This window comes from Carica papaya, chromosome 2 (assembly GCF_054855325.1).
Source record: "Carica papaya isolate Zhongbai chromosome 2, ASM5485532v1, whole genome shotgun sequence".
NCBI lineage: Eukaryota > Viridiplantae > Streptophyta > Magnoliopsida > Brassicales > Caricaceae > Carica > Carica papaya.
The window spans coordinates 34,572,815-34,711,685 of NC_142310.1; the positions used below are offsets into that span (position 1 = coordinate 34,572,815).

Genomic DNA, 138,871 nt, shown 5'->3' on the forward strand with positions numbered 1-138,871 from the left:
GGGACCTCAGATTCACTTCTCGATTTTGGTCTAGTTTACAGCAAGTCATGGAAACGAAATTGTCCCTTAGTACCATATTGCACCCTCAAACTGATGGACAATTAGAGAGGACGATTCGCATACTGGAGGATATGCTCCGAGCTTGTGTTATAAACTTTGGAAGCCATTGGGATGATAACCTACCTTTGATAGAGTTTGCCTACAATAACAAATACTAAGCAAGCATCAGCATGGCCCCGTATGAGGTATTGTATGGTCACTCATGCAGATCACCGATCTATTCAGAAGAGGATGGTGATAGAAAATTATCCAACCTAGATCTTGTGAAGGAGACTACAGCTAAGATAGTTAAGATCAAAAAGAATATTCAGACAGCTCATAGCAGACAGAAAAGTTACGCAGACACTCGGATGAGGGATTTGGAATTTGAGAAAGGTGACCTAATGTTTCTTAAGGTCACTCCTTTCAAAGGGATCAGTAGGTTTAGCAAAAGAGAAAAATTAAATCCCTAGTTCATCAGGCCATTTGAGATCTTAGACCAGATTGGTACGATCGTCTATAAACTGACATTACTTCCAAAGTTATCCATAGTTCATAATGTGTTCCATATCTATGCTACGCAAGTATAACCCGAACCCCTCATACATCTTGTCCCACGAGCTTTTTTTACTCTAAGAGAATCTATCTTATGAGGAAGTACCATTAAACATTATAGACTGGAAGAGTAGAGTACTCTGCAACCAAGATATTTCATTCGTCAAAGTCCTATGGCAGAACCATACGTAGGAAAAGACCACTTGGGAACTAGAATCAAACTTCAGGGCCTACTACCCCCAGCTATTAGACTGAGTGACAGAGTGACCAATTTGAGAGATCAAATTTTCTTAAGAGGGGAGAGTTGTAATGCCCAAGCCTAAAAAATGACCCGAGATAATTTTTTATTATTATATTATTAATTTAAAATAATTAATTATTTTATTTTATTTTTATTTAAGAAAAATTTTGAGAAAAAATAAATTAGGGACGAGATTGAAAATAATTTTGGAAAAAATGAGTAAAAATTTGGTTCAGGAGGTGTTTTGAAAGAAAAATTAAAAATAGAGGGTTAAGGTGCAAAAAGAGAAAGTTCAGCCACGTAGGATCACCCAGTTAGCAACCTTGACGAACTGGAGCACGCCGCGTGGCAAGGCACGTTGACGTCGGTGCCATACGGGAGGCCACACAGATGATCTGTGTGCCTCACGATTGGACGACCTTGGATCAATCCCACATGCATGGACGGTCCGGATTCGTTTTTTTCTTAAGCGCGATCGGACGATCGAGATCAACGTGATGAACGGTTTATATTCATTTTCTCCTTATGCGCGATCGAACGAACAAGATCGATTGCGATGGATGGTCCAGATCAACGCGGGATGGGTATAAATATTTCGCATCATAAAAAAACTCAAACCCTAACCGCCAGCCTCCGCTAGAGAAGAAGAACCAGACGGTGGATAAGGAGGCCGACTGCCGATCACCATCACACCGTAGCCACTATCGGCTGCAAAAAAAAGTAAAAATTTTCCATACCCTCTTGAAATTCGATTCTGAGCACCTTTGTGGCCAAATCAGAGCAAGAGGGATGGCGGGTGAGCTGAAAATCGTGGGCAAAGCTCGGCCAAGCCGCCGTGGCCAAAATCCCAAAATACCTCTGATGAGCCTCTTTTCGCTTCCCGTTTCACACGATTTTTCGATCATTGCATTTATCATCCTTTTCTATGCAGGTTAGCTGAAGAAAGAATCTTCGGGTAAAGATCCCTCACCCTATACAAGTCACTAGTGAAGCCGGAACCGGTTAATTCACAATTATCTTGATTTTCTGTTTATTTTTTTGTACTGTCCTACTTTCTTTATTTTTTTATAGTACATGTTCTTAATTTATAGTTTCAATAGTCTTATCGACTTATCTGATTATTTTGATTATATATTGTCAGCATTAATGTAGTTTAATTGATCTGTAAATATGATATGAGATATTGGTATGCGTTGTTGGTTGATGAAAATTTGTATGTGAAAGACTTGTTGGTTACTAAGGAAAAGTGCGAACGAGTCCGGTACATAGGGGACCCTACCATGAACGTTACCTCAGTCGGACGGGGTTGGAAAGTCTCTTACCAGAAAGGTTTGGGAGATATGATTCACCTTTATACTAAACGAGGTATTAAGGCGACGAAATGTTTGGCTTCTATTACCGGACGGGATATGGAGACGGCCGGTTAATTGTAAAATTGAATATTATATTCACGAGTATGGAGGAGATCCTTATGGACCCATAAAGGTACTAATAAGCAAGTAAGAACTGAAAGTTATTATCTTTTGTTTTTTTATGCGTGAAAGTGAAAAATGGTATAGCTATACGTTTTCATAGGTTATTTTTTAAAAATTCATTACGGTAAGTATCAAACAAACATTTTTAAATTTAAATATATTTAAATAAAGCAAATGCTCTATTAGTTGTTTTTTTATTTTTACTAATTTTTAGTTTTCCGTATCAGTGATTAGTGTGATATTCTTAATGGACTAATATAGTTCACTACTTTATTAACCATTTCATATCAAAATTATCAGAATCCAGATCCCAATTAGCAAGTGAGTTGTTAGTAGTTCAACATCGAACTCCTTTCAAGTACCAGTAAATATTGTCTTATGGTACTTTTGTATTCGTTTTTTCATTTCATTTCTTTAACTACCGTTTATCTTTCAAAATGAATATTCTCGTAACCTTATTACACATTTTAAATTATTGTATAAAAAATGAAAATTTTAACTCTATTAATCGTTTTTGCATTTATTTTATAAATTCATTTTCATTTAAGGTTTCGGAGCTTTTCATATTTCATCAAACATTAGTATATATGTATATATTTATATATGTGGGCAATATTTATTTCATCAAAATGGATTAAAAATATAGTAAGTGAAACAAGCGGGTAACTTATGTCAGTTAAGTTTTGTGTATATAATTAATCAGATGGGGACTACTTAAATTTATCATATAATCATATTACCATATAATTAAACGTACCATATTAGCTAGCATGATCATGAGAAAAAAGCATTAAAAAGATGGATCGGAACAATATTAAATCCACACGTTACAGAAGTACCAATTTTTGGATCCATCTCAGCCAAATATGTGTATATACAAGAAGTGAACATGCTTCTAATGCTATATCATAGTCATATTGAATATAGTGCAACTGTCAATCCCAAGACACTATCAATACAAACAATATAATTATGTAACAAATATCACATGTTTCATCATTAAACCATCTTTAAGAGTAAAGAAACTAAAATCATCAACATCCATTAACTATGGCAATAAGGAATCCCCCAGGTAATTATTCATAGGCTGAGGCACACAGGAATCATCATAACTAGCCCATGAATTCATGAAGTACAAGCACTAAAGTTATATCAAGGGCACCAATTATATAACTTCGGCTCATTTTTTGCAGAATGATCAACAGATAAAAGAACTGGCAAATGTAACTAAGATGCTGCATGACATTATTATTCATATAGTCCAAGTTTATGTGACCTAAAATTTTTGTCAAATGAAATAACTTCCACCTCGATTGTTCCCACGAATCCAAAAATAAAAATAAACGAAAAAGTTTGTCCCCTAATTAGATGTGTATTGATCATTATAAAATGCTGAGATACAATGGCATTGCTCAAACAAAACATCCAAAATTTTTCCATCAGTAAAATTGGCATATCCAACAGGATAATGACAAATAATCGTTCTCTCATTTAATATGCATACCACTTCTATCCCCTACTAAACCTGCAAAGTGATGAAGTAGAAGAGTGACTATGTAACATACATCCTTCTTGTGAAATCCGAACTACTTCCTTGTTTTGTTAAGCCTCTGCAAGTGGTAATTTATGCTGCCCCATGCTTTTCGGTTTTTGTTATTCTGCAAAAAATATTCAGCATTAATACTCACGTCACATTGCAAGAGATGCTGGCTCGATGAGTAGAATATCTGTTAAACTACATCATGCGGGGGGAACATAGAAGGGGAAAAAAGAACCGGAAATCAAAATTACCTGGGCATCCATACAGGCACCCAAAAGCTCCTTTTGCCTGGCACATTTGTCATCATTTATCTGGTTTAAGGACAAGCAGTTGAGAAATGACATCATTTCTTTCATGCAAGGTTTTGCAAATGCGCCAAATTTCTTCGGGTTTATGTATAGGCTACCAGATTTTTTCCCCATTATTCTGCAATTCAAACCACACATTGAAAACTTCAACCAGACTAAAGTAAGCATATAAAGATTATCAACTAGTATATAAACACATCTGCTTAGGAACTGAGGAAAGCACCACAATTTTGTTCGTGATCAACTACCAACCAAAGAATAAAATGACAATGTATCATGTGAACAACCTGATAAGCATTCAAGATGAGCAGGATATTAACATGGTTGCTGCACTTAACTGGAAATGTTTGACGGACTCAAATTCCACATTGATAAGATTTTGCTTACAATTTGGGAAATGTATTTCAAACTTAAAAACAAAATCTTAGTTTTTATTATCTATGCAATACCAAATAATAAATATTTTATTGTTCCTTCAAGAAAAAAACTTTCCTTTCCATATCTTAAAGAAAGACTTAAGTTTGAACACCAACTTAGAAAAATAAATTTTCCAGTTTTTATATTGCCACATTAACAGTTCTTTGGTAACCTAACCTAGTGTGTTCATATTTCAATTAGAAGTTCTAAGGTGACTCTTTTTCTAATTGTCTTATTCATATATATATAATTACTCTATTCAAAATTCCTTGAACTATTAGTAAAAGACATTCTAGTATCAATAGTAAATAATTCGAAGTCTCTTTCCTATAAGCTTTACTTTAAAAAAACAAGAAAATAAATATAATGCATATATAGCAGAAAATAAGGATTAATAGATTTATATTCTAATCACACTATTATTTGTTATACAATAAAATATTAAAATAAAGAAAAATATTATGATTTAAGCCCTTTTGCCGAGCCATATCTATCAAAATTCCTCCAAAAAAAGAAAAAAAACCTTGTTATTTAGTTACTGAAATAAATAACCTCGATATTTTTAACATCATAACTTTGAGAACATAAGAGATGAAAGGAATACATAACATATCAACAATTACCCATAAACCCGCTTAATATAACCCCTTTATAAGAACATTAGTTATGTTGTGCATTCCAGATGGGGTAAAATGGAACCACTGGAACTAGAAAGACAAAGAAAGGCTTCTTTCTTAGAAGATGAACTATTTATTGCCTATCATATGCCGAGTTCATTAATACAAGTTTCGTCACTGTACTGGATTAAAGTTAAGATCTATTGAATTCCCTTAATAAGACAATCTTAAACAGATATCTTTGAAAGAAAAAATAAAAATAAAACAAATCAAAAGAAGAGGTCTGATGGTAACAAAGAAGAAACATGTTATTTAAACACAAAGCATTCACCCATTTTACTACAGCAAAACCCAGATATAATGTACTCAAAGTTACTCATCCGGTAAAGCCGTCAGTAGCAGATTAGGAGCAATGAAGAGAAAATCTTGAATATTCATTAACGAGAAATAGAAGATCAACAAAATTATTCAATGACCAAAAGGGATAATACCCATCAAGGCAAATACAAACACCCAACTGAGACTTATCCAAACTTAATCTTCAAGTAAATTATATAAATGCACGTATATCTGTAGTTTGTGGGCGCGCAAATGTACAGGAAAACAATTAAGCAATGAGCATTGGCGGCTAAGGGAGATACCGAGAGAGGGAGTGAGTTAGTGAGTGAGGGCATAAAGCAATGGAGAGGGATATATACGCGTGAGTATGTGAATCAAAATTTACATCAAATTCTGAAGTTCCCGTTCGCTATTTCGATTCACCTTATCAAAATTTAATCGACAAGTGAACTTTAATTTGAAATTGAAATTAAAATATCAAAAAGAAAATGTTTCAACAGCTCCAGTTGAACAATAAGAAATCAACGATTCTAAGTAGAAGCGAGGGACCTTACCGGAGAACCGACCTCGAGAATTGAAGAAGGGAACTCCCGCAAGCTCTAGGGCTTTGAGGCTTTCAGCTTTGCAAGTCACTGTATTAACAAGTTTCTGGTATTTTTCTCATATGGAGTCGGGTCGGATCTTGTTCCTTTCCTGAGATTTCGGTGTAAGGCCCGAGACTGATTGGGCTAAACTGAGCCCATCTAATAAACAAATAGTCTAAGAAAAATGTGGGCCCGAAAAGCCCTGAATCCCACCAACCCACTGCCGTGCCAATCAATATAATATCGAGAATTGACACTTTATTTTTAAAATAATTTTATATTTAATATAATAATATATAAAAATATTATTTCTTTTTAAAATAAAAAATAATTTTAAATATATTAAAATAAAATTAATGTGATAATATAAATATGAATAATATTATAATAATTTAATGCAATAATATATAATATTTAATTACAGTTAATTAAAAATATAATTTTAAAATACAATATGTAATCAAAATTTATTTACAAAAGATTGCTTCTCACTTAGCACTAGAATTATAGTATACATATATTAATTAACACTGAAATAAGATAAACCCATTACTTCGATTTCCTACCTTTCCATACAAAGAATGGAAGATCTGTAAGTAATTTTTTTGGTCCTACACTGATTAAATTTCACAGCAATAAATTGTTACACAAGTGGAACCCTGCAAATTACTTCAGATTGTGTAAATTTATGCATAATATTTCAATATTTTTCCTTTTTAAGCGTACGAAAGCAGAAAGAAAGAATCCAATGCAGATATTCAACTCTCGCAATAAATACGTAATAAATAAAATATTATTAAAAAAAACAAAAAAACAAGGAGACAAAAATAAAATTGTACATAGACAGGAAAAATAAACTCATGCACGCACTTGGGTTTAAAACCCCATGACATCATCATACTTGTGTTCCCTTCGTAATCATTGGCAGCCAACCCAAGCGGTCCTCCTCCTATTTTTACTATTTACATTTTATTAACTATGTATATATATTAAGTAAATTTAGTATTTATTTTTTATTAATTTAAATCGTATATTATTTAACAAGTTAAACCTCATATATATATATATATAGAGAGAGAGAGAGAGAGATTATTATTATTTTTTTTTTTTATTCTTAAAATCCAAATTTTTGTTATAATGATATAATATATATATTTTGAGTTAATAATTTAAATTTGAGTTTTATATATTTAATAATTTAAAAATTAAATATTTTAAAATTTTTACTTTCTTGCTTCGTTTGAAAACTGATGGATATTTTTATATTATTTCATTCACTAAATATGTGGGTAAATTAATTTACATGATTTTTTTCGAACCAAAATTATTTATTTAAAAAAAAAAAAAGAAGATGATTTTAAGCACTAAAAAATAAAATAAAAACAAAACAAAACTACTTTGTCTTTGTAGTAGTTCGAGATTTGTGTATCGAAATGTTTGGATGTGTATATATAAACAAAAGACATGATATAGAACAAGTGGTATTAATATTCCGTCCTCCAAACGTCAATCAAATATCAAATTATATTTTATTTTATTTTATTTCACGTGAATATATATATATATATGTTTAATTTACGCCATAAATAGATAATTATTTTAATTAATTATTGATTAAATTGTTGAATGATAACATTTTCAAACAAAATTTATGATTATGCTTTCAACAAATCCAGCTCCAGCTATATCCAACTTAATTCAGAGTAATTAGTTTGGTTAATTGACCTTCAAATTCCTACCCAATTCCAAATAAAATATAGAATTTCAAACTCAAATATTAATTTTATAATTAAAAAAAAAATTACTTATTTCTTATGATTAATCCCCCCCCCCCCCCCCCCCCAAAAAAAAAAAAAAAAAAAAAAAAGCACTAAGTAAATTAGGTTCAGTGGATTTATAGCGATAACAATCAAATTTTAGCCAACCAAACGCTGTCTATTTTCCACAAAATGGTGGGCCCCAAATTTCGTGTATTTGAAATTGCAACGGTAATAGATAGTTAAAAAAATAAAAAATAAAATAAATAAATAAATAAAATATGAAAACAAACAAGGAAATATTAAACCACGTTTGGCACCAACCAAACTAACCTCGATTGTGGGCCACGGGCCTCACATGGAGCCATGTTCGCCATCAAATGCTAAATTATATTTTTGTTCGCTAAATTTATTATATTATTTTATTAAAAAAAAATCACTTAATTTATGGATTAATAAAATTATGTTATTATTTTGTGGAAATTGTCATTTTCAAAATATTGTCGCAAGTTAAAATTGATTTTATGTCGTTTTCCAATTTTGAATTTGGGTATACGTTACAAGCCCATTACTACTAACTTTCTATTTTTACATAATTCGAACTTTTTTTTCTCTGAGAATTCAAAATTTGAAATTAATTGGAGATTGAAAGTTGAAACTTGAAGGTAAGGGCAAACTTTCGGTCGAGTTCGCGTGATAACAGCAACATTTTTTTTAATTAAAATCACAATTATTTATTAATTTTAAAACTCTACGTCTCATAAAAAAAAAATACGAACTATATTGTAATAATTATAGACCATCTTATATAAAATTTCATACGGGTTAATTTCTTCTTTTAAGAATAAAAAATTTGTACTATTTTACGAACTAAACATCTACAATCTTATAATTGAATTAAATATGATCCAATAATTTATAAAATTCGACTACAATCTCAAAAAATTAAAAAAAAAAATCCAAATTCGTTCCGATTCGTGTTCAAATTTAATAAAACTAGTCTCCTAACTCACTCTTTTGCCATTCCTACAATTTTCGTCTAGTGACAAACAATAAGCCAAAATATTATTGCAATTTGGACCTAATTTGAAAACAAGAAAGTTCCCCACTGCCAGCATAAAGTTTCATATTTTAATTTAAAGAAATAAAAAATAATAATAATACTAGACTTATTTACACACAATTAGCTGTATACCATTGTCTCTGTGTATGGCTTATAACCCGGCGCACGTTATGTGTCTATTCTATGTTTCGTTCATTAAGAAAAGTATTAGAGACTTAATTCTATACGCATACATTTCTGATTTTGACACTGAAAACTTGCCTCTAAAATTTGGCAACAATTTTAGCTCTATGTTTAATTTTAGTCAGCCCAAAAAAAAAAATAAAATTGGCTGTGAACTAATTTAGTTTATTAATTATTAGGGGAAAAATAGTATTTCTTTTGTAATATTAAAGTGATGAAATCATTTTTAAGTAATAATTATAATTAGTATCAAATATTATTACTTTTAGTACTTTCCCATCAATTTTTTATATACGGAAATTAAATTTTTTTTCTTTAAAAAATCTTTAAAATGGATTTACCGATATTAATTTAAAAAGATTGATAATTTTTAGCTCAGAAGTTAGTATCAAAAATTATTACAGAAAAAGAAAATGACAAAATTGAAGAGGCGGTAAGGATGAACCAAATGGGTAAAACTGTAAATTACTTTTTTTTTTTTTTTTGGGGGTGGAGGAATCCTGAAATGGCATAGACCGAAAAGAGATCAACCCACCTTGAATTCAACAACATTTTATCTACTGTTTACAGATTCTATCACTTTCCCAGGAAAATTTCCAGAGAACTCATTTCCACAGTGTAGCACACATGTTAAGAGGATTAGAATTAAACCATGAAATTTACAGACGACCCAAACAAAATCAACAGAGAAGAAGAAGAAGAATTCAAAGGCTTTGAATTTCATACACAAGTAAATCGACCTGAAAATTTGACAGATTAAAAAGAATAAAAGAAAAAACAGTTCAGTTTTAAGCCTACAGACACAAAAAAAAAAAAAAAAAAAAAAAAAAAAAAAACTAATGCACAGAGGGTTTCTGGTTTAATGGTCTGAAAGTTGTAGGTGAAGAAGCCAATGGCAGTACCTGTGAAGAACATGAAGGAAACTGTGGTAAGTTTTGATGACGATTGTGATCTTTTTCTCTGTTATTTTTCACAATGAATTTCAGAAAAGAACCATCCATTTCTTCCACCGCCATTGTTGAATCATTCGAAGCTTTATTACCAGAGTCTTGAACTAACCTACCTCCATTACTAGACCTCTTCTTCTCCGCTTCCTCCGCTAATCTTCTCAGCAGCTTCTCCTCTGCATCTCTCAAGAACTTAAACTTTGGAGGAGGTGATGATCTAAACCTACTGAAACTATCTCCATCTCCAGACGATTCAAAGAGCGGATTGAACAATCCATGGAGATGAAAAGTATCTAAACTGTTCAAAGGTGGAGACTTTAAGTGAGGAGAAGCTAGAGGGGTAAGGAAAGGAGAATCAACCGCCATCACTAGGTCACTCAAGCTTCTGGTGGTTGACCTTTCACCTCTGGATTTCCCATCATCAGATTCTAAATCCTCATTCGTCTCCTCCTTGATTGTGAACAGGAACCTTGGCGGGCCAGCGAGGTTATGAAGTCTCATGAGCTCTGCCTCCACACCTTCTTCCCCAAATGCTTTTAGCAAAAAGTCTTTGCTTGAACCCAACTCAAGGTCTCGTTCATGGCAGTTCCCATCTGGGTTCATCAAAAGTTCCTGATTACTGTTGTTATTTCCGCCATTGATGTTGTTGTTGGTTGTGCTCGTTTGCCAAGAAGATGATTTTTTCCAGCAGAGAAGATGAACTAGTTCTTTTGTATAGCTGTTGTATTCATCTTCAATCTCTGTGTTTATCATTCTTCTTTTCTTCTTCCACCACAGGAGATAATATAGCTCTGCAACAAAAGCTAGGAGGAGACAACCAAAAACCATACTCAAACCAAACCCTAATCCATTAAAAGATCTCATTTTTAATTTCTCTTAACCCTGAAAAATCTCACTACATGCCCTGAAGAAAACTTGCCTAGAAAAGCTCAACAAAGAAAAGAGAGAAATTTTTTCCTCAAGATTCTCCCAGTTTTCTTAACCATGAAAATTAGAGAAACTAAGAGAGAAAGAAAAACCCAGAGAAGATTTCACGTTCCAGAGGAGACCCATTTTCTGATTTGCTTCAAAAACTCATCTTTCTCTGCAATTGAGATTCACAGTGACAGAGGCTAAAGATTCCTTAAACCAGCATATACGAGCAATTTATATATAAAATTTTTGCCTAAGACACACGCTATGAGGAATATTGGTATTTTATTTTGTTGGGAAATTTTATACAAACAAAAAAAATACAAAACTTAACATTGAAGTACCTTTTTTTAAATTACAATTGCCGAAATTTAAAATCTGAGTTGCTTAATTTTTTTAAAAAAAATAGAATTGAAAAAAGAAACTAAATATAAAGCGAAAAAATTAGTTCAAATTTAAATATTGAAGGAAAAATTAGTTTTTTTAATAATTTATTTTTTTAAAAAAAAAAACAGACTCGAGATATCAGAGTTCAGAGCACTTATAATGTTTAAAGAATTAAAAATGAAAAAACAGAACTAATACGGGGTGTGGACAAATCTTGGCTTCAAAAGGTGACGTCTGCGTGTTGTAGCTGGAGGGCAACTCGCATGGGTTTGCAATTTGTAAAAGTATGTTTGATTTAATTAATAATATTTATTGTATTATTCTTCACATTGAAATTAAAATTTTTTAAACAATTTATATTTCGTGAATTAAAATTTACTATATGCCTAAAAAATCACTCAACTTTTTAAAAATAAAAATTTTGAAATATATGAAATAAATTTATATATTTGAGATAAAAGATGGAGATAAGAACAAAATCGATAACAAGTTCAAAATGTAAAGTCTCAAAAACTTAGGTAAAATAAATTTGAATTGAATATATGAAAGCATATAATAACGTTAAGATTTACATTACTTACACGTAAATTAAAATATTCAATAGGGCTGCAAAAATGCCCCTTTCATAGTAGTTCATAACAAAAAACGAAATAAACATATAAAAATAGTAAATGAATGTTGTAGGAATGTTAACCTCCACTAGTTCTTCATAGGATTTGGGGAAATACTTACTCATAGCCCTCCTACTTGTTATAATCTGAATTTTGATTTTCTTAATCTGAAATGGTTAATAGGGATGAGGTACACTAACCCAATAAAAATATCACACTATTCACCATACGGAAACTGAATGTTAGTGAAAAAAATGACGAATGGAGCTTTTAATATAAGTAAGTTCATTTATCATAAAAAAATTATTTATTGCATACTTACAGGTACGAGATTTTCAAAATCGATCTATAAAGACAATAACTCAAATAACATTATGATTTCTTATATAAGTGAGCGAGAACAACAATTTTCTTTTTTATCTGTTTACTGGTGTTCGCATAAACCCAATAGCTAAACTTGTCAATTAACCGGCCGTACCCATATCCCGTTTGGTATGAGCGCCAAAAATGTCATCCCTCGATATTCCGTCCAGTATGAGGGTGAATCGGTCCGTCTTCATACACTATCCGATATGAGTGCTAAAAATATAATATCTCGATACTCCATCCGGTATGAGGTAACATTTATGGTAGGGTTCTTTGTGTACCCAGTCCATCCAAAATCTCCTAAGATATCTAATAAGACAACAATTTATTAATTCACATAATCAAATAATTTTTCATTTGTATATTAATTTCACATTTCACAAATCAACTGTAAATAATGCAAAACAAGCCATGTATGCATCAAGAAAACATGAATGAATCATTTAACTATTTTAATATATTATCATGTATTTAATATTGTACAAGTAAATAGTTAATTAAACATAATAAATAAATAACTAACCGATTCCAACTCTATTAGTAGCCTATAATTATTTTTAAAAAATTTTAAATTTTACGAAATATCATATTATTGATTATTAAGTTTCATAACAGGGAATAGGGTGAGAGATTTTTACCCAAATCGATGTCCGAAACACCGTACTTTCTACCGTGTCTCTTGATGGTCTCCAGATTTTCTGAATTTTCATGCAGAGATTAAATACGCTCAACGCACCAAAAAAATACCTAAAAAATTTAAAATCGGTGTTAAAATTCTATTCCGACCAATTTTGATATTCTGGCACGGCGGCACCGCTGTGCTCCAGCGACGCCACTGCTGCCTGCTGCAGCGGTTTGCCTCGGCCAACTTTACACATATCCCTACAAAAAAACACGTTATGGAGCCTTAGTTGGCAAAAAAAAAATCAAAAAATTGAAACCTAATGGCGATGGGGTTTCCGGGTGTGGCGGCTCCGCCGGTTCTCCTTCGCGAATAGGACTACTCCTTCGGTCATGTAACGGCTTGCGAACTTAAAAAGAAATAAAATCGTAAATTGAATGTGGAAGCGAAATAATAGAATTAGGGTTTACATTCTTTACACAATAGTTTAAAATACCCAATAGGGCTACGAGAATGTTCTTTCTAAAAGAACAAACGAAAATCAAAGAAATAAACGAAAACTAAATAACTGAGCATCCTATGACGACCTTCACTAGCTTTTCAAGGAGTTCAGGTAGTGAACTATTCACAACTCCTTTGTTGATCGGGATCTGGATCTTGATCTTGATCCTCTTGATCTGAAATAGTTAATGAATGGGTGAGCTACAATAGCTCAGTAAGAATATCACATTACGCACCGATATAGAAACTAAAAGTTGGTAAAAATTATAAAAATAATCAATTGAGCTCTTAATTTAAGTAAATTCATTTACCATAAGTAAAACCATTTATTGTATGTTTACCGTTGCAAGATTTTTAAAACTGATCTATAGAAACAATAGTTCAACAACATCATAATTTCATATTTACGTAAGTAAGAATAACAACTTTCTTTTTTTATTTGCTTACTGGTATCCATAGGGATCTATAGAGATGTTCCACTAGCATGAACCAACATCCAACCTTATTATCTAACCAGCTGTCCCCAAGACTTATCCGGTATGAGCCTTAAAAATACTATCCCTCAATACTTCGTCCGGTATAAGGGCGAAACAGGTGGTGCATATACCTCGTCCGATATGAGCGCCAAAAATACCAATCCTCGATACTTCATCCGGTATGAGGCGACATTCACAGTAGGGTTCCCTATGTACCCGATCCGTTTATCATCTATCAGAATATCCAATAAGGCTACCACTTATTCATTCACTTAACTAATTAATTTTTTGTTTACATTTAATTTTCAATTTCACAATTCAATCATAAATTATACAAGATAAAAAATACATGCATCAAAAAAATACAACTGAATTATCTTACCAATTCTAATATATTATCATGCATTTAAAGCTGTAAAATAAAAAAATCGGTTAAACATGACAAATAATAATAAATATCCATTTCTAGTTCCCTTAGCAACTTGTAATTAATTATCAAAATTTTATAAATCACGCAAAGTACCATATTAGTGATAATTAAACTTGAATTATATAACAGGAAATAAGGTGGGGGACTCTTATCCGAATCGGTGTCCGAAATATCGAACTTTCAGTTGCACCTAATGGCGGTCTCCGAATTTTTTGAATTTTTATGCGGAGATTAAAACACACTTCACATACCTAAAAATATCTCAAAAAATCCAAAATCAGTGTTAAAAAGTTTTTTTGCCATTTTTGGAATTCCATCATGGCAGCACCGCCATGTTCCGGCGACGGCACTGCCGCCCGCAGCGGTGGTTTGCCTCAGCTTGACCATTTTCGGTCGATTTCGGTCAGTTTTACACTCATTTCTACGAGAAAACACATTAACGGGTCTCAGTTGGCCGAAAAAGTCAAAAAATAAAAACTTACCAGTGGCAGGATTTTTCGGTGCAGTGGCTCCGCTGACTCACATTCACGGCTGAACATTTTTATTCAGTTAACCTGTAGAAAACAGAATGGTGAACACAATAGTGGAAAAATCGCAGGAAAGAAAAACGAGAATGGGCTCATCGGAGGCGAATTTGAGTTTTGCCTGCAGCGGCAGCGCCGGGCTTTACTAGCAGTTTCTTGCTCATTTGCTGTTTCTTTTACTCTAATTTGGTCATCCGGGTGTTTGGAATCAAATTTCGAGTAGACAGGAGAATTTTTACCATTTATGGCAGTCAGAGGTGGCTCCAGTATGGCGGTGGGCGGCGGTCAGCTCCCTTCTTCGAAAACTGGTTCTTCTTCTCCGGTGGGAGGCTGGCGACTAGGATTTAGGTTCGATATGATGCGAGATATTTATACCCATTTTTCTTAAATATTGGCCATTCATTGCATTTGATATCAACAGTCCGATCGCGTTTAAAAAAAATAAATCTGAATCGTTCATCACGATTTGATCTCGACGGTACGATCGCGTTTAAAGAGAAAATAAATCTAAACAGTTCATCACGTTTAATCATGACCATCTAATTGTGCTTGAGGAGGGAACAGATTCGGATCGTCCATGCGCGCAGGAACGCATCCGAGTTGTCTGATCGCGGGCATACGGATTGCCAGAGTGGCCTCCTGCATGACACCGAGCCAGTTTGCCTTGCCACGCGACAGTCTTCGGTTTGTCGGGGCTACTGAGTAGGTGGTTCTACGTGGTGCAATTTTCTTTAATTGTGTTTTAACTCCGAGTTTCCGATTTTTCTTTCAAATATATCATCCGAGCCCAAATTTTCTCCAATTTTTTACAAAATTATTTTCAATTTCATCATCAACTTATTTTTTTTTTTCTAATTTTACATTAAACAAAATTTAAAATTTTAAAAATTATATTTTTATGCATTTTTTAAACTTTTAAAATTAATCCCGGGTCAAATTTCGGATCCGAGTATTACAGGTCAACCTGTAGAAAACAGAATGGTGAAAAACAACGGTTGAAAAATCGCACGAAACGGGGACCAGAAAGTGGTTCATCAGAGGAGGTTGTGGGTTTTGGGCCGCGGCAACCCCGCCGGGCTTTATCTTCGATTTTTGGCTCATCTGCCATTCGTTTTGCTCCGATATGGCTACAGGAGTGCTCGAAATCGAATTCCGAGCGATTAGGAATTTTTTTTACCTTTTTTAGCGGTCGAAGATGGCTCTGGTGCAGCGGCGGTAGACGGTTGGCTTTTTTCTCCAGCGTCTGGTCATTCTTCTCCGGTGAGGGGGCTGGCGGCTAGGGTTCAGGTTCGGTGTGATGTAAAATATTTATACTCATCCCGCGTAAATCTAGACCATCCATTGTGATCGATCTCATTCGTTCGATTACACCTAATAAGAAAATGGATCTGAATCGTTGATCGCGATTAATCTCGACCGACCGATCGCACCGAAAGTGGAAACGGATCCACATCATCCACACGTGTGGGATCGATCCTGAACCGTCTGATCGCGGGGCACACGGATTGGAAACGTGGCCTCGCCGCGTGACACCGACATCAGCTCACCTGGCCACGGAGCATGCTCCGGTTCGTCGAGACTGCTGATTGGGCAGTACTTTGTGGCCAAACTGTCTTTATTTATACTTTGACCCTTATTTTTAATTTTTCTTTCAAAAACACATCTGTATTCAAATTTTCACACATTTTTTTTCAAAATTGTTTTCAATTTTATTCTTTATTTATTTTCTCTCAAAAAATCAATCAAATTAAAATAAAATAATTTTTTTAATTATTATATATATTCCATAAGTCATAAAATTATCTCATACTAATTTTTGGGTCCGACTGTTACACAAAGTATGTTTCATTATATTTGAACCTGATATGTAACGGCCCCGGAAATTTAAATGAAATATATGTATTAAAAATGTTAAATGCGGAAGCGTAATAAAAATTTTGATTAACATCTCTTACACAATAATCTAAACGTACTCAAAACATGAAAGAACAAACTAACTAAAAGAGATACTCGAAATAAGAACTATAAATATAGCTATGGAGTCTTTAAGCGTCCCCTTCACCGTCTTCTTGCGGAACGGACTCGGAAACAATGTCTTCATGATCTGAAATTGTTAAATAAGGAATGAGCTACACCAGCCCAGTAAAGACATCACACTATCTCACCGCCACGGAAGTAAAAGTGGATAGAAAACAAAAATGACCAATGGAGCATAATTTATAACAAACTCGTTTATTAACATAAAAACCTTTACTGTCCACTTATCTCGGTAAAATTCATGAAAACAACATATGAAAGCAATAACATTATCATAATCATGAAATCATATAAACTTTATAACATAACACTTACCATGCCTTTGCATTTCAATCATTAAACAACATATTTTTCTCTTTTACCAGCCTACTAGTATCCATGGGGATCCATAGGGGGTCCCCGCTACCCGTGAACCATTAACATTACAACCTGATTCCAGGACCGTCCCCATACCCCGTCCGGTATGGACGCCAAAATCATGAACCTCAATATCCCGTCTGGTATGAGGGTGAAACGGGCCATCCCCATACCCCGTCCGGTATGGGTACCAAAATACATAAGGTCTCCATACCCCGTCCAGTATGAGAGACCACGTTCCCGTTAAGGTTCCCTACGGATCCGGTCCGTCCACCATCTCCCAGGATATCTAGTCAGGCTGTCCACATTTTCCACTTATCAATTCACATAACCTTTTTGCCTTTTTCCTTAATCTCAATAATCCAATCATACACAACATATAAACCAATAATTGACACCAAACAAGACAACACAGTATCGGGTTCACCATAATACAAACCATAATAAAAGAAACCATGATTCATGCATACGAGACCATAACATAATTACATCAAACATCATACTACATTTAATACTGAAAATTAGATCAAACAACAACAGACCAACACTGTATCAGACTCGGGCTCCATTGGCAACCTCAATCAATTATACATCTATAAAGTCTCAAAATACAGTTTAATTACTTATTAAGCTTTAATACCGTGATAGAAAATAGGGTGAGGGATCCTTACCTGTTTCGGGGTCTGAATTCGACTCTACAGTGCACCTATGAGCTGTCCCTAATTTCCCTGAATTTTTTTTTTCGGGAAACTGAAACGCATTACCGGTACCTGCACATGTCCCAAAAAATTCCAAATCAGACCTAGGGCCCCTTTCGCCCAATATCGCAATTCCGGCACGGCGGCTCCGCCGTGCTCTGGCGACGGCGCCGCCGCTTGCGGCGGTGATTTGCCTCGGGTTGGCCGTTTTCGGCTGAATTCGGCCACACTTGCATCGGTCCCTGCGATAAAATAACCCTAGGGCCCTCGGTGGGCCAAAAAATTACGAAAAATTGAAACTTACCGGCGGCGGTGCTCTCGGGTGCGGCGGCTCCTCCGGCGTGAGTCGTGTTTTGATGTTTGGTTCCGATCAACCTGTAGAGAAAAGAACGGTGATCACAGTGGTATAAAATTTGCATCGAACGGAGGCCGGGAAGGGCCTCATCGGAGGCAAAAATCGAGGAGGGGCGCGACCCCGCCGCTGGGGTTCGGCTGGATTTTTCGGCCGTTTGGTCGGTGGTTTGGTTCTGGTTTGGCCATAGGCGGACTCAGCATCGAAAAACGAGCAAGGAGGAGAAAATTTACCTCGATCGGCGGTCGGAAACTTCTCCGGTGCGGCGGCGGGTGGCGGCGGCCAGCTCCTCCAGCGTCTGGTTCTTCTTCTCCGGCGAGGCACTGGCGGCTAGGGTTTTTGTGGTTAGGTGTGGGTGAGATTATTTATACCCTTTGCCTTTTAATCTCAACCGTCCATCAAGATTAAATCTGAACCGTTCGATCGCGATTTAATTGGGATTAAATTTGGGCCGTCCATCGCGATGCAATCTGGGACGTCCGTGCCTGATTGAATCTGAGCCGTCCGTGCGCGTGAATCTGGGCCGTCCGTGCGCGCGGGAACGGATATGGGTCGTCCGATCGCGCGCACGCGGATCGCCCACGTGGCTCGTCCCCTGGTCAGCGTTTTCTTGCCACGCGGCGCGTCCTGGTTGGCCGGGGTTGCTGACCGGGCCGCTGACGTGGCTGCTGACATGGCACAACTTTTTTAAATTGCGTTTTGACCCCGGTTTCTGATTTTTTTTTTCAAAAACACCCCCAGAATCCAAATTTTCACCCATTTTTCCCAAAATCAATTTCAATTAAATTCAAATAATATTTTTACCCAATTTTATCATTATTTTTATTTTTATTTTCATAAAATTATATTAAATAAAATCAAATTCAAATAATTACAAAAAAAAAATCGGATCGATCGCACCGAATGTGGAAACGGATCCAGATCATCCATACGCGCGGGATCGATCCTGAACCATTCGATCGCGGGGCACACGGATTGCCAACGTGGCCTCCCCGCGTGACACCGACATCAGCTCGCCTGGCCACACGGCACGCTTTGGTTCGTTAAGACTGCTGATTGGGCAGTATTACGTGACCAAATTTTTTTTATTTATACTTTGATCCCTATTTTTAATTTTTCTTTCAAAAACACATCCGTACTCAAATTTTCACACATTCTTTCTAAAATTGTTTTCAATTTTATTCTTAATTTATTTTTTTTCAAAAATTCAATCAAATTAAAATAAATTTTTTTTAAAAAATTATTATATATATTCTATAAGTCATAAAATTATCTCAGACTAATTTTCGGGTCCGACTATTACACAAAGTATATTTCATTATATTCGAACCTGATATGTCTTTATAAAAATGTAAACTCACACATAGTTTTCATAGCCATGAAAATTTGTTATTTTATAAATTATATTAAATTTGTAGATTATTAAAAATCATAAAATTATGTTTATATAAATTTGTCTATATATTTTCACCTTAACCTAATCTTCATTCACCCAAATCCATGATTTGGCAAAAAAAAAAATATATATATATATATATATATATATGTGAATCGAGTTTATTTTAGATAAAAAAATGATATCCATAGTTATTAATAAAATGTGATTTTATATTATCTTATTTAAATATTTTTAATATATTTAAAAATATAAGTGTAAAATTTTTATTTTTTATTTTTTAAAAAAGGAATAAAATAAAATGCGGTGATTCCATCAGCCACGCGGTTCATCCTTGTAATGTGATTGGAATAGAGGAAAGAGCCAAAGAGTACACCTGACTCCCACGCAAATCTAGCTTGCTGGCCTTCTTTTCCCTTTTTAATATTCTCTTTTTTAATTTATATTTTTATATAAATATATGATTATTTTATGGAATTTAATTATTTTAAAATAATTATGGAATATTTTTTGATAAATTTTTAATAGTAATTTTTTATCAATTTATAATTATTAATCCACTACCGTGTTAACTATTAATTGTTAATAATAAATTACGATTTGATATATATAGTAAGGTGAGTAAATTATATTATATTTATATTTAAGACATGATTGGTGGCATATTTTTGCTGAATTCAACAAGTAAATATTTTCAGTGAGGATAACATGATTTACAATTAAGATGTGAATTTAAATTATTTGAGAACATATATCTATTTATTTCGTTAAAATTAAATTTAAATGTAAAATTTAAAAAAAAAAACTATCAAAATTAAATTTTAAATTAAGATATTTTTTAGTTACTTTTTTTTAATTATAAATTTATATTATTATTTCGATTATCGAAACTAATTAATCTAATATTTAGAAGAGCAGAAAGTGATATTAGAAATAAATTGCGCTCCAAAAAATTCATATTTTTCTTTGGTAGTTGGAAGAAGCCCAAAATTTTGAATTCAGGAAACCCTTTTTGGCTAACGTTTACTTTCTTCATCTTTCTCTCCTAAATAGACCTTTCTCTAGTTTCCTTTTCTTTTAGTTAAGTAGTTGAATTTTTTCTTCCTCTGTTACCAGTTTTACTAACTTTTTTCTTTCCTCGGTTAGCCACCTTTCCCACTTACAATTTATATATATACATATTTTTTTTACATATACATATTGTTCTTAGGTTTGTTGAGAACTCTACCCAAGTTTGATGTTATAGATATTATTTACGGAATTTTTTATGGCACTTTAGTTAAAATTAAGCATCAAAGGTCTTAGTTGAAGTTTTGATTAATTGTTAGTGGGAATGAAAATGAGAATGTGGGTAATTTATTTAATCGTGTTATTTTATTTTAAATAAAATGGGTTAATTAAATAAAAATATATACAAATTTTTATATAACTATGTCGTATTATGATGAGTATAGAAAATATTATTAGTTCGAGATATAACTATATAGTCCATTTTATTAAATGATTTTAACTTTTTTTATTAATGTATGTATTACTTTTTTATAATTTTTTAAATTTTAATAATATATTCAAACAATTAATACATTTAAATCTTCTTCATTATGTATAATGAAAACGCGTTAAATAAAAAAATAAAAAAACATTAATTCATTAAACTAATAATTTAAGGATAGTAGGTTCATTTTATGTTTCCCTTCATAAATATCTCTCTAATATCTAATGATTTGAATTATTATCTTAAATATACAAAAAGTTGTAATATACTTCATCTAAACAAAGTTACAATATATTTTATGCCTAATTACTTTGTTATGCCTTTTTCTAAATTTTAAGATTTTTTTATTCTAATTATTTCAAGTTACTTTATAGATAATTTATATAATTAAAGTGTATAATAAATAGTGATAATTATATAAGATATAGTGAAGAGATGGATAATTGAATAACAATTTTTCTTGCATGATATAAATAAATAAATAAATAAATTATAGGCATAAAGTTCAAATAGAAAGAAGTAATGGAGAGATAAAAATAAGTTAGGAAAACATGTATTCTCTCGTAATTATTAATATATTATATTTTATTGAATAAAAAATACATATTTCATAATTAATTAATACATATCCACCAATTATAATCACACGAATACTTAAATTAATAATTTCTCTCGTAATTTTGTTAGTAATTTACTGAATTATTTTAAACCATCTGTATTTTAATTGAAAATTTTAACTGTAAAATTTATTTTTTATTTTATTTTTTAACGGAGAGAGTGAGGGAGAGGCATCATGGTTTAATTCCATAGTAATAAGTAAAGAATTTTTGTTATGGATTTACAAGTAAAGAATTTTCACCACGATGCCCCGCACTTACTTTGTTATTTATATATACCATTATTATTTATTATATTATATAAAAAGAATTGTAAATAAATACGCGTATAATAATCATAATTGAATACTTCTACACAGAACCCAAAAGAGAAAAAAGTTAAAAAAAAGTGATATTGGTTATTATTATCATTCATTATTTTTACCATTTATTGACTTTATAACTACACCCAAATGTAATTAAAAAAGAATTTTTTTTAAAAATAATGATTATTATGTTTCTAATAAAATATTTTTATTAGTAATTAAAGAAATTTGTGTGGGCTAAAATTAATAAGAAAGTTGGTACCGATTAGGGATGAATTTGAAATGATTTTTTTTTTTTTTTTGGGGGGGGGGGGGGGGGGGGGGGGGGGTGGGGGAGTTAAAAGAAAATGTGGAATTTTCCTTATTACTGTTGAGCTGATGATTGGAGGCCCACAATGTAAGATTTTAATCAGCGGCCCACAAATTTTGGATTAAATCATAAATATGGGCCCACGTGGCTTCAAAGCAGTGGGCTCATTTATTCGTGATCCATCAAATTATCAAGTCTGATTTGAGTAGTCAAATCATCGCCACCTTTTTCATGATTCCGATAAATCCCTTCGCACAGTTTCATCCTTTTTAATTAATGAAAATAAAAAATATATACAGTTAAAAAGAATTTGTGTGTGAAAAATATATACGTGTAGAATCTAAAATTAAATAAATTAACATTTTAGAAAATAAAAAAATATATATATATATTTCTAAAATAGGAAAGCAAGAGTGAAAAAGTGCAAAGAAATGAAGTGTTTGTTTGTTTCTCTTTTAAAAAGAGGGAAAGCAAGTGTTAAGAGAATGGGGACTTGAAAGCAGCTTCCTTTTCTTGTTTGGGAAATACCCAAATGGGTCCTAACTTGAGAACGTGCAATTTTTTATGGTTTTACTTGTGGTCTTTTAGACCCACCTCAAAACGGTACCGTTTTGCATTCAACTACTATTTTTACACACACATATATATATATATATATATATATATATTCCAAAAACAAAAAAATTGAAAGAAAGCCTTGGCTAGGGTCTATTATGAGCAGCAGTAGTCCCATAGGTCCCAGTCCCAGCGACCCCCTGGCTTCCTTCCTCCCAAAAAGGCTAAACCAGAGAGAGCAAATGGGTTTAATAGGCTTATCATGTTCTACCTTGGTTAGTGTCCGATTCTGAAATTTAGATCCTCCTTTTTCTTTTCCCATATCAGATTAGAGATTGGGTTGAAATTAAACATGCAGAAAGGGGCTGCAACAAGTTAATTGTCTTTTCTATATATCTGCAAGTCTCTCCTACATCTCCTTGGGGTTTGATAAGCCATAAGGCAAAAGCCTGAAAAATATTCTCTCTCTCTCTCTCTCTCTCTATATATATATATATTATATTATATGTATACTATGTATCGTCTTCAAGGACTGGCCACCCTAGTTTTTTGCAAAACAAATTAGCTTTATTCAGGTGTCTATCAGAATTACTTGCATAAAATCCATGCCTGTTTGTCTTTTCATTATTTTCAAATTAAATTAACTAGTATTTATATAGTTATATATATTATGAATGAATTGTATATGTTAGAACAAAAAGTAAAATAAAAATTGAACCAAATGCAACTTCAACATACGTAATTAATTAATTATGACTATAATTAGAACATAGAATTCAACCTAATTTTTCTGTAATGATTTCAAATCTTTTAGGTGTGATCTCTTACAATCCATCTTAACTTGGATTTAGAAGCAAATTAAACTTCAGAATTTAAATTGTTTGTGTTCGTTATATATAACTGAGTATTAAAAAAAAAATCCCTTGTACCCAATTTATTTTTTATAATAAAATTAATTTAATTTTTATGCAGAATTTTGACTTCATAATGTTCTAAGGTTTATACTTTAATTGTATAATAACAAATCCAAAATCACGGCAAAGTTCCTCTAGAAAAAAACAGAAGAAGCTATCAAATAAAGATGATGAAGCCAACTTAAATGCTGCCAAATAGATGGAGTATTGGAGTGTGAGTTTTATTAAGGAACATTGTCGTATTGCAAGCAAGCGTAGAGAAAAAGCAGAGGCCTACAAACACCTATATATATATGTGTGTGTGTGTGTATATACATATATATTATTTACCCCTTCAGAACCATATATATAAGTATGAGTCTGCATCGTATTCAATGCCACGAAGCTGCCGAGAACAGGCCGAGCCTGAGGGTAATATTGCATGCTGCGCTTTCACGAGGTGGCGCTTAAAGGTTGCGGGCCGGCACTACCTGTAACTCATAATTATTATGATAATTTATTATTTATAAAATATAAAATGTCTATAATATTCTTTGCCCTTTATATATAAGCTTTATAATAATAGTATAATCCTCCAGAAATATAATTTCTGTACGTATTTTGGGTTTTAATGGCTTCGAAAACCTATATAGAATACACACACACTTGTATAATTTATTAAAAGACTATGCATGACAGATATATATTATATGTATATATAAACATGCATATTCATTTCTCTATTATTAATTATATTTGTATTTCTTTCATCAAAGATATTATACTCGTATTTTTTACTGACATTTAACAAAATTAAATTACAGAGAATTTTAGAAAACGTAAATATTGTGTGTACGTTATTTTAGTCAATTACTTTTAACAAATCAATAAGTAAGGTGTGTGTGTATATGTATATTATTACATGCGCTTCCAGTATAATATATTATATATAAACGCTTATATTGTATATATCTATATAATGATTAATAGCTAGAGAACGTGCGCTTTATTATCCAATATAATTAAATATATATAGAGACCTTTTTCTCGCAAGAAGATATATATATATGTGTATCTATAGACTAACATTTAAGATATGAGAGTCAGCAGTTTGCTTTAAGCATCAACAGCAGCCTATCATCGGCTCATTTGTTCCCTATTTGATTGACCGTGCGGCTGCGGGGCTTTAATGGATCGTTGACATGCATGCATGAATACCGTTTAATTAGCTACATATATATATACATAACTTAATTGCATATCATCTTCTTCTTTTTCTTTGTTTAAGCACCAAGTTACTAACTACCCTCTTAATTTTTAATTAAATTACTCAATCCATCACTTCTTTGTTTTTGTTTTTGTTTTTTTAAATTAAAATAATTTTTCTAGTTCAAAATTTTAGATATTGAAATATTTGCTCAAATTAGAAGCTAACTATATCAAATCATTAGATAATTATGAAATTTAAAAGTGATGTATTCGTTTAAGATAAATCGCTACATGCAATTATCAAGAAGACATCTGACGAATCATGAGGGGTGAATTAGATATTTGCTCTCAAAAATCATAGGAATTAAAGATTCTAACATTGTAGAATTATTGGCCATAAGTAAAACATATGTGGTAATAGTCCTAAATCCATGTGTAAACTTAATGGAACTACGATCATTGAAAGTGATTATAAGACAAGGGTTCCATAGATAATGAATCATAGTGTTCCTTAAGGACTAAACAAAATAATAAATTAAAGGATAAAAATGGACAAATTGAGATTAATAATCATCACTAACACGAATAAGGAGAGAAATTTTGTGGTGGATTCCTTTGACAAGGAATGGTATCATGAGAGAATGAAACTATATAGCATGGTCTAGTTTCATCAAATTTTTATATACATTTTTTTTTAGTAAATAAAGTAAATAATAAATTTATATATTACATTACTGTTAATGAACAACTAAAAATATAAATATTTTATTTTTTATAATTTTATTGATAAATCAAGACCCAGTATAACATAATAGTGGAATACAAAGTAACAAGTATGCGATAATTAATAAGTTTTAAAAGTAGATGCGACTATAAGTTATTGGCAAGTTAATGAGCTTATTTTGGTGTCACGATGTAAAGAAATCATAAAAACTCTAAAAATAATAAGAAATCAAGCGGTAATAAGGTATCTTAGTGATAAAATTAGTTGAATTAATAATGTAATTTTATATTTTTTATACACATAAGAAGATGATAGACTAATTTATGACATTTGAATATGTAAAAAAAATACTCATGACTATTTTTAAGCACAAAAAGAAAAATAAAAATTGTACATTGCTAAGGTGATTGGCACACGCAATGATGTGTTTGGTCGAGTACTGATGTTATACATCAAAGTTAGTGCGAGAGGCAAGTAATGTACGTGACTAGCAATGGAAAGCATGTTGGGCGTGTATATATCTTTACGAGTTCAAATATCCTGTTGATTCGTTTGATGAATAAAGAGAGGACGGTGTTGTGGGTTTTTCGTATAAATAATTATTGATCATGTTGCATGGGCTCATACTTGAATTGTCTCAATGCATTATTTCAATAGTTTATGTTTGCATAAAAGCTCAAAATATTGTGCTAGCCATATTTACCGTAATGATTTTCCTTTGTTTTCTTCACAATGTAATGTTTCAATTGAGATGGACTTGGTTGGATTGTCCTGATATTATGCAGCCATGATATATTAGATTGTTCTGTTCAATAAAACTTAATTTACTTTTAAAAAAAATATATATATATATATATAAAGAAGTAAAGTAAATTTAGATTTAAAAGTATACATGCATATCTATGTTACATCAGTCAATTTGATAGAAAGTGGACAAAAGACAAAAGATTGGACATAATATTAACTTGGGAATTAGAAGTTGGCAGGCACATCCCCCAATTAATCCGTGGCGCATCCCTATTTTCATTTTTTGCGATAAAAATGATTATTGAGATAATTAATATAACCCAGTGAGCTTCAAGAATTTCAAAATATTAATTATGGTTTAATTTGGGATTCGTGATTAATTAATGATCCTCTAATTATTATTATTATTTTTTTAAATAGAGCCATGCATATCGTTCGATATACATGTATATGCTTTTGCACCGCGTCATTGCCGTCTTGAGTATGATTTGTGAATTGTGATGCTTGTCGCACACATTCACACACACACACACATATATATATATATGTATATGTTCAAATATTATTAAAACTGCAGAAGAGAAAAATAAGAATGAGAATAAATTTAGAAGAAAATAATAGAGAAAACCAATATTTTAAAAAGTTTTTAATATAAATTATATAAAAAATAGGCATAAATTTCTATTTATATACTATAATTATAATTTTTATGAATAAAATTTATTATTTACGAGATAAATAAAATTTTTATAAAAGAATTTCATTATTTATTAATTTTTTAAATAACATATAATTTAAATTTTAATAAAAAATAAATTTTAAAATTATTTAACAAATATATATCACATCAAATTTTCATAATCCATCCTCAAAATCAATCAACACAACATATCAATAACCCATCAAAAATTTTTATTTTAATTTTTTTTAAAAAAAAATCCAGACGATTGAACTTCATATTTCTCTTTCTCTAAATCTGGTCTTCAGTACTTCAATTCCCAAAGCCTAAGGCCTTACCTACAACCTTACAACCCAACCGGCTGTCTTTTTTTTTTATTTTATACCGCTTTGACATTTATACCCTCCCCTTCCCTTCTTCTCTCTTCTCTCTGTCATTCCCGAGATGCATGTGGTTCTTAAACCATTACCCACCAAATGTCTATTTCAACTCACCGTCAAAAACACTAACCACACTCTTTCATTTTATCCCGAAATTACATTTTTACCGCTCTCGTAATTTACCAATATTTGTTATTTTTTTTAATAATTTATTACTCAAAATTATAAAAATTTAACTATTCGTAGTGTGCTAAAATTATATATAATAATAGAAAATAAGAATAATTTACGGAACTCTTCAAAAAATTGTGAAAATTAAAGTATGATCAAGGTAAGTTTTTTGTAATTTACTTTAAATTTAGTAAGTTAATAATTTTAAAAGAGGAGGAAAGATGAAGGGTATTTTCGTCATTTCATTTGCTCAGCTCTCTCAAGGAAGACGACGAAAACCAAGAACCCAATCAGCCGCTACCCGCCATGTTTTCAGAGATGTTAATCACCAAAAACAATACGCATGTCAATCCATTCTCCCTCTCCCTTCATCTCTTCTCCTTTGACTCTCTCCTTCTCTCTCTCTCTGATTCTCTATAAATGAAAGCAAAAACCATGCAGAAGATAAAGTAAACAGCACGCATTTTTTTCCCTCTTCTTATTTTTCTCTTTTTCTCAGTTATTAATTTTCTCCCTAAACCCTAGATTTGTTACACTAAGGAATTCTTAACGTTTGCGGTCAAAACCCTTCACACCCATTTTCGAAGACGAGAAATTGAGTATAACCCATTTGAGGTTTTACCCCGTTTGCTTCGAAGAAGTTCAAGAGAAAATGGAGGGTGACAACATGGAAGTTTGTGGTACTGGCGGAGGTGGAGGAGGAACTGGATCGACTTCAAGATGGAACCCTACGAAGGAGCAGATAAACATGCTGGAAAGTCTTTATACGCAGGGGATAAGAACACCCAGTGCGGAGCAAATACAGCAGATTACTGGAAGACTTAGAGCTTTTGGTCACATTGAAGGCAAAAATGTGTTTTACTGGTTTCAAAACCATAAGGCAAGGCAAAGGCAGAAGCAAAAACAGGAAAGTGTTGCTTATTTCAGTAGGTTTCTTCAAAAGACCGCTCACTCTCTCTATCCCACTTCCTCTCCCAATGGTTAGTCTTCACTGTTCATTATATATATACATACATGTATGTGTACATAGAGTTGTGTATTGTATTATTTTATTTCGTAGTTGTGTTTTCATTCCAAGCTGTCTCGACATGCAAATGGACTCGGTTTTTGTGTATGTGCTAAAGTGTCTCTTTCTCTATTGGTGTTTGTTATATTCTAGAGTTCATAAACTCATAATTTTCTGTAAAAATTCTTCTCCTCAGTACTCTTTATTTTCTTGAATTTTAAATTTATTCCTCTTTTAAGAACTATTAAACAATTCTTACTAATAGGCTAGCTACTTCTTTTTTATTATTAGCACTGGATAAATTTTCTGCTAATAAATCTATAGATGACTTTTTACACATTGTCCAAAGTTTCCGCCCAAGTTAATATACATGTATATGCGCTTGCATTTGTGTATATTATATCAATTTCTGCCTTTTATGGTCTCTTACTAAGCTTCTAATTTGCTCTTTTTTTTTTTTTTGTAAGGCCTGTTATTTTGCTTAATTCTATACTGGTTTTGCTTTATTTTTATGAACGGTACACATATATAGAGCGACAAAGAGAGATAGAATACACATGTTATATATGTGTATATATACGTCTTAGGCCTTAAACTATAATACCGTAGATGGCATCGATCATGCAATATAAAATATACATATACATATATATATTGTTATCTCTTGCATGTTTATTTTACGTTGGTTTATTAATATTACTTACGATAATCAGAAATCACTATAGTTGGGTTCTGTATTTGCAGTTATTTGCCGTCCGTACTGTCTTCCACACTCACATGATTTAGGGTTATGCCCTAATCAGTGTCCTAAACTTCTTCCAGGTGGATTTTCCATGAGATCATCTTCAATCTCCGATCACCAGAAACCAGAGACTCCACCAACTTCCGAACTTAGAGGACATGATTTCCCCCACCAAGACTTAAATCTACTGCTGCCGACCAACGAAAGTTACAACGGATTACCAGATGCGATATTCAACTCTAATGAGCATCAGATTAATGACAAAGAAACCCTGGCTCTGTTTCCATTGCAGCCGAGTGGGATTTTGCAAGCAAAGTCAACAAGTGGTTTGACTTGGTTGGCTTCCGCAGAAACTTCCAATTGTACTCCTTCGAGCTCTTCATCAGAGACTGGTAATGGCGGCGGCGTCGTCGTTGATGATCCTGATCATCATGGGGGTGGTGGTGAGAGACCGTTCTTTGATTTTTTCTCTGCGGGTTCTACTGATCAAGTGTGCTGGGAGAGTAGGAGTAGTATGTTAGACTGAAACAATTGAGCTTTTAAATTTTCTCCTTCTCTTTTTTCCATAAAGAAAACATTTATTAGGAGTTCTTCAAAATGCTACTTTTTCTTTTTTGGTAAATTTATCAGAATTCTGACTTTCCTTAATTTGTGATGCTAATTAAAATAGTCTTATCAATGTGGCGTTGAATTGGGCTGTCTATGGGGCGGGCCCCACAAGAATATATTGTCAAGATGAATTTTGTCCCCAAGTTTAATTATATTTTTGCCTAAAATAATCATTGATTTATGTATTATTTATTTTTATTTAAATTTTTTAATTATCAAATTTATCAACACAATACTTTTTGGTTTATTTGAATATTAGTTCAATTTTCAGATACCGTATGGTGTTTAATGTGATATAAAAAAATAAATAGTATAAATAACAGACCATTATTTTACCAATTTAGTTTTTGACTATTCTATTTTACTTTTAACACATTATATATGGACATCAATACTCTTAATAGTCTCTCCAAAAGTAAATTTTAATGTGCAGAAATTGGTGATAAAATATTTCAATTGCTAAAAAAGTCTTAGTAATATTATTTTTCTCCTTTTTTCTTTTTATGAGCATTTAGTTCTTTTTCAAAATATTGTTATCTATTAAAATTTTAAGTTGTATAAAGATAGAGAAGTGAAACAAATTTTAAAAATATATATAAAAACTAAATTATAAGGAGAGGGTTTTTTTTTTTTTTTTCTGAGATGTAATATAACAAGTTATTTAAGAATTAAAATAATAATTTGGTTAAATTTAGAACCAAAATTCTTCTTCAGAAAAAGCAGAAGCAACGCTCCAAAAAGTAAATCATCAAATGGCATATTAAAAAAGATTAATTTTTGGCCCAAAGGGATACCGGGTGTTGCTGTGAAGAGGCCCATCATAAGAAATGCAAAATCAAACAACTCGGGAAAATCTTATCCCAAAGAGCTGACTAGTCTAGGGCCTTTTTGCTGTCACCGTTTCGTCACTTTAGTCTCTCCTTCCTACTAATAATCGCCCAACAAAAAGACCAAAAGCCGTCACCGTCACCGTCTCCTTCCTTTCTTCATCGAATTCCACGGCGTCGTTTCTTCATCGTCGAGCCTGTCCGTCATATCGAAACGGTCCGGTTAGCCAAGGCTGTTATTACCACCTGCACACTTTCCTCTCCAATCCCTTTCTCTTCTTCTTCTTATCTCTCTCTCTCTCTCTCTGTGTTCTACTGCTCGTTTGAATTGAAATGAGGATTGATTGAAGAGATCTCTTTTCTTCTTTCTCTTGGCTCGATTTCTAATTTTTAGACCGTACTCGGAAAGGTAATGCCTACAAACTTTCTCCTTGTTGTATATCTAGTATAGATTGTAGATTTATCCTCCTGAACCATTTTAGGTTCTTGGTTTCTTGAATTAGCCTGGTTTATGGGATTTCCCTCATCGTTTTCTCTCGATTTCTCCTGGTTTTTGGATTTGGAATTGGATGGTAATCTCTGTTTATCAACAAGGTCTACGATTTTATTGATCAGAACTTAATTCATCTAGATGGTCTGATGGGGTTAGGGTCGGGAAACGAACTTACATTTCGATGTGATTTGGTTTGACTCTGGTGAGAGTATAGAAGTTTGTATTTGCAAAGGCAGATAAAATTCCCATTTAGCTAATAAGGTCTGTAAATGGGAGAAGATTTGCTTACGAGCTTGTCAATGGAGAATCACCATCCATCAACACTATTATCCATGGATTCAATTGCAGTTTCTCACGAGGAATGGGATAGAGAGATGACACGGTCAGTCGTTCTTTCTCGGCCACCTGATATTAATCTCCCTTTATCTGCGGAGCCTAGTCCCCCACCTCAATCATGGAATTCTGATTCGTTTGATATGCTTGATGTCTGTTTGGGAACTCAAATCAACGAATCAGATGCACTGATTAATGTGTCGAAAACAGGAAGAAAATGCGCCAAGAGATTAGATAGTGTATGGGGTGCTTGGTTCTTCTTTAGTTATTACTTTAAGCCTGTGTTAAATGATAAATCAAAGTGCATGGTGATGAAGGATAGCAATGGATTTTCTGGGTTTGATAGGACTGATTTGGAGCTGGAAGTTTTCATGGTTCAACATGATATGGAGAACATGTATATGTGGGTTTTCAAGGAAAGGCCGGAGAATGCTTTGGGTAAGATGCAATTGAGGAGTTACATGAATGGACACTCGCGCCACGGTGAGCGTCCTTTCCCATTTAGTGCTGATCGAGGTTTTGTTCGATCTCATCGGATGCAGAGGAAGCATTACCGAGGACTCTCAAATCCTCAGTGTGTTCATGGGATTGAGATTGTGTCATCACCCAATCTCAAGAATCTTGATAAGGAAGAGCAAAAGAGATGGGTGGAACTTACTGGTAGGGATCTGAATTTTACAGTACCGCCTGAAGCAAGTGAATTTTGTTCATGGAGAAATCTTCCCAGCACAGTATTTGAGCTTGAGAGACCCCTTCCTCCATTAAAGACACAGCCAAACCCTCCTCCAAAAAAACTCCTAAATGGTTCCAGCTTGCATCTGTCAACTCGGCCATCAAACCTTGTAAATGGTAATGGAATCGATCTCTCACCTGTGTGCAACAAGAGGAAGAAGGAGTTTTTCCTGAATGGGAATGATGAAGATTGCTATTTGCTTATCAATCAACACAATGACAGAGTTCAGGAGACAGAAATCCACCCAATTGAACCGCCATGGATACATGAATTCAGCGGGGTAATGAAGGATGTATATGGTCCTGTTACGGCTGCAAAAACTATTTATGAAGACGAACAGGGTTACCTAATAATCATTAGCTTGCCTTTTGCAGATCTAGAAAAGGTCAAGGTTACATGGTGGAATACTCTCACACATGGAGTTGTAAAGATATCTTCTGCAAGTACTGCTTGTATGCCTTTTATAAAGAGAAATGATAGGACATTTAAGCTTACAGATCCATTGCCTGAACACTGTCCTCCCGGAGAGTTCATAAGGGAAATTCCACTACCAACCCGGATTCCTGACGATGCCAAGTTAGAGGCATATGGTGATGCAACCGGAACAGGTCTAGAGATATTGGTACCGAAACACCAGGTGGGGAGAGAAGAACATGAGGTTCGTGTTTGCCTCCGGCCACTCCTTGGTGGCAATGAGCTCTTGTTATCTTGAGTTAGGACACATCCAAGAAAATGTTAAGGAGTTTTTAGCATTTTTTTTTTAAAATTTATAACAAGATTTATATTTTACTGATTTTTTTATCTTTTTTTTTTTTGTTTTTTTTTTATATTTGCTCAATCTGGATTTTGGTGACTTGTACATTGTCAAATAGCACTAGTATACTTGCTTCGAGATAGCTACCAAGCATCCGGGTACTTTTTGGGTTAGTATGAAGAATAACCTCTTCATAGCACGTTCTGATTATATCTGTTTAGAGGACTTAACATAGATTTGATGATAATTGGTTTTTTGGCATCAGTGGTACAATCTGTTCAATTCAGGTCCTAGTCTTTTACCATTCAATAAGAAAAGCTTATGGAAAAAAATTCACATAACTTCTATACTTGGCTTGTAAAGAAATAAGAACTGCATTTTTGAACCCAGCCAATTGGGTTGAATGGTATTTTTTAGTTACCTTATTGATTGGGGAAGATCATTTGATTTTTTCTGATGGTAATTTTGGAGAATGTTTGACAGATATATGTAGATTCTTCATAGAGGAAAATGGAACCTGTTTGCTCCAATGAAAGGATAGGTTTTTACAGAAGAGTTGGTAAATGTTATAAGCCCTGTACTCTGGATCAAGAAAATTAGTTCAACGTGTACCATTTCTTTAGCCCCAATAAAAGTGCCTTTTGCACCATTAATTTTATTTGTTTTAACATGTCGAATTTTTTATTTATTGTAATTAATTTAATTAAAATATTATGAGACAATAATCTTAATCACTTAGCAGAGTCTCCGTGATTTTCATATTATCCATCTTCTAATTATTCTAAAAATTTATTGTTTATTTATTTTTCAAATTTACACGAAAATATCTTACAAAGAAGGAATGCCAAATCAGTTTAGATTTGACACCAGTGTCTTATAACGCAACACGGTGGCGCGGCCCACGCAAGAAACTCCACCGAAATGGCAAAATTACCGGAAAGCCCTATTCTGCCACGTGGCCTCCATTTATTGGCTCAAATCACAAACGGCGCGCTTAGATGTCCGCTGATTCGTCTTTGCCTTCGCTTCGCTGTACCATAAAAATACGGATAATTCTAAAAAAGAAAAAAAAAAAGACTTCATCTCTACTCTCTTCCTCTCGACTTCCAAATCCTCCTCGTCTCCATATCTTGCTTTCTCTCATGAGAAATTGAATCTCACTGTCTGATTTTAATCTCGCTGGAAACCACGAATTCATGGCGAGAACTCTGATTTCATCACCGTCGTTCATCGGCTCGCCTCTCCCGTCTTCTATCTCTCGCCACGGAATTTTCACGCTCCCTCACCGGAGACTTTCCAGCACCAGAGTGAGGTTCAGTTTCCATGATATACCTCCAGTCCACTCCCTTGACTCTTCTGTTGACTTCAACGCCATCGTTAGCAGAGCCGAAAGTCTCCTCTATACTCTAGCAGATGCCACGGTTGCAGTGGATTCTGCTACCAGCACCTCAAGCGCCACCGTGCAGAAGAGTGGCGGCTGGTTCGGGTTTATATCGGAGGCTATGGAATTTGTTCTGAAGGTAACTTGCGCTGCATATGCTATATTTTGTCATAAATGTAAATCTATGGCTATGACTTGCGTGTATAGGCATCTTATTTATTCTGGTAGATCAAATGGTTGTATAATTATGCTGTAACATATAATTAACAGTGGATATTAGTATTCTTCGCGAGATTATTTGTTAGATAACATGTTACTATTATTTGTATTAGGTGTTGAAGGATGGACTCTCCGCCCTACATGTGCCATACGCCTATGGATTTGCTATTATATTGCTCACTGTCATTGTAAAGATCGCTACATTACCTCTGACAAAGAAACAGGTGCGAATATCTGCGGCAACCTAGATTAAGAAAGAAAAGTGTTTCAGTATTTAGTTTTGGATTCCTACTTGAACACAACAAAAATTTTCAATGTGGTTATTGAAAGAACCGATGCAAGAAAATAATTGCATATATATTTTGTGGAAATGATGGAATCATTTTGTCTATTATAATTGCCCCACTGTTATCGTAAAGGTCGCTACATTATCTCTGACTGAGAAACAGGTGCTAGTATACGTGGCAACCTAGATTAAGAGTAAAGGAATTTCACAATTTCATTTTTGAATTCCTACTTAGAATCCCTACTTACAGACACATAAAACGTTTCACTCTATATATATATATATATTTTATCATTGAAAGAATCTATGCAAGAAAATATCGCTTTTGTGATTGGCTATTATGATAGATAGAATTGCTATTATCGATTATAATTGGTTCACATTGGCCGGCCTTTAAGGTGACAAAGTTTGTAATTTGCAGGTTGAATCGACTCTAGCTATGCAGAATCTTCAACCAAAGATTAAAGCCATTCAGCAAAGATATGCAGGAAATCAAGTGAGGCTTATTTTTTATTATATCAAATTCGTCGTACTTATGTTGTTGACTGGAATTGTGATTTGCAACTCTTCAATTTTATTTCTAAAATTCCATTTAGGAAAGAATACAACTCGAGACATCACGTCTCTACAGGCAGGCTGGGGTTAATCCATTGGCAGGTACCTTAATGTTCAATTTTTTGCATGCGTTGAGATGCACTTCATGCAGAGATTTAGTTTCCTTTAATTGGAAGGTTTTGGCTCTTGACAATCATAATATTCACTGAATAAAAATTAGAAAAAAAAAATAATCAACGTTAGAGATATATTCCTCAGTGTCATTTGGCTCTTTTATTATTTATTCTCTTAATTTCCTTAGATTTATGCTGTCATCATTGTTAATATGTCATACTATTATGCAGCATATTGTGGAATCATTTGGGGTTTTAGTTTCTATTTGTTTAATATATCTAGTTTTAGTTTCTTCTCCATCCATTTGAGGATGTGAGTGAGGATGAGGAAGGAGATTAAAGCTTTAAGGCATAGTGCTCTCCATGCTGGGTGTTGGATCTTATGGTTTGACGAGAATACTAGAATTTCTAATGACTGCTAAAAGTATTTCGTGCTTGTTTCGGATATGGTGGTGTCATTGAGTTCTTTGTGGGCTAAGGCACGGATTTTTCAGGAATATGTCTTTGTCTACGTTGAGAAGAAATTAGCTACTATATAATGAAGTCTTTCCAATTTTTTTTTCTTGTTTCCTGACTTTCTTTTTTGTTCTTGTTCAATGATTCCTTGTCTTTAATTTTTTTTATATGATTCCTCCGCTGCTCTAAGTATATTTGTTTGAGTTGCAATAGCCTTATGTACCAGAATAGTCTTGTAAACTGAACATTTGCACAATAAATGCTGATTGAGCCTAACGCCTTATGAGGACATCTTATTATATTGTTCTACAGGTTGTTTCCCTACTTTAGCTACAATACCAGTCTGGATAGGTCTATATCAAGCTCTTTCCAATGTTGCAAATGAGGTAACAAAAATCACTGCTATTTCATTGTCTTTTGAAAGCATTGATGGGTAGACTTCAATATAGAGCACTTTCTTGGCTGATAATCCAATACTTTTATCTAAGGGACTGTTGACAGAAGGTTTCTTTTGGATCCCTTCTCTGGGTGGGCCAACTACAATTGCTGCTCGGCAAAGTGGATCTGGCATTTCTTGGCTTATTCCATTTGTGGTAATGAAAACTGCCAAAGATCCATTTCTTCATGTTTCAGCATTTTATTGTTTTATAACCAGGAAAGCAGTATCTGGTAGATGTGTTGAATTTCTTATAATAGAGTTTGACTCATAACAAATTAGGTCCAGCTTCGGCTTTTTTCTATATTTCATTATTAGAGTAGTGATCACTTATCTACTCTTAGTACATTGTGCTTTTGATTGGTGAACTAACACAGGAGCTGCTATGCAGGATGGCCATCCACCACTAGGTTGGCCTGATACCGCTGCATACCTTGTTTTACCTGTACTCCTAGTCATTTCTCAATATGTCTCAATGGAGATAATGAAACCTCCCCAGGTGAGAAACATTCTTTGTCTTTAGACTGCCATTTTATTCCTCTTTTTATTTGTTGGGATTAAAGCGAAGCCTTGAGCTGTTTCATTTGCTTACCCTTTTTTTTCATGTTTTATTCATAAGAGCTATTTGAAGCCCTGATTTTCTTTCTACAGACTGATGATCCAGCTCAGAAGAACACATTGCTTGTTTTCAAGTTTCTCCCGCTTATGATTGGATACTTTTCTTTGTCTGTCCCCTCTGGCTTATCCATTTACTGGTTTGTTTCTCCATGCCAATTTTACTTACCAGTGAGTTATGCGCATGTTCGTGCTTGCAGCTCAATCTTTTGTTGTACGTATGTTTCTTTTAATTGAAGCAGATAATTTTGTGTTTAAGAGCATTATAGCTCATTCTAAATAATGTAGGGGAGGATTTTTGTCTTTGGACACAGTTGTACAGTGTCACAAATTCTGTGATGTCGCTCTGCTTTGTTATCACATATCAACAACCCATGCTGATATGTATTTTGCTGCCCTCAGAAAAAAAGAAGCAAAAAATGTCTTCATGAAACATTGGTCTCTGATTGCAAGTCGACATAAAATATTATATAGAGTGGATGTTGGTCATTTGGTTGGTACCAAACAAATGTGGTTTGAGGCGTGCAACTTTTACTAGTCAAGCAATTTTTTAGATCTAAATCTCTTAATACAGAGATAAAAAAGATTTAGGTCAAGCATAATACTTAACTGAATAATGTGGGTCCAAATGTATAAATTGTCAAGCATAATATTTAAGTGTATTATGTGATTTTTAGGCTTACAAGTGCTCTCACTGAAGTGTATTGTGTGGTCACTAGGTTTACAAACAATGTTCTCAGCACAGCACAACAAGTGTGGTTACGCAAATTAGGTGGTGCAAAGCCTGTTGTTAGTGAAGATGCAAGTGGAATAATCACTGCAGGACGTGCAAAGCGATCAGCTTCTCAGCCTGCACGGGCTGGTGAAAGGTAAATGATCTGTCTCTCAAAATTCGTATTCTTTTACATAGTCCGGGGGCCGGCCGCAGCAGAGCAGCGGGCAGTTCTTTCAGCTGCTTTTGGTCATCTTACTGAAATACTAATCAGCAGGTTCAGGAAATTAAAAGAGGAAGAGAAGAGAGAGAAGTTGGCCAAGGCTGTACCAGAAGATGGGGTTCAGAGTCCAGATTCTGGATCTGATTTAGATGAGGACTCTGATGAAGAAGAGACTACGAACAAGGTAAATTTTTAACTCTGTTTTTTGTCTGCTAGGAAGGTAGATGTTATGATTTTTGAACTCTCAAGGTATATAAGAGTCTTGTGGCCATTATGCATAGTTAATGGGGTTTTAAAGAAAAACCAACTGCTTCATTTCCAGGATTATAAAACTCGAGCCTAATATTGGAATGCAGTGCAGTATTCAATTGCTGTTCTAATTATCCTCTCAAATTGGTGTGCATTGACACGCATACAAAGCATACGCACTTTGTCTTGAGCTTTCACAAGCCGGTTCACGTTGGTGAACAAGAGCTTATTGCGAGTTCATGTGGTAGAGGGTTTGAATGTCCTCGCATGTCACCCTTTTACTATGCCAGGAAGGACCATACTACTCTTTTTCTCTTTAAGATGTTGTCAGGAACCTGTCCTGATTTATGAAGAAATAAAGGACGAAGAAGAAGAATTGTTACAGAAGCAGAAAAGAATTTAGAAAAAGATGAGAACCTAATTAGAATTTAGGAGGAAGAAAGAGTAAGGAAGATGAAAAGAAAAGAAGAATTGCTCTAGTGAGAAGTTTTAAGTTTCATTTACATTTTCTGTATAAAAATCAATTCGCAACTCTACCCTTTATAACTGAAAAGTAATTAACTGAATCTAATTTCTAACTAATCAAAAGAACTTAACTAATTTTATCTAACAAATCTAACCACTATTAGTTGGGCCCTAATGGATGTGTATGTATTTTGTGATAAAATTATAATCACTAAGAAAATAATGAAACATAAGAGCTAGTCATCCCTGTCAGAATTGAGTTAGCTGTTGTGTGTTGATTTCAGCACAATTGTAATCTTCCTGTCCTGGCTTTGTTGTGGCAGAAGCTGTGATGGATTCCACTGCCACAAAGTCTGGCATTGGTGGAACTCTCGAAGTAAAATGAAGTTGATTTTGTCACTGGCATTCATAGCACATGCATGCTAGTAGGATTGGATTGGTTGAACTTTGAAGTGCATTAGTTTTGTGTGACAATGCATGCATATGCACGGCTTTTGGGAGTAGCACGTGCTATTAAATAAAGGGAATTTACTTATAATGTGAAAGATGTGAGTGCTACAACTGAGTGGCTTCTTTCATAATGTTAAGGTTATAAGCTTGTGGTTTTTACAGTAATATTCAATCAAAGATTGAAGTCAAGACATATCTAAACATATTAGTTTCTCTAAGCCCTAGTTAAGATATATCCAGATGATGACATATTGTACGCCTGTTATGATGTTTGTAAACCCTACAAATAAAAATATAATAGAAACATTTGAAACAGGGTGGTGGGGTTCTTGAAGAGGTATATGCTTCCAGCACAAGTAAACAGGTTCCAGACATTTCTCGGCCAAGGAGAAGCAAACGATCAAAGAGAAAACGTGCTGTATAAAGGACTATATACTGAAATAATTTGTAGTTCAAGGTGAGTCTTGTATATCTCAACAAAATGTATTTTAGATAATTTTTATAGTGGCCATTTTTATGTTGGGCACATTCATTTTTAATTTTCGAGAGTCATTACAAATAATGAAAAAATGTTGATTAGAAACTACTTATTCCACGTGGTTCATGTAGCATAGCCATAAATTAGTTTCAGTTACAAATGTGTCAATTCCGTTCAATAGTGGGATAACAAGGAAGATGTCCACATGATTTTACTAGATTGTTTTGAAGCAGGATTATTGGAACTTGCTGGAGTTTTTTTCTTGGTGGTGGGGGTTATAAATTGGTTGAATAGGTTAAAGTCTGCATTTTCTTACTTTTAAGAAAGAGCAAGATTGTATGAGATTGCAATTTAATATTTAGTATTTTATTTTTAAGACAGAATTGTAGATGTTTACCTGTAGGTCCCTTTTAAAGTTCAATTGGCCACTTTAGTGTGCATGTTTTCCTTTTGATTTTTTTCTTCCAGTGCATATTCATCAATGCTCCCCTTTGTTACTAAAGAATACAAGAAAATGGGAAGGAAGATCATGCTTAGTTTAAATTGCTCTTGGTGGAGCTATCTTATTCTTTGTGGAACAAATGGACCAATTACAACAAGCAGGGTTGAGAAGGTGAAAGTATGATTTCCATTGGACCTTGTATATCATCTTGCGGAAAACTTGATTGCTTTAGGTACCTGGTACTATAGCTCTTCTCTCCATATGCTCTGTCATCCCCTACAGTCTAATGTATTTTGTAGGAGCTAACATGCATGCTTCATCTTTGAAATTTTGTCTAGACTTAGAAATTCAACTTCTATGATGATAATTGCTTCAGACATGAGTCTTGGTCTTGAAATAAGTACCAAATACAGGCTGGATTTGTTATATTTTAACATGAATACATCTGAATTTTCAGCCAAAAAAATAAATATAAGTGACCCTCACCCACCTGTTATGCTGAAGGGATTCCGTCCATCCTTTTATTGCTTAGATGGTGGTTGGTGATTCCCTACTGGGTTGGGCCCAGATGGGCTCTTGCGAAGCCTCTTCCCCTCAGCCTATTGTCATTTGATAGATGCAGGTGGTTTAGGTATTAACATATAAATTACCTACGTGAAATGGAAGTTTAATTTGAATCTAAAACAATGGCATTATTGATTACGAAAGTGAAATGGAAGTTTAATTGAATCTAAAACAATGTCAAGTCAGCTTTGCTTACCCAAGCAGGTAACACATTTCTTGTGCGGTAGCTAGGCTGTCTTGGCTGAAGATTGAAGTGAACTGTTAATAGTAAATAGCAAATATTAGATATTACTAAACAAGCTTAGATAGAGTAAACCTCATGTTTCTGCTTTTTATTTTTGCTATGGTATCTTAGGGGGAAAACAAAAACAAAAGAGAATTTTTGCTGTGATATTATTCTTTATAAAAAGAAGTTATAGATGCAAGGAGAGAGGAACCCTCATGTTTACTGCCACCTACCTTTCCCTCATTTATGGCAAACAAGTTAGGAAAAACTGTTTTGTATTATGCTTAATGAAATGCTGACGTTCATTGTTACTAAAAAAACTGGAGTGACTATTAGAATTTAATCCTTATGAGTCTAACAATAACACCAAAATGAGATAGTATATCAACATATATTGTTGTAGAAAATAATTTTTCTATAATTAATAGCACTAATCCTTTCTGTGAGAAAGAGAAGAAAGCGACTTGCCTGATTCATTAGCTTGAACCTTGATTTTTCTAAGAGTGTATTTTGGAGCTGTGAGCAGGAGCCATACGAGGAGAAGGTTGAGTAGACCCTGCTTTTTCATCTTGTGCTTGAGCTGATGCATTCTGCGAATGGGTGTCTTTGTGTCTGAAAGAGCCTTTATATATATTCCCCATCTGTAAATAATCATAACTTTAACTTGAAAACAATATAGGAATGCTGGCATATAAGTGCTTGGGAATCCAATGCCATCACAGAATCTCAGTGCCACAGATTGATACGAGTGGAAATCTGGGGTTTTTCCTCATTGTGAGTTGACTTCTTCTCTATTAATCATACTCAGTTATCATTGCATCCATAATAAATCTCCAAAATATCTGTAAGTAATTTCCTTTTTGAGTGCTTGTGTGTGTCAACAAGCTGTCAGGCACGGGTTTTGGGACCCAGCCAAATGCCATGTTTAACATCTGCTTAGTTGCTTATACCGCAAAGTTTTGTCTTTTGTGCTTCTGGTTAAAGTTCAAATTTCAATCCACTCATTGTGCACCGAAATCCTTGAATCAAGTCTTTAACTGGTGCCAAGTATTTATGTGCAAGGCAAATGGGGTTACCTCCTAATTTGTCCTTATCTGCTCCATTTAGAACAGGTATCAGATAAATTGAAAGGATTCTGGAACAATATAGGTTGGAAAGATTATACCCATAACAGTTATGGGAAGGATATAAATAAAGAAAAACGTCGATTTGGGTGTTTTTATTTGGTTTATATTTGAATTTTGAATATTGATTTGAAGGTTTTTAGATGTGGAGAGATGTTTTTGTTTGTAATATTTGTTTGTAGGTTTATTAAACATCAAATTGTTATTTTATAAATATTTATCTAGGCTAAAATATGTAGTAAAAGAACAGTTCAACGAAGTGAGGTAGCACGCCGGGTAAATAGGACAAGCAATGAATATGAAAAGTTAATCAGTAAACTGAAAACATGACCAAGTGTAAGGTAGAGTCCAAAAATTTTATCTATCGTGCTCGCTAGGGTATTATTCCAATTTAATATCATTACAGATGTGGTGAGTTGGTTAGTGTCCCCCCTCATACTTGTGAGCGTGGGGGGGGGGTTTAAATCCTTACAATCTCTATGCGGATCACCAAAATGACAAAATTGCACTAACATTATTTATTATTCGAGGAATTTTAAATGACAAGCACATTCTTTATTAAGTTATAAAGTCAAACTGTGATTTTTTCATTATATTTCAACTTTCCACTTTTTTATAATATATGTATCATTTAAAGTTTGATTTTATTCTTTGCTTTATGTTTTACTTTTACTGGTTATGGTAACTGGACGATGGACTTGTGCATACGAGTTTTTTAATTTATTAACCAGTCCTCATTATTATTGTTATTTCCAACCCACACAAAGCCGGACCCATGAATCTTATATCAGGCCTGTTAGGCCATTGGGCTATAAACTAAAAAATCATTTATTAATAATTTAGGGCTGGACTTGGCACGCAAGCTGGCCGCTATCCATCAAAATTGTTTAAACTTGAAAAATGATTATGGTAAAAGTTAAATTATGAAGCAAAAGAAGTTTCACACGCTACGTTTGTTTAATTTGATCGTTATTTATATATTCTAATTGTATCTTCAGGTATTTAAATATATTTTTTTTATTATATATTACCAAAACAACAGTAAAAATAATAATAGCATAATAAATGACTAAATTTAATTAATTTTATAGTTATTTTTTAAAATATTTAAATATAATTTAATTATTTTATTTTATTTTTTAACATTTTAAAATAAATAAAAAATTTGAGAAGCTCACAAAGAGAGTCGCCGCGTAGGAAAAGTTGAGAAGCATTAGAGTTGAAAAACGGACAACTCGTGATAAGAACAGACATAATTATCTGACATGCTTAGGACATGTCATATCCTTGGCATGCCACGTCACCAGTATGAAAACCTGCTACTTTATGCGAATATTCCTTTTCTCTTACTTTTTTTTTTTTTTTAATAACAAAATAATTTTTTTTTTTTTTTAGTTAAATAAATATAAAAACTGAAACTTTCTTTACTTTTTGCCTATAATATAATTACTTTTAAAAATATTTAAAATTTAATTATTGTTTTCATGACACTTTTAAAAACAAATTATTTATCAATTATAATATAATTAATTCTTAAATTCTTTTATGATGAATACTTTTAATTTTATATTATAGGATTTTTATAGAGATTAAAAATTAGAATTAACTTTATCAAAATATTTTTTATTTGACCTAAGTAGATTAAAAAACATATAAGATTTATTTATTTTATTATGTTTAAATATATGTTAAATAAAAATATCGTGTTTTCAAGTTTTTGGTGCACTACTTACATTTTTTCCTTTTGGAGGTGGATACGTAATTTTTTGGAAATTTTGAGGAACCCGCTCTGCATGCTTCTAATATTCATCTCGCACATTTTAGCTCCCAATAATCAATATATATATATATATTATATATACACTGTAAAAATGAATATTAAAAATGCCAGGTGGAATTTTCTAATGAAAATAAAAATATTATATTAAATATATATTATATAAAGATAAAATGTAAATGATTTAAAATGATTAAATTAGGAAATCGTAGAATTTTATTACATCTTCAGTGCCAATGATTCTTTAGAGTAGTATTCTTTTTATTTTTTTTAATCTACTTTTGAAAAAGCAGCTTAAAGAAAATGTAATCCACAAATAATTCTGGGTCTTGCTTTTGACCGCTCCGTCTGTACAACACAGAAATGAGTAATAGATGGACGATTAATCTCCGTGTCTATGAAAAGACGTAAAAGCCCCTCATCTCTTATCTCACATTGACACAAAACAATTTAATCCGTACAAGGTTATTTTTGTATTTTTAAGCTGCTAAATCGGGTTTACTGTCACGCCTATAAGTACGATCGCCTCCACCACTTCACTCTCACACAGAAAGAAAAATGGCATCCTCTGCTTCTTCGTCTTCGTCTTCCTCTCTCCTTCTCGCTTCTACCTTTCTTATCCTCTTCACCCTAGTTAAATCTACTTACCCCGGCCTCAACATAACTCTCGTCAACAACTGCCCTTACACCGTCTGGCCCGCCATCCAACCCAACGCCGGTGACCCAGTTCTCGAGAAAGGCGGGTTCGCACTCCACAGCCTCACCCACCACTCCTTCGCCGCACCAAGCCAGCATTGGTCCGGCCGGTTCTGGGGTCGAACCGGCTGTAGATACGCCAACGGGCTGTTCTCTTGCGTCACCGGAGACTGCGGCCACCGCCTCGAGTGCAACGGGTTGGGTGGTGCAACTCCGGCAACACTGGTCGAGTTCAGCCTCCACCACGGCCACAACGACTTTTCCTCCTACCGGGTCTCCGTCGTCGACGGGTTCAATCTTCCGTTGACGGTGACGCCGCACGAGGGGAAAGGACTGTGCCCGGTGGTGGGTTGCCGAGCTAACTTGCTGGAAACCTGCCCGGAAAAGCTACAGTTACGGTATGGTCACGGACCGGTGGTGGCGTGCAAGAGCGGGTGCGAGGCGTTTAAGACTGACGAGCTCTGTTGCCGGAATCACTATAACAGTCCGCAGACTTGCCGGGCTTCAAGCTTCTCGGAGTTTTTCAAGCACGCTTGCCCGTCGGCTTTCACGTACGCGCATGACAGCTCGTCACTCTTGCACGAGTGCTCGTCGCCACGTGAGCTCAAGATTATATTCTGTCACTAGTAGAATAATAAAAAAAAAAAAAAAAGAATCTTTTGGGTTTTAAATGAATGTCTGTTTGGTTTTCCTGCCTGCCCCTTCTGTTACGAATTAATTAGAACGTTGGAAATGGAGGAAGGTGACAAAACGGTGTAGTTTTTGGAATTTCTAGTGCTTTATTAAGTGGTTTGCGTTGTGATTACTAGTGATGTGTTCTTGTCGAGTCCCAATGCATCTCTTGTCCTTGCTTTTTATTTTAATTAATGCAATTAAAATTTTGATAAAATTTATTATTTCTGATACAAAACGACAGCGTGACAGGTTGCAGAGGTCTCCAGAAATGGCTCTTCACTGTGTTTAACTTTTTGGACAAAAAGGTTGAAAAGGGTCAAAAAGGAAATCATCATGTTGGGCTCTCTGCTCGAACCCTAGCCCTTTATTTACTGTTCTTCCCACATGGTATTTTTTTACTTTATGTACCAAAAAGCATTCAAATTTCAAAAAAACACATGAAGGTCAAAATTGGAGTAATTGATTCAAAAATTTACTATAAATTTCGAAGTAATGTTGAAATAATTATTAATATAAAAAAATATATTTAATTAAAAATTATGAAGTAATTGATTTAAAAGTAAGTTGAGTTGGGTTAAATTTTTATTTCTTTTGACTTAGGATTTGGTCTCTTTTAGTGCTATGCCATGAACATGCCCGAACTATTATTAAACAAAAAATCAAGTCTAATAATTATTAGTTTTAGTTACTATTAACGTTAAAATTTGAATCAAACTAATTCCATCTACCAAAAATACATATTTAATATAATGAAATTCACTTTTTGTAATTAATTTTTGTTAATATTGAATTTTAAAAAGTAGTTACACAAGTATATAGTGTATAGTATGTAGTAAATAGTTTATTTAGTTGCATGTTCTTTTTCTTTAATTTTAAATTGCCTACTTAAACTTGTTTCCTCATTTTTTTATAAAACACAATTTATTTATTTGACTATCTAATTTAAATTATAATTATTTGTTAGCACTATAATTAAGTTATTTTATATTTTGATAAAAAATAAATGTTTATGTTAAAATTATAATAGAAATAAAAATTTTACCAGCTATAGATTTGTAATTAGATACTTTTGCCTACAATCTAACCCTTTTTTTTTTTTAATTGAAATTCTCATTTGGTTTGACCGGTCAAAATTTAGGATATTCAGTTTGATTTATCTGAGAATGATTTGTAATATTTTTAGGAATTTTACTTTTTTTATTATTCAGTCAGAAAGTGAAAAATTACTTATTTGGTGTGCTTCTTATTTTGGGTGGCATGGGCTCGACCAAAATTTTCAGCCCAATCGTGGGCCCATAGCTTATGCTGAATCTAATTTGTCACCCATATATATACATATATATATATACAGGGTTATGCATATACGTCTATAATATTTAATTAAAGAAGGAAAATATATATTTTTTATTAATTAGTGGTAGAAATATGACTCAAGAATTTTAAATTTTTTAAGAAAAAAATTTGTATTTATATAATTTTTTTTAATTAAAATATCTGCCTATTGATTTATAGTCATCATTAAATATAGATATTTAATAATAAAAGTGAGATGTTTAAGTCATTATTGGCATAACGTTTGTGTGGAAGTCTGTTTGGCGCACAATTATATAGAAATATATTTATACAATTTTTTTTTTTTTATAAAAGGTAAATATATTATCTAATAAATTAGTACTGAAAATGATAATAACGTCAGAAAAAAGTTTTGAAAATGTAATTTTATTAATTTATCAGTTATTTTAGGGTGCATAAACTCATATTCTTATGAATAACAATATACAAATAGAAAAATAATAATTATAAAATATTTTTATATACTGGAAGGAGATACATTTATGCATATGTTTATTCATAAACAATATAAAAAATGTGAATTGGGGAATAATCAAACTCAAGAAAAATATTTTTAAAAAATTAAATAATAAAATAATGCTATCGTTATTATAAAATAATTTTTATTGTTTATTTCTTTAAAGATTATACAGTAAATACTATAAATAATTCGATTCACAGTAAATTAACGTTGTACATTTCATTAAATATTTTTATCGTTTTTTTATTTGATCTTTAAATATGTATTATTATATTTTAAAAATTTAAAAAATGCAATTGTTTTAAGGAATTAATAAACAAAATAAAATTTGTCCACTTTTAACTTACTGTGATCTTAATGCCTGATTACGTTTACGCGGACGAAGTCCCACGGCCTTTTCCGGTGGCGTGGTCCCCACAAGCGACGGTGATATCACACCCGTAAGACCCACGATATTAGATCAAAAAAGATACTTTCACTCACACCGGATGATCTCTCTCGGCTTCGATTTAGTACGTGTCGTTAGATGATTGGAGTATCTAAAATACGATACTAATTACCCTTACAAGATCGAAGCTCCCATGTGCTCCCGTGCAGCCAAGAGTGGGCGAGTGGGTCTCCGTTCAGAACCTTCTCTGTATCTATAAAACGCAATAGTGTCTGCTTTCTATCTCTCTCTCCGTTTCCTCAGATTTCGCAGAACTCTCTCTGCAACCTCTCTATCTCTAAGAATCTTCCTGTCATGGCGTCGTCTCAAGCTAGCCTCCTCCTCCAAAAGCAGCTAAAAGGTAATCGGCAATCGTTTAAATTTCCCGTTATTTCTTGGGGTTTTTGTTTTGATTTCTTCTGTAGAAGATATGGTAAGGAGTTTTTTCTGGTTCGATTTCGAAGTGCGTTTTTATTGATCGGTTTCTGTGCGTTGCAGATCTTTGTAAGAATCCGGTTGATGGTTTCTCGGCCGGGTTGGTCGATGAGAACAACATATTCGAATGGAGTGTTACAATTATCGGACCACCAGATACTCTTTAGTGCGTTTACTTTTCTTAATTTTCTGAAATTCAATTAGCTTAAAGTTTGTGCTTTCGTCTTCGTCGATCGAGTTATTTTGGAAATTTTGGTGATTCTTTGTGTCCTTGCGGTAATTATGGAGATTCTTTGTTTTGCTGTTGGATTGAGGGGTTAGAGGTTGGGGTTTTGTGCCAAACAGTTTTGTGGGTTTTGTAATTTAATTGATTTGGCTAATATGTTTGGTAATTTCAGATGTTTTCTTTTCTTGGTTTTTGAGGTTATTTGCTGGGTTTTTCTTTTAACATTAGGGATTATAGTTCTGGGTTTAAATATTATAATCAATGGGCTTTGGGGTTGTCAACTAGATGTTTTGTTGATTACTTTAAACATTGGTTATAGTAGAAGATAGTGTGCTTGTAATAGGATGTAATCTTTCCTCATTTTAGAGCTGTGCGTAAATATGTTCTTCTAATTGTTGTTTTATTTATTTTCTTAGAATCAAATAGCGTAGTTATGGCTTTACGAATGATATGAACTTCAACAGAGATAGTTAATTTTTTTTTCCTAAAGTCTATTTGATATTCAAATAATTTATCCATGCTTCACTTGAAAAGTTTCCTGATGATTTTATTGGAGGTCTGCATCCTTTGTGAATGCTAGGATTGTTAGCTCCTGACTTGTCTTCAGCTGGCAGTCATGTAATCTGAGTCATGATCTTGCTACTTAGTTATTGTTTCTTTGCGTTCCATCTTTGCATTAAAATTTGAAGTTCCCTGATCATCTGTTGAATTTAATTGATTTTTTCTTTTGCTTTAGTTGTTCATGGGCTTGCTCGCTGTTGGACAATTTATCTAAGCCAGTCCTCTTTAAATTCGATATGATTAAGAACTGCAATCAACAAGCTAAAAGAAGTTATTGTTCTTTGTTGCAACTGTTTGATTTACAGTGAAGGGGGGTTTTTCAATGCCATCATGAGCTTTCCTCCCAACTATCCGAACAGTCCTCCAACAGTGCAGTTTACTTCAGAGATTTGGCATCCTAATGGTAGGTTGGTCTGCCCCTCCCCGCCCCCCCCAATGCACCAAAGATATATGTTTGGCTTTCATCTTTGCTTCATGGCATGGTAATTATTGAGCTTTGGCATGAATTGCAGTTTATCCTGATGGGCGTGTTTGTATATCAATTCTTCATCCTCCTGGTGATGATCCAAATGGCTACGAGCTTGCAAGTGAACGCTGGATGCCTGTCCATACAGTATGTCCACCTATTTCTATCATTTGAGTTTTGGGAATTGTTCTTATTTCCATTGCATATTTTTAATTCGTTTGTGCTTAAATATGGTATTTTGACTTTAGGATTGAAGTTTATAAAAGTGGGAATATTGCTCTGGAGATATGTCAAAAAGGTTTATCCCATTAGACCTGGATAATGAGAAACATAGTGTCTATTTAGTTTTGAGGATACAGACTAAAATCTGATTTGCTTGAAATTTAAAGCAGAAGACCAAGAAAAGTATATAAATGTTGAAGGTGTGGTCTCTAGTAAGAAAATCAAATTCCGTTCTGCTTAAGTCGTTAATTATTTTAGCATGTTGTTCTAGTTACTGGCATCTTGTAGATAACAAATCTAAATTTTTGTGAACTGTAAGTGATGGGAGTGGTGTGAGGACTAGTTACTTGATATGATTCTACCTTTGCTAAATTTTTGATTTGATGTTGTACACAATGCCTTCCTAACTTGAAAGTATATCGTATGGATATGACATTACACTTATTTGATGTGATATTTCCAGTCTAGACTGTATTATTGTACAAAAATAAACCTGATGCAAATGGATATGGTGCCATTTTTCTCCAGTTGCAACTGCATTGATACTTTTTTCTGAAACAGAATCAATATATTTTACCTCCTATAAATTTTTAGTAGTGGGGAAATTATTTTTAACAGGTTGAAAGTATTGTATTGAGTATCATATCCATGCTTTCCAGCCCCAATGACGAATCTCCAGCAAATGTTGAAGCCGCGGTGAGTGATCTTCTGATAACCTTTTATGTACTGCTTAAACAGTATCATCTTTTTCATATGGACTCATTGTTATCTAAATGTTCTCGGAATTCGCTAGATCAAACTTAATGTCTCCATAACAGTGAAGTAGTGGTGAAATTATTGGAATGGGTGACAATTTGATTTAGTTGTTTATTATGGTTCACTGTTATAGCTTCAGTTTTTAGTGAGAACTAATCATGAGGGATAAGCCTGATATTGGCTCTGACCGGCTTGCATTGTATGGTATCTGTGGTGTGGCAAAGGTTCATGCCAAATAGGCTAACCTCAAGCTAGTAAAAAGCCAAAACAATAAGTTGAGAATGGGTAAAAGTGCGACTTTTCTTTCTAAAAAATAAATCTTTGAGGAACGTCTCAAAATCTTTTCACGGCCTTGTCTTTCCCTTTCCACCCTCTGTTCATGTTATTGATTTGGAATCTTATTGTATTCATTATCTTTTTGGTAAGAAAATTCTCTGTAAATTCGATAATAAAAAACAAAAGTACATCTAAAATCACTCACTGGTCTGCAAGTTTCTGTAACTCTAGAGTTACATCTATGATCATGCAGTAGTTGTCATGTTAGTATCAGTGCAGTGCAAGTAATAGAAATTCATTGGTGCGTTGGGTTGAAAGAGAAATTTTTTTGTGCAAAGGGTTTATTCTGACATGGTATCAATTTTTGTTGATAATAAACTTGACAGAAATATTAGTTGATTAATAAATTTATAGAGATATTTTTTATTTTCTCAAATTATTAATAAAAATGTGAAATGAATATTGCATCCATTACTACCCTTTTTACGCTGAATTAGCCAATTGGTCATATAACAAAACAGAGTGTCTCTATATTGCAGAAAGAATGGAGAGACAGGAGAGACGAATTCAAGAAGAAAGTAAGCCGCTGCGTGAGACGGTCACAAGAAATGCTATAAATCTTTTTTCGCCAACTCCTCTCTCTCCTCTCCCTTGTGTGCACTAGAGAACGATATCTTCATTTATTATGTTTGAGGGGAACTGGTTTTTCACTAAAAAAAAAAAGGTTGGTGATGTGCTGGGTCCTTGTAGAATGCCATTTGAAGTTCTTCACACTGGAAAAAAATGTCTTCTGTTATTTCGGTCTGCTTCTGATGGTGGAGTAATTGTAATAACTGAAGAAACAAGGTGCTGTATTAAAACCCAAAAAAAAGAAAAAGAAAAAAAAAAGAGTTTTGGTTAGTTGTTTTGTGGCAAAAAGTGCTCTTGTTGCGGAAATAGTCGTGCCATATATGGTCAAGAGCATAGTTGTCATTTTTAATTAGATTTTGCTTTGGGGTTACGTTATGTTTTTACTACTTGTGGATGCCTCTTGAAAATTTGTTTACTGTATTTTTTGGTCCCTCCCTGTCTTTTACATGTGTGTTTAGATATAGGTTTAATTTGTTAAAGCCAGTCACTTATTTAATTTTGTTGTTACAATAAAAATTAATCGAAATTGTAAGTAATATTTAAATAATTTAATGATTTGATTGCAACCCAAAAAAGAATATCAAGGTTATTTTTTGACAGAAATATAAAATTAAGGTTCTTTTGAACAAGAACTCTAAGTCAGTGCAATTTTAGTTGGTAAATCAAATTAATTACTTTTGAACAAGCACAAGTTGTTTCCCATCCTGACATAATATAACATTTTTATTCACAAATCGACGGTAGTACAGTTCTCTTCTTTACTTCCAAAGTTTTATTTTCACGTACTATGTATCTATATATGTAATAGCAATACATATCATGACTCGGCCCAAGCTGACTCACTCATGTTTAGGTGGGTGGGCATGGCTTCCCATCCGCACAACGATGCCATCAATATCACGCACGTATCCCACTTTCTGTCCCCATTCCTTGTTCTCTGGCTCGCTCACCGGCACTGCTCCCTTCTCCACCGCTCTCTGTTTTCCAATTATAACAATAATTAACTAACTAAAAATTAGTATAATACCCGAAAGAACGACGTCGTATAAACATTAATAAACAGAAACATGTATGAACGACGTCGTATGAAGTGTTCGAAAATTTTAATTACTGATTACCTTGTAGGCGGCATCGACGTCCGTGTAACAAAAGCATACCTCCATTTGTGGCCGCTCGCGACTTGACCGAGGACCTTGAACGACACCGGTTAGGTCATCGGTCTCATGTTGGTGCAACGGCGTGAAAGCTATGGTGGTCTGCCCACTCTCCAGCTCTCCCCACCTACAAATTAACTCCGTTAATCTACAGAATTACACAACAAATAAAAAGAGATGATCTGGTATTTTTGAACGGTTTAGATTTCATGTGTACCTGTGGGACTCGTCTAAGCGACGAACATTGTATCCGAATGCTTTTGCGTAGAAATCAACAGATTTGGCCACGTCTTTCACGTACACCACCGTGTAGGCAAATGCTGGTTTCTGATCAGACGCCATCGTCGTTAATTTTACTCTCTTCTTCGTCTTCTCCTACTGCGTTTTGCTTTGTTTTTAACTTGCTTTGGATATGCCACGTGTACAACCGGTACTTGGGCGGATGACGTTTTAATTTTACACGTGGACGCTAAAAATTACACGTGTTTATTGCATAGCAGGAAGAGCTTAACTTCCGTCACCTTGCAGTAATATTAGTGTTGCACTTGGCCCTAATAAAAAGTTCACCTAATTTTTTAATCATTAAGAAAATATTTTTAAAAAAAAATATAAGAAGAATCGATTCCGACTATTTAAAGAATAAATTTAAGATTAAAATCCATTTATTTAAAGAATATTTAGATTAATATGCACTAATTAACCAATAATTTTCGATCGTGCAGCTTTTTCATTCTTAATTTAATATTGAGATATAAGTTTGAGTTTTATTTACAATAATACCATTATATATTATGATATATTTAAAAAAAATTATTTCATATTACTTTTAGCTAATAATAAATTTAGACTATTCTTAATTTTTAAATTACATTTCTAAATTCGCCCGGAACTTGAAAATCTGTCAGCAATATCTTAATTATTCTTCCTTTACATGTACACTGAGTCGCTGGTCAAACACCATAATTTTGTTCGTGGCGCTGCCACTCAGGAGAACCGTTCGTTTACCGTTGAATCGCTCGGTGCTTTCTAGCTGTCACGTGTCAATCACGAGAACCGTCTCTGCCCAAACTTTCGCACGTGTTGGGTCCCGCTTTGGCCCTTACCATGCCTCCGAGTTCTATGGTCTCTTGTTTTCTCTGGTTTGATGATGGCGATGGCGGGACTGATCTAGAGAAGGCAACATCACCGAGCTCAAAAGCTTCCTTCCAATTTCCCTGTAATGGACACAACAATTAATTCGTCCAGACGATCAAACCAAATTGGCGTTCTCTTTAAGTTTCAAATCTGCTCAATTCAGTAGGACTTAATCTTCATTTCCTCGAAGTAGGGATCCGAATTCCAAATATGAAGAGTTTATGAAGATATTAGGTCAATTTTATCTTTCTTTGTTTATGAACTCTTCGAGTTTCTTTGTTTACTTATTGCTCGATTTCGAAATTTTCTGTTGAACTCTTCGAGTTCAGTTGAAACTCCTATTCATGAATTTATGAACGATCCTTTTATTAGAGGAGTGTAGATTTAGGCGTTCACAAATCGATCCGGCTTATTTTATACGTAATATATTGAATTATTTGATTTGATATCTTTTAATAACGTTTTGATATTTGGTTTTGAAGGTTACCTTAGGCTTGAACTGTAACGCAGAATCACATTTCCGGTTATAGAAAGCCAAAAGCGTGTTATAGTTTCTAAAGTGTTCTGGTGAAAATTAATGCGAATACGTTTCGAATTGCTGAGTTCTGGTGAAAATTAGAGCTTTGATAGAGAACAGCAGTAACTTTTGTGCTAAATGGAAACTTAATCTAGATTTTCAACTTCATTCTCATATTGAATGTTGATTAGAATTTCATATCTCATGTACACCCAAGACGTGTTTATGCATGTATCTACTTATTGAGCAGAAGCTCTCATACATTTCTATCATACATGTCGGTTTCCATCTATACTGGCATTGCGTGCGTGATCAATTTGAGAACTAGCAAAATAATAAAGTAAAAAAACAGCTCATACAAACACACACACACACAACTTATATATATATAGTAGTTGTATCTTTTCTGAATGATTTCAGTACAAATTGGCCTGTTCCTATGTTTTATGGGCGATGGATGTCAATATTTTTTTAATGCATCTTTAATGTACGGATGTTGGTAATAGTTCATGTAATAGTTCAAATGCTGTAAACTACTGCCCACCGACTTTCTAATTTGGGGCTTTTTCACTTTCAGATCTCTTCATGAATTCTTACATTTGTGCATCTGGTTTTACAGATTGGTGTCTATTCAATATTTATCCAGTTTGGCTGGAACAGTGTCGGAATTACAATTGCATTCTCTGGTTCTTATAGATCTTGTCTGATCATGTTTTTGTCCTCCCTTCATGATGGTTCTAGCCATAGTAGTGGTTTATACGAACAAATCTGTATTGCCGTTTCAAATGTAATGGAGTACTAATTAACAAAGAGTCCACTTCCGGCATCAAGTATTCAATTTCACTTCAATGGGAGACTCACTTCAGGGTTCTGTTATTAGTAGAAATTCTAAAGCAATTGGCTTAGTTGCTGGGAAAACAGTTTCTAAAAAAGATCCAGTTGCATCTGGCCCTAAAGCTCTTCCACGGAGTACTTATAAGAACATAGCTTCATTAAGCAGTAGAAATGGTGGCGGTGCAGCTGGTCATATAGCAATTTTCTTAATTAAACTTGCAGCCTTAGAGGCAGTACGAAGAGTTTCAAGGGCCAAGTGTCCATATATTTGGCGCGGACTTCAAGCTTTGCAAGTTCTATGCTATCCACCTCTTAAGTGGATTCAGAGATGGGCTCCCTTAAGAGGACTAGTTACAGGGATGCAGGTTTGTTCATACTTGCACTCAGGGGAGCTGCATTTTTATTCGTTAGCTTTGTTTTCTATCTAATGCAAGACACAGCATAAAAAACACTTTCCATGAAGATTTCTTTAGTAGACATCTCAACTTTTATATATAATTTAACCTTTTCGAAGTTGTGAGAGTATGCTAAAAGCTCATGGACCTTAAAATTCAACTCTTCAATACTCAAGTCTTTCGTTGTTTCTCAACCTTATGAGCTTATGGCTTTAATAGGAGCCATGCAAACAACACATTTGCCTTTGTGTCCACATATGGTGCATGTATCTAATTACCATCATGAATTTCATCCCATTCTGAGATCAAAATTTTTTCCTGTTTCATTCTTACAACTTGTAGCAGATCATAAAAAGTCTCAGATGCTTTTTCTTTCAAATCTGTTATTGTGGCTAAACAGGGCAAGGGCATATGGTCTGCACAGTTCTGTTCTTTTGGTTATCTAATCAGAAAATGCATAATATGCTTGTTGTGGATATATTTAGATTCTTCCTGTTATAATTATTAATCGTTTGTCATTCTAAACAACTTATAACAGTTAATTTTACACTTCCAGATGCTGTCAAGGCCATTATTAGTGCTTTCAGTTACAACTGCTGTTACCGAACATTCAGACAGCAGGAGTGAAAACTCGGATAGTGTCAGTGTTTCCCATGAATATTCAGAATTACATTCTGAGATATCATCGTTGCAGTATCCCTTGGATGGAAGGTAGATGACTTTATGAAATTTATGGTTCCAGTTAGGCAGGTGACATGATAACTAAATAACTAAGCTGTAAGGTTTTGACTGTTTTCTTGATTAAGTGGTGTTACAGGGATTATGATTCACTATGAGAGTAACTAAGCTGCAAGGGACTAGGTCTATTTATCCAGTTGTTATTATTTGAAACCAATTTCTGCTGTAAGGTTTTGACTGGTTATTGCAATTCAGGCGTCACATATAAGCTATGCACTTCTAGTTAATAGGTTCATCTGATTATTAGTTTTTGCAGAAGTCTCAGCTTTCTCTTTGATTGGACTAGCATCTTTGCTGTACTCACTTTGCTGTATGTTTTAATTTAAAGCGCTGGTGCATTTTGATAATAAGGAACTGTTCAGCTAAGAAATGAGAATTCACTGGACTCTTAACAAGTCTAACTTTTTTTTTTTCCTTATGTGCTAACCATAAGAATATTGATTAGTAAGTATTTAGCTGTGTTTGTGTTTACTTTCTGGGACTTCAAGGTGGATATGACTCTATCCGATTCAAGTTGCCACAGTTTAAGCTACAGGCTAGTTAATCTATTGATTCCTTATTCATGTTGTGTTAAAATTATTTGAATAATGCACCTTGTTAGCTTGCAGCTTTTTCTCTCCAATAATTTTTTGTTAGCACATATCAAGCAATTAAATGAATTACTTATCAAGTCATTTCCTGTATTGCCAATGACATCGTAGGGAAAATTTTGTTTTTAGCAACCTTATACTTACTGTCATAATGATAACCAATTAAAATAAAATGAATGCTTTTAATAATATGAAATATTATTTGAGATCCACTCTAGGGTGTTCTTGTGTTTGTCTCCTTATTTTTCCTTCCTTTTGTTTGTCACAGTGGTTTTATGTTCAGTAGTTTCTCTAATGGTCTCATCTAAGATGCAGGGTTGATGATGAAACTCCTGGAAGTCTAGCATCTGAAGATTGGTTAATACGAGTCCACAGAGAGCTCGAAAATCAGGGGATTAGCTTACCAGAAAGGTTTTTTTATGGTTTTTATGGATAAAAATACTGCAGTACCTTCTTTCCTTTGATGATGATATTGTTAATGAATAAGCTAATGACTGTTGGCCACGTAAATCCTTACTGCATGTTTATGGGTTCTATTCAGTTGAGAATTTAGCAGTCCAGAGTGAACAACAATTCCATTAATTTTTTGAAATAGGCTGTTTTCCTTGAAATTTTTCAAATGCATTACTTTGTACATGTTGATTTTATCATCTTTAGTGGAACTGGTTGTATAAGAGTTTTCTATTCCAATTTAATGTCCTATGTTGACATATTTCTTTTCAGTTTATTGGCTTCTCTTTCTGACAGCTGGCTATAGCATATAGTTCTTTTTTTGCAGAATCAATGAGGATGAGCTTCGTAGATTTTATGCTGCTGCAAATGGTGACTTTTCATGTTTGTTATCGTCTATTAAAAAGACCATCCGTTGGAGGGACACTTACAGAATTCTTTCTGAAGTGGAACTTGAGCAATGGTCAAGTATGGTTTTCTGGCATGGATTTGATGTGAAGAACCGGCCTTGTCTTGTCGTACGACTTGGGCAGGCTTGCTTAAACTTGCCTTCTCATGAGAGACCTCGCTTTGCTCAAGCAGTTGGTATATTTTCTTTCTCTACAGTGGCATTTTAAATTTCTTGCCACATAGCTGCAGTCATTTAAACAGTTAATATTTTCTAGTTACTTGGACCAGTATGTTGCATTTATATGGATATAGCATGATAGGGTCCTATTTTCTATAAGTTTCCTGTTGCATTGAGGATCCAAGAGCAATTGCTGCAATGCCAAAATTTCAGGTTTCTGGCAAAGATATTGCAATTAAAATGAAGATGAAGCATGGTTGTCCGAAACACATTTTTAAGCAACAAATTTTTTTAGTTTTAAATTGCATCTCCTTTCTGATTCAGAAACTGGAACCAAGTTAATATGTGTTATTTATGATGGTAAGAATCCCACCAGCAGTTTATCTAACTAAGAAATGAACATGTAAAAGCTTTCAATGTTGATGTGCTGTTTTTCTTGCTGTTCTTAACTGTGTTAACAATATAATAGCATGTATCTAGTGGAAGTTTCCCTTTTAACAATCAATATATATGTTGTCATATCATCTTTCGCCACAGTGCCAATTCAGTTTGCTATTTAAAAAAAGTCGGAAGCTGCATGAAAGTATGCATCGTTTGGTAGTTCTTGATTTAATGAGATATACATTCTTGATTTCATATTTTTCTTTTATCTCTCCTTTTCTCTCTCTTAAGTATATGCTCAATGTCTCCAAAATGCTCTCTGCTTATAACGTGTCTTATGTCTGATCTGTCTTTGCTACCAGTTCGATTGCAATAAAAAAATGATCTAACCATTCTAAACATATAACAGCATCTTCATTAGAAAAAAAATTATGTTTTTTCATCAGTGTTGTTGGGTTCTTCTTATGGTGAACTTAAGAATAAAATTAGTTGTTACCTTGTATAGTGCTTGGATGACTATATTTACTTTTATTGAGTGCATGTTAACTGTTTTATATTCAATACTCTGTTGTTGCTGGAATCAAATGAAAATTTCTTCATTTCCAATATGTGTTTAGTTCAGTTAATATTAACAGGGTTGTGACTTCAGTATCTCAGGTGGAACACGGAGTCCTACATTTAGTTGATCCAGAAAATCGTGAAATTACAGTTTTGGTAGATTGTGAAGGACTATCTCCATTAAGAATTCCCATGCATATGATGAGGTCTTGTTCTTCCCTTCTCCAAGATCACTTTCCTAACCATCTTGGCTGTTTATTTGTGATACGCCTTCCTGCTGTTGTTCGAGTCATTGCTCAGACTTTTATTCAAGTAAGATAGTGATTCGGTTACCATTTAAAACCTTGGTTTCTAAAATGTTTGTCATAGTCATTCTTACATGAAATTGCATGGATTGTCTTTTCTCAGGTTCTGAAGCCTGTCACTCGGAGGAAGTTAAAAATTGAAGGTGAAATGTTCCGCAAGGTTCTCTTTGAGCATCTTCAAACCCTTCCATCATATCTAGGTGGTCATTGTACATGTACAATATGTTCAAATATGAGCAACCGAAACATTCAGTCGCTTGCAAACGGTGCCAATTGGATAGGACGGTCACATGCAAATAACTACATAGCAAACATAGCAGTGAATGATAGTGAGGATATTTCAACTCCTCATCTTGTTTTTCAAGATGATGTTGACGTGAATGGTAACTGTGACCAGATTTTAAGGACGGCTGTAATAAGTTTGCTTATGTTGTGGGTTTTGATAGCTTTAATAGCCGGAATCTATGATCCTGAAAGCCGTCCCTCTTACCTTGCATGAGGTAAGAGTGCACTGTACGTCTGATCATTTTGTCTTTGTTATACTGCCTCTTATAGTGGTTTCCATATTTACATGGATATAATCTTCTATCAAGTAATAAAGTCATTACTTCGTCTCATGATAATTCCATCCACAATAACATGGTTACTGGGGTTTTATGCTCAGTTAGTTAACATCTGTGCAATAGTGCAAGAATGGCTGATTCTATGTGGAAACACAGTGCTAAATGCACAAAATTAAAGAAAAGTTCCTAACATGTAATAGTTACTGATGCCTTTGGAATCAATGCAGTTGTAAGTCGGATATTGGTCCTTTGAATGGCTTCCTCAATGCCAGGTGCCAATTATTGAGATTGTGGCTCATATTTGAGAGAACACCATGCTCACAGCAAGCTTCAGGGAAGGGGTCATACAGAATATATTCGCTTTAGATTACATAAATAGATTATAAATTTTAATTCTAGGTACCTATAAATTATTATACTATTTGGGAATCCATTGTTTAAGTTTTAGTAACTTCAGTATTTTATTATTAGTAGTATTTAATTTTTCTATTTGTATTAGTAGTATTACTTCTAATCTTGTTAGTATTAATATTTTCTATCTTATTTGTAGTATTTTTAATCTTATTAATTTTAGTATTTTTTTAGTCTAATTCTACTTGGGTAAAGACCGACTTAGCATTTTGTAAATACTTTTATATTCTCTTTGAGATCATCATTCAATTAATAACATATTTTGAGAATATTGTATGATTCAATCAAACCTTAAGCACAGTACTTAAGAACTCTATGTGAGATATCTAGGTTTTCTCTAAATTTTGTAGTAGTCAAACCGTCATTTGTCCTACACCAAGGAGAAGGATAATCCTTTCACAATCATTTTTGCAGTTGGGCATTTTTGTTATGGAGTATTCTTGTGATTCTGGATTTTCCTTAATTCACAATGTAAAGTTAAAATCCAAGTTGTGAGATGAGTTCTTCTTTAGTGAAAAAATCACAGGTTTATGGAGATCGGCACGTTGCTGAACTATGTAAAAATTTTCAAACCCTCTCTCTTTCTTGCTTTTACTTAAAAGATTGTGTTTTATGAGTGTATTCTCTACACTCCATGCTAGTGTTACAAACAAGAGAAGGTGGGAAAATGTTTTCACCATTACAGAGTTGTGATTAATATGGGAAATACTACAAATAGTGATTGTCCTTTCGAGGATAGCTTTTTTGAGGAAATTTCCTTGTGCTTGACCTGAACATTTCTAGTGGAGCATTTCAAATCAAGGTGGTTAAAAGTCAAAGAGGCAGAGGATAGTATATATTTGTTGGGTAGAGTAGTTGGACTGTGATTTTAGTTGATTATTAATCTGGAGATTAGATAAATTTAGATTTGTAAATCAGAGTGATGCTAATTGTGTAAGAATAATGCATAGGAGGATTATATTTGATTGGTGAAACAGAAAAACAGGTCATAGAACTATATTTGTTTGGTCATTTCAAGCTGTACTCACTTCATAACCTAAGGTTAGCTCAGGTTTTCTAATTAGCTGTGTTCTCATTATTTGGAGGAAAATGCTAAGGTGACTTGGTGAAAAATTTAATTACTGTTATTTACACTCAGATTACTTGAAACGAAATGGGACGAGTTGAGTATTCAAGTAATTATTACTTGGTTTAAGACAGTTGCTTTCTGTCCCTACTCTGTGTCAATCTACTTTCTATCCCTAGATACCAAATTTTGCTACAGTTTAAGATATTAGGCATCACTTAGAGTGAGGCAATAACCTTTATTAGAATTTAGGATTGAGGGAAAATAAGGTTCCCGAATTGTACTCTCTCCTGCACTTCGGCATTTGTCCCAAAGTAATGATTCTGCTGACTGCTAAACAGAGCTAGTCTTGGATGTATTTCTTTTGTCTACTGTTGCTGGATTAATATAGTGGGAGCTTGCACTCAGATGGGTCCTTAGGCACATTATATAGCACCTTTTTCAAAGGCCAATTTTATATGCATGCGGCTACTTGGTTGCATATTGGCACCGACAAAGAAAGAAAGAAACATCTTTGATCTTGACATCTGTTAAGAGTTTGGGTATTTCTTGTGATTATTCGTTCTAAGACCATGAGTTTTTATCTGGTTGTTTGTTGGCATATTGGTAATGATACAGGGGATATGATAATCGATCCATTTACTTATGGATACATTTGACGTAGTTAGATTCTGAGACTGACAAATTCTTCTTTTGCAGTAAATATGACTCAAATCGAACTTATCCCAACAGGTGAGAATTTCTATAGTCAAGTATGAAGAGTGTCAACCTGCAGGCTGTCTCTCTCATTTTTATTGAAGAAAAAAGTATGAGGTAGACACCATTAACAGTCCTGAAATGTATTTCAAAGAAGCAAAGCAGCAGGAAGTTTGTTTTTTCTTAATTTTTTGAGATAAGCTGCAGTAACTTTGTTGCTCTCGTTCAGGAATGAATAAGATTGGAGTAGTAAGTAAAACTCGTTTTTAAGATTAAATCGATATTCATTAGTTAGGACAAAACAAAGGAGCGGATTGGTAAGTTGCTACTCGGGCTAACTGGCATGGAAGCTGGGATAGTGGGATCTTGTTTGCTTATTTACTTTTTGGAGTCTGCTGAATAATATTGACTTGTTTTCCACTCATGGATTTGCTTTTTTATTTCCTTTGTCACAGTTTTCTAATTTTTCTGCCAAGAAAAGTAGAGTTTTAGGTTTTTTCTCTATTAGATCACATTTCCATTATTTCTTTATATCAATTGGAGACTCTCTTTGTCATGTGTGATCCACTATTTTAAAAGTCTCCTAAGGAATGTTTCTCCAGCTTAAAAATAAGGTACGTACTGGTTGTATGGAATTATAAGTACGTCATATTGTCATCTTTTCCTTTTTCTTTTTTATCTGCTTAAACAATTCTAAATGCCCCACCACAATACTTGAATTTTCATGGCCACTTTTTTCTTGCTCACACTAACCATCTTTTTTCTATTGCGCTCTTCATGTTTTATATGCGATGATACGTAGTGGTGACCCTTGGGATTCCGAACAGATAGGACAGAAATGATGTGTACACCAAAAAGGGGTTTGATAGGTTATCAGTCTCGCAATTGTCACATTTGATTGCAGGTAATGTTTTATTCCCTTTGTCAATTAACGAAAACTTCCTGCATTTTCTAGAATTATCAGTCTTTCTTTTTCACTTATTCTTGAAATCGTTCATAACATGTTGATAATAATGATATTATTGGCACTTCCACTGCCACTTATAAGATGAGTTGTGAAAAAAGATTAAAGGAATGCAAATATTGATGGAGCGTGAGTAACGCCTCTCTATCGGTAAATTGTACGGATTCTGAAGCTCCATCCCAAGTCCAAAACTAATTGATACTGCCATTGGGTTTGCTGTTTATTTCTTGAGATGTGCATTGTTTGGTGCTTGTTGTGTGAGGCCATAACCAACTGGGAATCACCCCACCACTTGATGTGTTATTATTCTATATGTCCCAGAGACATTATGTCTCCAATTAATTGTCTCACATTTCACAGTAGCAGTAACTTTATCTAGTGATTATTTACTTGATATCTGATGAAAACTACTGAATTACTACCACGAACGATTAGAAAGTGACAGCAAAAACAGTAGATTTCTCGGAGGTATTGTAGATTCTCCACACTTGACAAAGTAAGTTGCTTGTTTAGTAAATACTAAATAGTGATGAAAACCTTTATGTAGGTCCACCATTTTTATTAGCAATTTGTCTTTGTATCGGAACCTTCCTTTGTCTCATCTGTTTCTTTCCAAGTTGTTTCACAGCACGGCCGGAAAAAGACATGCATTATATAAATCTAGTTAAAAAATGACATCGTAGTTTATGCTTGATCCAAAATTTTTAACTGAAATCTACTTAAAAGGGTAAAATGGGTGATTGGCTAGGATATAGGAAGCAGAAACAGGTAAAAAGTTCTTGGTGGGTAGGTGGTCAAAAAAATTAATTTAAAAATGATAAATTAATATTTTATTTTAGAAAAAAAGGTTATTAATCATAGGAGATATCGTCCATTTGTTACAGGCTTCCAGCTTGTGATTACCCATAACAAATGGTAGACAACTATTTTTACATTATCGTATCGTTGTTAAAGGTATGTATGGCTATTGATAAATGCCAAAGGACTTTGTGTTTTTTATTTTTGATTTTTGATATGTTGTAGTAATATGGTAAGTAGTTTTAAGAAAATATTAAGTTCAAAGTAATTTTTATTAATAAAACAAATAATTTTATTGTTGAATAAGAAATATTATTGTAGTTTTTTTTTTTTTTCCTTACTTTTAAATTTAATATCAAAATTAAATGACGGAGTGTAGAATATGTAATAATTTGTAAAAGTAAAAAAAAATTGTCTTGTGTTTTATTGTATTTAATACTTGTAATTTATTCGAAATTAATTATATGGGTAACAACCATTACAAATGTTCTTGACATCAGCCCCATTTTGTAAATATAAAATTACAAGTACCATTAAAAATAAATTATGTAAAAGATGAGAATAGTTAAGGAAGGAGAGGGGGGGCAGCAGATTTGCTTTAACGAACTTGTTGCACTACACAAAAGAATTGACGACGAGTTGAACCACCATCATCTTCCATGCATGTTTCCCCCACTTGACCTTTCCTCCACCTCAAAGATCACATGAGTGCAATTAGGACCTGAAATTAGGTGAGTGGAAATCTAGAGAAAACCCACTTTCACTTTATTTCTTCATCACCATTTAATTAATTTAATTACTGCCTTTAAAATTATTTTAATTTCGTTAATTATTTACGATATATTAGATTAATTACGTCTTCGTTCTTTAATTACTTTATTCATTTATTTATTTGTTCTCTGTCTCTGTCTTAAAAGTAATATGTTAGCCACAATTGGGCAATCTCTGGATTATCTAGCTTTCTATAATGAAATACATTAAGGAATTTACGTGTGTATATATATATATATATATTCTCTCTCAACTCCGAGAAAAACAAACTTAATTAATTAAAATAGATAATTTAATTTAGTGGGTGCAGAAGTTTTTGCTGCATTTACAGGGAATCCCAGCAAGTTCCAGTGCTGTAACACCATGAATTGCCTTTTTGTCCTCAACCCATCTTTATTAATCAAGATAACTCTTCATTAATATTTAAACCCAAAAATGACGACCCAAATTGGAAATTCAGATTTTGTCTGAATTAATTAGTTTATCATGATATAAACTTAACTCTATAGTTGGATTAATTCATATATATATATATATATAATACTATTTAAATTAATTAATTTTCAATATGATCCTCATTTTCTGCATGTTAATTTCTTTTTAAATTTTTAATCTTAATCTATTGTGTTGAAAAATGGTTTTAACTCCTCTTTTTTTTTTTTAAAGCACAAAGGGGTCAATAAAGAATTTGCATAAAATAAGATTTCTTAAAAAATAATAATGAATTTTATGCCGTGCATTATATTAATTAATACCTTTCTTTTTAATTATTCTCTGAATAAAAAAAGAATTTTAAATTAATAATTAAATGAGCAAGTCTATGACTGCATTAACACAATAACTACATTGTGAATATATTTTTTTTTAGAAAATTAAATCCTTTGAATTATATTTGGTACCGTATGGATGAAGTTTTATTTTCTGTTAATGTACATGAAAAAATTATAACCAATAAAAATTATGATTACTTTTAAGAAAACACATGAAGTGCACCTCGTTATAAAAATATGAAATTATAATGTAAGATATCTTATTAAACTATACAAAACATACATTCATTTGACTATAGCGAATTTAATTATTTCAATTCATGAGTCAATATATACACAAATAAATAGTATGTACAAAATGAATAATAACACGTTTTTTTCCTCATATCATGCTCTTCCTTACATATATATATTTATATGTATATAATATAGGTTGTATTTTCGTTGGATTTCACTCATATTTAATAAAAAAAAAAGTAATATGTTTTTCGAATTTTATTTCATTTATTAAATTTTACTCAAACATATTATTGTATCTTAAACCTAAAATTATTGTAATATCTATTTTGAAATTAAAAAGAATACTATGATAAAGTTTTCTTAACCTCTATTAATTCCTTCAATTTTGCAGTGAAATTCTTAATGGAGTTCTTTGAATCATTTATTTTCCACTATACATTCTTCACTGTGACTATATTAAAGCACATATGCCTAACAAGTACATATTAATTATGTAAAACTATACATTCTAAAACATTATTATAACAATTAAAATAAGGTCAATAGTTTCCCGGCACACAAGAAACTCATTTTAATTTTGCCAAAGAAGATATCTTCTCATTCAAATTCTGTAAAGGTCCGGAACTTAAAAGAAAAGAAAATTATAAATTAAGTGCGGAAGCGAAATAATAGAGTTTAGGGTTTACATTCTTTACACAATAATTTAGAATGTCTAATAGGGTTGTGGGAATGATCATTCTAAAAGAACAAACAAAAATTAAAGAAATAAATAAAATGCAATATGCTGAGCATTCTATGATAACTTTCACTAGCTTTTGAAGAGATTTCGGGTAGTGAACTATTCACAAACCTCTTGTTGATCGGGATCTGGGTTTTGATTCTCTTTATCTGAAATAATTAATGAAAGGGTGAGCTACACTAACCCAATAAGAATATTATACTACTCACTGATATAAAAACTGAAGGTTGGTAAAAATTATAAAAACAACCAATTGAGCTCTTGATTTAAGTAAATTCATTTATCATAAGGAAAAACCATTTATTGCATATATTTACTGTTGCGAGATTTCCAAAATCAACCTATACAAATAAAATAATTCAAATAACATTCCAATATCATTTTTTAAGTGAGCAATAGCAACCATTTTTCCTTTTTATTTGTCTACTGGTATTCCTGAGGGCTCACCATAAGAATGTCCTACTACACGTGAACTAATATTTAACATTGTCAACTAACCGGCCGTCCCCATACCCCGTCCGGTATGAGCGCCAAAAATATCATCCTTCAATACCTCGTCTGGTATGAGGGTGAATTAAGTTGTCTCCATACCCCGTCCGATATGAGCGCCAAAAATATCATTCCTCGATACCCTGTCCGGTATGAGTGCAAAAAATATCATTCCTCGATATCCCGTCCGATATGAGGCAACGTTCATGGTATGATTTCCTATGTACCCAATTCGTCTACTATCTCCCAGAATATCCAGTAAGGCTATCATTCATTAATTCATGTGACCAATCAATTTTCTGTTTGCATATTAATTTTTAATTTCACAAATCAAACGTAAATTACGCAAGACAAGCAATATATATATTAAGCAAGCACAACTGAATCATTCAACCATTCCAGTATATCATCATATATTTATAACTATAAATTCAACAATCAGTTACACAGGACAATAAATAAATTACTAGTCAGTTCCGGCTCTATTGGTAACCTGTAATTATTCTCAAAGTTTTTTAAATTACACAAAATACTATATTACCGATTATTAAGCTTTAATTCCATAACAGAGAATAAGGTGATGGATTCTTACTCAAATTGGTGTCCAAAATATCGAACTTTTTACTGTGTTTACTAGTGGTCCCCAGGTTTTCTGAATTTTTCTGCGAAGATTAAAAGAAGTTTCACGTACCTAAAAATACTCCAAAAAATCCAAAATTGGTGTTAAAAACCTTCTACGACCAATTTCAGAATTCCGGCACGGTGGTGGTTTCCCTTAACCTGACTATTTTTGACCTGTTTTGGCTCATTTCAGCTAGTTTTATACTCATCCCTGCGAGAAAATACGGTGGGGCCTCGGTTAGCCCAAAAAAGTAAAAATAAATAAACCTACCTGCGGCTAAATTCTTCGATGCGGCGGCTCTGCCGGCTCACCTTCGCGGCTGGACATTTTTTTTGTCAACCTATAGAAAATAAAATAGTGAACACAACGGTGAAAAAATCTTACAAAACGAGAAACGGGAAGGGGCTCATTGGAGATGATTTTAGATTTTGCCTGTGGCGGCGCTACCGGACTTTGCCCGCAGTTTTCGGCTCATCTGTCGTTCTTTTTGCTCCGATTTGACTATGAAAATGCTCTAAATCAAATTCTGAGCAGATAGGAGAATTTTTACATTTTTTGATGGTCGGAGGTGGATTCGTTGCGGCAGCGGGTGATAGTTGGCTCCCTTATCCGGCGATTGGTTATTCTTATCCGGTGGGAGGCTGCCGGTTAGGGTTTGGGTTCGGTGTGATGCGAAATATTTATACCTGTCTTGCATAAATTTGGACCATTCTTCATGTTTGATCTCAATCGTCCGATCGCGTTTAAAGAGGGAATGAATCTGGACCGTTTATCATGTTTAATCATGACCGTCCGATGGCACCTAGGGAGGGAACGAATCTGGACCGTCCACGCGCGCAGGAACGCTTCCAGGCCGTCCGATTGCAGGGCACGCAGATCGCCAGCGTGGCCTCCCGCGTGGCACTGAGTTAGCGTGCCTTACCACGCAGTGCGCTCCGGTTCGTCGAGGCTGCTGATTGGATGGTCATACGTGGTGCGATTTTTCTTAATTGTGTTCTGACCCCTAGTTTCTGATTTTTCTTTCAAAAACATCATTCGAACCCAAATTTTCACCTTTTTTTCCAAAATTATTTTCATTTTCGTCTTCAACCTATTTTTTTATAATTTTACATTAAATTAAATTATATTAATTTTAAAATTAAATTTTTATACATAATTTTAATTTTAAAATTAATCCCGAGCTAAATTTTGGGCCCCAGTATTATAACTCTATCTCGTTAGAAAATTTTGGTCCCTCAAATTTTTTTCCCTCTCACTCAATCAAACAGTTGGGGATATTGGGTTATAAAGTCTGATTCTAACTCCTATGTGGCCTCTCTGTGTGTGTAATTTTGCCATAAGATCTTAACAAAAGAAATTTTTTTGTTGCGGAGTACTCTGTTCTTTCGGTTCACAATGTCCACCGAGCTAAATTTTAGGCCCGGGTATTACAACTCTCCCCCGTTAGAAAAATTTGGTCCATCAAATTTGTTTTCCTCTCACTCAATCAAACAGTTGGGGATATTGGGCTATAAAGTCTGATTCTAACTCCTACGTGGCCTCTCTGTATGTGTAATTTTGTCATAAGATCTTAACAAATGAAATTTTTTTATTGCGGAGTACTTTGTTCTTTCGGTTCATAATGTCCATCGGTACTTCTTCATAGAACAGATCCTCCTGAAGTAAAAGAAGCTCGTGGGCTAAGATGTGAGATGGGTCCGAGTTATATTTGCGTAACATAGACACATGAAATGCATTATGCACTCTAAATAGTTCTGGAGGTAGTGTCAGTCTGTAGGCGATGATACCAATTATGTTTAAGATTTCAAATGACCCAATAAACTGAAAATTTAGTTTCACATTAAACTAAATTTTATTAATTTCAAAATTAAATTTTTATACATAATTTTAATTTTAGAATTAATCCCGGGCCAAATTCCGAGCTCGAGTATTACAACTCTTCCCCTTAGATAAATTTGGTCCCTCAAATTTGTCTCCCTCTCACTCAATCAAACAGTTTGGGATACTGAACTCTAAAGTCTAATTCTAGTTCCTATGTGACATCTCTCTGTGTGTGATTTTGCCATAAGACCTTAACAAAGGAAATTTTTTTGTTGCGGAGTACTCTGCTCTTTCAGTCCACAATGCCCATCAGTACCTCCTCATAGGACAGATCCTCCTGGAGTGAAAGAGGCTCATGGGCCAAGATGTGAGAGGGGTCCGACTTATACTTGCGTAACATGGACACATAAAATACATTATGCACTTTGAATAGTTCTGGAGGTAGTGTCAGTTTGTAGGCGGCGGTACCAATTCTGTTTAAGATTTCAAATGACCCAATAAACTGGAACTTTAGTTTCACATTAAATTAAATTTTATTAATTTCAAAATGAAATTTTTATACATAATTTTAGTTTTAAAATTAATCCCAAGCTAAATTCCGGACCCGGGTATTATAACTCTCCCCCCTTAGAAAAATTTGGTCCCTCAAATTTGTCTCCCTCTCATTCAATCAAACAGTTGGAGATACTGAGCTTTAAAGTCTGATTCTAACTCTCATGTGACATCTCTATGTGTATGATTTTGCCATAGGACTTTAACAAAGAAAATTTTTTGGTTGCGGAGTACTCTACTCTTTCGGTCCACAATGTCTACTGGTACCTCCTCATATGACAGATCCTCTTGGAGTGAAAGAGCTTCGTAGGCCAAGATGTGAGAGGGGGCCGACTTGCACTTGCGTAGTATAGACACATGAAATACATTATGCACTCTGAATAGTTCTAGAGGTAGTGTCAGTCTGTAGGCAGCAGTACCAATTCTGTTTAAGATTTTAAATAACCCAATAAACTGAGAATTTAGTTTCTCTCTCTTGCCAAAGCTACTAATTTCCTTGAAATGAGTGGTCTTAAGGAGCACTCGATCACCTTTCTCAAATTCCAAATCCTTCATCCTAGTGTCTGCATAACTCTTCTGCTTGCTTTGAGCCATCTGGATGTTCTTCATGATCTTAACTATTTTGGCTGTAGTCTCCTTTACAAGATCTGAGCCGAATAATTTTCTATCACCCATGGCAATATAACGTCTAGTACGAAACCATGTCGATACTTACTTGGTAATTGTTATTATAGGTGAACTCTATCAAGAGTAAATGATCATCCCAATGGCCTCCGAAGTCAAGAACACATGCTCGAAGGATATCCTCCAGTGTGCGGATCGTCTTTTCTTATTATCCAGCGGTCTGAGGGTGGAATGTGATATTAAGAGATAGTTTCGTTCTCATATCTTGCTGAAAACTAGACCAGAATCGAGAAGTGAAACTGAGGGTCCCTGTCGGATACTACTGTCACTAGTACTCCATGTAACATGACTATCTCCCGGATATACATTTTTGCTACCTTGTTCAAGGGGTTGGTCACCTTGATGGCCAATAAGTGTGAGGACTTAGTGAGCTGGTCAACAATTACTCGGATGACATCACATTCCCAGCGTAATCTAGACAATCTTATCACGAAATTCATTGTAATGTGTTCTCACTTCCACTCCGAAATTGGTAATGACTAAAGTAGCCCGTCTAGGCATTGATGCTCTGTTTTGATCTGATGACACACTAGACACTTGGAAATAAAGTCGGACACCTCTCTTTTCATCCCAGTCCACTAAAACTAGGGTTACATACTTTGATACATCTTGGTGCTTCCAAGATGCATAATAAAGTTTGAGATATGAGCCTCTGTCATGATGTCTCTTTTCAGTTCACTGTCACATGGAACACACACCCTGTCCTTAAATCTAAGCAACTCATCAACAGATACTCGAAATTCTAAATTTACTTCCTGTTCTACATCTTTTCTGAGGGTTGCTGGGGTGGAATCGACGAATTAGGCTTCCTTTATTCTCTATATCAACTTAGGTTAAATAGTCAAGTGGGCTAAACATGTAACTCTCTTCATGTTTTGAAGTTGTATATGTTGTGTGGCCTTTATTATCCTGCATTTTAAAACCATTAGATGAGCTAATATACTTGCATTTTTTTCTGCTGAGTGCATCAGCTACCACGTTGTCCTTACCCAGGTGATACAAGATGTTGCAATCGTAGTCCTTAAGGAGTTCTATCCATCGTCTCTAATGCATGTTGAGATCCTTTTGAGTGAATATGTGTTTTAAGCTCTTATGATCGGTATAGATCGAAAAAGTCTCCCCGTACAAGTACTGGCGCTAAGTCTTCAAGGCGTGGATAATCGCGGTAAGTTCTAAGTCGTGGGTGGGGTAGTTTTTCTCGTGACTTTTCAACTATCTGGACCCATAGCTTATGACATTTCCATCCTGCATCAGAACATAACTCAATCCCAGGTAAGAGTCATCATTATAAACTGTGTATCAACCTGTCCCACTCGGCAAAGCCAACACAAGTGCAGTAGTCAATCACATCTTTAGTTCTGAAAAGCTCATTTCACAATTCTCGTTCTACTTAAACTTAACGTTCTTCTTTATGAGCCGGGTCAAATGAGCAGCTAGGATAGAAAATCCTTCTACAAACTGCAGTAATAACTTATCATTCCTAGAAAGTTATGAATCTCTTTGACCGATGTCAATTTCTCCCAACTAAGCACTGCCTCAATTTTTTTAGGATTCAGTGATACGTCATCCATTGATATGATGTGTCCAAAAAAAGTAGTCTGCTCAAGCTGGAACTCACACTTACTCAACTTTGCATGCAACTTTTTTTTCTCTGAGGATATTCAAAATCTGAGTCAGATGATAACGTGTTCCTCTCTTCTTTTGAATAGACCAGGATATCATCGATAAATATAATGACAAATTGGTCCATAAATTATCTGAAAATCCTGTTCATTAAATTCATAAAGATAGCTGGTGCATTGGTTAGTCCAAATGGCATGACTATGAACTCATAGTGTCCGTACCTGGTTCGAAAAGCTGTTTTGGGAATGTATTCTGCCTTGATCTTTACCTGATGGTAACCTGAACGCAGGTCTATTTTGGAGGAGATTTGAGCACCCTGTAACTGATCAAAAATATCATCGATCCTAGAGATGGGGTACTTGTTCTTGATCTTGACCTTGTTAAGTCCCCTATAGTTAATACATAACTTTAACATCTCATCCTATTTCTTTGCAAATATGACTCCAACACCCTAAGGAGAAACACTATGTCGGATGAACTCACTGTCTTGCAATTTCTTGATCTATTTCTTCAACTCTTCCATCTCAACATGACTCATGCAGTAAGGGAAAACTAAGATAGGTTGCGTGCCAGTATGAAAGTTTATGGTGAACTCAACTTTTTTGTCCACTAGTAATCTAAAAAGTTCATCAAGAAACACATTCGGGAAGTCTCGAATTAGCAGGATCTCTTGAATGCAAATTCCTTTATTAGATTTATCTAGTTAGAGAAAATAACCGAGTTAAAGCGTTATATAATAAAAAAATTGCTATGAGAGAATAATATTCAAAACTTTCATTAACTTGTAAATGACTCTTTATTAAGAGGCTTAAATACAATTTTTTTCGTGGAAACAATCCACAGTAGCGTGATACTTCGCTAACTAGTTCAACCTTGGAAATACATCAGGATCTCCCGTGTCAATCTCTATCAGATCCATCATGGGGTGAAACTGAGTCTTGTTGAAGAAGGGCCAGATGTTGTTAGGGAGGGATCGGGTGGCTTTGTAATGGTGTTGGATGATACGGCGGGGGCTCCGAATTGTATTGTGACAGTGTTGGATGATACAATGGAGGAGCAGGGTTGCATCGAGGTGGTATTAGATTCTCTCGTTGTAGGGGTGGCTCATAGTGTGGAAGTGGTGGTGGGTCAAACAGTTCCCTCTTCTCTTCCCTAGCCTACTGGGCAGAGATGAGTCCCTCTAAAATCTTGAAGAGCCGTTCGACATCATCTCGAAGTGATCCGTCTCGGGTTGCCTATTTGGTAAGGGACTTCATCTTCTCATGTCTTTGTACATATTTTTCACAAGGAAGGATTAGATGATAGTTCGTATTTGGTGTTTTTAAGTATGTGTGTAAGGAATGGTTCCGAATAACGCGACTCTGATACTAACTATAAATGCTCATAACTTAAAAGAAAATAATATCATAAATTAAGTGCAGAAGTGAAATTATAAAATTTAGGGTTTACATTCCTTACACAATAATTTAGAATGCCCAATAGAACTACAGAAATGATCCTTTTAAAAAAATAAACAAAAATCAAAAAATAAATAAAAGGCAATATGTTGAGTATTCTAGGACGATCTTGGTCATTTTGATATAAAATATTTAATAAAATGGTGAGCTACACTAGCCTAGTAAGAATATCACATTACTCGCCGATATAGAAACTGAAGGTTGGTAAAAATCATAAAAATAACCAATGGACCTCTTGATTTAAGTAAATTTATTTATCATAAGGAAAAAACCATTTATTGCATATATTTACTATTGCGAGATTTTCAAAATCGACCTATAGAGATACAATAATTGAAATAACATTGTAATCTCCTTTTTCAAGTGAATAATAGCAACTACTTTCCCTTTTTATTTGGCTACTAATATCCCTAGGGGCCCATAAGGATATCCTACTACACGTGAACCAATATTCAATATTATCAACTAACCGGCCGTCTCCATACCCTGTTCGGTATGAGCGCCAAAAATACAATCCTTCAATACCCCATCCAGTATGAGAGTAAATCAAGTTGTCCCTATACATTGTTTGGTATGAGCATCAAAAATACCATTCCTCAATACTCTGTCCGATATGAGGCAACGGTGGTAGAGTTTCCTATATACCGATCCGTCCACCATCTCATAGAATATCTAGTAAGGCTACTATTCATTAATTCATGTGACAAATCAATTTTCTATTTGCATATTAATTTATAATTTCACAAATCAACCATGAATCACACAATAGAAACAATATATATATATATATAAAGGAAGCACAACTGAATCATTCAACAATTTCAGTATATCATCATGTATTTAAAACTATAAATTCAACAAACAGTTATACAGGACAACAAATAAATGACTAATCGATTCTAATTCCATTGGTAACCTGTAATTATTTTTAAAGTGTTCTAAATTATACAAAATACTATATTACCGATTATTAAGCTTCAATTCTACAACATAGAATAAGGTGAGAGATTCTTACCTGAATCGGTGTTTGAAACACCAAACTTTCTACTGCGCCTACTAGCGGTCCCTGGATTTTCTGAATTTTCCTACGGAGATTAAAATACGCTTCATGTACCTAAAAATACTCAAAAAAAAAATCCAAAATCAATGTTAAAAATCTTTTCTGGCCAATTTCAGAATTTCGGCACGGTGGCACCGCAATGCTCCGGCAACAGCACCACCGCCTGTAGGTGTGGTTTGCCTTAGCCTGGTCATTTTTAGCATGTTTTAGCTAGTTTCGGTCAGTTTTATACACATTCCTATGAGAAAACACGTTAGGGGCCTTAGTTGATCGAAAAAAGCCAAAAAACGAAAATCTACTAGCGGCATAATTTTTTGGTGCGGCGGCTCTACCGGCTCACATTCGTAGCTGGACATTTTTCTTCTGTCAACCTGTAGAAAATATAATGGTGAATACAAAGGTGAAAAAATCGCACGAAACGAGAAACAAAAAGGGGCTCATCAGAAGCGGTTTCGAGTTTTGCTCGCGGCGGTGCTGTCAAGCTTTACCCATGATTTTTTGCTCATCCGCTATTTTTTTTGCTCTGATTAGGCCATGGGGGTGCTCGAAATTAAATTTCGAGTGGATATGAGAATTTTTATCTTTTTTGGCGGTCAAGGGTGGCTACTGCGCGACAGCGGGTAGCAGTCGGCTCCCTTCTCTGGTGACTAGTTTTTCTTCTCCGATGGAAGGCTGGCTGCTAGGATTTGGGTTTGGTGTGATGCGAAATATTTATACACGTCTCGCATGAATCTGGATCGTTCATCGGGTTTGATATCGACCGTCCGATCGCGTTTAAAGAGAAAATAAATATGGATCGTTCATTGCGATTTGATCTCGACTATCTGATTGCGTTTAAAAAATAAAGAATCTAGACCACTCATTGTGTTTAATCGCGATCATCCGATCGTGCCTGAATAGGGAACGGATCCGGACCATTCACGCGCACTGGAACGTTTCCGGGCCGTCCGATCACAGTGCACGCAAATCATCAGTTTGGCCTCCCCGTGGCACCAAGTCAGTGTTTCTTATCACGTAGCACGCTCTGATTCGTCGAGACTGCTGATTGAGCGGTCATACGTGAAGTAATTTTTTTTAATTACGTTTTGACCTTCAGTTTTTAATTTTTCTTTCTAAAATATCATCCGAACATAAATTTTTATTTATTTTTTTAAAATTATTTTTAATTTAATCCTAAACTTAGTTTTTTTATATAATTTTATATTAAATTAAATTTTATTAATTTCAAAATTAAATTTTTATATATAATTTTAATTTTAAAATTAATTTCAGAACAAATCACGGAATCCAATATTACAAATTCAATATCATTTTTATGCAGAAATTGACGGAAAGACTAGCAGACGCCCTTATTTTCACGGTCACGTTTCTTACTTTTACAAGGAGCTCCGCCTACTCGACGTATATATATGAGACTAGCCAAGAATCTTATTGACCAGGTTTTTATTGGCTTAATTATTTGATTAATTAAAAGTTTAAAAAGACAGCTAAAGCTTCCTTCTATAGATATACGATAAATATAATATTTATCGACCTGGACGCCTACGTGTGTGTGAATATATATATATATTTATACAGTTTACCTTTGTATATTATAATTGGCAAAACATAAAGTTACCCTTTATCCTGTAATTCTATAATCAAATCCTCCCCAAAAAAATCCCCTTAGAAATTGAATCAAGCTCATTGCAATTGAAATATATATGTATATGTATATGTATATGTATATGTATATGTATATGTATATGTATATGTATATGTATATGTGTGTGTGTGTGTATAATTAAATAATACCATTTCACTAGTACTATTTTGTGGGTTGCTGTCCCTCTCTCTCTCTCTCTCTCTCTCTCTCTCTCTCCTGCCACCTTTTTTCATAGAGATTAGAGAGGTTTAGTGCATGAATTTTTTAAGTAAATAATTAATGAGACAGATTAATCAATTCAGCTCTAACCATTATATATTAAAAATAAATTCAAAAATATTAATATCTCCCTTATATATAAAGAAATTCAAATAATAATTAACATTACAACATAACATATATTTTATAATTGATGGTTATCATATATAATTTTTATATATATATATGTATAGTAAGCATCATAAATTTAATTACACGTTCTTTTTATATAAATAAGAATTACATAATTAAAAATTATTAATTACAATGATTATTTTAATTATTATTAAATATTTTAATAATTGAAACTTTTTATATATTATATGTTGTCATATATGATGTATATTAATAATTACAAATTTAAATATATTTCTTTAACACAAATGTATGGAAATACATAAAAATATAATTGAATAAATTTCAAACAATAAAGTTAAATATAAAGTGTTCTCTTACAAATAAGTGAAAATTAAATATAATAAATGCTTTTAAGATTTAGATTTAGAGCACACTGGTTTCTGGCTTCCGGCTTCATGTTGGTGTTGACATCCTTTGGTGTCGTTTTATATGTTGTTTGGCGCCGTTTTCATGTTTGTCGCAACCATTTTATCTTGTCTGCCCCCGTTTGTGCTCACCGGACTGTATATTATATGCCTTTTTGTTTACACTCTTATCTTTGCTGCATATTTTGACTTAATTAATCTTTTTAAAAAATTAAGTAAATTAAAGCATTATTAATTGCAAGATTATATATTAATTATGTTAAATATTTTATTACGTAAATTTAAACATATAATTTCGTAAATAAAATAGAATAAAAATATTAAAATACTATATACACAATAAAATAATTAACTACCTTTCCCCAATCCGCCATTAACTTTTGCTTAATTCATATGGTACCCCACAAGATTTCTGCAATGTGGCCCTAATCCTCCACTCCATCTCTCTCTCTCTCTCTCTCTCTATCATAATTTTCTCTTATTATCGTTATCATATACTTACAAATAATATATATTATACATGTATATGTATATATGTACGTACGTGTCTATATATATATATATATATATATATATATAACCCAACTCTCACGTCTCACGACCCAATATCAACTCACCCGTCTCACACATTTTGCCTTACGTTAAAACGCAAAGAGCACTATTTCTCTCTACTTGTCTCGTAAATGGCAACAGCATCTGCGACCCGAGCCCGAGCCATTTGGCGCAAGTGTTTAGCCTCGGCCTTCCGCACCGCCCTGGCCTGCACCATCGTCGGCGTCACCACCTTATACGGACCCTCCAGCCTGACACGTTACGCCACCTTCCCGGCCTTCTCCTACGTCAGCACCATCCTCCTTGTCCCCGACGGCGCCACCCTTGGCGACACGATGCATGGCTTCTGGCTGGCGCTATACGCGACGTGTCAGAGCGTGGGGCCGGCACTACTGAGCCTGTGGCTGATCGGGCCGACCCACCTGACCAATGGCACCACCGCGCTGGCTGTGGCAGCCGCAGGGTTCGTGGTGACGGTGCCTGAGTCGACTCACTTGAAAGCAAAGCGTATTGCGCTGGGTCAGATTGTGTTGATATACGTGGTGGCTTTTATCAAAGGGGAGAAGGCTGAGGCTGTTTTGAATCCTGTGCATGTGGCGGCGAGTACGGCGATTGGTGTAGCGGCTTCTCTTTTGGCTTTGCTTCTGCCATTTCCAAGGCTCGCTTGTTCAGAGGTAATTAATTATTTAATATCATTAAGGTTAGAGGTAAATTTGTTGGGTAAAAAGTAAATAAGAGATAATTAATCATTATACATAAAGATATTCATATACATATAAATTGACTCGGACTCATGACATAATATCCGTACACTCCAAATAGATATATATGTATATATATATATATATGAGAACATTTTTTCAAAAGAAACATTATTATCTATCATTAACACGTTTAATCTGAATAAATGTTTTGTGTTTTGTAACTAAGATTGATTTGGCAAAAGATTTTGCCATATAAAATAAAATTATTTATTTTCAATTACAATTATATCTATTGTGGACAAGAAAATATATATATATATATATATGTACCAGGGGTTTTTTTTCTAAAAAACATAATTATTACATGAAATCGGAAGCTCCAAAATTCTATGAATTGGTGTGTATAATTGGGAAGCCTGCAACAAAATTATATATAATGCATATGTATTGCCTAATCACCAGCTATAACATAGTTAATTAAAATATTTACGCAATAAATATTTAATTAGCCACAAAATTTGTTTAAAATATTATTACTGTGTAAATTAAATAATCTGCGGTTAATTAATTAATTAATCTCTTATTATTTTCTTGTTGCAGGTGAAGGAGAGCTGTAAGCTGCTTGCCGAAAACACGTCAGCTAGGTTAAAGCTCTATATCAGAGCGTTCTGTGCAGAAGACAACGCATCAGCTGTTTCATCAATCTCTCAAGCTACGTTATTAGCTTCTTCCGCAACCAAACTCCATCAAACCATAAAACGTTACCAAGTAAGATTACATACACACGTACGTACGTACATATATAATATATATATATATATGCGTATCTATGTTTTCCATTTGCTGATTGTGATTAAATTGCAGGAAAGCATTAAATGGGAGAGGCCTCCATTTAAATTTCTGAGACCGTATTACTCGAACTTATCTGGGGAGAAGCTGCAAGACGTGGAGAGAAGCTTAAGAGCAATGGAAATGGCTTTAACCAGTACTAATTCTTCACTTCCTGTAAGAACCCTAGTCAACGGAGATATCAAAGAAGGTCTAAAGAAATTGGAAGAACACTTTGACTCCACCATGAAAATAGCTAAGGGCTATCTGTCTTCCGATTCATCAACCGTTCCCGAAGCATACGTTGCAGAAAACTCTTCCTTGGGGTCCTTCCAAACACTTCAGACCATCCCATCAACTCATCAAGACTTATCATCTTTCTTCTTCGTTTTCTCCATTAAACTCCTGCAATCCAAACTGTTTCCGAAACCCAGTTCGTGTTCTTCTCCAGACTGGCAAGATGATTTGGCAAAGAATAAAACAGATGGTCAGGGATTGAAATTACAAGAAGGGTTTTCGTTGAAAAAGGAAATGAGTGATTGGATCGTAAAAGCAAGAACTAAAATGTTTATGCCAGCTTTTAAATTATCTTTGTCCTTGGGTCTGGCAACTCTTTTTGGCTTGATCTACAGTAAAGAAAATGGCTATTGGTCAGGTTTGCCGGTGGCTATCAGCCTCGCTGCCGGACGAGAAGCCACCTTTAAAATAGCAAATGTGAAAGCTCAAGGGACGGTGCTTGGATCAGTTTATGGCGTATTGGGTTGCTTTGTGTTCGAAAGGTATTTGCCTGTAAGGTTCCTTTCTCTTCTTCCCTGGTTTATTTTCACCAGCTTCTTAAGCCGGAGCGTGATGTACGGCCAAGCTGGAGGCATCTCCTCCGCGATTGGCGCACTTTTGATACTGGGAAGGAAGAATTTCGGTCCTCCAAGTGAATTCGCCATTGCAAGAATCACTGAAACTTTCATTGGATTATCTTGTTCAATCTTCGTCGACCTTCTTTTTCAACCCACCAGAGCTTCTACGTTGGCAAAAGCTCAGCTCCCGAAAATTTTTGGAGTCTTGCACCGGTGTATCAATTCAGTGAACCTTGATACTAAAGTTGGTAAAAAAATCAGCTTAACTTCTTGCCAAAATAAGCTGAAAGCCCGAGTTGGTGAGCTGGAGAAGTTCGTAGCCGAAGCTGAGGTGGAGCCCAACTTCTGGTTTTTGCCTTTTCATAGTGCTTGCTATCGTAAGCTTCTGCTATCTCTGTCAGCAATGGCAGATCTTTTGCTTTTTGGGAATCTTGCCATTGGATTCCTCAAACAAGAATCAGAAAAATACAGTTCTGAATTGAAAGAGACTCTACAAAATAAGCTTGATGGCGACCTTAGGCTTTTCAAGGACCTAGTCGTCTCCCTGTTAAAGGACTTCGAACATATCACTTCGATAAAATCGCTCGCAGCTCTTGAAAAATCACTTGAGAAGAACAACGTGTCTTGGGATCTTGAGATGGGATCTTCGAAATCGGGTTTTTTTAAAGCTTCTGGTTCAGATCATAACGAAGAAGAAGATGAAGTTGACAAGATTTTGAGTCCCTTTTTGAGGGACGCCGCTGAAGTTGTGGAGAAAATCCATGGAGTGAAAGGTGACGAGGAAGATGACGACGAAGAAGAAGAAGAAGAAAGAGAAGTGATAAGCCAAATGGTTGTGGGGTTGACTGCATTAGGGTTTTGCATGAAGGGGATTGTGAGAGAAGCGAGAGAGATTGAAGAAGGAATAAAAGAACTAGTGCAGTGGGAGAATCCTACGTATCATGTTAATTTGCATGAGGTTTCATGCAAAATACAAGCCTTATACAAATAAATAAAATAAATGTAATTTGTACTTTTAAACAAGAAAATTAAACAGAAAATTTAAGTTAATGTTTGAAGAAGATGGTGTTTGATATACACGTATATACATACATATACATATGTATTTGTATTTACAAGTTTAAAAAATAGTTGTTTTGCTAACCATTTAGTATAGTGTGCGGTTTATCAAAAGAGAAATATATATAATGTTTGTAAGTACATGTGCACGCTATATCTTATGCTGGAAGAAATTAGAATGTGCGATTCAAATTTCATCTCAATTGATTAGGAATATTATTTTAATTTTATAATTAATAGTTTATATCTACTTTTTTTTTTTTAGTTTTATAGGGAATTTTTATCATTTTTTAATTCGACTTAGTGCGTAAATTTTCAGAAAATTAATCATTACAATTTTAATTTTATTATTATTTTAAGTGATTTTTTAAAAAACTTAAATGAATAAAAAATAATTCAATATATTACTTATGTTTATTTAAGCCAAAATCAATCTTATTTAAGCCATTGCAAATTTAATTGAAAAGTTTAGAAGCAATAAGATTGGGACTTTTTAACTCTTGTCGTGCAGATTATATGATATAATTTAATTATTTTTTCTAAAAATGTAAATTAATAAAAAAATATATATATTTCATTATTATTTATAGCTTCTTCCTGACTCGATGACCTCTATCCCACTCACTGGGTTTTATGTTTTAGTAGATTATTTAGGACTGAGTCAACTTTGGGCCTCAATATCATTGGGCCAAGGCCCAAGTTCATAAAATGAAGAATTCAGAAGAAAAAGTGTGGCTGCTGGGATTCGAGCCCAGGTCTCCACGGCCACAACGTGGAATTCTAACCACTAAACTACAGCCACTTTGTGCTAGAACAGTTCTAATTTTAATCATATTTTGTTTTGGTGGGTCGAGAGAATGTCCATGAACATTGTTCGAGAAGATAACTCTTTGTACCAGGAGAGGTACAATGCAACCAGTAATTCATGGAAAATATGTGATAAATTAGTCCATTATTAATTTCAGTAATCTAATTACGATAAATATATTAAAATAAAAATGTCATTTATAAGTAAATCAACTTTACATTATAAAAAATAAAATAGTAGTTTTTTGACAACCATCTACCGTAGTCACTTATTGTACAACATGTATTATTTATATTTTACATACCAAATAATGAGATGTCAAGCCCCCCTCTCCAATTTCAAAAGACATTATATTTGGTATATGATTCATTGACCCAAATAGTATTATTATTTATCATTAATTCCTATACGACTCATAATTCTGTTTATTCATTAATTATTTTCGACAAGTCTCACGAGATGAATGATCATATTCTGACTTGTGTAAATGACTACTTAATTTTATGGGACAAAACTGAAGAGTCGAGTTTTGAAATTTAATTGATTCACAAAATTCTCCGTAAAATAAGCACAGACTATTTTCCCCACTCCCAACGTTAACGTTAAGTGGACTGACTCTCTCCTTCTTGATTAAGCTTACGTCCCTTAATTAATCACTTTAAATCCTTAATTACGGCCTCTCTTAATCTAATCACATTTATTTTTTTATTTGTTTTTTATTTTATTCCTCCATACCCGCCGGGCAGATCCTTTAAATCTACTCAAGTAACTATGTATTTTTTTAAAAAAAAAAGTCAAACATTATATTTTATTTTCTTATTTTTTATTATTGTTTTCAAATTAAATTAATAGTTTGGTATGATCTGCAGCTTAAGTTACTATTTGTTATCGAGGAGCTATCAATTCGAAGTTGCTTGCTTTACGTAATTCTGAAGGTTCTAGTTTTCCTTTTTTTTTTTTTGCTTTTTCCGATTTTAACAATTTATTATTTTTCCAAAATTCAGTATTTGGTGGAAGAAGCTTCGATTTTTCTGTACGACTGGTTTTCTGGGACTATAAATACACGTCTCTGATCTTTGAGTCTTCGTGAGGTCGGAAGTTGGGATTAGGGTTGACGAGCGATTATCCTCGGGAAAATTACTTTCAGGTTTTTTTGTCTTCGTCCTCGCATTCATTTTCCGTCTCTGATCCGGAAGTTCTGAGTCGTCTTCTTTCAGTGAATCTGCAAATGTTTATCTGATCTATGATTCAAAATTCGTTGTTTTTTGTTTTTTTCTTGCTGTGTGTGGAATACATTTTAGGTGTGTGTTGACTGTTTGGTCGATTGCTGCAGGCGTTGAATTCAGGATATCTAAGTAATGGCGAATAATTCGGCAAACGGAGAAAAACAAACCACAAAGCCTCCACCAACGCCGTCTCCACTGCGTAATTCCAAGTTTTTTCAGGTGAGTCATCTGAGTAAAATTTCATAATACTTTGCAATCGGGCCGTTTACGCCTGTAGAATTTACCATTTGTTAATTAGAATCTGAGTAGGAGGTTTCTCGTAGACTGATTTATTTAATTGGGTGCAATTTACCATTTGGACACTATCTAGGAGTTCAAAGTCTGAGGCGATCTGCACTTGGCTTGATTTTATTTTTTAGCTTGATATTTCTGATATACCTGAATATTTCTGTTGTCATTTTCACTCAAGTGGGGCAGAGGTGACACGGTTGTATGGCCCTGCTGTGCACACTATCTCAAAAAGTTGAGAAATTTGAATGTGGGTGTATGTAGGGGTTAAATTTCAGCAGTATCTATTGTGCAATTGGATCACATGGTAAACCCAAGAGCTAGTGTTGGAAATCAGATCAATCTCATTAGTCTAATTATATGTGTTATATCCCGGGTGATTGAAAATGTGAATCAGGTTGCTGAAATGTCGGTTGGCTGACAATGTTCTTTTTTTTACTTTTTTTCACAAACAATTAGCAAAACTGACCCCTCTCATCAATTTGTTGACGGCCCCTTTCTGTATTTTTCAAATTAAATGCGAATAATATGAATGAAAATACACAAAAACCTAGATCTAGCAATTAAAAGCCCACAACATCACAAATAGGTCTTTAGTCGACAGCAATCACTAATGTTGTGCAGAGGGATTGAGGGATTTGATTTCATCTGTTCTGGCTGAGTTTGTAGCCACATATCTGTTACTCTGTAAGGGATCTTGTCTGTTCTCTACTAGCTTCTCCTTGAAGTCTTAGGTGTGTGTAAATTCTTCTGTGGGCAAACCTATGGCAGTTTGTATCTTGTATTTATGTTCGATTGCATATTGTAGTAATTTGCATGATAGAAGAAAGTTTCTTCCACCTGAAAATATCTGTCAGACTTCCATCTAGGTGTTTTATTATTACTTCTATTATTTACTTGATTGATGTTCACTAAATGAATATCCTTTCATAATGATGCAGTCCAATATGAGAATCCTGGTTACTGGAGGAGCTGGATTCATTGGTTCTCACCTAGTTGACAGATTGATGGAAAATGAAAAGAATGAGGTTTGTTTGCCTTGCATACCTTATTCAGTATCATGATTCAAACAATAGTGTCTAAATTTTCTGCATTCAGGTGATTGTTGTTGATAATTACTTCACTGGATCAAAGGACAACCTTAAGAAGTGGATTGATCATCCAAGATTTGAGCTTATTCGTCATGGTATGCCCTTGAAGTTTGATTTTGTGATTCTTTTATACAGTCTAAGGCTTTTGCCAATGCAATGTGGGTTTTAAAATGCTACTTTTTCTTGTTTATAAGAACCTACACGGGCATCCATATTGGATTTAGTTTTGTTGCATTTACTTAGAGTAATTTAAATTTCAGTTTCACTATTTTTTATTAATTATTATGTTCCTCAGGTTATGTGGTCTTTAAGTTTTTCAACATGACTTGGTCTATTAGCTGCTGTATGACATAACCATGTAACGTATTAAGCCTCTTTTTTCCTTGTTAAAATTTTTAAAAATTAATCCTATGATCATTTGGCATTAAGTTAAAAATTATTGAGATTAAATCGATATTATTTATATTTGAGTTGAAGTGAAAAGTAAGTACCAAGTCATGCATGAATTATATTGAATATTTTCCATCATGGTAAGTCATCAAATTCTGCATTTTTGTGGCAATCTGGCAACAGTCACCCATCAGCATATTTCCTGCTTTCAGTATTTAAATGGACCATGCTACATAGCATATATAATCTCTATAGGATTTCATAGTGTTGATTGAGTTGTACTATATTCACCCATTTTCTCCTTCTTGTTACAGATGTTACAGAAACATTGCTGGTTGAGGTTGATCAGATTTACCATCTTGCATGCCCTGCTTCTCCTATTTTCTACAAGTACAATCCTGTGAAGGTGTGTCTACATATGTTTAATATTGATTTAATAATATATTCTAGTGCTTTCATTTCCTTGTCAAGCGTGAGCAGAAGAGATCATGTTTCGTCCGGACTGACATTTCCGTTGTGCCATCTTAGTTAAATAGTTATACTTGGCTGCAGGATAGAAATTCCTGTCATCTGTAAACCATATTAGTTCGGCATTTTGATCATTTAGTTTAGTACATCTATCTTGTCGAGATGTGTCTGCTTTGGGGTTTTATTGCCTATTAATAGAACATGTATAGTGAGCTTTCATTGCCTTAGAAAGTGATATGACAGAAAGTTGAACTCTAAGTCTTAATCTTCTAAATATAAAAATTGGATTGATATGATCTATCTTTTGCGCACGGGATGGTGATTGTTCAACAGACAATAAAGACAAATGTCATTGGCACGCTGAACATGCTAGGACTTGCAAAACGAGTTGGAGCAAGGTTAGGGGATCTGCTTTTTAATATAGCTGTGCTGTTTCAATTTATTCCTTCAATTTATTGTAAAATTGCTCAACAGGATTCTACTTACATCAACTTCAGAGGTATATGGAGATCCTCTCATTCACCCCCAGCCTGAGACCTACTGGGGAAATGTTAATCCAATTGGTATGTTTTACCTGTGCTTATTTAAGTGATAATTCCATATGGTGCTGTATTTATGGTAGTCAAGATTTTAATGGTCTGGGTACAAGAGAGAACTTTTAGTTGTTTTTGTTACGGACATTTATGTTTCCCTTGTTGCTGAGAAGAGTCCTAGTTGTCTTTCTGAGCAAGCCAAAAAGTGGTTATACCCTTCCATGAAGCTTTAAATCTCTAATCTTTTCAAGTGACTTCAGTAATTATCATAAAGCATTCTCCTTAATTTCTATATTAAGCATTCTCAATGTACCATCATTGCACTGCCTTCAAACTTGTGACAGTGGTGTCTGCTATAGATAGTAAAATTCATGGCTTGTAGCTTGTAACATTATCAACAATTATGGCTCTCCTTTTCTTGGGCTCAATATTGTCTTTTCTTTTAATGTAGGAGTTCGTAGCTGCTATGATGAGGGGAAGCGTGTAGCTGAGACTTTGATGTTCGATTATCACAGGCAGCATGGGATAGGTTTAATATGCTGTCCTTTTCGGCCTTCTAGTTTGCCTTGTTATCTCTGTGTTTTTTATTTGCATGGTTCCTTCTATTTTGTCTACAGAGATTCGCATTGCCAGAATCTTCAACACATATGGACCTCGTATGAATATTGATGATGGACGTGTGGTTAGCAATTTCATAGCTCAAGCACTTCGGTATGTCTATATGCTGCTGCTTTATTCTAACTATCTAACTGTACTATTTTAAATAATGGAGAAAAATTATTGTAATAAATTTTTGTTGCATATAGTTAAACCCTTTGCTTTTCTTTTCTCTTTACTTACCTTTTCCATTTTAAAGGGGCGAACCATTGACAGTCCAGAAACCTGGGACACAAACTCGTAGCTTCTGTTATGTTTCTGACATGGTTAGTTGTAATTACATTTTACTTTAAAGGGTCATTTCCAATTGTAGGAAACACTATAAGTTGTTTGAATGTTTTAGGTTGATGGTCTCATCCGTCTGATGGAAGGAGACAATACAGGCCCCATTAACATTGGAAACCCAGGTATAAAAAACTGCAATTTTATGGTGCTTTGTTCCATAAGTTTTCAGTATAAATTCCAATAAATTACTAAGATAATTTCTTGGTGGACTTACTAGGCGAATTCACCATGCTTGAACTGGCTGAGACTGTTAAGGATGTAAGTTTTTAACTTTTTTGCTGTTTTTCCTTGTTCCCTTTAGCTGCCAGTATACTAGTTAATAAATCACATTAAAATGGGTAACTTGAATGTTACTGTTAAGTTTGAAGTGTCAAGTCTAGTTGATTTTTTAAAAAAGGTTTTCTGGTTGAGACCAGAGATGTCAAAAGGGCCAGGCTGCCCAGAGAATGGCTGGGGCCAGCACGTCCCTGCGAAATTGGAAAAAGGGCTGGAAGAATGGGATCAAAACACTATGATATTCATTTCTCTGCGGGCAAGAACATCTCTGTTCATGCATGCCCTTGGACCAGTTATGCATATAAAATTTGGACCTAATAGCACTGTAAACATCCTGTAACAATAGTAGTTCAGTGGGATCATTGATATGAAATATTTGCTGGTGTTATTCTGCAGCTTATCAATCCCAACGTGGAGATAAAGACGGTGGAGAACACTCCAGATGATCCTCGACAAAGGAAACCAGACATCACCAAGGCAAAAGAAGTCTTGGGGTGGGAGCCAAAGGTCAAGCTGCGAGAAGGCCTTCCCCTTATGGAGGAAGATTTCCGATTGAGACTTGGTGTCCCGAAGAAGTGAAAATAAACAAATGGGAATCATTGGCATTATAGAGTAGTAGGAAGGCAAGATTTCAGCGAGAGATTTTCGAGACACTGTTGTTCTTGTTCCCAGTTTGTGCTTTTGGGTATTCTCTATTTCATTTTCCATACAATAGAAAATAAGTCCTATTAATGTGGATTCTGAGATGATATGGATCTTTTTCAAAATTTTATCATTCACCAAATTTATGAAAATAGCCGTGAGCATAGATGACTGTTACAATTGGCTCAAATTTTGTTGAGACAGTGATCAATAAAAGTTTTGAACAGGGTTGGTCCTCTATATCCACCGGGGCTTGCATACTCTTCAGTTTTGAAGTCCTCGTCTTTTCCTTTTGTGCTACTATTTTACCTGTCTCATAATGATAAATTACTCATCTGCATAATAGAAAGTTGTCTTTGATAAATGCTCCAAATACCTGGAAAAAATCATGGATTTGTGAAAATATTTTTTTTTAAAACATATTTTGGGGAATATATGGAAGAAACTGTGGATTAAGGTTAAATGTCTTAAAAGGTGAGCCCAAAACCAAACCAAACAAGACAACTGAAGACAGCAAAGATACCATTAGAAAGGCTCATATAAGGCTCAATTTAAGGCCCATTTCAAGGCCCCATCACAGGGCCATTTTAATGCTCATATAAGGCCCATTTTAAGGCCATCTCAGACCCATGTGAGACCCATTTTAAGGCCCTCTCAGGCCCATATGATGCCCATCTCAGACACGAGGCCCTTCACAGGCCCATTTTAAGGCCATATTGGCCCATTTTAAGGCCCTTTCATGTGCATTGTGAGATCCATGTGAGGCCCGTCTAGGCCCATTTTCCTGCCCATGTGAGGCCCATTAAGGCAATCCCATACCCATCTAAGGCCCATGCAAGGCCCATTTAAGGCAATCTCATACCCATTTTAAGGTCCATGTGATGCCCATTTTAAGACAATCTCAGACCCCATATAGGCCCATGTGATGCCCATTTTAAGGCTATCTCATACGACATAGCTCATGTGAGGCCCATATTAAGGCCATCTCAGACCCATAAAGGCCCATGTGAGGCCCGTTTTAAGGCCCTTCTCAGGCCCTTTTGAGGCCCATATGAGGCCCTCTCACGCCCCTTTTAAGGCCCACTTAAGGTAATATGATACCCATTTTAAGGCCCATGCGAGGCCCATTTTGTACTGAATTTTTTGTTGTGTTATGTCAAATTTGTTTTAGATTTTAATTATATAGACTGACTATAAATATAATACTGTAGAAAGAATTTGAATAAAATTATTTTAATTTTAAGTCATATTTATGTTTGATCTAAATTAAATATTTAATTAATATCATTACAAATGAACAGAAATATAAAGAACAAAAAAAAAAACTAGTATCAAACTATGGTATTCTATTCTGTATGACATTTTAAATTATTTTTGTCAACTTTTTATTTTACAATAGTTAATTTTATTAACTTTTTATTTCATAATAATTATTTTAATTAAACATGCATCATATGTCTACATGGACATATGAATTGTTGTATAAGAAAAAACTAATGGATCTCACTGTGTCAATTATAATGATGAAAAATTGTACAATTCTGAAAATATATATTTTTTAAACATAGTTTGGGGAATAAATCGAAGAAAGTGTGGGTTACGGTGAAGTGTCTCAAAAGGTAAGCCCAAAACCAATCAAGACAACTGAAGACAGCAAAAGGTACCCTTAAGAAAGGCCCACATAAGCCCATTAGAGGCCCATTTTAAGCCTCCATATGAGGCTCATTTAAGGCCCATTTTAAGGCAAATCAGTCATTTTAAGGCCCATTTTAAGGCTCATATAGAGCCATAGCAGGCCCATTTTAAGACAGCCCCTTTTGAGGCCCACTTAAGGCCCATTTTAAGGCTATCTGACCCATTTAAGGCCTATGGTAAGGCTCTATCAGGCCCATTTGAAGGCCCGTCTCAAGTCCATTTTGAGGCCCATGTGAGGACCACCTCTGGCCCATTTTAAGGTCATATCAGGCCCTATACAGCGCACCTCATGACATTTGAAGGGCCATGTGAAGACCAATTTAAGGGCTATCTTAGGCCCATTTAATGCACCCTCAGGGCCACTTTAAGGCCACCTCAGGCACATATAAAGCCCATTTTAGCGCCCAGCAGGGCTAATTTTAAGGCCCATATGAGGCCCATTTTTGTTTGGTTATGCTGTGTCAAATTTGGTTAAGAATTTAATTATATAGACTGACTATAAATATAATACTGAAGAAAGAATTTGACTAAAACTAATTGAAAGTAATTTCTATGTTTAATTTAAATTAACTATAGAATTAGTATACTTGCTAATCAACAGAAATATAAATTTATCAACTAAAATTAAAAATAAGAGTAATAGTGATATATGACAAATCAGATGTATAAACTATAATTACTTTCTCCATCAGAAATGTTACAAATAAAAAGTTGAACTAAAATATTACACATTGAACCCATACTGTTGTTTCTTAACAGTAAACACACACTATGATAATCTCCTAGAAATGATACCCCATCTATTACATAAAATAATATTTTCAAAAAGTAAATTTAAATACGTTTCATTCGAATTCAGATTTTAATCCTGTAACATGAAAATAAAATTAAGATATAAATATTATAGAAGTTTTAAAAAAGAGTTCCCAGTCATTTGTATAATTTTTTCAATTATTTACTCAATCCCTAGTTGTGAGATTGAAAATGAGAAAATCTTATTCAATAACACACCAAATATGTAAACTAACTTTTACTTGTCTAGTGAACATTGTCAAATTAAGGTGAACAATAGCTTCGCATGCTTACAGACTCTCTGTGGCAAGAAAACTAAAGCCCATGTGTGCATAAACACCCTAGTGTTGCTCTCCTAGAATCAATAAGCCCATGCCCTGATGGAGATGGTTGAACCATGATAATAGGCTATAACCTTCCCAAAGGCATAGCTATTGAAAATTTAATATCCACGATAATAAATTCAAAAGCACAAAGAAGAAAATCGTCAGATGAGCAAAGGTTGTTTAACATTATTCAAGTCAAAACATAAAGATAGGAATTGGAGTATCTGACAATTTCTCTTCTATTATTAAAGATCATAGAAACAAAAGCAAGCAAGCAAGAAAGCCTCACTCCCTTTAGGTGCACCGTTGATGACATCGCCCTCCAGAAAATCACCTGCAAGACATATGAAGCACCCATTATTGTTATTCTTCAATATCTTATTGACAGTTATCACATATGTGTAAACATAATCACGTAATCATTTGAAAATGCTCATTGATAGATTGTCTGGTTCATTCAAAACTCAGTCAATTCCTAGTTCTAGGTTCCATATTAATTTTATTATGCACAATTAGAACTTAACTTGTTGACCTCAGCTTTCAATTCTTTGTTAGTGGAAAACTCAGCTTCTTACCTTTCATTGTGAAAATTGAATTTCTACCTTCAAGAAATTTAGGCTGAGTGGTGATAACTCAACTACAGTATCACTTTTAATTCTTTGGTAGTGGAAAAATCAGCTCTTATCTTTCAATGTGGGGATTGAATTTCTACCTTCAAGAAATATGGGCTGTGCAGTAGTAACTCAGCTACAGTAGATTGTAGTTAAATTATGCATATTAACACTAATATGAGAATCAAATCTAGAAATTGACTCGGGAATTGAATAAATGAGACGCTATTTACAAACTTATCAGCTAGTCAGATTGCTAGTAAAAATTAAACCTCCTTGATTGAGGCAACAAGACAGAAAATCAATGACATTAAAAGATAAAAGAGGTACAAGCAAAAAGAAAAACCTAAAAAATGACTTCATTTGCCATAAGGTTACAGCACAACATCTCATATAAAGCTCCATGAGACACATACAAAAGCAAAATCCTCCGAAATTCTTGTTTCAGATAATGATCGCATAACAATGACTTGCTACAAGGTTCCAGGACTATCAATGGCACAAGCACATATCAATAAGGAAACCTCAGTTTTAAGAAATAATGGAAAATGGGAAGGTCCATGGGTCACATCAAGAATCTTAGCATTCAGATTACAATAAACTAGTTGAACTCATTGCAATTGAAATAATTCATATCAACAGGAGAAACCATATTATTTACACAAAATTCCCTTCCATATCATAGACCCTACAGTGTTTTATTTCAGTTTAAGATCCCATAAATCACCATCTCAAGAATCCCACATTCATCCAGGAAACTGAGAAGGCCAGTGTGATTGTAAGCTTGAGCTTAAAGCCTTAACTATAAGTACTAGTGTTTTAATCGTCAACTTATACTTTTTGAAACCTGTTCTTTAAGTGTTAAATTTTAATGGCTAAAAGACTAGCATTCACACCGAATGTTGTTAGCTCAAACTCAACATAACATTCTAGGACCAGGACAAAAAATAATAACACCAAGCCAACATGAGATAGAAACACAAAGAAGATGACTGAATGACACGGAGGAATGCATCATAAAAACACATTCATCCCCGATAACACACTAATCAACACAAACAACAAAAACCTGAGTATTTTGCCATTGTATCTTTGATACTTGAATAGAAATATACATTTTGCATGCGCCAAAATCAATACCATATTTTTGGTAAAGAACGATATCATAATCTTTTTTAAAAAAAAAATCAAGATACAGAGAAAAACATGCTTACATTTTCAAATCTAATGTGCTTTTAGGCCTATTTGATGGTCAATTATAAATGAAGATTCCCGTTTCCCATTTTCAATCAGGAAATGAAGGAAAAAAACGCAAAACTACAATAAATTATGGAGAAACAAAGGCGCCTAGCAATTATTTGTTGACACCATGTCATCAAGTATGGTTCATGGAAATTGTGAAAAACAAAAGACATTCGAAATATATAAATCATGGAACCAAGAGGTACCTCTTGTGCCTCTGCACGAACGGTGAGTTCTTGGCATCTTCCTCTGCATAACATTAACATCGATGAATGTTAACACAGTGCGATTAGGGTTTCTAAATCACCATCACAGTAAACACAAAATATCGCGTACCAAAGGGGAAAATATGCAGATATGAAGATGCACATATATAAATGAGAAGAAATTGAAAGACAAGCATAGATCCAGAAATCATCGCATACCCGTGAGACTAGCGGTAAACTTCGTGATTAGGGTTCCGGTGATGGCGAACCCGACCAGGAACGGCCAGTTGCGATTAAATTCTCTTCTGAAGAAAATCGGCCATGGATCGAATTTCCTCATCTTTCCTCTTTCTCTTGTCCAAATCCTCTAGGCTGCTTCTTCTCCCGTTAGTGTTCTGCTCTTTCGTTGTGGACTTGTGGGGGCTCAAGTTATAAGCAGCTCACCTAGATAGAGACGGTTATCGGGGCGGGTTCGTAACCCGCTCCAATAAGCTCCAGATAAGTAAAAATTTGTAATTAATGGGATATGAATAATGCGGTTCTAAAGTTACCAATGAAAAAGGAATATAGCGTGCCATAGATTAATGAATACCTAATGTTCTATATTTATAATATTATTTTATATTTATTATTGAATATATTATATATTTTAATTATTTATTTAAATATTTTATAATTTTTTTAGCTTAAAAAATAAATAAATAATGTGCCTAGAAAGTAAACATTTAACTCGTACAAATATAATATAAAAATAATTTTCTATCCGCTTCAAATACAGTATAAGTATACCATTCAAAAAACAAAATATAATATTAGTATGTATCAAATCATAAATATGAGGGTTGAGATAATATGGTTACTAAAATCTAAAATGATTATTGTGTAATATTATGCATGACATAATTATTGGGTCATGACTATTAAATCCTAAATATCATTTACATAATGGTATCAATTGTCCTATTTTAATAATTAAATTTAATATTAATCAATTAGACATAATTACTACTATTTATTGTCTTTGTATATTACCATTTTCTAATGGATAATATGGAGTTTTTTCTTCTTTTTTTTTTCAAAATATAAACTATATTTTTTTAAGTACGATAAATTATTTTATATTTGAATTTGAATCATATTTGAATTGGATTGTTATTTCATGTGAATATGATAGGTGATTGTTAAATTTAACCATACATTAATATAAAGTAGCAAAATAATATTAAATACATTACGTTTCTATTTTAACTATAATTTTTTTTAACTTTTATACCATCTTATTTAAAATAAAATATATGCATTAGATTATTCTATAGAACAAGCTGAGAGTGAATAATTGTACCTATTACTATATGATCGTGCATGAAACTACATTTTGGCTAATGCCTTAATGATTATAATAAAAAATATAGCTCAAATTCTGCTAACCATTTTAAATGTGGTTCAATCTCAATTGACTACTCATAAGTGATGTTATCTTATCGATCTTGTTGTTTTTGCATTTTCATCGAACGGAGTTATCATTTACTCAGACAATATTAATTTAGTCCCTAAACATATGAATGTCTTAATTCGATACCAAAACATAAACTTTTTATGTATTATCACAAGATTCAATAGATCATGACATATGTATATCATATCAGATATTCCAAATGAGATAAAATAAATCCCCTGAAAGCTTGTTAAATTTTGAAGTGATTTATGGAAAGGTTATTTATAACTACTACAAGATATTAGCTTCGTCAAGATTAGTCTCAACAACATTTATAGTAACTTAATTTCCAACTACCATCGTTCACATGTGTTGTTTTATTTATACTAATACTTAGCTCATGTAATAATGGTAATTCTTAAGTCAAATTATAGTAAACACATTATTTTAGGGACTATAGTAAATAATTTGTTGTGAGCCCCACGCAAACTTCTTAACATGAAGAGTTTGTGTAATATAAAATAAATGTGTGAACAATCTAAATGGAGGAAATAGTTAACTACTGAAATTTTAAATGTTTTATTAACTTTGATAATGAAAGTAAGAAAAATGTGGAGATTATAGATGCAAATGGTGATAATGTCGAGGGTGATCAGGGCATAGAAAGTGTTAACAGAGGCAGTTATAAAGCAAGGGGTACGATTGGGAAGGTTTATAGTGATTTAAGATTGTAGAAGTTGTTGAGTGTTCTTTTAGGGCACTTCCACATGCATCTTCTTATTAAATTACTTTTCTAATTTATCTTGGAGTTATTTCTTCAATAGTCGTACTCTATAAACTTCTCATACTTTATTTCAATATTATATCTCACAAAGTATTTGAAATTGACTTATATAGATACTTGAGATCCTCAACAAAATATAATTGTTGTAATAAGAGTGTTAAGCATAACTCTATATTTTAACGAAGAATCAATCTTTGTGACCTTATAACACATTTGTTATAATTTATAAGATAGTCTTGCCTTTTTATGCCAACTCCTTGCCTGTTCATCTATTTAGTATGTCGTTTTATTTTCACTTATGGACTTAGTCCATATAGTTATGCTAAAATTAGATATATTAGATTTTCATGAGTTCTTCATCTTTCATTTTCACAGCAAGCTATAGTATGTTAATGTTGAAGACTTTTAATTAAATTCTCTAAGATAGTAATGTGAAGACTTTTGATAATATGTACCTTTACATGATGCTTGAAAGTTTACATATGTTGTTTGAAAAGTTCTACATCCCTATCAAAGGCATTATAAAAACAACAAAAAAAAAAGAGTTAAACAAAGGGGTTTTGCTTAAGCAAAAAAAAAAAAATCATGATCAAGTACATTGATTCAGGGAAATGGAACATATCTACAGTAAACTTTATAAATAAATGCACATAAATAAAACACTATATGCTTTGATAGAATAAAAAGCTTTTAGATAAATAATTTATAAAGTTTTTACGCTCAAATGTGTAAATTAGTGATTTTCAGAAAGCTATATTACTGTAATATTGTCCCTTATAAGTGGCGGCTTTCTTGATATCCATCGCTTGATGGTCCCACTCATCATAAGGGTACTTTAACTTGACATATATGCTTTTATTAATAATGATGGTGGGGCAGGATATTATTATTGTGCAAATATAAAATATGAATAATAATCTTAACTAAGATGAGACAACTCTCGTATTCCCATATCTCAAAAGTAATAAGAACTTCAGTTTTGAGATATAATCTCGAAATAACAAGAGATAATGACATCTAAAAATTTATTGTCGAATGAGATGTCAAATATGTTATTTCAAAGGGGAACATCAAAAGACTTACTATTGAATGAGATGTTCAAAAATTATTTCATGATCTCTCATATAGACAAAAATATTATGGGAATTTAAGTTATTAGTTAATGATGTAATTGATTTTTTTTTTCTACACATTATATTCATATAGTATGTAGTCAGGTGATTAATGTATTAACTAATAAGACATTTATAGTTCCTAATAGGTTGTGCCCCTTACAAGAACATCCTTTTTATCATTATCCTGTACAATAGAATGATCATTTTTAATTCAACATAGGATATTCAAAAATGGTGTAGATCAATATACAATGATGTCTTAATAACTATAAGCAATTACTAAGTCACTTAAAAGTATATGATAATTGATAAAAAAAACTAAAAAGATATTATCGATAAGGTGATTCTTGTTTGTTTATAGATTATAAATGAAGTAATTTGTCATCACTTATATATTTATCGAGTCTCATATAACACATTTTTGAAGTATAAATTACATGATTACCGAATGATGAAATTATTTATACATTATATTGATTAATTGTGTGCAATAAAAAAATAAATAATTAATTAACATTAGGTTACTTCTTATAATTTCAATTTGTTATTACAACTAACAGCACAATACTAACTTCACAATAATGACACTTTCTTGGTTAATTCACTTTACAAATACCTAGCAGACTTTACAAATAGAATAAAGTATGTTTTTCCCAATAAAATCATATGAAAGTCGCAAGCTCCACCTAAAATCTCTTTATTCATTTGGGAGACTGCAAAAGAATGTATATTGACCATTGACAATCTCATTAAGAAAGGTTTCCAACTAGTTAACAGATGCCATTATGCATATCTAAATTGGAAAGCTGCAGACACCTTTTGTTACGGTGTCCAACTATTTACAGTATGTGAACTGATCTCTACAGTCTAATGGCTATTCACTGGGTTATAGCAGGCTCCATGAGTGCTGAACTTCTCACATGGGAGGGTCTCACTTTCAATAACAAGTGCTTCTAATTAATTCAACTCAGTATATTATGATTGTTTTGAAAAAAAAAAACAATAGAATTTTCGAGAGCATTGAGAGGGATTTTGTTAATACGTACTTATTTAGTTATATTTTGTTACGACATAATCTTGATAGTTTAGATGATTTTGGGATTATTATAGATACCATTAACGAGCTGTAAATTCCTTGTACTTTGGTGGCGCCTAATTAATATATATTTTACACTTTATTCTTTAAAAAAAAAAATCCTACCTTCACAATATAAATGCGGGGATATATTATATTATGATTTATAAATTTTAGTTTTATTTTTTGTTAAATTTAAATGGACAATAATTCTTTGATCCTATTTCTCATTTATAGTAAAAATATATTTATTAAGTTTATATCGAAGAAAATCTACAAATAAATACTTGAGATTCAACTTATACAAACCATATCCTAACTGAATAAATTATGCACTACATTTTAATTGGAATTTATTAAATCATGTATCTGATTTAATTCGTTATATATTTAACTATATGTGAAAAGAATGATATCAAAATAATATTTATACACATAAAAATTAATGACACAACTCTATTAGTTTGATTTGAAAAATAAAGCATAAATACAAACCTGATAAAACGTTACTCATTCAATTATACACTCAAAACTTTTATTGAATATAATAATTAATTAAATGAAAATATTAAATTCTTATTGCTATAGAATTAAGTCATTTTTAGTTTTTTATATATATAAATTAAGTTTGAATTATTAATCATACTTTTTATTTTTTTTATAAAATTATTGTTTAGTCTTAAAATTATTTATTATAAAATATTTCATTAGGAATTGATTATTAATTTATAAAACTGTTTCAATTCATAATTTTTTTTATATAACTCAAAATTTTGATACAAATAATAGAAATATTTTATTTTTTACTTATTTTAAATTTCATATAAAATTAAACTTTTAAAAACAAAAACAAATAAATATCGATCTTAATAAACTTTAACAAGAAATAGAAAATTTGTTTTGTTTAAGTTATACATATCATAATAAGTATAAGAAAGATGGTAGACCTACAATAATATATATATATTTATTTTCAATTTATTAATTTTAAATAGAAAATTATATTTTCAAGTAATTTTTGATATTATTACTTGACAAAAAAGGTAATATTTTTTTTAATAAAAAATATTAAAAATCAGTAAATTCAAATATTAGGTTATAATAAAAAATTATAAAATTAAACTACATCATATCCTATAATTATTAATTTACCCTAAAATTTTTATGAAATATTCTGGGGGCTGTGCTGTGGGAAGGTTGCAATTTCATGAATCAATTCACAATAGTTTTCACGTGCTTGGCACGTGCTCTAAAAAATTTAAATGCAGTAAAGCCACAACATTTCATACAATTTAACTCTCCACCCGCCAAAAGAAATGCAAAATGTCGTCGTAATCGACAATCCCGCCCTCAAGCCCTCGAGATCTTATTCACCGTAGATTGTTTTCTAATCGACGGTTTCAATCGAATGTCAAGAGGCTCACGGATCAATAAAAAGTCCGTTGATAGAATCTCGATCCAACGACCATTATTAAAAGCCGCTCCTAGAAGACCGTGAATCTAAACGCTTTTAAGCCGTTGATAACAATTCCATCAACGATAGACAACCAAGATCTACTAGTTTCACGCGGATAGATATTGTTAACCGTTGGATTGAAAATCACATCGAACGGTTTGGATTAGTCCCCGCCAATAATCCAGTCTCTCCATAAATACCCGAATTTCTCTCTTCTCAATCGAATAGCGAGTCCTCTCATTCGATTCGTTCTCAATTACATTTTGATCTGAAAACTCTCCGAGAAAATCACCTAGTTACTGAGAAAATGTCGGGCCGTGGAAAGGGAGGCAAGGGATTGGGCAAGGGAGGAGCAAAGAGGCACCGGAAGGTGCTGAGGGATAACATCCAGGGAATCACTAAGCCCGCCATTCGCCGTTTGGCTCGTCGAGGTGGCGTCAAGCGTATTAGTGGTCTGATCTACGAGGAAACAAGAGGAGTGTTGAAGATCTTCTTGGAGAATGTGATTCGTGATGCTGTGACATACACCGAGCACGCCAGGAGAAAAACAGTGACTGCTATGGATGTTGTCTACGCCTTGAAGAGACAAGGTAGGACTCTTTACGGTTTCGGGGGTTAGAAACGTTTCATCGATGCGGCTGTATTGGGATTGTTTAGATTCGGTTGTAGATCTTGCCTCTAGATCTGATTGGACTGTCGGTTTTCTTTTCTTCAATATGATGTTTACTGTATTATTGAAAATCGGATGTCAACGTGAAAGATTTCCGTTTTTGTGCAAATAATTTTGCTTTTCCGCTCATTTTCTTCGTTTTTCCTCATTCATGTGCATTGCTTCTCCGGTTTATGTTAATGCGGATCCAATGAACCTAAAAAGTTTCTTTCAAATTCTTAGTTATCAAGCAGGACGTGAGCTTTCTCTTGCGGCAGAATTTAGCTAAGTTATCGATACCGTGAAATTTAACTTTATTGGGGACTAAATCATTCTTATCGATAAGATTTTGGATTACTCGTAACATATTTTAGTAAGAAACAGTTGTAAAAGTAATATCCGTGTAACTCTACTCATATTCTGGTCTAACGCGGTGAATTTGAATTCTAATCTTGGCCGAGGTAAATCTCTACTTGTTTTCCCTTTTGCGTTCTTTCGTTTCTTAGGTAAACATTCATTTACTTCTCTGAAAAGCTGCATTACCAACTGGAAGAAAAAGCAAGACAAGAAAAACTTGCTCGTGTCCTTTTCATTAGTGTTTCATACGTTTTTGCCGAGTTCACTACCTCCCCTGCCATTTCTTTTGTTCCAAGATTGAGATATATATAACTGGTATAATGCACGAAGTTTTTCTTAAATTTAATTTCCGCCCACATAATATTTCTTTAGTTGAATAAAAATTAATTAAAGCGTTAATACCCCTATTATTTGATCTTGGTTAACAATGTTTTAAGAGAAATTGTTTTGTTCTATGTGCATATGTTGGTGTAATAATCATATTTTGAATAGATACTCAACAATAATTAAAATTGATTAATGAAACTTATAAAATAAAATCTGTATCATACTATTAATAAAAAAAAATAGTACCATGTAAATGTACGTATTGTCTAAGATGGTTTCCCTAAATTCGAAATTCATAATTAAAAGATGAAGTTGAGCAGGCCGGTTGTTGTTTAAGATTATCACTTCGAATTTATTTTTTTACTTTTACGCTAATTTTTTCTTTTTGGGTAATTGCTTAAGAAAATGCTTGATCCCAAAATCATTATAGAAGTGAAAGTAATCACCTAAAGTACATGCCAGGTGATTACGTAAGAATTAAGTATTAGTTATGAGATTATCAATTTTTAACGTATTCGGTTAACAAATTACTAAATAAAAAACATTTTTTTAAAAAATAAAATAAAATAAAAGAATTTTCTAGTTAATATTTAAATTAACAGATCTTTTATAATTAGCCTAAATCACCTTGAACTTCTTTACACGCAGGCCAACCAACAAAAGGTCCAAAATCAACCATCACCCCTCGCCACGTGTCAAGTCACTAGTCCCTTCGTTGCTGACGTGGACCTCTCTCTTCGGTGCCATTTTCTAACCTAGAAAATAAATGAACAGCTTCACCTCCGTGCACTTGTATTATCCACCTTAAAAAGCTGAAAAAGAAAAAGAAAAAGAAAAAAAGAAATCTCTCTCTCTCTCTCTCTTTCTTCGTCGATTTTACTAGAAGCTCCGGCTCACCAGAATTCCCACCGGAAACCAGCTGTAATCGCTTACTTTAACGGCAAAATCTGGAATTCCGACCGGCATATGCCCGTATCTGGTATGGGGATGCCCGGAGACGACGACGTCGTTTTGATCCAGAAAGGAAAGAAGGACGGAGACCCCCACGTCATAACCGTGAATTGTCCTGATAAAACCGGTCTGGGATGCGATATTTGCAGAATAATTCTCGATTTTGGGCTTTACATAACAAAAGGAGGTAGAATCTCAGCTTTATTGACATTGTTGGTGCTTCAACTGCGATTTCTCTTTGTATTTCAGTGCGATTCCTTGATTTTTTTTTAATGATATTTAAAGGTTTTGTCTCTTGTACCATTTTTCTGGTACGAGTTTCTATACGCCATCGAACTTTTCTTAACAATTCTCTAGAGCTGGAAACTTGTTTTCTGTTGGTTGAAATGACTTGAGTGCGCTGTGTGTCATACTCGTTCTCACTACTTTTCGTCATTCTGTTTAATTTTAGAGCAAATGGTGGGGAATGTGAAGTTGTTGTTGGAACAATATTATTTGAGATTGACATGGATAGCATTTTCAATGCAATGGAATTAAGTATTTCATTTTGTTCCATTGATGGATCATGCTTTATGATTTATATTGGGCCGTCTAAAAAGGTATGCGATGGAATTAAGTATTTCAACAGTGGAATTTGTCAGTACTTTTTATGATTCTGTTTAATTTTGGAGCAAGTGGTGGGAAATGTATAAAACAGTGATTGATATTTTCCTTATTTGAAATTAACATGGAGAGCATTTTCTGAAATTCATTTTGGTTAGTGTGTCATGCCCTTTCTTGGTCAATGTTTTTTCTTGTAGTTCGTTATCCCTTCCAAGAATGAAAGGTAGCATTTTCATCCTCCTATACTTTGCGTTGTTGTTGCAGAAGGGTGTTTCAAATTTTAATGAATGTTATGGAAATGGAATGCAGTAGTTCCATAGATCTGATTAATGGATTTGCTGTAGGATAATTACCTGTAACAGCATCTAATGTTTGGGTATTAAATCTAACTTTAAGGAGGTTATATGACTTGGTTGATTGCAAGTTACTGTAAAATGCACTTTATTTTTAAGTATACATCTTTCTGAATAGCTGATTTTTGCTTATTCGGTACGTTTGGTTGTAGATGTTTCGACCGATGGGATATGGTGCTACATAGTGTTATGGGTGATACCTCATTCTAATTCGCTTATTGTTAGATGGTCCAATTTGAAGAACCGCCTTCAATCTGTATGCCCCTCTTGTACAATGTCAATTTTGTTCAAACCGGAGTCTCCTCGCCCCAAAACCTCACCGATGTACTTACTAAAGTTCTTTTGCCTTGATAGGAAGGGGTTATTACATGGTAAGAATAGCATATCAACTTCTGGTGCTTTTATTTGTTCTAAGCAAATTTGTGCCTTTTTTGGTAAATGATTCTAATGCATCTGTGTATTTCGTGTAGATGTTACTCAAGTTCTTTGCGAACTTGAACTTACAATTCAAAAGGTGAAAGTAACAACAACACCAGATGACAGGGTTCTTGACCTTTTCTTTATAACAGACAACAAGTGAGTTGCTTTTCTTTTTTTCTTTATAACATTACAGTAGAATGTCGAAATTACTTCATAATGGTTAAAGTGAGAATTTGGACAATAGGATAATATTAAAATGGGTAAGGTCTAGTTTCCATTTAGCTTTTTGCGTGTCCTGCTGTCAAAACAACTGAACTTCAATTATGTCAAAGGTTTTACAGTCTTATTTTAGCTTCTTTTCATCATGGTTTAATGACGAACTCGATGGTCAAGATATATATTCTCTTTCTTTCTCTCTGTGGTGGGCGGGAACTAGAACTATTTTTTGTGGATATGTTATGTATGCTTGTCTCATTCACTCTAATGTTTTTTATTTCTGAAGCAGTGCCTTATATTTACTAGTCCAGTGAAAGAGAAAAAGAAATCTACTTAATAAGTATATCTCTTAAGCATTTTTTGGGGTTCTTGAGAAGGTAGTATGCATTTGAAATGGTGATAGAACTGTTATCTTGTAATGAATAGAGATTTGGTGGATTCTCTTCTATCTTCTATTTTATTTATTTAATTTCTTTCCGTTAAATACAGCATTTTGATGTCCTTGTACTTTATTCAGCGTAACTAGTCGTGAAGTTGTGGGGACCCCATTGTGCTAGTTGTTATTAACTCTTAATGTGCAACACTCTTCTTTCAGGGAGCTTCTACATACAAAAGAGCGGCAAGATGAGACATGCGAACAGTTGCATGCTGTATTAGGTGAATCATGCATTAGTTGTGAACTTCAGGTGGCAGGTCCGGAGTACGAGTGTCATCAGGGTATCTCCTCCATTTCTCCTGCTGTAGCTGAAGAACTGTTCAGACCTGAGCTATCTACCATAGAAAGTTCACAAGCCCTCAGCCCAGATATGTCAAAATTGAAGGAAGCCAATGCTACAATAGACAATTCATTGAGCCCAGCTCATACCTTGCTTCAGATACATTGCATCAATCACAAGGGTCTCCTCTATGATATATTAAGAACTCTGAAAGACTGCAACATTAAGGTATGGATTTTTTATCCCATCGTTGTTATAAATTACAATTTTAAGTTGACAAACGCCTTCTTCAAGGCCTTATCCTTCATCCCATCCACCAGAGAGAAAAATAATCCTAGCACAGGGCAGTTTTAATATATCAGTTTGATCATCCTATGTTGTTATTAGCCTCGTTGGACTGGAATCAGAAACATTATGTTTCCAGCTTCTCTAAATTCACTTAGCCTTCAAAATATGGTTATTGCATGTGGTGTTAGAAACAACTAGCTTAACATCTAAGGTCTTATATTTAGTTGTTCTTGCTAGTCCGTAATGGTCCCTTTTCTCTCATGATGTCATGCTTGGAATTCCTTATTTCTCCTGATTCCTGATTAATGAAAAGGAAAAAGAAGTGTATCAAGATTCTTCTGTTGCTGAACTTTTGCTTGCCAATTAACTGACCCGTGGGATTACCAACTGCGGTAGAATGTTTCTTCATGTATTCGTTGTGCTTATGTTCTCTTTATGCAGACAAATAATATGTTCCTATTTTACTGATGCATCCTTTTGTTCTTCCGATACAGATATCTTATGGTCGGTTCTCACAGAATACCAAAGGTTATCGAGATTTAGACCTCTTTATTCAGATGAAGGATGGCAAGAAGATTGTTGATCCTGAGAAGCAAAGTGCATTATGTTCTCGTCTAAAGATGGAGATGATTCATCCATTGCGTGTCATCATTTCAAATCGAGGGCCTGACACGGAACTTTTGGTTGCTAATCCAGTTGAGCTATCAGGAAAGGGAAGACCGCGGGTATTCTATGATGTGACACTTGCTCTTAAGGCACTTGGGATATGCGTATTCTCGGTAAGTAATCATTACATGATAAGAAAGTGATTCAAGCAGCATCATGCATTATCTATTCCTACACCTCATATTAGCTTAAGATGGAAGATCATTCAAATTTGTTTGGTATTAGTTCAGTGATGGAATGCTTGGAATATAGTAGGACTCATGCAATTGTATGAATGGCTGCTGCCATCTTAACAAATTCATGATCAAACATCAATTCCAAGATCCATGGTGGCTAACTAATCACTTTAACAAGAAGTTACCTGGTGAATTAAACAGCATGGATTACTGTTTACGCTTTGATCTTTGCTTTCTTCTTTCATAGGCTGAAATAGGAAGATATTCAATGTCTGGCCGGGAATGGGAAGTGTACAGGTTACTTTTGGACGAGAATTGCATGTTTCAACTGTCGACCATGGTAGCATCGAATCTGATTGCAGATAAAGTGAGAAGAACATTAATGGGCTGGTGAGGCAGTTCATTTTGCTTGTGGCGGCTGCAAATGTCCTTTGTCCTGCACAGCAATTTGAAGGCGCTCGAATGCTTACTGATCCATTTGTACAATACGCTAATCTCCACTCGTATGTATATCCCCTTGGCTTGTGTTCTTGGACACCGTTGATTTAATAAAAATGTGAAGCATAGCGTTTTTTACTTCTTGTTGCCCTTTGCGTTGTACGCCTAATCTTTTAAAAGTTCTGTTGTAGCACTCTCTACAAAGTAGTAGTCTTATGGTGTAAATCATAATCATGTGATTTAGTCTCTGTTTCATCTTTTAGGTGCATGCATCTATAGAATTCTGTAATTTTTTAAATGAAATTGTTTGTGATTAGGTTTAAGTACTATCTGCACCGAACTAGTTACATTTTTGGCTTCTTAATTCAATATTTCCTATAATTATGGTGCTGGCATAAATATAAAACTTGACTCGGTATCACCAAATTTTGATATTTTTCCAATGATGTAACTCTTAATTAGTAAAACTGACGAATTGAGTTTTTAGTTTTCTTTAACTATTTTTCTGTCAAGAGCATTTTAGTAAGTTTAAAACCATGTATTTTGTCAATGCAAAATGTACCCCTCATTCATTCTTCCTCCTTCCTTTGTCCCTCTAGGCTCCGCTCCGGCCTGTTGACGGCTGTCCTTCACAAAACCAAAGACAAATGGGTAGAAGGATACCTTCTTCGCGAACCAACTGTCTGCAGCTCTGTCTTCGACTAGAGGAAGCTTAGGCAATCAAGTTCTCCGTTGATGCGATCTGGTAGTAGATGTTAAATGGAGCTCTCGCCTGCATCTTCTTCAGGTAAATTAAGAAGATTAAGTTAATTTTTTAATTAGCAGAAAAAAAAACATTTAGAATAATATTAGTCGTATTTTGAGGACTAAATTGGATATTAATGCTAAAATTGATTATTTTAGGCATATTATTATTTTTTAATTCCTAGAATAAAAATGTTTAATTAGGATGAGAAAACTCGTATCTTCTATACGAGTGAAATTAATAAGGTACTTGTATTATTATTAACGCAAAGGTAATACTCAGAAATTAGAAATCCAACACATGATTGTGTAAAGATGATTGACAAATTATTCCTCCGACAATTTTATTACATACCAGAGCTTAATCTATTATTAACAATTTTTTTTTTGTATTTTTTATTTTATTGTAAATGATTAAATCTCATAATAAGTTAATTAATATTTTAATTAAAAAGATTACGTCTTTATCCTAATGTTTTAATTATTCTAAGAGTCTTTTAATTTTTGGTCTCGTCTACTTGCATACATACGATTATTAATACACACATGATTAATCTACCATACAATTTATTACTATATTTACAAAAAAATGACTTCAAAACTAAACTTACCTAAAATTCTATAGAATTCATAAGTACAACTTTCTATATTTTATTGCTTAAAATGTTAAAGAAAATAAATTTTAAACGAATAAATGCATGTCTATCTCTAAATGAATAAATCGTGTTCAATTAGAAGAATTTAATTGAACTACGCATTTGATAAAATATGATTTTTTTTTTTTTTTTTAAAGATCAAGGTCCAAATACCTCTTTTTTTCTATCTTTATAAGTTTCATAAATAATTGCATTTTTTAACTTTTGTTAGTGAAAAAGTACACCAATTTTGTCATAAATTAGTCCTTTTTTTTTTTAAAAAAATTAAAATTAAAATTTTAATTAATAAAATTTAATTATTATAATTTTTTTTATGAAAATAATAAATTTATTAAATTTTTTTGAATTTAATTTAATCACTATAATAAAACATTAATATATTAAATTATTAATTTCACTCGATCAATTATTATAATCAATCACGAATAATTTATACTATGCTTATATTTATAATGTGATTAAATTTATAATTTTAATAAAATTTAAATTCATAATATTAAATATTAATTTTTATAAACAAGTTTTATACAATAATAAAATTAGAATAAATATTTTTATTTAAATATAAAACTCTAGTTTTATTCTTGCCCTTTTTTTTTAATATTATTAACCATCTTATTCTTACTTCCTGGTGACGCAATCAATTCTCTTAGAATTAGGCACGTGTAAGATTGTGAGAAACACACTATTCTTCCCGCAGCGACACAACATCACGCCATTGCTTCTTCATTCCTCTTCTAGATATTCTTCCTCTCTCTCTCTCTCTCTCTCTCTCTCTCTCTCTCTCTCTCTCCGTTGTGCTTCTCTGCTTCGCCAGATCAACCTCCATTGTTTATTATATCCATTTTGTGCTAGTAAAAAGGTCAAAGCAGAGAAGAACTGTAAAAAAAAAAATCATTATTAAATTTAGAACATTGCCTATTTTGCTTCAAGAAGAAGACGAATTCAAGGATATACATGGGATAAGACCTAGAGAAAAAGGATGCGTGCTGCTTTTCTTTCTCGGCAATCGAATATTTCAAATTAAATAAGGTAGGTTTTCTTGCTTTTAATTTAGGGGTCATGGTGTTCTGGCTTTGATTCTGTTAATGTGATTTCGTCGAGGTTTCAACAGAATGCCAAAACCCTCCTCATCCCCCCGCAGCTCTGATTATCTCGAAGCACTTACGCAGGAAATCGAGAAGAAGCTTCAACGGGTGCGTTTCTGTTCTCTGTTATCGGGAATCGTTTTTGCTTCTGAATTTATGTTTGTTTTGCTCCAAAATGAAGGGGAAATGGAAGGGATTTGATCTTAGCTGTGTAGCTTTGGTTATGGTAACAGTCTTTGGGAATATAGTTGTTTCTCTTTTTTTTTATCTTATAACAATGTGATCCTTGCTTCTTTGAAGCAAAGAGATCGATTCCAAAGTTGTTTGTTAAATTATTTTTTGCATGGATGCTCGTTGAATTCTTCCAGGCACTTGCTTCTCAATCGCAGAGACGAAACTTGCTGCAAGAGTTGTTTGCTGATGTAGCTTTAGAAGTCGATGAAAGAGCCAAGGGTAAGCTTGTCTTACAAAAACATCTTAGTTTTTTATGCTCGGCAGAATCCACATGAAAATTGAGCTCGAGCACCTAAATTAGTATTGCGAAAATTTGTTTCATCTGTCATTTAAATTTCTGTTGAGCAGGAAGATCTTGTATGGTATTGTTGGCATCTTAAGTTCCAGTAGCATCTACTCCAATTAGGTGGAAATTTTGGTAAACTAAGACTAAATTAAGGGCCAGTTTCTTAGGAGGTTTTCCTTCTTTACCTTTATATATTTGGTTGATGTTTTACTTCTGGTAATCTTGGAGATAGATGAAGATACCTTTATTTTTTTCTGCATTGTCTACATGCACATTTTTCTCAACCCTGACATAGCATTTTAATCCATCTATATGAATTGAGTATTATCATCTATTGGCAGTTCAAATTAAATTCCCTATCCTCGGATACTAGAGGTATGTTTTATCTATAGTCCTGCTTATATAATGTTCTTTTTGTTTTAAATTAATTTGTTAACAGATATGATTCTCAGTGGGGAAGAAGATTCAATTTCTCCTGCAGAGTATGGAGCGGATGCTCCAATATGTTTCTATGATGTCCTTGCTGATTATTATGTTAAGGTGCCTGATAGTGGAAAACCAATCCTTGATTTAATTGTCCAACTTTGGAGCCAGTCATTTGCGTCACAAATTTTCTCACTCTTGTTCCACAAATGGGTATGTGATCTTCGTTTATTGTACTTTGAGGTTTGCTATTTTAATTTAGGAGTTTTTTGGTTTTGGGCTAGTAGCATCAGTTGGGGTTTTACTACCATTGAAAGACCTCTTTTCCTCCCTCGGTTTTCCTCAACACAATTGATTTCTCTTGTCTGAATAATAGAATTCCATCCTTGTGATGAACCAGGCTAAAGCTGAATGTATCACAAACCAGTTAATACGTTATAACTGACTTCATACTGAATGGAACTTGAAAGCTGGCCTAATCATGTTCAGTGTAGGAGAATGCTTGAAGAGATTGGTTTCTGGATATTGTTTTGTTATTTATTCACGTAATATCTCTGGAGTCCTTCTCCCAAAAAAAAATCTTGGAGCTTTCTTCTAAAGAAGCATCAGTTATTGTTACATGTAGTAATTTAAATAGGCATTGCCATTTGCACTTAGTTTTTCTTGGCAGGACATTTGCATATGGTTAATGGGCAAATTTTGCACTGCGCTTCAACACCCATGCTTTATCAAGAAGTGCAGGAATCACAGTCCCAAAATTTTTCTGCATGATTTAGGATTGTGCCCGTTAGTATGCTAACATACTTGCTGAGGGTAGCAATAAGAAAATATAATATTTTTCTTCCATGAATTTTGACTCTTCCAGAAGGGGTACAAGTCAAAATGAGAGTCGCCATGAGTTTTTTCTTAATTCTATTTCATAAACTTTCTAGTTCTAGGTTCTCGAGCGTTGTTTAGTTTTATGGTCGAGTTTGGTTATGGCGGCCTCAAGTCAGAATCATTCTTATTCAAGAAAGAAAATGATAACAAAACTAATAATAGACAAGTACAAAAACCATAAGAAGATTCGTTTTGTTCCATTAAATTTCCAGTTTCATTTTGTGTATAAAGTTGACATACTTAAACATTTAGCTATGAAACCATTTTCAGTGGCAAAGAGAGATGCAAAGCTTATTATTTGAAAATTGTGAATCTTTAGTAATCTTGTTCCTTAAATTTTAATTTGTTCACTGTTCACTACAGTTACTAATTTTCACACTCAAGCAGCAGCCATGTCTGGCATGTATCTGGTTTGATGTCTATGATTTATCACTAACTAAACTAACTTGTTATATTTCAAATCTATTTGACTCTTCATGTATAAATGAGGCTAAAATTTGTAGTTGCCAGTAATGGCATCTTTCCATGTTAAAACCCAAGGGATCTTACTTTCTCATAGTAAAGGATTATTTGTTAATTCATAAGAATCTCACCTTGATGGTAACATTGAGTGTACACACTTCTTCTGCAGCTATTTGAGGTCCAACTAAAGAATCCAGAAGTCCTCCTCCGTTACTCGTCTGCTCTTGTTCAAGGTGCAACTAATGTTTTCTGGTACGATACTAGTAGTTCAGAGCCATTTGTGGTTAATATTTTTTTCTGCAAAATTGCTTTTCAGTGCTTGGATTTCCGTCTGCTTTTGCTGTGTATTTTTTATGCGGGCATGGATGTGCATCATTAGAGGGTTTCTTCTATAAGGGGATACGATGGCTGAATCACTAAATTATTTTGAGACCCTTTATGCTAATTGCCCCTTCGGTGATGTTGGCCTGTTAAAGACGTATGCTCGCTTTATGATGCTTAGACTATTATTTTTATGTTTAATTTGGTTCAACCACATTACATTTTCATTCTTGATATACTCCTTTCATGATTTTTGAATAAATTACCAGGCTAACTACTTTCCTTCCCTCTCCTCCCAACCTTTCCAGGATTGACATCCAGACAAATACTAGGCGCTTCCAGACCCTCTTTCGGGCAAGAGTCCTTCCAAAAGAATAATATTATTGTTTTAATTAGTATAATTGTTGGAATATTTCTTACATTGCTTTTTTCTCTATTTACTTCTGCCCAATATGTGTCTTTGCAATGATTCAGTATCTACTGGAGGAAGTTGCTTTGGAGCCCACTCGCGTAAATAAAATTCCTGTCCAGGTCAAGATTTTATCTCAATCACGTGTCCTACTTTTTTACCAACTCTGACCATACATCAGAAAATTGATCTAGATGCTGGAGATTTAATTTACAGCTGCAATATTTCAGGCTCAGCGGGATCTTTACCTTTTACTTTCAAGGTTCATCTTATTCTACAATTCAGGTATATAACTTTAAGAAAAAAAAATCCTTGTGGAATATATCCCTTTTTGAAATGTTATCTTTTTTCATGGCATGTTTTATGCAGTTGACAAACTCAAAATCTTCTTGAAGCATATCCCGGTTTTTCCAAATGCCTTTTTGATTGGTGGGCCAGGAGATTTCTTTATTATTGAACTTGCAGATCAGGTAAATTTGATAATTATGGGTAGACCATAAATGCCCTTTTGGTATCAGAAAAATCTGCATAGGTTAATACGTTCTAGTTTCTCATATGGCTGTTGGAATTCTTTTCTCAGCTTCAAAAGTTAAAGGTGGAACCAGTGCTTCTGCATTACCTTTCCCAGATGAAAGTTCTTCAAGGTATGCACCTGACAACATTTTTGGCTGCTAACATGTTCTTCTTGCCTAGGTTTGATGAGTTTTAGTCAAGTTAATACGAATACTCATGAATATCTGTAGGAATGGAACTTAGAATGACTACAAGTACGAGGTTAAAGACATGTTTGTACAGCTTCACTTCTCCTGGTGGTCCAATGTATCCTACAAGAGCCGTTCGTCATGCAGCCTGGGATGCTTTGGATTTACTATTTCCTGTGAGTATTGCTGTATTTATTTATCTCCATCTGGTATTTTTCCCATTTCTATTTGTGTGTGAATAATGAGCTTCAATTTGGCAATCAAGCATTACATTCAGCGAATTCTTATAGTAGTGGATCATTGTGTGTTATCTGTTAGAGAATCCTGCATGTATTCACAGTCTCAGTTATATTAGTGACTGGCATAAGCTACTAGTCTCAGTTATTGCTAGTGTGTTTATTTTACATGATCAACTAGCAAACATTTATGGTGTACGACTTGGACAAAGAACCATTCTCCTGCCGGACACTTACGATGAAGTTTCTTGATTTCACAAGTTAAAGTACATTTTACAGCAAGAAATACTTTAATTTAATAGCTTGGAATAGTATTCCACTTAAATCAAATCTTTTGGATCTAGTAATGATACTGAAAAAAATAATAATTAACGCATACCCATTGTGCAAAATAATTCGTTACTATTACTCAAATAGTAGCTCCTAGTTGCATGCAATTTAAGATTTTCATCTATTTAATTGTATTAGAGAATATATATACATATATACACACACAAGCGTGCGCATATAGAGCATAGTCAACGTCAATGTTGTGGTGCAGGTTGGCCGTTATCCTCGGCATCTCATAAGCCTGTTTTTTCGACTGTTGTACCCATGGTATTGGCCATCGTCATGTTGGAACTTCGTAATATCATGCATAAAGGCTGTGTTTTATTCCCTCTTGAGGTTCATATTTTCTAGCTGGGAGAAGGTTGGAGAGCGGAAGAGGTACTGAATTTAGAGCCACAAGGTTTCAGTTATCAATCTACCCTTAGATTGTGATGTTCAGAAGCTCTACGAGCGAAGTTCCAAATTGTATTCTGTAAGTAGTATGCATAAGACATCTGTTTCTTTTCATTTTGTTTTCATTTCGTTTCATTCTAAGTCCTAGATGAACAATTCTGGAGGGCTTTTTATTTGACCTCCCAATCTTGACATGTCTGGTGTAGTAATTCATCACCAATTCTACAAGATTAAACTTTTCACCCTAGAAAATTTAAATTCGCATTCGGACATAGCACTATTGTGATTCAACTATATACTTGTTGAAGAAAATGTCAAGCTTGAACAGTTTAATGGTTATGATTTTCTTTTACCATCACTACTTCTGGAACCATCTACATTCCATGAAACGTCACTCAGACGAGTTTAACACAAAACCAATTGAGATCAGAAGACCAATCATTTAACAATTAGACTGTACAATAGCATGTTTTCGTTTCAAAGGTAAGAACTCTTATATTTGGATTCTTTTTCACAGGTTCTAAGGACCTTAAAAGCCAATGTAGATTAAATAGAGAATCTCGTAAATGCATGACAATACATGCTCCCAAAATGATTAACATCATCTCCTCCAGCGAGATGACAATAAGCTAGAACTGGCAACAGGAATCAACTTCAGATTTAGGAGGAGTCCTTGGTGGCAGCGTGCAGTCCTCAACAACTCAGATAAACCCCAAAACAATCGAACAATAAGTTTCAACATAAATTTCAACATAATATAGTTTCTTTAAAAACACTTAAACCTGCAAAAAGAATTCTAGAACTCCTTTGCTCAAAGATGACAGCTAACCAAAAAATACTTATAACAAAACTGACAAAAATCAACCCACTACGTCTCCCTAAAAGTCTTTACCTGTTAGTTTGTGATATCCACTGCACGATACCTCCCAGCGCCAGGAGTAAGAAAAATTGGAAGATGTTCTTCCATCATTTCTTTATATTTTGTAAAAAGAAATAAATAAAATATCCTTCTTTTCCTCTTTTTTCATCTTATGCTTCTTTAGATTATTATGCTGACAGAATCATCAACCTTGAGGCCGTCCTTGGTACACAGCTTAACAGCTAAAGCACATGCACATCACAAGCGCGTGCGTGCATCTCCCCAGCCAATGAAATCCAAAGAAGGTAGGCATACATGTTCAGATCATGTAACTTACTCAACCTGAAGACAGGTGCAAGCCTCCGAATACAATGTTGGTGATTAGCTACAAACCATTTCCAGTTGGGAAAACAATCAATAGTCCAAAGAAAATCAATCCCCTAGTTCAGGCTTGTGTCATCTCTGCCAGTGTTTTCCACAGACAAGTCAACAGGTTGAAATGATATAGAGAGATTCCTCAGTAACGGCAATAATCTAGTTATGATAATCAGATACATTAAGTTTTTCATGAAAAATTTCTGGGCGATAACACAAACCAGTAAAATAACCTGACCATCATCTATCATACAGAAGCCAAACTTCTAATGCAAGGCAACAGGTGGATTAAAGAAAAAATGAGAAGAGACCTACCTGAACTTCAGCCTCCTGGCTTCACAATGCAGAAGCAACCAAATACACTGAAGAAGCTGAGAGTGAGGCTCGTTCAGAAAGGTGAAACCTCCCACAACTTGTTGCCATATGTTCATTAGCTGGGGCAAAAATGAGGAACAGTTCCGCTCCTATCCTCCCCAGAAATGGAATGAGCCAGAAAGGATTGAAGGTAAGGAAAGCAAATGCTTACGAGCAGATTACACACTGATATCCTTCCACTAGCCCATATCTTTTATAGACCCAAGTCAAAGGAACAATCAAACAATAAAAGCCCAAATAGAAAAAGGAAGTCTAGCACTCCTCTCTATGAGTATTCCCCCCTTTTGCTAAAGAGGATAACTTTGATATTGTTACACAGAAGTTGGTGTCGTAGCATCATCATGCAAATAAAAGTCCCAGGAGAACCAACAAAATGGAGCAAACAGCTTCAATTTGTCTGCATAGCTTCTGAGTGATACTTCTCCAGATCAGCATCAAGGTCCTCAGCAGATATCTTCTCTCCACGACCCCTTCCTCGTCCACGGCCTCTTCCACTGCGACCCCCACCACGTTGCCGCCTGAATGCACCACCCCTACCTTGTGCACTGTATACACCACAAGAAGAATAGATTAACTGGAGACGTCATTCCAATCCAACCAGCATGCCAAAAGTAATTAGAATTTCAAGCATGAACGCAAGAGAGTATATAGGGTAATTTAAAGAAAGGTGCTGAAAAAGGCTTTGGGCTTATGAGCAACTTGAGCAGCTAGATGCTGATTATAGAAAATAAACAGTCATGTAAAAAATATGAAAATAAAATTTATTGTCACAAACTTATAAATACTACTTGTATTTTGAATTAAAAGTTAAATAGCCAACTAAACATGATAACCACAAATATCAGCATAAGGCAGTTCACAACTCCTCAAAGTAGAGGATCTATTATAATTCTGTTGTTCTGCTTAAAAAGGTGCTCAAAAATTTATACCGACCCAAACGCCTTACAAATCGCAAAGCAATGTTCAGAGGATCGACATTTAGTACAAACTGAAAGACAATAATGGCTATATTGAGTTTTAGTTTTTTTCCCAACAATTTTTCAAACATAACTTAGATATTGACATCCTGGGACATATGAAGATGAGATGAATCATTAGCAACATACCCAACCACCAACTCCAGTTGAAGGTATAATATTTATCTAGTGGCAGAAACGCTCTACCACCAGAATAAAGAAAAGACTTGGAACTTCGTCATTTCATTAGGTCAACTAATATCCAGATATTTTGAAAGAGAAAAAGATAAATGAAGCATACCCTCTGGCAATTCCATTTGAATTTCCAAAAGTGCCATTAGCAGCTGGAGGGGCAGCAGGGGTTGCGACATTTGTTCCCACAATCTCAATCTTCATTGGTTTCCCATCAAGCTGGACATTGTTGTATCGCTTGACAGCATTAACAGCATCTGTTCGCCGTGAGAAGACTACTTCGGCCGTTCCCTAAGAAAAAGAGTTGTTTTTCTAAACTACAGCAGGACACAAAGAATTCATCAGAAGGACCAGTTTATGCCAAACTCGATTAGATACCTTCGATCGCCCACTTCTATCGTAATGGACTGCATAACGCTTCAAGTCACCAACTTCAGAAAACAGTTCCTACACATAGATAACCCCATATGAGATGAAAAACAGCAGCATGCAAATTGGCATAAAAGCTTTCTTTCTGCAATCTGTGCTACAATAGTATTGAATCAAATGTAAACAATGCAAAAACCTGACAACTCTTTAGCATTCACAAAGATTTCTAACTCAAATGATTACATAGCAAAGTCACAAAATCTAATTAGTCCTCCTCTGCCCTTCCTCCCCGCGGTCTCCCTATTCCCTCTGACCCATTGAAGCAAACACAGACAGAACCAAGAAGAGGCAATACATTAAATGGTTGAATTTTGAGATTAACAATCCAACTAACGGTAGTCTAATGCTGCAACTTGAAATTTACTTTGCATCTCAAGAACCGAACTTCACAAATACACTTCTTTCAATAAATTTAACATATTTCCAAGTGATCCCAGACAACCAGATAAAAATAAATGCAATCATAAGAACACACGATAACTACAATGTCTCCACCAAGCTTCAAATACTCAATGATCAAAATCATCAGATAAAAATCTCAAAATATACTTTTCTCCAAAAAAAATCCCGAAACACACATCAATCACAAGTCAAGAACTGATTTAAGCACTTGAATCCTTACAAAAGGAAAACAATCATGCTAATTGAAATAGTAGCTCGGACCTTAATGTCCTCGTTTGACACTCCATATTCCAAATTAGATATGTAGAGCTTCGTTCCGGTTTCTATCGCGGACGCCCGACCCCCTTGTGCCGGGAACCCCATACCCTGATCCGTATACATATCGTGCTGCCAAGTCGTCTCTGGCGCCTGTAACCGCCGAAAAAAAGTAATTTTCTCAGCACGAGAAAGCTAGGTACAGTTGAAAAGGAAACAAAAAGAGCTAATACAACAATAGATCTTGAGAGAAATCGAAAAGAGGAAAAGAACGGTTTACCTTGGGAGCAGTATACGGCGTAGCCCGATTGGCGGCACGATTGGGGAAGCGTCGAGCGGGTCCCGGTCCGGATCCACGAATACGGCCCCTTGCGTTGCCGGATCCAGACTTTCTGTTTCTCTCTATCATATCATCAAGAGACATGTCTAAACCACTAGCCATTCTTCTACTTGTTTAAATGAAAACTCAACAAAAACAGAAGAAAAATTGAAACTTAAACAAAAAAGGAACTGATTGATCTGGAGAAGAGAAACCAAAAAGGACGGAGAGAGAGGAGGAGATAGGGTTTGGACGAGGAGGAGAAGAAGAGAGGGATTGACAGAGAGAGAGAAAAGAACTATTAAAGGCCGCCTTTGAAAAGGCGTGGTTGTATCCTGATATATAATAAATTGTAGAGGAAACTATAAACAAGGTGTCGTGGTGTAGTTGGTTATCACGTCAGTCTAACACACTGAAGGTCTCCGGTTCGAGTCCGGGCGACGCCATTTAGTTGTCTTTCCATTTTTCCTATTTTAGAAATTTTATGAATTCTGTTAATTTCCAGTGGATCATTAATTTCCAACAAATGAAAAACCGAAGGGCCCAACCGGGTTCGAACCGGTGACCTCTTGCCAAACTGAAAATACAATCTTTTAAATAGTGATAACTCGTTGCAGAGAAAACCCCGTATTTATATAATTTTTTAATTATTTTTGTTTTAAACAGACCAACTGCAGATTAATAACATTTGTAGCGAAAGAAATTAAGAATCTCACTGATGATTTTAACTTTCTCCATTGCTCAGTTATAAAGGATCACCCAATCCAAGAGAAACAGATCAACTAAAAATTTGCCACGAAATCAGAAAAAACCATCTTCTCTGAACATCAGAAAAAACCAAACCCCACACATATCCAAGTTTTAACTCAAAAAAGCATGTAAATATTTATTAGAAAAAAAAACATATAATAATCTAAAAAACAAAAACTTTAAATCGTTTTTCAACAACTAACTTCCTCCTACTCTCTCAGCCTCCATGGTGGGAGAACATGATCGAATAACGCAAGCAGAAGCAGCCACAAGGAGCGCTGCGAGTACAGTAGGCACAAAGAAATCGAAGCCAGACCTCCTCACCATGTGAGCAGGCAGGCAGAGTGTCTCCCCAGGAAATTCCAAAGGGATCCTAGCAAAATCATCAGCACAAGACAATGATCCCGGAGGAGATATCGACGATATGAAGGCAATCTCGGGAGCAAAAGATGCCACCGCAACTGTTAACATTAACAAAGTGGTCCACAGTGCAACATGGAGTGGTAGAGCATGGCAATGGACCATGACTTGGCCGAGAGTTGAATGAAGAAAAGAAGGAATAGACATGGTGATTGGTGTTAAGGGTGTGTAAGGTTCTGTGAGAGAAAGAAAGGTAGAGATACGTGATCTGAAACTGATAATTTAAATGGTGGGTTTTATCCCTCCAAATGCTCTTCTGAAAGGAAATAGAGGGGCAGGGAGGAGAGCAAACACATGCCTAATAAACAAACATCTGCTCATGAGAATATTGCAATGACTAAATTACCCTTCCCCGAGTTGTCATACGACACAAACTTATTTACATGACATCATGTGAACCCGCTTGATATAATAATAACACAACCCATTATTATCAGAAGTATTTAAAACACAACGAAAATTAATCTGCTTAAAAAAGACAAACATTTACAAACCCATTTCCCACCTCTAAATCATACCAAGCATATGGAAACAAGGAAATTCCATTAATAACCAAACAGGAACGTATACATACGTACATACATAATGTTAAATGGGAGTGCTGCAAACTAGTCAGCTCCCTAATGATGATGAAAGCGCCATGTATCTTAAAAGTGGTTTCACCAAATTGGTAATTGTGGCTTCAAAGCAAATGCTAGTCGATAAACAACCCCATTCATCAGTTTTATGGTTGTTTCTAAAATTCATTTATTCTTAGTGGAGTAGTTAAGTCTCCACATGTTCGAGTAGTGGATAAACACTTAAATAGTTAGGCTCCAAAAGCAAAGCAAAATACATTCGAAGTCGAGTCTTCATACCTTGAGAGAGGTGAGAGTGAATCCTTTCATGTCTAATGAGTTTCCAACACCCTGCCCTCGTGCCAAAAGTCGGAAGAGCAACAAACACAACAATTTCGATGAGGTAGTTAAGAGAAATTAACATCACTGTTAAATTCCAAAAGAACTAAAACCACAAAGAACGTTAGAGGCAAATCTGCATAATGCATAATTTCGACATAATAGTAAGAAAGTCAATACTAAAATCAATGTCACAAAACGTTTTGGATTATGGAGGGGCAATATAGAGCACTGAGCTTGGCTTCTGGAAAAAAAGAAAACATGGGAGAGAACCAGAAAAGGGGAAATCAAAAAGAGGTTGGTGGTAAGAAATACCTTATTGCTTAGTCCACTAACCCCCTGGCTTAATTATGGACATCTCATACTTCGACTGAACGAACGATTCCAACCAACACTTGAAAAGTAGGCAACAAAATTGTCAAGAATGGGATTCGAACCCATGCCCTTTCGGACCAGTACCTGAAACTGGCGCCTTAGACCAACTCGGCCATCTTGACTTTCAGTTCTGAATTCGTTACTGAAATGTTGTAGACGATGAAAACCTCCCAACTCTGCTTTTAATTTTCAGGACACGAATTCAAACCTCCACCTTGATAATTAGGATTTGAAATCCCATCATCAAAGGATTCAAAATCACAACAACCTATGATTTGTTATTCATATTATAACTAAAATGATAATTAGATGAAGACTAACCGAAAACATCTTTACACGCATTTTCAATTTCTTTTTATCGAAAATAAAGATAAGGAGTTCACCATTGAGGCCATTCACAAGGAGTACAAAGTGCATAATGTATTTGTGCATAACCTGGAAAGGGTCCTACAATAACTCAAACTCTTACTGCATATATCATAATATTTATATCAAGACCCTCACAAATGATATTATATATAGGCAGTAGAAGTAAATACACATAAGAAATTTCATAGTAAAAAACAGACAATTCTAAAATGACATACCTTCTTTAGCTTTTGCTTTATTTGCTCATAAAGATAATACAACTTTCTTTATATTTACCCAGTGTTTTGGGTGCTTCTGATTTTTTATATTTACACAATGAAGTTTATTCTAGAGTGAGTTTAAGACACATGGGATGGGGATGTAGCTCAGATGGTAGAGCGCTCGCTTAGCATGCGAGAGGCACGGGGATCGATACCCCGCATCTCCAATTAAACATGTTTTTGAAGATATTTTTATGTCAAATCACAAAGAGCAGATCATGGGGTATTGAAATGTCACTGAAAATGCAAGAATTTTAAGTTGTAATAAAGCCAACATGCAATGGGGATGTAGCTCAGATGGTAGAGCGCTCGCTTAGCATGCGAGAGGTACGGGGATCGATACCCCGCATCTCCAATCATACATGTTTTTGAAGATATTTTTATGTCAAATCACAAAGAGCAGATCATGGGGTATTGAAATGTCACTGAAAATGCAAGAATTTTGAGTTGTAATAAAGCCAACATGCAATGGGGATGTAGCTCAGATGGTAGAGCGCTCGCTTAGCATGCGAGAGGCACGGGGATCGATACCCCGCATCTCCAATCATACATGTTTTTGAAGATCTTCTCAAACGAAAAAAAAAAAAAAACATCTAAAAACTTGAATTTTTATGTAAAATCACAAAAAACAGACCATGATATTATTTATCATTTTCTTGCATTTTCTGTGAGATTTGTAAACCCATTTCAACAAGGGAATAAAATGGTAACAAATTGGAGATACTTGGCATTGATAGATAAGCAAACAAGATAAAAGTAAATGTCAGGAATCATATGAGGTAAAAAAAAAAAGTAAAAAAGAATAACCAGACCAGCATATGATGGCCAAAATGCTCCATTGCAGAGTCCGAAATGTTGATTTGATCCCATTCTTGCGCCTTCAAATTCATGATTGTAAAATCAGTTCAGAAAAAATTAACATTTTACTACCAGTAATACATGCAAGTAGTTAAATGAAATCTTTTTTAAAAATTAAATAAAAACGAAGTCAATAGTCATTAACGAGGGAAATACTTGCTTCCAAGAGAACAATACTTTCAGTGTGCAAAACAGAGCATTCCTCAATGCTACGTTGCAAAAACAAATACTATAACTCCTTATGGTCAGACAATTGAATGGCCTAATAAGTCAGCTTATGCCTAAGTCACATATACAAACAGTCCATATTTGGCCAAGCTTCCTAAAGATTACAAGTGACCATATCTATTGACACAAATGTCCACCAAGACTATGATTCAATCTAGCTATAATTCAATCTGAACCCTTTTAACCAAACAAAAGCACTAAAACATGGGCCAGACAAGGATAGAAAAGCATACCATGTGCAGAACAAAAGAAGGACAGAAAAGAAATATCAAGAATTGAGATATATCAAACTGAGAATATTTCCAACATAAAAAATTCCAACTGCAGTCCAAATCATAAATCTCCTAGAGAGACTAATTAAACATGACATGCTACAGAATGGAAAAAAAAAAAGACAAGGTGAAGTACTCGCATTGTAGCTGTATAGTTCACCTGCTACTAATTAGCATTGCTCAAAAACGACCAGATGGCCTGCCCCTAAATCTCAATCTTTGCTAATCCTCATAATTGCTGTTTTGAGCAAAAGGCTTACTCTCCAGAAACATGCAAATGACCTGTCATAAGTCATGATAGAATAGTGTGAGTTTATCTTGCCAACACAATTTGGCTCAAGTAGGAAATAGACTGTTGCAAAGAAAACTATTTTTTGCTAGTCTGCAATTTCCAGAACCACAAATTAAGATACAACCATCATCAAAGATGTCATGATATACTTTTGTTAATTAAATACAATAGCAGGTAGCATAATAATTATCAAGAAATTGCCATTAAGGCTTTCCATAAGGAGTGTGGTTTTCCTTTTCTTTAGTAAGAATATAAGAAGAGTATAAAGTATGCCTTTTCACAAATTATCCAAAAGTACCTAAAAAGGCTGCAAATATCTAGATTTATATCAACAACCTCAAGGATGCCATCAGAGCAACTCAATTCATTAGGTGATAAAATTATTCACATAAATATTTGACCAAACTGAAAAATCAAAGTTGTGTTTAGTTCCATTCATATAGAAGTCCTAGGTCTAATGCCTTATAGTTTTCTTACCAACAACTTGTTCCTCTTTAATTACCCGCTACCTTCATTTTGAATTTTTTAACAGTAGAATTCACTTCCTACCTTTCAAGGTGGGAGTTGAATTCCTACCATCTACAAATCTAAACTGGAGGGAGAGTGATGAAAACTAAAAAAAAACAAATTTTATTCCAATTATACATATTAAACTAACATGAAAAAACTGACAATTGAACCTAAGAATTGATAAGGAACTAAATGAGAATTGGACCAAATACAGCTCGACAGTTAAGGTGAAAAATGATGTACGAACAACTGCATCTTCCAGACATCCTATTCTTATGTGAATTGAACACCAGTAGACCACACATCTTCATAATTCATCTGTCCATAGTCTAGGTGCACAACCAGCAGAACTAATTAGATGAGTCCAATGTCTCCCTATTTTGAAATATCTGAACCCTTGGGTAAAGTTCACATGGGAACTGTATAGTTCACATGCCATAAACGATGACAATTTTCCAAAACAAAAAAATGAATCGGATAGACTGCTACTCATTCTCATTAATGCAGTTTTGAGCAAAGGGCTTACTCTCCAGCAGTATGCACTAACCTGCAACGATTGGCTGAAGTAAAGAACATCCACTATCATGACAAAGCTCTACTAATGCAGAACGGATTAGCTCTAAATTGCCTAAATAAATTAAGAACTATAATTTTAATAAATATTTTTATTAGATAAGTAATTTTACTAAATATAAAACTGGTATACAATTTAGAAGTCTATCATTACAGGTTTAGTAACTTTAGGATTTTACTACTATTCGTATTTAGTTCATATTTATATTAGCAATATTATTTCCTACTTCTATTAATATTACTATTTCTTAGTTTCATCATGTTCAGTAAAACTTAGGAAGTACTATAAATGTCTTTGTAATTTTCATTTCTGAGACACACTTACAGTTAGTTAATAAAATATGAAATTTATTAATTTTCTGGTTGTGTGATGCATTCAAATCTTTAAGTACAATCTCTTAAGAAATCTTAGGTATAATATTTAAATTTTTACCCTTAAATCCCCGAGTAGGTAAATTAACCTTAATTTGTCATACATCATCTGTTGTTCACTAGACCACCATTTGCAGATCACATCTTAAAAGAAATGAAAGATATATTTCATTAATTAAATAATGATATAACATACAAAAGTAATGATCAAAACTTGCCATTGAGGTCACTCATAAGGATTGCAGTTTTCTTTAATATGCAAGAATACAAAAAGTGCATAAAATAGCAATGAACCTAAAGTACTTCGAAGGCTTGAACTCTTCATTTCTATCAAGAACCTGACAGATTATATTGCAGAGTCAATATGTGAAAGTATAACCATAAAAATTTTCATCAACCATTGTATGCCGGTGCTCAAGTGAAAACAGACAATACAAATATATGATGTCGCCCACATTAGAATCTCTTCTCTAGCTTTTGCTTCATAAACTCACACATGTTGAAAATAAATAATATAACACAAATCATGATAAAGAAATACAAACTAACAAAAAATTCAGTGCCAATCCCTCACCATTGAGAAGGAAATGTGCATGTTCCACGAGTTTCCAGGAAAACCAACTTTAACAAGGAAAGAAAAGCATAACAAATTTGTTGTGCTTGAAGCACCTTCACTCATTCAATTATTTAACAGCTGGAGTTCAAAACCAACTTTCAAATTAGGAGTTGAATTTCCACTATTGAGGAAAAAATTCAAGACGTTGGTGTTGATAAATTAAATGCAATAAATTATTTTTTGATTGTGTATTAGAACTAATATGAGGATTAGAACTAGATATTAACTAAGAATTGAATTAAACACAGCATATAAGTATATGATATTTATATGAGGTAAAAAGTAAAAGATTAACCAAACCTGTGCATGATGGACTAAATGCTCACTTGCAGAGCTGTAAACATGTGGTTTTGAACCTACTTTAGCACTGTCAATACATGATTGCAAAATTAGTATTAAAATTTAACATTTACAAATACTAGTACATGTAAATAGAAATAAACTATATCAATAGTCAATAACCAGGATATGCTTACCTAGAAGAGAATACCTTCTGTCTGCAAAACAGCGCACTCTTCTAAGCCGCTTTCCGTAAGCCAAGTACTATAACAGCTTTTTCAGACAAATAAAAGACCTTAAAGGAAATCAGCTTATGCCTAAGTCACAGTAGAAACAGTTCGCACTTAGCAAACCTGTGCGCCATTGCTTATACTTTTTATACTAGAATTTCACACGTTCCATCTAGAGAGGCTTTTCAAATCCACTTCTAATGGCACTAACCAGTACATATACTTTAACACATAGATGTCCAAGTATTGCATATACAATTTTCAAACACGTGACTCATCGTCATTCAAACATCCAACTGAAAATCACTTTCTGATACTTGTCAGTTTTGTTCACTTATTGAAAAACTATTATAAAACATATGATTCAATTAAGCTAGAACATTACCCTGAACCCATTTAACCAAACAAGAGCACTTGCATACGTGCTAGAAATATGGTTATTTAGCCATTTAGCCAAACAAGGAATGAAATACACCCCACAAGGAAAAAGGAAGACTAAAAAGAACTATCAGGAATTCACAAAGTTGGAACATTTCAAATACACAAAATTCCCAAAGAAATTCAAGTCCAGAGTCTATCTAAAAATTACTGATTAACCATGACATGCTACAGAAAGAAGGAAAAACATAAGGTAAATAACTTATATGGGAGCCATATAGTTCACCTACTACCAGCATTGTTAACGAAAAAGAATCAAGTGAACTGCTTCAAATACTCCTAAGTCATAGCTGCAGCCCTGAGCAAAATTGCCGACTATGTCATGATGCAGTTAGTGCGACTTCACCTTCCCAATTAAATTAGCTAACATAAAAAATACACAACTGTAAACCCTATTCATTGCTAGACCACCATTTCCAGAGTATAATCTAATTCAACTCCATCAATCTGAACCAATGTGACCACACGCAAGACGGAAAGGAAGTGCAAGAAAAATAAAAGGTTTATAAGACACATCAAGAAACCAAAATAATACAAAAAGAAATTAAACCAGTATTCATTTTGAACTAAAATCCATCAAAAAATACCATTAAACATGGATTGGGAGTTTAGCAGCTGATATCAAGATTTCATAAATACCATTGTCGAATAAATACAGTAGAGGAGATTACACACGCTACCAAATAATTAGAAGCAAAACAAACTATTGAACAGAATTTACAAAACATTACATAAATAAGATTATCATACTGCAGAAGAAGTGATAAACTGATTATCTAACGCGATGAAAACAAAGATATTAACGACTATGGAGGCTATAAGAGAGGAAACGGAGAAACAAAAATACCAAATTTCATTTCAGCCATGAACAAAAAGTAAAAATACCTGGTACTTACAACCGGATATCTAACTACATCACGTACCAAAGGAAATTAGAGAGTCTAACTATAAAATCATACACCAACATAAAACCCCAGCATTTATCAACCGGCAATTCTTCACAAAATCACAAGTACAAGTTCCCAACCACAAAAGGCATAACCCTATATTCAAGAGCTAGTAAACTTAGTCACAGCCTTAGTTCCCTCGGAGACGGCGTGCTTAGCTAACTCTCCGGGAAGTACAAGTCTTACAGCGGTCTGAATTTCCCTAGATGTGATAGTCGGCTTCTTGTTGTACCTCGCGAGTCTTGAGGCTTCCTGAGCAAGCTTCTCGAATATATCGTTGATGAAACTGTTCATGATTCCCATAGCCTTGCTCGAGATTCCGATGTCAGGGTGCACCTGCTTGAGGACCTTAAAGATGTAGATCTTGTAGGTCTCAGTGCTCTTCTTGGTCCTCTTCTTCTTCTTATCACCGCTGGCGCCGGCTTCTTTTGGAAGCTTCTTGCCGGCCTTTGGCTTCTTCTCCGCCGGAGCTTTCTCAGCCACCGCCTTCTTCTCCTCTGTTGGCTTCTCGGAAGCAGGCTTCTTTTCCGCGGGCTTCTTTTCTGCCTTGGGAGCCATTGAAGCTTCACCGACTTTCTTGAAATAAGATTTAGCTTGGAAGGCGAATCAAGAGAAGCAAGCGATAGATTATTGTTCGCTCGATATGATGAAACGTTCTGTGTTGGTTTGGTATTTATATACCCTGGCGATTGAGTTTTGATTGGACGATATGAAGAGACGCGGATTGATCACGTGTCAGTATTGTAATCGTTGGATTGTCTTACATATCGACGGCTTAATAGAATGCGTGATACTTCACTTAATGCCACGTGGTTTTCTATTATTGGTTAAACGTTTAGATTTGGATTGATGACCTGGCGTAAGCGCGGGCTCTCGCGTTTAGACGATTTTTGGAACTACGGAAATGCCCGGTAAGTGAAATTCCTTCCCTCCAAATTCTCAATTTTCTTTTTTATTATTTTGTTTACATTAATTTATTAAAAATATTATTTTTATTGAATCTTAAACAAAAAAAAAGCTTATTTATGATTAAAAAAAAACATATCCATCAATAACTTATTTATTAAAAATATTCATAAGAAACAAATAATTCAATTAAAAAATCACGGCGGTAAAAAGTAAAAAAGTAAAAAACGTCATATTTACTATAATTGAATTAAGGTTTTATTTTTACGATTGAAATTAGTGGAAAAAATAAAATTATAACTCATAGTTGATGCCATCAATTTTTGTTACTGTTTTACTTATAACCGCTAGTTTTATTTATGATTTTATAATTATAATTTAAAATTTTAAAAATCAAATAATATGGATTTAATTTTAAAATATGATACATAGTTCTATTGATTAAACCAAATTTATCGTGTAATATTATATGTACTTTTTAAAGAAAATCAATAAAAATGTAATACCCAAAATTAAATTTGTAATATTCAAATTTATGTATAAAATTTAATTTTTAATTTTATAAATTATTATTTAATATAAAATTAGGAAGAAAATATTTGGATGATGAAATTGAAAATAATTTTATAAAAAATGAGTAAAAATTTAAGTTTTATGGTATTTTTGAAATAAAAATCGAAAATTGAGAATAAAAACGCAATTTAAAAAAAATGTGTCACGTAGGACGCTCAGTCAGTAGCCTCGACAAACCATAACACAGCCTGTGGTAAGCACGCTGACGAGTGCTATGCAGGAGGTTACACTGGCGATCTGTGTGCCTGCGATCGCACGGTCCAAATTCATTCCTGCACGCGTTGGCAGTTTGGATCTGTCATCATCCAGATGCGATTGGACGATTCAGATCAAACCACGATGATTGTAATCACCGTTCGTTTTTCTACATGTTGACCGAAACAAAACACCAAATTGTAAATGTGAGCCGGTGAAGCTGTCGTACCGGAAAACTCTGCCACCGATAATTTTTAATTTTTCGAAATTTTTCGGCCAACCGATACTCTTTAACGTGTTTTCTCGTAGGGGATGGTATAAAATCAGTCAAAAATTGACCGAAACTGGCCAAAAACGGCCAACTCGAGGCAAATCGCCGCCGCGGGTGGCGGTGCTATCGTCGGAGCACAGCGGAGCCGTTGTGCCGAAATTCTAGAACTGGCTAAAAAGGGTTTCTAACACTGATTTTTTATTTTTTTTAGGTATTTTTAGCTACTTGAAGTGCGTTTTAATCCCCGAATAAAAATTTATGAAACTTGAGAACCGCCAATAGACGTGACTGAAAGTTTAGCATATCATATATCAATTTGCATAAAAATTTCTCATCTTATTCCCGATTATTGAATTAAAGTTTAATTATGAATAATATAATATTTTGCGTAATTTAAAAATATTGATAATTAAATATTACTAATAGAGGCGGAACCGGCTATTTATTACTGTTTATCATGTTTCACTAATTGATTGATTTTAAGGTTTCAAATACATGATAATACACTGTATTTAGTATGATAATTTGATTGTGTTTTTTTGATGTATGTATTACTTGCTTTACGTGATTTATTATTAATTTATTAAACGGAAAATTATTTAATTAAGTGAGTGGATAAATGACAGTCTTACTGGATATACTGATAGATGGTGGATAGACGAGATACATAAGGAATCATACCGTGAATATTGTCTCATACCGGACGGGGTATCGAGAATTAGTAATTTAGTGCTGATACCAGACGGAGTATGGGGACGATCCATTAGTTGAAAATGTTGAAAAATAGTTTACGCGTAGTAGAGATATCCTCATAAACCTCTATGGATACTAGTAGTCTGATAAATGATAAATTTATTATTCAAATTGATTGAATATGAAAATATGATATTTTTTATGTTATTGACTTTATAAATCTATTTTGAAAATTTTGTTACGGTAAGTATACATAAATGATTTTACTAATGATAAATGAATTTTATTAAATTAAGAGCTCAATTTGTTGTTTTTATGATTTATACCAACGTTCGTTTTTATGTCGGTGAGTAACGTGATATTTTTATTAAACTAGTGTAGTTCATTATTTCATTAATCATTTCAGATAAAGAGAACCAAATTTTAAAACTCGATCCACAAAAGAGTTGCGAGTAAGATGTTCAATATGTTTACTTTTCATTTATTTATTTAATTATTAGTTGTTATTTTATAATAATAATTCTTGTAACCCTATTGGGTATCATGAATTATTATCTAATGAATGTAAACCCTAATTTATTGTTTCACTTCAGCATTCAATTCATAATTTATTTTCTTTTAAGTTCACGAACCGTTACAAAAAATTTATAGTTTTACAATTTATTAGACTATTTTTTCCATTTTCATTGACTTGGGAATAAAAAAAAAATAAATTGAATTTTTAATCCGTTATAACTATCAGACTAAAAAAATTAATCGTGATCAAACACGATAATTCTTTTGCTAAAAAATTATTAAAATTTTTTTTATCGTGAGACTAAGAAATATTTTTAGTTTGCAATGAATTATTATTGATTACTAGCTAAATAAGGCAATGCATTAATAATTTTATTATATTTTTAAATACAATGTAATATATATTTATTATTGTGTTAAAAAATAGTAGAACTTTAAAACTTAAATTTTTGTAAATATAAAAATATATCAAATGACTCAAAAGTCAAGTATATATATTATTATTATCTTCAGTTTAAATTTATTATATTATATATGTATTCAATATATTAAAAAAATATATCATCAACACAAATTTATATTAAGAATAATTATTTTCATAGTAATACCAAGTTAGTCTCTTTAAAAAACAAACTAAAATGATATATTTTATAAATACAACACATAAAAGAATAATACCTTTTTTTTTTTTAAGAAACTCAATAAATATGGGATTATAATTTTACAATTTATTATTTTTTCTATTGATATTTAATTTTATGGCAGTAAGAAATGTATTTAGGAACCAAACATCGTAATATATTTATAGTTTGATTTTATTTTTTAGTCCAACATAATATATTTTTATTTTTCACTATATAAAAATCAAACTTATATTAAATTTGTATGTTAAATAGATGTGGTATTGTGATGCAGAGGGCATGGTGTAACGACGATTGCTATTAATTCATAAAAAAAAAAGTCGAGTGAAACGACATCGTTTGATATCCAGAAAAAATGACAAGTTTCGAGCTTCCAAAAATTACAGCCTTCCAGCCAAAATCATAGGGGCTTGCATGGCATTAGCTCATTTACTTCTTGCAGATTAAGCCGATTTACATAACAAACCCTAACCCTAATATCAAGAGCTCGTGAACTTAGTCACAGCCTTGGTACCCTCAGAGACCGCGTGCTTAGCTAACTCGCCGGGCAGCACAAGCTTAACAGCAGTCTGGATTTCTCGAGAAGTGACGGTCGGCTTCTTATTGTACCTCGCGAGCCTGGAGGATTCCTGAGCAAGCTTCTCAAATATGTCGTTGATGAAGCTGTTCATGATTCCCATAGCCTTGCTAGAGATCCCGATGTCTGGATGCACCTGCTTGAGGACCTTGAAGATGTAAATCTTGTACGTCTCACTGCTCTTCTTCATTCTCTTCTTCTTCTTATCGCCACCAGCACCGGCTTCCTTAGGAAGCTTCTTGCCGGCTTTTGGCATCTTCTCCGAAGGAGCTTTCTCGGCGACGGACTTCTTCTCCTCCGCTGGCTTCTTCTCGGCGGGCTTCTTTTCTGCTTTTGCCATTGAAACTGAGCTGCTAACTTTTGGTAAGCTAGGGTTTCGCTTGGAAAGGTAGTCGAGGGAGGAGGGAGACGACTGACAAGGTTATGGTCAAGACGGGCACAACCTTGGCGGATTTCTAATTTATAAACTCGCGTAAGCGGGTTTGATTGGAAGATACAGAGAGACGCGGATCAATGGCGTGTCGAAATAACAACCGTTGGATTATGTTGTCAGATCGAGCGCTTGAAAATGCGTGAAGTCTGAATGGAATGCTACGTGGCGAACTATCATTTGCTGTTTCTAACTCTTTGGATCCATGACCTGGCGTTAAGCGCGGGCAAATAAGGTTAGGATAATTGAAATTATGAAAATGCGGGGCAAGTGTAATTCCTTCCCTCCAAAATCCAAATTCTTTTCTACCGAAGCAAATTTCACTTTTAACTGCATGGTTAAAATTTAAAAATATTCTATACGACCAATTTTATTATCCATGTAAAAGGTGATTGAATAATCAAATTATCTTGAGCAAGTTTATATGTTAGAGAAATATGAACAACGGATAATGCTGAAAAAAAGAATCCAAAATAAAAAATTTACGAACCTTTTTCGTGAGAGATAAAAATTGATATAACATTATTTATATAAACTAATATATTTTAAATTATATTTATTTATTTTAAAAAATAAAAAGTATTATGTGTTAATAATTAATTATGTATAAATCATATAGATATACGAGAGGGAGGAAGAGGTACATGATATTTTAAATCATATATATTATTTAATTATATAAAATTATTATTATACTAATTATGATGCAAGTGTATATGATATTCAAAAGAGTGATTGAAAATCTCTAAAACTATTACATGTTAAAACTAGGTGGATAAATGGCAAGAGAAAGAATGTCCAAGTTGCCATGAAGATAGATATAAGTAGAACTTACGATTAGAATTCGTTGGGAATATTTGGAAGATATATTGCTCAAGTTTCTGCTTTGATCAGAGGTGGGTAAACATTTTGATGACCTGTGTTTCCTCGGTTTCTTACCGGATCCGGGTGAATGAGAGTGACATGGTCCGATCAATCCGCATAGGGGTCTGCGGCAAGGGGACCCTTTATCACCATACTTGTTCATACTGTGTGCTGAAGGTCTCTCGGCACTGTTTTAGCAAGCGGAGGCGAGGGGTTTAATTAATGGAACTAAGGTCTGCGTACGGAGTCCGAGTATTTCTCACCTACTCTTTGTAGATGATTCATTCTTTTTCTTCCGTGCAAGTATGGAGGAAATTGTGCAGGTTAAAGCTATTACAATGCAGTATGAAGAAGCTTGGGGGCAGTCCATCAACTTCCAGAAGTCGAGTATCTTCTACAGTGCAAACACGCCTGCGAATCTCTGTTCACACCTGCATGGACTCCCGTGGGGTACATAATTCTCTAAACCATGGCAGTTACTTGGGTCTACCATCGTTGGTGGGTAGAAGTAAGAAATGGACCTTTGCTTTTCTTAAAGACATGCTTCGTAAAAGACTGTTGGGATTGGCACATAAATTTCTATGCAAACCGAGGAAGGAGATTATGTTGAAGGCGGTTGCACAAACATTGCCAACTTTCTGCATGGGGTTTTTAAATTACCGGTAGGGTTGTGTGATGATCTCTGGAAAATGATGAACATTTTCTGGTGGGGCATGAAGTCGGATGGTACGAGGAAGCTGAGTTGGGAAAATATGTGAACAAGAAAGATGGCATTTTTGTCAGTGTTCTCCGGATGGATGACTGGGTGCAAGTCCTGTGAAGAACACTGCTCTGTCCGATGATATCAATCAACACCAAGACAAAGCAGCCAAGCGTGCAAACTTGTCCACATTAGCAAGATCATCCTAATCAGCCTTCCAACTCAGCACCAACCTTCAGGACAAACAACGCATGGCCGACAACTGTTAAAGAAAGGACCGTGATCGTCCCTTCCTGCATTTTCTGCTAATGTCCTTTGATTTGCTGGGTTTTCTGTTATGATTTTCTGTAGGAATGTTTGGTTTGTTTTGTTTTCTTCTCGAGCCAATCGGCTCTCCATCTGGAGCAGTTCATTGCTCTATAAATCTGTAAGCTTTCTCATTTGCAATATATGAAAACACAAAACCATTTTGATAAGCTTTTTTTGTTTTAACTAGTCCCCGTTCCAAGCAGAATTACAAGGATGCAGATAGGCGCTGAACTACATCGTGGAGAACGTCCGAGGTCGGGGAATTGTGGAGACAGATTCCCCTGTTGGTACAGATAACATTAACTGCGGCGGAAGAAGATGCTTCGGAGTTTGGATTTATCATTGCAGACTGCAGAGAATTGCTTAAGTAGAGACCAGATATTAAGATCACATAGACTGACAGAACTGCAATGGAGCGGTGTACGAACTAGCCAAGCTTGTTAAACCAGAAGTTCTATTAGTTAAGCTTTCATTTATGGGATGTATTACCTGCTCATATTGCTGAATTATTTTAATGATTAAATGTTATTTGATTTCCTTTAAAAAATATATATTTTTACTCAAAATATATATATAAAAAAAAGATTTTTATCAGAATCTTATAAAAATATAGTAGCGTATCATGATTACCCATTTTAAAAAAATAATTTATTCACAGATTAAAAAATGGGTAAAAGATAATGGAAAAAAATGATAACTTTAATCATTTATTAAAATTATACTTAAAAAGCCCATAAAAAACTTTTACATCTGGACTTAAGACATCGGAGACCCGACCCGCCCAACATGCATTTCGAGTCGGGTTAGCCACAGTACCCTCCCAGTTTCAGAGGGAGGGCACCGTCTGTGACTCTGCTACCCCTGCGATGCCTCCCCATTGAACGAAGAGAAGCTCTTTACACAACGAAATGAAGCTCTCTCGCTCTTACCGGCATTTCTCAAACCCTAATTTCTTCTCAAAGCACAGAAACTTCTGTGCCTCCAACAACCTCACCTCCCAAGATAACGATGACAAAGAAAATTCCCTTTTCATCTCTAACCTTGAACGCATCATACGGGGAAGACGGAGCTGGAAGATGGCCTTAAACGACCCTTTCATTTGGAGCAATTTGAAGCCTCACCACGTTGAACAGCTCTTGATCCGAACCATTGATGACTCACGATTAGCTTTGAGGTTCTTCAATTTCCTTGGATTGCACAAGAATTTCCACCATTCAACGACGTCGTTTTGTATATTGATTCATGCACTGGTCCAGGCTAACCACATCTGGCCTGCCTTTTCCCTCCTGCAAACTCTCCTCCTTCGGGAGCCAAAGTCAAACGATGTTTTTTCTGCCTTTTTGAGGTGTTATAAGAAATACGAGTTCTGTTCTAGCGTAGCTTTTGATTTGTTGATTCAAAATTACGTGCAAAATAAGAGAGTTTTTGACGGCGTTACAGTGTTTAAGCTCATGAGGAAGTGTTCTTTGTTGCCTGAAGTGAGGACTTTGAGTTTACTTTTGAATGGACTGGTGAAAATTAGACAATTTGGTGTAGCTTTAGAATTCTTTAATGAGATTGTCGATGTAGGTATTCGTCCTGATGGATATATATACACAGGGGTGATCCGGAGTTTGTGTGAATTGAAGGATTTTGTTAGAGCAAATGAAATTATTCGGTTAATGGAGTCAGATGGTTGTGATTTGAATGTTGTGGCTTATAATGTGTTGATTCATGGACTCTGCAAGAACCAGAGAGTTTCGGAGGCTGTTGAGGTAAAGAATAGCCTGGTTTCGAAAGGACTGAGAGCTGACACAGTGACTTACTGCACTTTGGTGCTTGGTTTATGTAAAGTGCTAGAGCTTGAGGTGGGCCTGGAGCTGATGAATGAAATGTTGGAGTTTGGTTTTGTCCCAAGTAACTCTGCAGTATCAGGACTTGTCGAAGGATTGAGGAAGAAGGGGAAGATAGAAGAGGCTCTCAAATTGGTGAATAGAGTTCGGTTAGTTGGCGCATCCCCTAATTTGTTTGCATATAATGCGTTGTTGGATTCATTGTGCAAAGATGGGAAATTTGATGAAGCAGAGTTGCTTTTTAATGAAATGGGAGAAAGATGTTTGTGCCCAAATCATGTAACTTACTCAATTTTGATTGATTCTTTTTGTAGAAGGGGGAAAATGGATACGGCAGTTTGTTTTCTTGGTAAAATGAGTAATCCAGGGATACAGTTGACTGTCTATCCCTACAATTCTCTGATAACTGGGTACTGCAAGTTGGGAAACCTGAATGCAGCAGAGTGTTTCTTTGCTGAGATGATTGATAAAGGATTGGCCCCAACTGTGGTGACTTATACATCATTGATCAGTGGGTGTTGCAGTGAAGGAAAATTCCACAAGGCATTTAGGCTTTATCATGAGATGACAGGGAAGGGCATTTCTCCAAATGTATACACCTTCACTACATTGATTTCTGGTTGTTGCCGGGCAAATATGATGGCAGAGGCTATTAGGTTGTTTGATGAAATGGTGGAACGAGAAATTAAGCCCACTGAAGTAACTTATAATGTAATAATTGAAGGATATTGTAAGGAAGGCAACATAACAAAGGCATTTGAGTTTCTTCATGAAATGATAGAAAAAGGACTTGAACCTGATTCATATACTTACAGGCCTTTAATAAGTGGTCTTTGTTCAACTGGTAGAGTGCCTGAAGCCAAAAAGATCATGGACGAACTCCACAAAGAGCATCAGAAGTTGAATGAACTGTGTTACAGTGCGCTCCTGCATGGTTATTGCAAAGAAGGAAGATTGAAGGATGCAATGAGTGCATGTCATGAGATGATAGAAAGAGGTGTAGACATGGATCTTGTGTGTTATGCTGTGCTAATAGATGGAACTCTAAGACAACATGACAAAAAATTATTCTCTGTCCTTTTGAAGGAGATGCATGATCAAGGATTGAGGCCTGATAATGTAATGTTTACGAGCATGATTGATGCAAAGAGTAAAGCGGGGAACCTTAAGGACGCATTTGGTCTATGGGATGTCATGGTTGGTGAAGGATGCATCCCAAATGTGGTAACATATACAGCCTTAATAAATGGTTTATGTAAAGCAGGATTCACGGATCAAGCGGAGCTTCTTTGCAAGGAAATGCTGGTTAGTAATTCACCTCCTAATCAGGTAACTTACGGTTGCTTTATTGACCATCTTACTCGGGAAGGAAACATGGAGAAAGCTGTACAGCTTCATAATGCCATGCTTGATGGATTTTTAGCAAACACCGTTACATATAATATGCTTATCCGGGGGTTTTGCAAACTGGGTAAGCTTCAGGAGGCTGCTGATCTCTTAGCTGGAATGACTGAAAATGGTATATTTCCAGATTGTATTACTTATTCTACAATAATCTTTGAATATTGTAGAAGAAGGGATTTAGAAAAAGCGGTTGAATTATGGGACTCTATGCTAGATAAAGGTCTAAGACCTGATAGATTAGCATATACGTTTTTGATATATGGTTGCTGTGTTACAGGAGAACTCGCTAAGGCTTTTGAATTACGGGATGACATGATAAGAAGGTTTGAGAAGTCAAATGTGATTAGAGATGATGCTCTTACTCATGGTCTTCATTGAAAAGACCTCGTCATTTTTAGGGATGCTAGATAATTGTCCTCGAGAATGTTACTCATTGGCCCAAACCGAACCGAAATTGTTGGTCATTTGGAGGCCAGACAACTTTCATTCATTAAGTTTATATTTTTTGGAGAGGTTTTGGTGACAAGTTCCCATGGAACTCTCATTGAACTTCAACTATTCAATGCTACCTTGGGCGAAAGATAAATCTTAGCTCACCATTTCCTTTTTTTTTTCGTGTAGATGAGTCTACCTTGTAAATTTAGCAGATTTCAGTGAGTTGTATCATATGATTAGGACGACTGACCCTAGAGAAACCCTTACCAACTACCTTGTTCTTTTAGATCATTGTAATTAGCCATCAAGATCTAGAGCTACTCTTTACCCCATTCAAGGATATTAAGCTGTAGATTTGTTGTAACAAAACTGATAATTTATAATATCTTTTTTTGACTGGTGACCTTGTTTATATATTGATGGTGTTGATGATGAGTACCTGATTGACTGGTTTATATAAACCCCCATCGTAATCTTGAAGCACAGAAAGTCGAAAACCTTGCAGTTAGATACACGGTGTACGGCAAATCAAGAAGTTGAGATGGTAACTATAGATGCAAATTACAAGTTACTGGCCTATAAGCAACAGTATTCCGCGGTCTAGAGGAAAGAACACAAAAGGCTTGTTGTAGTTAAATCAAAGGTAAAATTTGTTGGAAATGGAACAAATTGCAAGACAATCTTTGATTTTGTAACATAATTACAACTAAATTTTCTATTGTTTAAGAAATAATCATCTTTATCTGCACTAAAAAATATTTGTCAGTTTCAGTGCAACTTCTTAATAGACATTAAATTATGTATAAATACGTCAAGTGTCAATTTATATACCTCTAAACTACTTAAATAAAAAAATGAACTAAAAGCATATATTGAGTAGAAGTTAAAGAACTAAAAGAATGCTATTTAAATTTATAGAACACTAATGTTATTTCTTTTAAGAAAAAGAATACAATAAAGCATCAAGTACATGTAATAGGCTAAAGGCAGTTTATCTTCTCATGCAATGCTTAATATTATCAAGCATTATTCTCTTGAGTAGGTAAACCCTCCCTTAATGCGCATATAACTTATAAAAGAGACATCCAGTTCATCACTTCCACACATAACCAAGGACTAGGTCATAAGTCAAAACCAACCGAATCTGTTCTAGATGAAAACAGGTAGAGAACTTGAACAACAAAACCAATGACATAAATCCAGTCAGGCTCATATAGCCACCACAAACTATTGACCTTTCACTCCTCATACAAGCATAAGCATAAGGAAAGCCTCCATGCAGAGGCTAGGAGACTTGTATTTAACTGGCACGGCTTCTGATAACATCTAGACCCATCTCGGTTGGATCAGTGGCCTGCAGCTCTACTTGAATACCATCTAATTCCCTCTTGAACCTGTCCTTGGAGCTTGCGTAGATCATCTTGCTTCTGACCCTTGATGAATCAGGAGACCTTCACAAACAGGAAATGAACAGTGAAACCACTAACCGGTTGGGTCATAGAAGTGAATAAACAATTAACTAATAGCAGTTAGTATATGAGATTACCATGCAATGAAGATGATCCTGCTTTTTTGGCAATTCTCTTCGGTCACAAAGTCAAAGTCATAAACAGCATAGCGGCACTCATCAGCAGGAAGACTTGCAGCGAAGTCATCATAGCTTTGAGTTGGTTCCCCAACTTTTTCCACAACAACCTGCTTTTGCTTCTCCTCGATCTTGAATACTATGAAGCGATAGGTTCTTTTTGCCTTCAACTCTAAAAACCTTAGTTTGCAATCATCATGTACAGCCATTCCAGATGCCGCGTTAGCCTGCAAAGAAGATTAATAACTTGACATATGGTATTGAAATATGATTAAATTAATCAAAATCCAAGCAGCAAGGGCAAACTATATACCATCATCCCAAAAATTTCAACAAGACTACAACAGTACGTTACATGGATCAGCCAATCGGGCACATACATTGCAACAATTTAAGTTAAACCATTTGCGAAACCAAAATATTATGTTTTGTTCATTTCTTATTCAATTCACAGGTCTACTCATATTAGTCTCAAAATACTTAGGACATATAATATTGTTGAAATTCGCCCCCCATCTTAAAAGCTAGAAATCAGATTCTCTCCATCAAGAAATTCAAGATAGGGTTGGTGGTAACTCCCTATGCATAATAAAACTAAGGCTATATTTGGAAAATATATCAATTTTTTGTAGAATTTATTAGTAAATCCACACTTATTTTAATTGATAGAACTTGAAACATCTTCTTCTAATTTCATATGAAATTCTAAATAATTTTTCTTTGTCATACTAGTAGAATTCATTTCCTCCTAGTTGATGTAAGTTCAGAGTTGTAAATGAATTCCACAAGATTTCAGAATTTTTTCAAACACAACCTAATATGAGAATTAAAACTAGAAATTGAACAGGAAATGACACAAGCATAGACTACGTGTGCATTTGTGAGCACAAGAGAGAGAGAAAGAGAGAGAGAGAGAGAGATCTGCCTAGATGCATAACCACACTGAACTGGGTCGTTCATTTGATAAAACACGCTATCCTAGTCAATTTGCCAATAAAACTGTAATTCTCGCAATAAAACATGTTAGAAAACAAACACAGAGATTGCTATGATTCATATTCTGCCATTGACATCAGCAAGCCCCCAAAAAATTAACTATACCATTCTGCTTACATATCAAAGGACAATGCTATGTCATCATAATATTAGCACATAATCTTTTATCTGCCATAATTTATCCAATAAGTTCTTTTACTCCATAATGATCAAAAAACAACTCTCAGATAACTTCAAACAACCATTTCTCTCAGGTTATAACAATCAATCAACCAATAATGTCATTTGGCTTCATAATGATCAAATAGAAACAAACAATCAGACAACTCTCATGTAATTTCACACACCAATTTCTCTCAGGTTTTAGCAATGAGCCAACCGATCAAGAAAATTATCGTTCACCATGGATTTCACTTCTCTCATAGTTTTCCCAAAGAAGTTCCAGACGGTGGGAATCATTCGCTAAATTCACCCAATTAAGCCATCCGTCGTAAGAAAAGGCCAAATGCTACATTACAAGCTAATAACTTTACCACCAAGACTTCCACGTAATCAAAACACCCAAGCTATGCATCTTAGAAGAACAAAAACCTTTCCGCAACTAAACGCAATCATCAGAAATGTCAAACTAAACAAATATCGATCTAAATATAAGAGCGATCAAACACATTCAACCCCTGATTTGACAAAAATATTTGCTGAAACAACCATGCATGTCAAGGCGAACTTCCTAAGTCGGAACTTCAGCAAGTAAACAGCGTAACTTCAGTTCTGGTTTTTCAACGAGCAACTAAACGCCACCCTCCATCATCCAAGAAAAAAAATATAACATTAACTGAAAATCGGTCAAAGAAAATTCAAATAATTCTTTATCCTCATATTTCCTCCTTTTTCTTTTCTCTTTCAATTTCACGCCATGAAGAGTTTCGTGTTCTTCTGGATCCTAAAAACTTTAATACTCAAAGATCTACACTAAATTAAACGCTAATTCAGATCTATACAAACTCGACGATCGGATGATTTGTATATCTATACTGTACGCTAATATCAGATTCAAATCCATACTGAAAAATATTAGTCTTAAAAATAAGATGAACTCACCATTGTCGAACAGAACTAGACAAACAGAAGAACAAAGAGAAAATATCTATAGACGAGAGAGAAATAGAACTGTTGACAGAGACTTCGATGAGAAAAACCTCCTCCCTCCCTCTCTTTTCCTTTGCTTTAAAGTGAAAATTCAGACGTCGGCGTTTGGTGGCTCCACTCTCGGCTCCTCAGATATGATGGCAGTCATACGTGCCAATGGAGAGAAAGTTCGGTCCAGCCAATCAAAGAATGACGCGTGGTAGAAACACGAAATGTCTGTTCTACCCCCGGAGATGTTGCTTTCTCTATCGGCTTCGACTTCCGATTGGGTGAGAGCACGCAAGACGAAATTAACGACCGCATGAGATTTGAGCCATGAATCTGAACCGTCGGATCAGGTGACTGTTGACTAGATTGCGGGAGGCAAGTTCGGTGATGGGCGCTTGAGCTGCTATTTAATTGCTCTGTGGGACCCAGTAAATCAGATACATTAGGTCCAGAAGGAGCTTTTACATTTATTGATAATTATTACCCAATTAATCTGGGGTTAATCCGAAAAAATAATTATTCCCCAAAAGAAAAATAAATTCTAGTTATTTATTGATAATGGGTTTAATAAAGTTTCATTGTGTATTTACTGATTTTTACGCATTCCCACAAAA

The 138,871-nt window shown here is 34.1% G+C and overlaps 21 protein-coding genes and 7 non-coding genes across 42 annotated transcripts; 16 read left to right on the forward strand and 12 right to left on the reverse strand.

The window, feature by feature from the left end:
• Nucleotides 1-3,532: 3,532 nt before the first annotated feature.
• On the reverse strand, nt 3,533-6,209 carry LOC110816285 (uncharacterized). 2 transcript variants are annotated; one of them, XM_022044420.2, is made up of 3 exons: nt 6,086-6,209; nt 4,102-4,276; nt 3,533-3,968 (listed from the first exon to the last, which is right to left on the reverse strand). In XM_022044420.2, the coding sequence occupies exons 2-3, from the start codon at nt 4,270-4,272 to the stop codon at nt 3,897-3,899; spliced, it is 243 nt and encodes an 80-aa protein (XP_021900112.1). In that variant the 5' UTR covers nt 4,273-4,276; nt 6,086-6,209; the 3' UTR covers nt 3,533-3,896. The 2 variants fall into 2 exon arrangements, with proteins under 2 accessions (XP_021900112.1, XP_021900118.1); XM_022044426.2 differs by having other exon boundaries at nt 6,098-6,159.
• Nucleotides 6,210-9,558: 3,349 nt separating this feature from the next.
• On the reverse strand, nt 9,559-11,336 carry LOC110816277 (uncharacterized). Its single transcript, XM_022044410.2, has one exon. The coding sequence runs from the start codon at nt 10,927-10,929 to the stop codon at nt 9,955-9,957; it is 975 nt and encodes a 324-aa protein (XP_021900102.2). The 5' UTR covers nt 10,930-11,336; the 3' UTR covers nt 9,559-9,954.
• A 16,838-nt stretch (nt 11,337-28,174) lies between these two features.
• Nucleotides 28,175-30,157, forward strand: WOX2 (WUSCHEL related homeobox 2). The gene is made up of 2 exons (XM_022031918.2): nt 28,175-28,799; nt 29,570-30,157. Exons 1-2 carry the CDS (start codon nt 28,472-28,474, stop codon nt 30,091-30,093), a joined length of 852 nt encoding a protein of 283 aa, XP_021887610.2. The 5' UTR covers nt 28,175-28,471; the 3' UTR covers nt 30,094-30,157.
• An 895-nt stretch (nt 30,158-31,052) lies between these two features.
• Nucleotides 31,053-33,577, forward strand: LOC110806957 (uncharacterized). Its single transcript, XM_022031964.2, has one exon. It carries the CDS (start codon nt 31,766-31,768, stop codon nt 33,272-33,274), a length of 1,509 nt encoding a protein of 502 aa, XP_021887656.1. The 5' UTR covers nt 31,053-31,765; the 3' UTR covers nt 33,275-33,577.
• A 789-nt stretch (nt 33,578-34,366) lies between these two features.
• Nucleotides 34,367-42,406, forward strand: ALB3 (63 kDa inner membrane family protein). 9 transcript variants are annotated; one of them, XR_015817335.1, is made up of 14 exons: nt 34,367-34,836; nt 35,030-35,140; nt 35,624-35,698; nt 35,799-35,859; nt 36,639-36,712; nt 36,815-36,919; nt 37,154-37,261; nt 37,414-37,517; nt 38,097-38,246; nt 38,367-38,496; nt 39,793-39,933; nt 40,423-40,628; nt 41,866-41,960; nt 42,294-42,406. XR_015817335.1 is itself a non-coding variant. In XM_022031926.2 (12 exons), exons 1-11 carry the CDS (start codon nt 34,513-34,515, stop codon nt 39,898-39,900), a joined length of 1,350 nt encoding a protein of 449 aa, XP_021887618.1. In that variant the 5' UTR covers nt 34,367-34,512; the 3' UTR covers nt 39,901-39,933; nt 41,866-42,038. The 9 variants fall into 9 exon arrangements, 5 of the variants coding, with proteins under 5 accessions (XP_021887618.1, XP_088070450.1, XP_021887617.1 ...); XR_015817336.1 differs by lacking the exon at nt 40,423-40,628; XR_002538376.2 differs by lacking the exon at nt 42,294-42,406 and having other exon boundaries at nt 41,866-42,038.
• Nucleotides 40,788-41,795, reverse strand: LOC110806930 (uncharacterized). Of its 3 annotated transcripts, none has more exons than XR_015817339.1 (3): nt 41,655-41,795; nt 41,157-41,218; nt 40,788-40,995 (listed from the first exon to the last, which is right to left on the reverse strand). It is a non-coding gene; the product is annotated as an uncharacterized LOC110806930 (transcript). The 3 variants fall into 3 exon arrangements; XR_015817338.1 differs by having other exon boundaries at nt 40,788-41,046; XR_015817337.1 differs by having other exon boundaries at nt 40,788-41,218.
• A 2,203-nt stretch (nt 42,407-44,609) lies between the features above and the next one.
• LOC110806939 (Pathogenesis-related thaumatin superfamily protein) lies at nt 44,610-45,588 on the forward strand. The gene has a single exon (XM_022031943.2). It carries the CDS (start codon nt 44,646-44,648, stop codon nt 45,408-45,410), a length of 765 nt encoding a protein of 254 aa, XP_021887635.2. The 5' UTR covers nt 44,610-44,645; the 3' UTR covers nt 45,411-45,588.
• Nucleotides 45,589-47,888: 2,300 nt separating this feature from the next.
• LOC110806959 (ubiquitin-conjugating enzyme E2 7) lies at nt 47,889-51,701 on the forward strand. Its single transcript, XM_088214326.1, has 6 exons — nt 47,889-48,059; nt 48,197-48,299; nt 49,226-49,323; nt 49,433-49,533; nt 50,227-50,304; nt 51,180-51,701. The coding sequence occupies exons 1-6, from the start codon at nt 48,014-48,016 to the stop codon at nt 51,255-51,257; spliced, it is 504 nt and encodes a 167-aa protein (XP_088070452.1). The 5' UTR covers nt 47,889-48,013; the 3' UTR covers nt 51,258-51,701.
• Nucleotides 51,702-51,972: 271 nt separating this feature from the next.
• Nucleotides 51,973-52,804, reverse strand: DSI-1VOC (dessication-induced 1VOC superfamily protein). Its single transcript, XM_022031958.2, has 3 exons — nt 52,642-52,804; nt 52,389-52,551; nt 51,973-52,247 (listed from the first exon to the last, which is right to left on the reverse strand). The coding sequence occupies exons 1-3, from the start codon at nt 52,764-52,766 to the stop codon at nt 52,110-52,112; spliced, it is 426 nt and encodes a 141-aa protein (XP_021887650.2). The 5' UTR covers nt 52,767-52,804; the 3' UTR covers nt 51,973-52,109.
• Nucleotides 52,805-53,359: 555 nt separating this feature from the next.
• Nucleotides 53,360-60,047, forward strand: LOC110806925 (SEC14 cytosolic factor family protein / phosphoglyceride transfer family protein). 2 transcript variants are annotated; one of them, XM_022031917.2, is made up of 8 exons: nt 53,360-53,792; nt 54,695-55,274; nt 55,861-56,015; nt 56,948-57,043; nt 57,411-57,667; nt 58,681-58,901; nt 58,998-59,394; nt 59,685-60,047. In XM_022031917.2, exons 2-7 carry the CDS (start codon nt 54,924-54,926, stop codon nt 59,391-59,393), a joined length of 1,476 nt encoding a protein of 491 aa, XP_021887609.2. In that variant the 5' UTR covers nt 53,360-53,792; nt 54,695-54,923; the 3' UTR covers nt 59,394; nt 59,685-60,047. The 2 variants fall into 2 exon arrangements, with proteins under 2 accessions (XP_021887609.2, XP_088070453.1); XM_088214327.1 differs by lacking the exon at nt 59,685-60,047 and having other exon boundaries at nt 58,998-59,511.
• Nucleotides 60,048-77,163: 17,116 nt separating this feature from the next.
• On the forward strand, nt 77,164-80,625 carry LOC110806955 (P-hydroxybenzoic acid efflux pump subunit). Its single transcript, XM_088214328.1, has 3 exons — nt 77,164-77,852; nt 78,483-78,650; nt 78,747-80,625. Exons 1-3 carry the CDS (start codon nt 77,310-77,312, stop codon nt 80,553-80,555), a joined length of 2,520 nt encoding a protein of 839 aa, XP_088070454.1. The 5' UTR covers nt 77,164-77,309; the 3' UTR covers nt 80,556-80,625.
• A 728-nt stretch (nt 80,626-81,353) lies between these two features.
• Nucleotides 81,354-81,425, reverse strand: TRNAH-GUG (transfer RNA histidin (anticodon GUG)). Its single transcript has one exon. It is a non-coding gene; the product is annotated as a tRNA-His (tRNA).
• Nucleotides 81,426-82,437: 1,012 nt separating this feature from the next.
• Nucleotides 82,438-87,527, forward strand: UXS6 (UDP-XYL synthase 6). The gene is made up of 13 exons (XM_022031946.2): nt 82,438-82,578; nt 82,765-82,876; nt 83,887-83,973; nt 84,044-84,131; nt 84,741-84,832; nt 85,228-85,292; nt 85,369-85,457; nt 85,879-85,956; nt 86,045-86,138; nt 86,284-86,350; nt 86,428-86,491; nt 86,587-86,627; nt 87,042-87,527. Exons 2-13 carry the CDS (start codon nt 82,790-82,792, stop codon nt 87,222-87,224), a joined length of 1,035 nt encoding a protein of 344 aa, XP_021887638.1. The 5' UTR covers nt 82,438-82,578; nt 82,765-82,789; the 3' UTR covers nt 87,225-87,527.
• Nucleotides 87,528-90,266: 2,739 nt separating this feature from the next.
• Nucleotides 90,267-92,585, reverse strand: LOC110806958 (ATP synthase small subunit 6-A, mitochondrial-like). Its single transcript, XM_022031965.2, has 3 exons — nt 92,379-92,585; nt 92,160-92,202; nt 90,267-90,434 (listed from the first exon to the last, which is right to left on the reverse strand). Exons 1-3 carry the CDS (start codon nt 92,497-92,499, stop codon nt 90,431-90,433), a joined length of 168 nt encoding a protein of 55 aa, XP_021887657.2. The 5' UTR covers nt 92,500-92,585; the 3' UTR covers nt 90,267-90,430.
• A 5,648-nt stretch (nt 92,586-98,233) lies between these two features.
• HIS4 (histone H4) lies at nt 98,234-98,823 on the forward strand. Its single transcript, XM_022031944.2, has one exon. The coding sequence runs from the start codon at nt 98,332-98,334 to the stop codon at nt 98,641-98,643; it is 312 nt and encodes a 103-aa protein (XP_021887636.1). The 5' UTR covers nt 98,234-98,331; the 3' UTR covers nt 98,644-98,823.
• A 1,315-nt stretch (nt 98,824-100,138) lies between these two features.
• On the forward strand, nt 100,139-105,307 carry LOC110806951 (ACT domain-containing protein ACR9-like). Of its 2 annotated transcripts, XR_015817340.1 has the most exons (7): nt 100,139-100,495; nt 101,417-101,635; nt 101,735-101,840; nt 102,496-102,844; nt 103,399-103,683; nt 103,994-104,249; nt 104,784-105,307. XR_015817340.1 is itself a non-coding variant. In XM_088214330.1 (6 exons), exons 1-6 carry the CDS (start codon nt 100,324-100,326, stop codon nt 104,138-104,140), a joined length of 1,278 nt encoding a protein of 425 aa, XP_088070456.1. In that variant the 5' UTR covers nt 100,139-100,323; the 3' UTR covers nt 104,141-104,322. The 2 variants fall into 2 exon arrangements, 1 of the variants encoding a protein (XP_088070456.1); XM_088214330.1 differs by lacking the exon at nt 104,784-105,307 and having other exon boundaries at nt 103,994-104,322.
• Nucleotides 105,308-106,290: 983 nt separating this feature from the next.
• Nucleotides 106,291-111,618, forward strand: LOC110806931 (K-stimulated pyrophosphate-energized sodium pump protein). Of its 2 annotated transcripts, XM_022031929.2 has the most exons (12): nt 106,291-106,616; nt 106,699-106,780; nt 107,041-107,125; nt 107,632-107,828; nt 109,126-109,208; nt 109,586-109,631; nt 109,752-109,808; nt 109,917-109,971; nt 110,056-110,156; nt 110,267-110,330; nt 110,430-110,563; nt 111,165-111,618. In XM_022031929.2, exons 2-12 carry the CDS (start codon nt 106,700-106,702, stop codon nt 111,336-111,338), a joined length of 1,077 nt encoding a protein of 358 aa, XP_021887621.1. In that variant the 5' UTR covers nt 106,291-106,616; nt 106,699; the 3' UTR covers nt 111,339-111,618. The 2 variants fall into 2 exon arrangements, with proteins under 2 accessions (XP_021887621.1, XP_088070457.1); XM_088214331.1 differs by lacking the exon at nt 106,291-106,616 and having other exon boundaries at nt 106,678-106,780.
• A 1,100-nt stretch (nt 111,619-112,718) lies between these two features.
• Nucleotides 112,719-115,773, reverse strand: LOC110806943 (RNA-binding (RRM/RBD/RNP motifs) family protein). Its single transcript, XM_088214332.1, has 5 exons — nt 115,470-115,773; nt 115,196-115,342; nt 114,482-114,550; nt 114,213-114,394; nt 112,719-113,500 (listed from the first exon to the last, which is right to left on the reverse strand). Exons 1-5 carry the CDS (start codon nt 115,629-115,631, stop codon nt 113,344-113,346), a joined length of 717 nt encoding a protein of 238 aa, XP_088070458.1. The 5' UTR covers nt 115,632-115,773; the 3' UTR covers nt 112,719-113,343.
• A 107-nt stretch (nt 115,774-115,880) lies between these two features.
• Nucleotides 115,881-115,954, forward strand: TRNAV-AAC (transfer RNA valine (anticodon AAC)). The gene has a single exon. It is a non-coding gene; the product is annotated as a tRNA-Val (tRNA).
• Nucleotides 115,939-119,501, reverse strand: LOC110806946 (uncharacterized). Its single transcript, XM_088214333.1, has one exon. It carries the CDS (start codon nt 116,823-116,825, stop codon nt 116,457-116,459), a length of 369 nt encoding a protein of 122 aa, XP_088070459.1. The 5' UTR covers nt 116,826-119,501; the 3' UTR covers nt 115,939-116,456.
• Nucleotides 117,991-118,071, reverse strand: TRNAL-CAG (transfer RNA leucine (anticodon CAG)). Its single transcript has one exon. It is a non-coding gene; the product is annotated as a tRNA-Leu (tRNA).
• Nucleotides 118,673-118,745, forward strand: TRNAA-AGC (transfer RNA alanine (anticodon AGC)). The gene has a single exon. It is a non-coding gene; the product is annotated as a tRNA-Ala (tRNA).
• Nucleotides 118,861-118,933, forward strand: TRNAA-AGC (transfer RNA alanine (anticodon AGC)). Its single transcript has one exon. It is a non-coding gene; the product is annotated as a tRNA-Ala (tRNA).
• Nucleotides 119,049-119,121, forward strand: TRNAA-AGC (transfer RNA alanine (anticodon AGC)). Its single transcript has one exon. It is a non-coding gene; the product is annotated as a tRNA-Ala (tRNA).
• Nucleotides 119,502-124,078: 4,577 nt separating the features above from the next.
• LOC110806963 (histone H2B) lies at nt 124,079-124,853 on the reverse strand. Its single transcript, XM_022031973.2, has one exon. The coding sequence runs from the start codon at nt 124,749-124,751 to the stop codon at nt 124,296-124,298; it is 456 nt and encodes a 151-aa protein (XP_021887665.1). The 5' UTR covers nt 124,752-124,853; the 3' UTR covers nt 124,079-124,295.
• A 3,455-nt stretch (nt 124,854-128,308) lies between these two features.
• Nucleotides 128,309-129,008, reverse strand: LOC110806935 (histone H2B-like). Its single transcript, XM_022031934.2, has one exon. It carries the CDS (start codon nt 128,903-128,905, stop codon nt 128,468-128,470), a length of 438 nt encoding a protein of 145 aa, XP_021887626.1. The 5' UTR covers nt 128,906-129,008; the 3' UTR covers nt 128,309-128,467.
• Nucleotides 129,009-131,635: 2,627 nt separating this feature from the next.
• Nucleotides 131,636-134,953, forward strand: LOC110806947 (Pentatricopeptide repeat (PPR) superfamily protein). The gene is made up of 2 exons (XM_088214335.1): nt 131,636-134,219; nt 134,382-134,953. The coding sequence occupies exons 1-2, from the start codon at nt 131,777-131,779 to the stop codon at nt 134,480-134,482; spliced, it is 2,544 nt and encodes an 847-aa protein (XP_088070461.1). The 5' UTR covers nt 131,636-131,776; the 3' UTR covers nt 134,483-134,953.
• A 497-nt stretch (nt 134,954-135,450) lies between these two features.
• On the reverse strand, nt 135,451-138,375 carry LOC110806936 (actin-depolymerizing factor 1). Its single transcript, XM_022031935.2, has 3 exons — nt 138,222-138,375; nt 136,086-136,351; nt 135,451-135,990 (listed from the first exon to the last, which is right to left on the reverse strand). The coding sequence occupies exons 1-3, from the start codon at nt 138,222-138,224 to the stop codon at nt 135,840-135,842; spliced, it is 420 nt and encodes a 139-aa protein (XP_021887627.1). The 5' UTR covers nt 138,225-138,375; the 3' UTR covers nt 135,451-135,839.
• Nucleotides 138,376-138,871: the final 496 nt, after the last annotated feature.

What these genes read in the sequence shown, in the direction of transcription:
- LOC110806959 (XM_088214326.1), top strand. Translation starts at nt 48,014, where the DNA reads ATGGCGTCGTCTCAAGCTAGCCTCCTCCTCCAAAAGCAGCTAAAAG. An exon ending in AGAGATTTGGCATCCTAATG is followed by an intron (nt 49,324 to 49,432) that starts GTAGGTTGGTCT and finishes CATGAATTGCAG; the next exon opens with TTTATCCTGATGGGCGTGTT. An exon ending in GCTGGATGCCTGTCCATACA is followed by an intron (nt 49,534 to 50,226) that starts GTATGTCCACCT and finishes TATTTTTAACAG; the next exon opens with GTTGAAAGTATTGTATTGAG.
- LOC110806931 (XM_022031929.2), top strand. Translation starts at nt 106,700, where the DNA reads ATGCCAAAACCCTCCTCATCCCCCCGCAGCTCTGATTATCTCGAAGCA. An exon ending in CATCTTATTCTACAATTCAG is followed by an intron (nt 109,972 to 110,055) that starts GTATATAACTTT and finishes TGTTTTATGCAG; the next exon opens with TTGACAAACTCAAAATCTTC. An exon ending in TTATTGAACTTGCAGATCAG is followed by an intron (nt 110,157 to 110,266) that starts GTAAATTTGATA and finishes TTCTTTTCTCAG; the next exon opens with CTTCAAAAGTTAAAGGTGGA.
- DSI-1VOC (XM_022031958.2), bottom strand. Translation starts at nt 52,766, where the DNA reads ATGGCGTCTGATCAGAAACCAGCATTTGCCTACACGGTGGTGTACGTG. An exon ending in CGCTTAGACGAGTCCCACAG is followed by an intron (nt 52,552 to 52,641) that starts GTACACATGAAA and finishes GTTAATTTGTAG; the next exon opens with GTGGGGAGAGCTGGAGAGTG. An exon ending in ACGTCGATGCCGCCTACAAG is followed by an intron (nt 52,248 to 52,388) that starts GTAATCAGTAAT and finishes ATTGGAAAACAG; the next exon opens with AGAGCGGTGGAGAAGGGAGC.
- LOC110816277 (XM_022044410.2), bottom strand. Translation starts at nt 10,929, where the DNA reads ATGAGATCTTTTAATGGATTAGGGTTTGGTTTGAGTATGGTTTTTGGT.
- LOC110806958 (XM_022031965.2), bottom strand. Translation starts at nt 92,499, where the DNA reads ATGAGGAAATTCGATCCATGGCCGATTTTCTTCAGAAGAGAATTTAAT. An exon ending in GTTTACCGCTAGTCTCACGG is followed by an intron (nt 92,203 to 92,378) that starts GTATGCGATGAT and finishes AATGTTATGCAG; the next exon opens with AGGAAGATGCCAAGAACTCA.
- WOX2 (XM_022031918.2), top strand. Translation starts at nt 28,472, where the DNA reads ATGGAGGGTGACAACATGGAAGTTTGTGGTACTGGCGGAGGTGGAGGA. An exon ending in TCCCACTTCCTCTCCCAATG is followed by an intron (nt 28,800 to 29,569) that starts GTTAGTCTTCAC and finishes CTGTATTTGCAG; the next exon opens with TTATTTGCCGTCCGTACTGT.
- LOC110806955 (XM_088214328.1), top strand. Translation starts at nt 77,310, where the DNA reads ATGGCAACAGCATCTGCGACCCGAGCCCGAGCCATTTGGCGCAAGTGT. An exon ending in CAAGGCTCGCTTGTTCAGAG is followed by an intron (nt 77,853 to 78,482) that starts GTAATTAATTAT and finishes TTCTTGTTGCAG; the next exon opens with GTGAAGGAGAGCTGTAAGCT. An exon ending in AAACCATAAAACGTTACCAA is followed by an intron (nt 78,651 to 78,746) that starts GTAAGATTACAT and finishes ATTAAATTGCAG; the next exon opens with GAAAGCATTAAATGGGAGAG.
- LOC110806947 (XM_088214335.1), top strand. Translation starts at nt 131,777, where the DNA reads ATGAAGCTCTCTCGCTCTTACCGGCATTTCTCAAACCCTAATTTCTTC. An exon ending in AGCTGGAATGACTGAAAATG is followed by an intron (nt 134,220 to 134,381) that starts GTATATTTCCAG and finishes GCTGTGTTACAG; the next exon opens with GAGAACTCGCTAAGGCTTTT.
- LOC110806935 (XM_022031934.2), bottom strand. Translation starts at nt 128,905, where the DNA reads ATGGCAAAAGCAGAAAAGAAGCCCGCCGAGAAGAAGCCAGCGGAGGAG.
- LOC110806957 (XM_022031964.2), top strand. Translation starts at nt 31,766, where the DNA reads ATGGGAGAAGATTTGCTTACGAGCTTGTCAATGGAGAATCACCATCCA.
- LOC110806925 (XM_022031917.2), top strand. Translation starts at nt 54,924, where the DNA reads ATGGGAGACTCACTTCAGGGTTCTGTTATTAGTAGAAATTCTAAAGCA. An exon ending in GACTAGTTACAGGGATGCAG is followed by an intron (nt 55,275 to 55,860) that starts GTTTGTTCATAC and finishes TTACACTTCCAG; the next exon opens with ATGCTGTCAAGGCCATTATT. An exon ending in TTGCTCAGACTTTTATTCAA is followed by an intron (nt 58,902 to 58,997) that starts GTAAGATAGTGA and finishes GTCTTTTCTCAG; the next exon opens with GTTCTGAAGCCTGTCACTCG.
- LOC110806939 (XM_022031943.2), top strand. Translation starts at nt 44,646, where the DNA reads ATGGCATCCTCTGCTTCTTCGTCTTCGTCTTCCTCTCTCCTTCTCGCT.
- LOC110806951 (XM_088214330.1), top strand. Translation starts at nt 100,324, where the DNA reads ATGCCCGTATCTGGTATGGGGATGCCCGGAGACGACGACGTCGTTTTG. An exon ending in TAGGAAGGGGTTATTACATG is followed by an intron (nt 101,636 to 101,734) that starts GTAAGAATAGCA and finishes TATTTCGTGTAG; the next exon opens with ATGTTACTCAAGTTCTTTGC. An exon ending in TTGGGATATGCGTATTCTCG is followed by an intron (nt 103,684 to 103,993) that starts GTAAGTAATCAT and finishes CTTCTTTCATAG; the next exon opens with GCTGAAATAGGAAGATATTC.
- HIS4 (XM_022031944.2), top strand. Translation starts at nt 98,332, where the DNA reads ATGTCGGGCCGTGGAAAGGGAGGCAAGGGATTGGGCAAGGGAGGAGCA.
- ALB3 (XM_022031926.2), top strand. Translation starts at nt 34,513, where the DNA reads ATGGCGAGAACTCTGATTTCATCACCGTCGTTCATCGGCTCGCCTCTC. An exon ending in AAAGATATGCAGGAAATCAA is followed by an intron (nt 35,699 to 35,798) that starts GTGAGGCTTATT and finishes AATTCCATTTAG; the next exon opens with GAAAGAATACAACTCGAGAC. An exon ending in TGGGGTTAATCCATTGGCAG is followed by an intron (nt 35,860 to 36,638) that starts GTACCTTAATGT and finishes ATTGTTCTACAG; the next exon opens with GTTGTTTCCCTACTTTAGCT.
- LOC110806936 (XM_022031935.2), bottom strand. An exon ending in AGGATCATCTTCATTGCATG is followed by an intron (nt 135,991 to 136,085) that starts GTAATCTCATAT and finishes CTGTTTGTGAAG; the next exon opens with GTCTCCTGATTCATCAAGGG.
- LOC110806946 (XM_088214333.1), bottom strand. Translation starts at nt 116,825, where the DNA reads ATGTCTATTCCTTCTTTTCTTCATTCAACTCTCGGCCAAGTCATGGTC.
- LOC110806943 (XM_088214332.1), bottom strand. Translation starts at nt 115,631, where the DNA reads ATGGCTAGTGGTTTAGACATGTCTCTTGATGATATGATAGAGAGAAAC. An exon ending in CGCCGTATACTGCTCCCAAG is followed by an intron (nt 115,343 to 115,469) that starts GTAAACCGTTCT and finishes CGGCGGTTACAG; the next exon opens with GCGCCAGAGACGACTTGGCA. An exon ending in ATAGAAGTGGGCGATCGAAG is followed by an intron (nt 114,395 to 114,481) that starts GTATCTAATCGA and finishes TCTTTTTCTTAG; the next exon opens with GGAACGGCCGAAGTAGTCTT.
- LOC110816285 (XM_022044420.2), bottom strand. Translation starts at nt 4,272, where the DNA reads ATGGGGAAAAAATCTGGTAGCCTATACATAAACCCGAAGAAATTTGGC. An exon ending in GTGCCTGTATGGATGCCCAG is followed by an intron (nt 3,969 to 4,101) that starts GTAATTTTGATT and finishes TATTTTTTGCAG; the next exon opens with AATAACAAAAACCGAAAAGC.
- LOC110806963 (XM_022031973.2), bottom strand. Translation starts at nt 124,751, where the DNA reads ATGGCTCCCAAGGCAGAAAAGAAGCCCGCGGAAAAGAAGCCTGCTTCC.
- UXS6 (XM_022031946.2), top strand. Translation starts at nt 82,790, where the DNA reads ATGGCGAATAATTCGGCAAACGGAGAAAAACAAACCACAAAGCCTCCA. An exon ending in GGGAAATGTTAATCCAATTG is followed by an intron (nt 85,458 to 85,878) that starts GTATGTTTTACC and finishes CTTTTAATGTAG; the next exon opens with GAGTTCGTAGCTGCTATGAT. An exon ending in TCTGTTATGTTTCTGACATG is followed by an intron (nt 86,351 to 86,427) that starts GTTAGTTGTAAT and finishes TGAATGTTTTAG; the next exon opens with GTTGATGGTCTCATCCGTCT.